Source organism: Hypanus sabinus, chromosome 1, assembly GCF_030144855.1.
Source record: "Hypanus sabinus isolate sHypSab1 chromosome 1, sHypSab1.hap1, whole genome shotgun sequence".
NCBI lineage: Eukaryota > Metazoa > Chordata > Chondrichthyes > Myliobatiformes > Dasyatidae > Hypanus > Hypanus sabinus.
Genome location: NC_082706.1, coordinates 18,344,540 through 18,488,718, shown reverse-complemented (window position 1 = coordinate 18,488,718; position 144,179 = coordinate 18,344,540).

The following is a 144,179-nucleotide window of genomic DNA, read 5'->3' as shown; positions in this document are numbered from 1 at the left end:
ACCGTAGAATGGTTGTTGGTGTCAGATGGGGTGATTTGATTAAATGTTAGACCATAACAGGTGAAGAATTAGGCCATTTGGCCCATCGAGTCTGCTGCACTATTTCATCATGGCTGATCCAATTTTCCTCTCAGCCCTAATCTCCTGTCTTGTCCCCATATCCCTTCATGCCCTGACCAATCAAGAATCCAGCAAACTCTGCCTTAAATATACATAAAGACTTGGCCTCCTCAATTGTCTGTGGCAAAAAAATTCCCATAGATTCACCACTCTCTGGCTAAAGAAATCCCTCCTCATCTCCATTCTAAAAGGATGCCCCTCTATTTTGAGATTGTGTCCTTTAATCTTAGACTCTCTCACTACAGCTTCTCCACATCCACTCTATCAAGGCCTTTCACCATTCAATAGGTTTCAATGAGGTCACCCCTTATTCTTCTGAATTCCAGTGAGTTCAGGCCCAGAACCACCAAACGCTCTACATATGACAACCTCTTCATATGGGTATCTCAAAAACTGCTGATCTCCTGGGATTTTCATACACAACAGTCTGTAGAGTTTACAGGGAATGGTGCAAAAAAAAAATCCAGCGAGCTGCAGTTCTGTGGGCGAATCAGTCTTGTTAATGACAGAGTTCAGGTGGGAATGGCCAGACTGGTTCAAGCTGACAGGAAGCTGTCAGTAACTCAAATAACCACAGGTTACAACAGTGGTGTGCAGAAGAACATCTCTGAATGGACAATACATTGACCTTGAAGTGGATGGGCTACAGCAGCAGAAGATCACACTGGGTCCCACTCCTGTACCTAATATAGTGGCCACTGAGTGGATATTTCCATTCCTTTGGTCTCAGATAATTCCAACTGAGTTGCAGCAGCCTTACACATATCAACATCACAATAAGTTAGTAATCAAAAGTTGCATCTACATTAAAATATGAGATTCTTTTATAATGCAGATTTTAATTCTATCTATTCACAAACATATCTCCCATGAATTATCATCAGCATTCACCAGTTGATGTTGTTTTCGTAAAGATTTTACAGAGATAGATATGCATCTGTGTTTGAGGATAAAAATGTCAGAGTATTTTAGATAAAAGTCTCTTGTAACCACTTCTTCAAGGGACTCTTTGTAACTCAACCATCAAAGAGGAAATAATTGTGATTGAAGAGTAGATTCTCAGCACCTTTCAGACAGATATTTCCTTATGATGTATTCAGAGGATATTTGGCCCAACGTGCCTGTGCCAACTTGCAGAGTGGCTGTATTTTATTAGGAGTTTGAAGAGATTTGGTATGTCCCCAGAGACACTCGCAGATTTCTACAGATTTACCGTGGAGAGCACTCTAGCTGGCTGCATCATCACCTGGTATGGGGGTGGGGGCCGGTGATACTGCACAGGATTGAAACAAGCTGCAGATTTGTAAACTCAGACAGCTCCATCCTGGGTACTAGTCTCTGTTGTATCCAGGACATCTTCATAGAGCAATGCCTCAGAAAGGGGGCATTCTTTATCAAGGAAACCCATCACCCACGTCCTGCCTTCTTCTCATTGTGTGGTGAACTACATATACCTGTCTGGACACGCCCCCCCCGCTGACTGCTCCTGTGGCCCCTCCCACAGACCCCGCTATAAAGGCGATTGGAGGCACAGCCCCTTCCTCAGTCTCCAGGATGTTGTGTGGTGGTCGCTTGCTGCTTGTGCTTTCTTCCAGCCAATAAAAGCCTACCTTAACCCACATCTCAGAGTTATTGATGGTGCATCACATTGCTATTATCAGGAAGGAGGTACAGCAGCTACAAGGCACACACTCAGTGATACAGGAACAGCTTCGTCCCCTCTGCCATCAATTTTCTGAATGGACGTTCAACCCATAAAAACTACCTGACTATTTTTTTATTTCCAATTTAGCATTACTTATTATTTAACTGATATATATTTACTGTAATTCATATTTTTTATTATGTATTGCACTGTTGCACTGTACTGCTGCTGCCTCGTCAACAATTTTCAAGGCATATGCTGTTGATATTAAACCAGATTCTGAATCTGATTACCGACATCTTTTGTCTGTTAGCTGTTCTTTCATAGAATATAGAAAGCAATACAAACACTTTTACTCCTCAACCAATTTGACCATTCTTCCCTACACATCGAATAATCCTCCATTTTTCCTTCACGTATGTGTCTAATTAAGGGTCTCTACCACCACATCCAGTATTGCATTCCATGTGCTTATCACTCTTTGTTGAACAAACCTACCTCTGATATCTCCCCTACATTTCTTCCACTCTCCTTAAAGCAGAGCTTCCCAGCCTGGGGTACACAGACCCTTTGCTTAATGCTATTGGTCCATGACATAAAATGGTTGGGAACTTCTGCCTTAATGCGATGTCCTCTGGTATCAGCCATTACTGCCCTGGGAAAAATGCACTGGCTGCCCACTTTCTCGATGCCCCTCATAATCTTATACGTCTCTATCAAGTTGCTTCTCAACCTTTCTCACTCCAAAGAGAAAAGCCCGAGATTACTCTACCTTTTCTCATTAGACATGTTTTCTAATCCATGCAGCTTCTTGTTCGATCTTCTCTGCACCTTCTCTGAAGCTTCCACATCCTTCCTATTATAAAGCGACCAGAACTGAACACAATACTCCAGTTGTGGTCTGACTAGTTTTATTGATTCATGTGTCCATTTACAACTTTCTTGCTGCCCATCCCCACTAATCTTCTACCACTTACCTACACGAGAAGTAGTCAATAGTGACCAGTTAACCTACCAACATGCAGATAACTGGGATGTGGTAGGAAACCCAGAAGGAGAATGTGCAGACTCCACACAGATTTCCTCAGAAGTCAGAATTAAACTCAATTTACTGTAGCACCACACTGCTATCAACATTTGACTTTCTCCCCCAAGTTCAAAAGTCAGGAGGCTATGTTACAACTTTATAAAACTCTGGTTAGGACAAAATTGGAGTACTGCATCCAATTCTGGTCATCCCATTAGAGTAAGAAGGCTTTGGAGAGGATGCAGAAGAGGTTTACCGGGATGTTATCTGGTTTAGAGGTCATGTGTTATCATGAAACTCTGGATAAACTGGTGTTGTTTTCTCTAGAGTGTCAGAGGCTCAGTGGAGATCTGAAAGTGGTTGACAAGTTTATGAGAGGCACAGATAGAGAAGACAGGGAGTATCTGTTTCCCAGGGTTGAAATGTCCAATACCAGAGGGTATCATGTATTGAAGCTGAGAGGGAGCAGGTTCAAGGGGGGATGTGAGGGCTAAGTTTTTTACTCAGAGAATGGTGGATGCCTGGAATGCACTGCCTGGTATGACAGTGGCGTGCAATTATATTTGAGGCTTTTAAGAGATGTTTAGATAGGCACATAATGGGAGGAAGATGGAAGGATATGCATGTGGTGTAGGTGGGAGGGATTAGTGTCTGGGTATTTTTGCTTTGCTTTTTAGCAGGTTCAGCACAACATTGTGGGCCGAATGGCCCTTTTCTCTGCCACACTGTTCTATGCTCTATCATTTAAATCCCAGCCAGCAACCTACTCTCCAATTTTTTTTCTCTCTTCTACCAACCTCTCATTAGATACCAGCCCTTACATCATAATTTGGGCAATAAATATTCTGTAATTGGTCTATATGAACGCCTTGATTAGTCATCATGTGTATCAGCCATCTAAATGTCCTTGATTTGAAAGTCACTTATCTGGACTGCAATACTGTGCAAAGTCTTAGACACATACATATAGCTAGGGTACCGAAGACTTTATATGTATTGCACTGTACTGCTGCCACAAAAGAAAATCATGAAACTTTGGAGTGATGATAAACCTGATTCTGATATGGGTCTGAATTGTGGACGGAGAGTGGATAGGGGGCAGGGAGAGAGGAATCATGGTTGGGAAAAGGGGAAGGGCAAGGAAGCACCAGAGAAACATTCTGTAATGATCAATAAACCAGTTGTTTGGAATCAAATGACCTTTTCTAGTGTCTTAGGGCTGGGTGCATCTGTACCAATGCCACCCCATGCCCCTACCACTCCTTCTCTGCCACCTGCCCCACAACCCTCTCTTGCACTCCACCCTTGCCATCCCAACATCCTTTGCTCCCACCAGATTTATAATCTTGCTCTTCTGTTTCTAAGTTGACAAATATAAAACTGTGCAAAAATCTTAGGCACCCTAGCTCTGTATAGGTACCTAAGACTTTTGCACAGTACTGTATCTTCTCTTCTGTAATATTCAGCGGAGCAAACATTTGCTACATAGTGGTTATAAGATCACCAAAATGTCATTACTATCCTCAGTCTCCACGTAACACCCCACGTGTCACTCCGCAGAGTACAGAATCAGCTGTTCACACATCAAAAGAGGTCAATCACAGCCGCAAAAGCAGAACTTGAGATCTGCATTTCTAGTCTGAAGGGGTGGCACAGGAGCATAGAGGTTAGCGCAACGCGTTACAGCACCAGTGACCCAGGTACCACTGCCTTTTCTGAGTTTGCACTTTCTCCCCGTGACCGTGTGGGTTTCCTCCGGGTGACCTGGTTTCCTGCCACATTCCGAAGATGCAAGAGTCAGTAAGTTGTCAGCCTGCCGCGTTGGCACCAGTAGTGTGGTGACACATGCGGGCTGCGCCCAGCACATCTTCGGAATGTGATAGCTGTTGATACAAACAGTTTGATGTTGATGTGTTCGTTGAGCTTGGCAATTAGCTTGCTTTCGTTCCATCGCCAGTCGAGGTGATATCCTCAGTGTGCAGTTGTTTGTGTTTCTCTCTGGGAGTGTTCATGTTTATATAGTCCCCCCCCCCCCCCCATTTGCTTGCCTCGGTCCTGATTAGATACCCCTACAGTTGACCTTTGAATTCTATTGCCGCTCATTTCTAGGGGTTCATAGATGGCATCTATTTCGGTATCAATACGTACAAACAAGCTGGAGGAACTCAGCAGGTCGGGCAGCATCTGTTGAAACGAGCAGTCAACGTTTCGGGCCGAGACCCTTCGTCAGGACCACAGCATCTGCAGTGTACTTTGTGTTATCTATTTCAGTATGTTTGTTTACGGAGTTATCAGAAGAGAATCATACTTCTAATAATTCTTATGCCTGCTTCGTGTTTGCCTGTGCCAGAACCTCCACAGTGTCCCTTCTCGCTCTTCATGTGCCGACAGTGGTTTGTGTCATTTTGCTGTGAGTTTCAATGTACATGTTACAAATAAAGCTCTTTAATCTTCACTCCCACATGTCAGAAGTTGGTGGTGAGTACAACAATGGAATGTATCTAACCAGGCCCTCATTGACCTTAAATTACATTGTAAATATTGCAGGGAAGATCATTCTGAAATAAAGAATGTTGCATACTTAAAATGATTGATGTGTTTTATGGCCCGAGATCTAAATGAAAGGAGGCATGGATGTTATAGCTAGATGTATAGCATTAGAATTGGGTATATTTAAAGCGGAAGTTGATAGGTTCTTGATTAGTAAGGGCATCAAAGATTATGAGGAGAAGGCAGGAGAATGGGATTGAAAGAGATAATAAATCAACCATGATGGAAATCAGAACAGACTTGATGGGCTGAATAGCCTAATTCTGTTCCTATGTCTTAGGTCTTAATTCTGAATCCAAGCAGCCAATTCACCATGGATCCCATAATCCTGATTTCTGGTTGAGTTTCTCCGGTCCTGGCAAAACATCCTTGTAAATTTTCTCTGCACTCTATCAATCTTATTTACATCTTTCCTGTAGGTATTCGACCAAAACTGGACACATTACTCCAAATTAGGCCTCAACGTCTTATAGAATTTCAACATAATATCCCAATTCCTATACACAATACATTGACATATAAAGGCCAATGTACCAAAAGCTCTCTTTATGACCCTATCTACCTATGAAGCTATTTTCAAGGAATGATGGATCTGTATACCCAGTTCACTCTTTCTGCCACACACCTCAGTGCCCCACTATTCACCATGTAAATCCTACCCTCATTTGTCCTCCCAAAGAGTAACTCATATTTGTCTGCATTAAATTCCATTTGCCATTTTTCAGCTCATTGTCTAAGCTGGTTCAAATAACTTCGCAAGTTGTGATAGCCTTCCTCATTGTCCACTAATGGGTCCAAATGGGCTGAAGGTCCTGCTTCTGAGCTGTAGTGCTCTATGACTTTATGACTCATCTCCATCATTTTTCAAGAACAGTGCTGATCACTTACCACACTGTATTCCTGCACCATCAGAATAACCATTGATTTTTATAATACCCAGAAACCTACCTCAACAACTGCCCTCAAGCACCCTCGGGGCAGAGAATTCCAAAGATTTTCCTCTATCAGAACAAAGACATTTCTCATGATTTCAGTCTTTAGATGACAACCTCTTACTCTGGGACTAGGACTCCTTGTTCTAGATTCCTCGATTAGGTGAAAACACACTTCTTGCATTCAAGATGTTGAGCCTGTAAGAATTTTGCAAGCTTCAATAAGATCTCCTTTGATTCTTCTAAATGTTAGAGAGGATAGGCCTCATCTTCTCAATCCCTTGCCTGCTCAATATCTCCTCATATTGGAAACCCACCACCCTAAGAACCAATTTGATGGAACTTTGTAACAGTTTCTCCATGGTGAATAAGGTTCTATGTGAAAAATTTTTATTGCACTCCTTATATCGTAAGCATATCCTTCTTTAGGAAAGGAGACTAAAACTGTAGACAGTTCCCCCAAATGCATTTTCACCAGACCCAGGACATCCTTACCTCAGAAAGATTCAAAGTACATTTATTATCACAGAATGTATAAATTATAGAACCTTGAGATCTGTCTGTTTACAGGAAGCCACAAAGCAAGAAGCCCGAATGAAACCAATTAAAAAAAAGACCAACACCCGATGCGCAGAGAAAAAGAAAATAAACAGATCATGCAAACAATAGAAACAAGTAACAGCACTCCAAATCAAATTGAGTCATTAGATCAGAATCGCTGGAGCAGGCTGAAGTAGGCACAAAGCCTCATTTCAGTTCATCATATTAGTGAGCAAATCACCACAAAGCTGCCATAGTGTACCATACCGTTATGTAATAAAGGCCAACGTACCATTTGTCACCCAATTGCTTGCTACACCTCCATGGTATCTTTCCATGACTAATAAGCATAACGTATGTTCTACAAGTGTAAATATTGAATGGTTACAAGAGTTTGAGATACCAAGTGGAATAGTCAAAAGAAAGTACAAAAAACTTGCATGGAAAGAATATTTTCCGTATCTTCTTTAAGTTATCTCAAAGTATCGCACTGCCAATGAAGAACTTTATGAAGTGTAGTCACCTCTGTAATATAGGAATTTGCACATGGCAAACTCACACAAGTGGCAATATAATGATAGGGAATGTATTTCAGCAATTTTCTTCAAAACAATAAATATTGGCCTGCATACTTGGATGAAGTCCTCTGTTCTTTGTTAAATTATTCTGTGGGGTCATCTTAAATGAACCTCTGGTTTAACATCCGATGAAAGATGCCATTTTATTAAGTCAGGAAATCTGTGAGAGTTATCTTCCCATACATGAAAAAACAGGAGACCAGAAAGGGAAATTGTTTGTATTCATGGGATATACTGTAGTAATGTCAAAAGCTTGAAAATTAGACCAGAAGACCATAAGATATAGGAACAGAATTTGGCCATTCAGTCCATCGAGTCTGCTCTGCCATTCCATCATGGCTGATCCTGGATCCCAATCAACCCCATACACCTGCCTTCTTGCCATATCATTTGATGCCCTGACTGATCAGTGAGATGCAGGAGTAAGGCTATCAGCTTTCTTGGATTATTCTGGAGTCCAGCACACTGCTGAGAGAAGATCTTACATTAATTTATTCAGGCATATTAAGAAGAAAGTGCACTTCTATTCCTCAAATTCCACTTTAAAATATCCATGGACTTAGCCTCCACCGCAGTCCGTGGCAGAGCATTCCACCGATTTACTACTCCAGGACTAAAAAATTTTCCTCCTTATCTCTGTTCTAAAGGGTCACCCCTCAATTTTGAGGCTGTGCCCTCGATTTCTGGATAGCCCCACCACAGGAAACATCCTCTCCACATCCACCCTATCTAGTTCTTTCAACATTTGGTAGGTTTCAATGTAATCCCTCCGCATTCTTCTAAACTCCAGTGAGTACAAACCCAGAGCTGCCAAGCGCTCCTCACACGTTAACCCCTTCTTTCCTGGAATCATCCTTGTGACAGATAGGATGTTTGAGATTGACAGAGGTACTTACATTCTGCAGTCCCATTAAAACAAAAAGAGTATTTACTTACTGTAAATTCCAGACTATAAGCCGCTACTTTTTTCCCACGCTTTGAACACTGCGGCAACACTGCGGCCTATACTACGGTGCGGCTAATGCATATTTTTTTTTCATGCCGCCAAAAACATTTTGCCTCGTAACAGTAGACTAATAAAATTGTTCACAGAGGTCCAATGAAATTGTACGATAAATCAAGCGCACTTTCACAATTAAATTATTGTAAATCAGTCATTTGTACTCACCCTCATTAACATGGAAAACACTCGAAGAAAAGCATATGATGCAGCTTTTAAGTTAAAGGCGATCAATCTGGTGGTTGAAGAAGGAAATCGAGCTGCTGCACATAATCTTGGCATAAATGAATCGATGGTGAGACGGTGGAGACGCCAGCATGAAGAACTGAGTCAATGCAAAAAGACGACAAAAGCTTTCAGAGGTAATCATAGCAGATGGCCCGAACTTGAAAACTTTCTTGAAGACTGGGTTAACACACAGAGAGCAGGCGGCCGCGGTGTTTCCACCGTGCGGATCAGAGTGAAGGCTAAAGCAATCGCCACCAAAATGAAAATCGAAGATTTTAGAGGTGGGCCATCGTGGTGTTTTAGATTTATGAGATGAAAAGGCCTGTCCGTCAGGGTACGCACGACTCTGTGTCAGCAGCTCCCTCCCGACCACGAGGAAAAACTTGCTAACTTCCGCACATTCACTCAAACAAAGATAGCGGAGGAAGATGAAGAAGGCGATCAATAACTTTTCCTGGTAGGCTGCAGTATATATATTTTTTTTACCAGTCGTTAGGAGATATTGGAATGTTGTTCGTGCACTGTTCAGTAAAAAAGTATACGCAACGTAATTTGTGTGTTACCGATACATATGTATATTTAAAAGTAGCTGTGTTACAGGCACTGTTCGAAAAAAAGCATTTGCAATATGTATTTGTTTATGTTACCATAGGGATTTAATTAAAAGTTAAAAAATCCTCACGTGTAATATCTTTCTGTGTAAATATCTCATATTACAACGTGGGACACCTGCGGCTTAAAATCCGGTGCGGCCTGTACAAGTACAAAATTGGTTTTCTTTCTAAAATTAGAGCGCGGGACTTTTAATCAGGTGTGCTCTGTAGTCCGGAATTTACGGTATTTTATTTAGTGGTACAACATGGAACAACCCTTCTGGGTCATCAATCAGCCTATTTAACACTAGGGTAATCCAGATCCAGAAATGGCCTCTACAGTCACTCCTGACGACTCTTCTTCCTTCCTGATCTTCGTAAGTGGAGAAGCAACCATCAATCTCAGGGCAATTTTACAATGGCCAATTAACTTATTAACTGGCCTCTATTTAGACTGTGGGAGGAGACCAGAGCACCCGGAGGAAACCCATGTGGTTCACAAGGAGAACATACAAACCCCTTACAGTGGGCACCGAATTGACCTCTGAACTCTGGAATCCCGTGAGCCGTAACAGCGTTGCGCTAACCGCCACTCTGCTGTAGCGCCCAGCTACGCTACCGTGGAACCCCCTTCTGAAAAGGATAATAATTTTTTTTCGCAGCAGAAGGAGGAAGGTTGTGTAGGAAGGAATAACAGGTAATAAGGAAACAAGGGAGAATATCAAAGGAGAACACTGACCTTACACTACTAATCCAAGACAGCAGGATGCAATGCTCTAGAAATGAGACATGAAAGAGTTTCCTATCAGATGGTAAGTTTGCCTTTGTAATGTGATAGGACGCAAAGCTCTTTAGCTCACTGCGGTACTGATACATTTCTGTTTAGTTACATGTTTAATGAGGCATTTGTCAAAACTAAAATGTGTATAGACAAACCAATGTGAAGTATCAGAGGAAGGAAAATAGCTTTGCTGCTTCACGCAATGTTAGTTGCTTCAAAATCCTTGCAATGATTTTTAATTAGATCTGCAGAATGGTTTTGCATAGCCATTAAGAATCTAATTATATATATAAAGAAGTCTTGGGCAGGCCAACAAAGAATTTAGTCAATTGTAACCATAATTCTGCTTTTATAAATGTTTGGTTATTTGTTTTGCTGTGAATTCTTTGTAGGCAAGTGAAGAATGCTCACGCTGGTCAGGCAATACTTCTTGTTTCAAACAGCCATGTGTTGGATTATCGCAGATTATTTGCAGCGTGAGGCTCCTGATAAGGTAGAGAATGAATTCAACGCAAACAAACAATTGGCTGGAGGGACTCAGATGAATGAGCAGCGTCTCTGAGGGAGGGCAGTCGTTGGTGATCTGGTTCGAAACCCAGTTGCGGTGGTTAGCACGACATTTTACAGAACAGGCGACCCCGGTACAATTCCAGCCGCTGCCCGGAGGGATTCTGTACCTTCTCCCTGCAACCCCGCGGGTTTCCTCCAGGTGCTATGGTTTCCTCCCACTGTCCAAAAAAGTACCAGTTGATAGGTTAATGGTCACTGTGAATTGTCCTGTGATTAGGCTAGGATTAATATTGGGGGATTGCTGGCTGGTGTGGCTCAAGGGCCAGAAAAGCTTATACTGCTCTGTATCTCCACAAGTAACTAAACCTGGATTTGTAACATGGGGGACTGAGAGGCGATCTTATAGATGTGTATAAAATTCCCAGTGCAGAGGTAGGGTGAATGCATACAGGTTTTTTCCTCAGAGTTGTAAAATCAAAAACCATAGGGCATAAGTTTAAAGTCAGACAGGATAGATTTAATTTTTGTTTCAGGTTTACTATCACTGACAAGTCATGAAATTTGCAGTAGCCGTACAGTGCAATTCATAAAAATAAGTTGCTATAAGTTACAAAAAGCAATATGTAAAAAATAAATAACAAGTGAAAAAAGAGAGCGTAATAATGAGGTAGTGTTCAAGTACCCATGGACAATTCATCAATCTGTTGGTGGAGTGGAAGAAGCTGTTCCTAAAAAACTGAGTGTGTGTCTTCAGGCTCCTGTACCTTCTCCCTGATGGTAGTAATGAGAAGTGGGCATGTCCTGGGAGATGAGGTTCCTTCATGATAGACGCTGCTTCTTGAGACGTTGCCTTTTGAAGATGTCCTCAATAGTGGGGAGAGTTGTGCCATGATGGATCTAACTGAATTTGTAACTCTCTGAAGCTTCTTGCAGTCCCCTACATTGGATCCTCCACTTCAGAGGGTGATGCAGCCTGTCAGAATACCCTACAGAGTACGTATATAGAAATCTGCTCAAGTCTTTAGTGACAGTCAAGATGGTGTGAAGCTGTGGTCTCTGTTACGGTTGCAGTTCTGACTAAATTATTTTTCTGGGTTTTTTGGAGGTTTGTAGAGATGGTTTTGGGGACAGAAAGGGGAATTACAGGTCAGGTTAGAATTTAGGGACAGGTATGTGAGCGAATTATCAGAGTCTAAGCCTCTGCTCTGCTCTAAGCCTAGCGATGTGAAAGTGGTCAGATTTTGGGTTGAGAGACCAGAGAGGACTTTCGGGTCCCACCATCAGCGAGTCTGGAATTCAGGTCCTCACCAGGGACCTCATTCTTTGTCAGTGCCAGGTTATGGGACACCACTGAAGTTTGAAGCCCAAAGGTCGATCGAAAGCCCAGATTAAATCCCAGTGGTCAATCGGAAGTTCAGATGTCGAGACCTAATGGTCAGAGCCCTGAGTTTGTGACTACCTGCATGTCCGCTGGGGAAGTTGAAAGTCCAATATCTGCGAATCCATGAGTCAGTGGAGACTGGAGGAAAAGTTGGCTAGTCCTGAGGTTAGGGAACTGTGTTTGTATGTGGGTAGGGAGGAACAGGACTTGTTTTGTTGCTGGTGCTTTGTCGCGTGGTATGTTCTGCTCTATGTTGTTCTGCTGAACATGGCGGGTGTGTTACGTTGGCAAATGTGTGGTGACACTTAGCGTGTGCTGATTGTTAACACAAATCACACATTTCACAGCTTAGACACACATTTATTTATTTACTTACTGAGGTACAACGTGGAGTAGGACCTTCCGGCTGCCAGCAAACCCTGATTTAACCATCACCTAATTACGGGACAACTTACAATGACTGATTAGCCTACCAACCGGTATATCTTTGGACTGTGGGAGGATTCTGGAGCGCTGGAGGAAATCACACGGTCATAGGGAGAACGTTCAACTTCCTCACAGACAGCAGTGGGATTTGTGCCTGGGTTTCTGGTGCTGTAAAGTGTTGTGCTAAGCACTATGCTACTGTGCCGCACATGTGATAAAATAAATCTGAGCTTCAATCGGACATAAAATAGGAGCATAGCGGCCATTGATTTTCAGCCTTTCAACATTCGCGGGGTTTCAATGAGATTCCTTCTCATTCTTTTGAATTCCAGTGGTTGCAAGCCCAGAGCCATCAAATGTTCTTCATATGACAAGCCTGTCAATCTTGGAATAATTTTTGTGAACCTCCTCTGAACCCTCTCCAAAGTCAGCACGTCCTTTCTTAGATAAGGGGCCCAAAACTGCCCACAATACTCCGAGTGAGGCCTCGTCCGTGTTTTATAAAGTCTGAGCATTACACTTCCAGGTCCCTCTGCAACTCAGATTTTTGAATTCTCTCCCCATTTAGAAAATAGTCTACACTTTTTTTTTATCAAAGTGCGTGATCATACACTCCCAACACTGTATTCCATCTTCCACTTCTTTGTCCATTCTCCTAATCTGTCTAAGTCCTTCTGTAGCATCTCCACTTCCTCAAAACTACCTGACTGTTCACTACCTTCGGCTCATATCCTTCTGTGAGCCACGTGCTAGCAAACTGGGACTAGCTTGGATCGGCATCTTCATGGTATGGACCAGTATCTTCATTGTATGGACCAGTTGAACAGAAAAACCTGTTCCTGTGTTATATAATGACTCAATAACTAATTCCTTCCCCCTCCCCCATATATGCTGCTCAACCTTCTCAATCCCTTCAGCAGTTTGTTCATTGCCCCAGATTCTATTGTCCGCAGTCTCTTGTGTCTTCTGTGCGTGCAGTGTTCCCTTTGCTCTTGCCTACCAGATTGAGGAGTCAGATGTGGCCGAGACAGTGGACAGACTATAGCATCTGCAAACTATTACTTCAAAATTTGTCCCGGGAGGTAGAGTATCAATCAATTTATTGATCGATTGATTGAGATACATTGTAGGATAGGCCCTTCGGGTCTGAGCTGTGCTGTCCAGCAATCCTCCAATTTAACCCTAGCTAATCATGGGGCAATTTGCAATGGCCAGTTAACTTACCATCGAGTGCACCTTTGGACTGTGGGAGGAAACCAGAGCACCCGGAGGAAACCCAAATGGAATGGGGAGAACGTAAAACTCCTTACAGGCAGTGACGGGAATTGAACCTGGGTTGCCTGTGCTGTAAAGCATCACGCTGACCACTACACCTCCAGAGTACAGCTCCCTCTACACATCCTATCAAACATGCTATGAGAAGGTAAACAAATCACAGGCAAGAGAAAATATGCAGGTGCTGAAATTCAAAGCAACGTACATAAAATGCTGGAGGAGCTCAGCAGGCCAGGCAGCATCTATGGAAAAAGATGAAGGGTCTCAGCCCCAAGCATCGACTGTTTACTCTTTTCCTTATATGCTGTCTGGCCTGCTGAGCATTTTGTGTGTGTTGTTCAGTGTAGGTAAAGCTCCTTTCTCCCTGCCCCAACATCATGGCCCAGTCCCTTGACTCTTCAATGTGATATTTTTCCACTTCACAGCTTGGCCTTTCCTTAGTGAGTTGGGCATCATGAATGTGGGTTGTGACATTTCTGAGCAGTGAAGCACTCTCGGTGAAAATCCGAGAGTGGACAGATTTATTTCACTTAGTCACCTTACAGTCATCACAAAGAGGAGAGGTGCATACCATTTGTCGGGAGATCAAACTCCAGAACAAGAAGGCAAGGTCAATGTTTAATGCGTTTAAACCACTGACGGATCATCAAGAAAGCAACGGGTAACCCAGAATTAGACAAAACGATAGAAGTGAAGCTGTTTTAATTTTTCATATGAATTGGGGGGAAAGTGGAATTTCAAAACTTGCCAAGCTAAATATTAGAAACACAAGAGATTCTGAAGATGCTGGAAATCCAGACTAACCCACACAGAATGCTGGAGGGACTCAGCAAGCCAGGCAGCATCAATGGAGAGGACTAAACAGTCGACATCAGGTAAATATTTCATTATTTATTTTATTGAGATACAGCATGAGATGGGCCCTTCTTCGAGCCATACCACCCAGCAATCGCCCAACTTAAACCTAGTTTAATGGTGGGACAATTTACAATGACCAATTAACCTGCCAATTGCTACATCTTTGGAGGAAATCCACATGATCACGGAAGGAAAGTACAAATTCCTTACAGGAAGTAGCAGGAATTGAACCCAGGTTGCTGGTATTGTAAAGTGTTGTGCTAACCACTATGCTACTGTGCACCCAATATTTGGATAGCTTTCCTTGAGAAATAGTCAAGTGATATACAATGTCATTATCCTTAGCCTAGCTGTTGACCCTCTCAATAGCCAGGCAGCATCTACGGAAAAAAAGTACAGTCAATGTTTCAGGCCGAAACCCTTCGGCAGGATTGGAGAAAAATTGCTGAGGGGTAGATTTGAAAGATGGGGGGAGGGGAAAGAGAACCACCAGACGATGGGTGAAACTTAGAAGTGGAAAGATGAAGCAAAGAACTAGGAAATTGACTGGCGAAAAAGAAAGAAAAAAGGGGGAGGGAGAGGAGCACCAGAGGGAGGCAATGGGCGGGCAAGGAGATAACATGAGAGAGGGACAAAGGAATGGGAAATGATGAAGGGGAGGGGGGTGGAGGCACTACTGGAAGTTTGAGAAAATGATGGTCGTGCCATCAGGTTGGAGGCTACCCAAACGGAATATAAGGCTTTGTTCCTGCAACCCAAGTGTGTCCTTATCCCGGCAGTGGGGGAGGCCATGGATGGACATATTGGAATGGGAATGGGAAGTGGAATTAAAATGGGTGGCCACTGGGAGATCCCTCATTTTCTGGCGGATTGAGCGTAGATGCTCGGTGAAGCGGTCTCCCAATCTATGTTGGGTCTCACCGATATACAAGGAGCCACACCAGGAGCACCGAACTCAGTATCTGACCCCAACAGACTCACAGGTGAGGTGCTGCCTCAGCCGGAAGGACTGTTTGGGGCCCTGAATGGTAGTGACAGAGGAGGTGTAGGGGTAAGTGTAGCACTTGTTGCACTAACCAGTGGACCTACTTTCAAGAACTCTTCATCTTGTTTTCTCAATATTTATTGCCTTACTTATTTATTTTTATTATTTTGTTGTTATTCCTTTATATTTGGACAGTTTGTTGTCTTTTGCACACAGGTTGAACGCCCAAGTTGGTGCGGTTTTTCATCGATTCTATCATGGATTTATTAAGAAACACACACAAAATGCTGTAGAAACCCAGCAGGCTAGGCAGCACCTATGGAAAAGAGTCAATGTTTTGGTCCAAGAATGTTCTTAAGAACTGATGAAGGGTCTCGGCCCAAAACATTGACTGTTTACTCTTTTCCATAGATGCTGCCTGGCCTGCTGATTTCATCCAGTATTTGCATGTGCTGCTTTTAATTCCAGCATCTGCAGATTTTTTCTTGTTTGTGACGGATTTATTGAAAATACCTGCAAGAAAATGAATCTTAGGGTTGTATATGGTGACATATATGTACCTTGATAATAAATTTACCTTGAACTTTGAATGTGAAGCTCATCTCCTGCTCTCTTTCTGTCTCTACAGACTTGACTCCATCTGACATTTCTTGTTCTATACTTATCTCTCTAACAGAAAGAAGATTTGCATTCCCATAGCACGGTCTCAGGACACCCCAAAGCACTTTATGGCCAATTAAGTCCTCGTGATATAGTCAGTGCAGCAGTATCGAAAGAAATCTGGGAACTATGATGTACATGTTGGACAGGAACATGAAACATTTAGCATCTTATTGCATCTCAATGCATCTTCAAATTTTTCTCAGAACACTTCACTAAGTTAATGTATTTTGAACTATCATGACTATTAGGCAAGTGAACATAATGGCCATTTTGTGCCAACAGACATCAGTGAGATGCAGGAGTAAGGCTATCAGCTTTCTTGGATTATTCTGGAGTCCAGCACACTGCTGAGAGAAGATTTTGCATTAATTTATTCAGGCATATTAACAAAAAAGTCCACTTTTATTCCTCAAATCTTTCTGGTTATTGTTAAAGAATGCTGAACTTGGTGGTAGAAATATTTGGCTGATGATTCATTATTAGTCTAACTATTTTCTAATTGGTGTAAGTAGACAAGGGAATGGGAGATGGAGAAAACCTAAAGATGGTGGGGGGGGGGGTGTTCGGAGTGTGGAGTTAAGGATTGGAATCTATTTGATGACATCAGTAGAGATAATTCTCTGAGGATCATCACCTTGTTGTGATGGAGAGCTTTGGGAATTCCTGAGATCACCAAGAGTGATACTGTCTGGATTTTAGCTCCTGTTGGGGGTCACCCAGGATAGTTAGGTGAAAGGGGAGGTTCCAGACAAAGAGTGAGCCAACCAAGACCTCAGTGGTGGAACTGGCAGAAGATGATGACACACCACAATGGCAGTGAAGGCAGAGGAAGGCTGCACCAGTGAAGGGTCCCCAGTCATCTTGCATTCTGTGCCACTGGAGCCCAACCCTGATCTGTCAAGGACTGTGTGGTGGCTGCCAATGTTTCAGATTCCCCATGTTAAATAAAGTTACATACAGGTGTTCTTCATTAAAGGAATCCACCACTCCTTAGAAGAACATCATACTCTACTTGAGAGATTGCACTAACACTACTTTTACTACCGATAGGGCATATTCTGGGATTAGGGTATATAGCAAGTCTTAACTGCAGCAGAAACCTGCCTTCAGATTTGAATGTGGATTGTAGATTGGACTTAAAATGCAACTCTGAACGAATTCCTCCTTGGAGCTACAGATTAGGGTTGATTACAAACCAGGAGACACCCATTCGCTTGATGTCTGCATACACGTGAATCCAGTGAAAGAGAGCCAGTGGGGATTAAGGTTCATTTTGGGTGTCTGGAGTGCGGGTGTGAAGAAGATGAGTTTGAAAACTATATGCAATTCAAAGGAAGCATTGTAGATACATTGTGACTGTAGAATTGTCCTGCTGTTACCACTGATCTTTACAATATTAAAATGTCATGTAATATTGGGGCAGGACGCCTCTTTCTCCAAGAGTGTCTCAATACGATGGCTTCTGCTCATTTTTATTGAATAAAACACTTCTATAGCCATCGGCTTCAGTGCCTCTCATGACTTTGTTCTTGTCACAGCACTTCAACCACTACTATGTCTAATAGGAGATGGCAACCTTAAGCTGAATTCATGCGCGGGGCCCTAACGGACTATAGAGAATGAGTCAGCTTTCTTTTGGAAATGAATATAGGAATGAATTTTGTCTGGTTCACTGTTTTTCAATACTATTAAGAGGTCTTCAGGTTTATATTTTACTGGTTGACTTGCAATGCTTCTTAAATCATAACACTGAAGATGCAATCTGCACTCCACTTCTGGAAATCACAAGTTTTTGCTGAGGAATAGCTTTATTTCCCACATGGACATCAAAGCATACAGCGAAATATGCCATTTGCATCAACGACCAACACAGGACAGTCTGAGGATGTGCTGGGGGCAGCCCATAGATGTCACCATGCTTCCAGTGCAACATAGAATGCCAATAATTTACTAACCTGTACCTCTTTGGAATGTGGGAGGAAACCAGAGCACCAGGAGGAAAAACATATGGTCATGAGGTTTATGAACAGTGTGGGAATTGAAACCCAGTTGCTGGCGCAGCAAAGTGTTATGCTATTGTGCTGCCCCCAGTACAAAAATAATGGGACTGAAAATGTCCAAAATCTGAAATAAAAAGCAGAAAATTGCAGAAATATTCAACAGGTCAGTCAGTGTTTCTGGAGAGAAGAAAAGGGTTAATATTACAGGTCCAAGAATCCTTTGTGAGAGACTAATGTTCTTCCGTTGTAGTCTAGCTGTTGTTGGGAGTTCTGCTGCCTTAATGTGGTGTTGTGAGAATCCTACAAGGAGGCTTAAGCTGAGAAACTCTGCAATGCTTTACAATTTCCTGCTCTGTATTTTTCTCTCATTCCCCTTCTCCTGTAACCATTGACTCCTAAAGATTTGCCAGAAATTTCCCATTATACAGTATCAAATCAAGAACAGTGGGAAGTGATTATAGATTACATGTTAGTGGATACAGTTCTTGCACAAGTGGTCATAAGGCAAAATATCATCCCTGGAATCACTCAAGTCACTCTTCGTGACAAGTATACATTATTTTATTAGGTAAAGAGATCAGAACTGCAATACCAGTAGTGCAGCCTTATCAAAACCTTCAATAATTGCAGTAGGACTTGCTCACTCTTATGCTCAAGCCCTCTCATTTTAAAAGCCAACTTATCATTTGTAACCTGAATGGGGTACCGGACTTGTTGCCTCGTTCCTTGAGGCCAGCTTCTTTGGAAAGGTGTCTTTAAAAGCATTTATTATCTTAAGCAGATTGTAGTCAAGCAACTAGCTTTGTGTGAACACAAAAACAGCTATAATGATGCATGGTTAGGGTTTTATTAGCAGACTACATGCAATGGCCTCCTTTGAGTTCCACTGTTGATATAGGAATATTTATGTTTCATAAGAAAACATAAGTAAGCCAGGAGTAGTCCATTCATCCCCTCATACCTGCTTTCCCATTCATCAAATTCATGACATTTTCCATCTCAGCCCCACCTTCCTTGCACCATCCTGAAACCCCTTAATATGGTTTTGGATTTAACTTTTGGTATTGGTCGATTATTGTTGCATGTACCAAGGCACAGTGAAAAGCTCATCTTGCATTCTGTTCATGCCAATCAGATCATTACACTGTGTAGAAGAAAGTAAAACAATAACAATGCAGAATAAAGTGTAACAGCTCTGGAGAAAGTGCAGTGCAGGTAAACAATAACATGCAAGACCATAATGAGGTAGATCATGAGGTCAAGTCCATATCGGACGAGGGAACCATTTAATAGACTGATAAAGTGGGGTCGAAGCTATCCTTTAGCCTGGTTGCACATGCTTTCAGGCTCTTGTATCTTCTGCCCAATGAGAGAGGAGAGAAGAGAGAATTTCTGGGGTGAATGGGGTCTTTGATTATGCTGGCTGCTTCACTGTAGAAGAATTCATTCAGTGTCTTGAGGAAGTATAGGATTATCCGAGAAATCTGTCAACCCCTGTTTTAAATAATTCTCTGCAGGCCACATGAGGTAGAGAATTCCAAAGGTTTACTGACCTCTGAGAGCAATGAAAGAAAGTTCTACTCTTCTCTGTATTGAATAATCTGGTCATTCATCTGAGATTGTGACCCTGTTTCTAGTCATCAGGAAAAGTGCCACTCCCCAACCCATATTCAGCTTGTTGAGTCCTGTAATAATTTATAAAATTAATAAAGAGGAAAAAAAACTGCTAAACTAACCTAAAACAAAAAAAAAGAGAGACTGGGCAGTCCATCTGAGGCTAAAATTAGGAAAGGAAAAGGAAAGCATCCTTCTGGTCAGATCTGAACCTTTGCGGATAAAGAGGAACAAAAAGAGAAAAAAACAAAGGAAAAAAAAAGAAAAAGAGAAAAAAAAATTCTGTTTTTTCCCCCTATGATTTGCCAAGAGGAGTTGTGGTTTCTTGTTTATATACAACAGTTTAATATTATATTTATATGACTTTGACAGTATATATCCCTTTTGTTGTCTGTATGTTTTTTGTTTAATGTATTTGCTATAACTTCTCCTCTGATTTGTATCTTTTTTTGTTTAAAAATCAATAAAAAGATTGAAAATGAAATGAATAATTTATAAAATTACAGCAAGAACCCCTCTGAATCATTTAAACTTCAGAGAGTACAAAATTAACCTCATATGGCCAACCCCCAGCTTCCTAGGAATTAGTCTAATGCAGAGGTTCCCAACCTGGGGTCCATGGACCCCTTGCTTAATGGTATTAGTTCATGGCATAAAGAAAGATAAGGAACCCCTGGTCTAGTGGATCCTAATTGCACTTACACCACGGGGAATGGGAAACCAAACTGCCATACTGCTCCTGTTTAAGTGCAATGTGACATTTTGTGAACATGTCATTGCAATTATGGCTGGATGGTGTTTCTATACTCATCTCATTGTGGCGTGTGTTTCCATTAGGTTTTCTGGTTTCCTCCCATATTTCAAATATGTGCAAATTAGTTGGTTAATTGTCCACTGTACTGTGTCCCTGACGTGTGTGTAGGCTCCGAAGAGAGTTGATGGGAATATGCACAGTTCAGTGGGATTAGTGTAGTATTGATTGTCAAGATAGATCTAATGCTTCTGTGTCATATGACTCAATAACTATCGATTTTGATTCACTTAGATCCAAACAGTCAGTGAAATGCATTGCTTGCATTAGCAACCAACACAATCTAAGGCTGCGAAGGTGGCAGTCCGCAAGAATCGCCACACATTCCAGCACCAACTTAGCATGACGGCAATGTTCAGCAGAACAACGCAAGCAGCAACAACGGCACGACAGCAAGAAGACAACAGCAGGAAAGCAGACTTCTTTCCTTCTTCCCACCTGCTTGACAGTCCTGAAACCCCGGAAGAGATGACCTCTGGGTCCCCGGCATCGTGGTCCCGTGAACTTGTAGACTTTGGGCCTCTGTCCTCACAAGTGGACTCGCAGACTTGTAGACTCAGGCTATTGAGAATTGTCCTCTGGAAAATAAAAATAAATAAAAACAAACTAAACCTTCAACTGATTAGTGAGAGTAACCTCCATTACAATTCCCCAATCTCTACTTACTAACTACACTGCCTTCCTGTTTCAATCAGCAAGCCACAAATTCTCACTTTTCCAAATTATATTCCATGTGCCGCATTCTCAAATATCCCCCCTGATTTGCCTTTACATCCATCTTCCTATACACAATTTCACTCAGTTTTGTATTGACAGTAAACTTGTGTATAATGACATTTAACCCTCATCCAGATCAGTGATTTAAGTTGCGAATAGCTCACATAACTTTTTTTGCTTGGCATTCCATTTATACAACCAATGAAACATGGTAGGGCAGAGAGGCATAGAAATGATGAAAACCTTTCTTACAATAATTTGATTTCTGCTGTCATTGAAGTCCTGAACCATTATTATCCTCTCAGCCTTGTGTATATTGCTTCACCATTTTCCCAATTGCTTCCCCACTAGAGGAATACATAAACCTTAAACACTCCAACAAAATACTTAGCCTACAATTACATCATTCTTCACAAACCATTTAACAGTCATAGAGTCATAAAGCATGGAAACAGGCCTTAGTCATAACACAAAAAGACGTAGAATTAGGCCATTTGGCCCATCAATTCTGCTCTACTGTGACATCATCGCTGATTTATTATCCCCTTCAACCCCATTCTCCTGCCTTCTCCTCATAATGTTTGACACCCTTATTGTTTCTTTCTGCACTTTTTGCTATGTCTTTTGCATTTTTATCTGTCTTTTTTTAATAAGCCTAAGTTGCTAACTTGAAGCTCGACCCAGCACGGATAGAAAGTGTGCAAAGAGCTGGACGGATTCAAACCTCACCTTGAAGTCCAGTGGGGACGTCACTGCACCACTGGCTGGCTTATTTGACACACTTACTAATCAAGAAGCTATCAACCTTACTTGAGGAAGGACATACTGGCTTTGGAGGTAGTGCAGAGGAGGTTCACCAGGTTGATTCCAGAGATGAGGGGGTTAGACTATGAGGAGAGATTGAGTTGTCTGGGACTGTACTCACTGGAATTCAGAAGGATGAAAGGAGACCTTATAGAAACATTTAAAATTATGAAAGGGATAGGCAAGATAGAGGCAGGGAAGCTCTTTCCACTGGTAAATGAGACTCGAACTCGGGGAGATAGCCTCCAGATTTGGGGGAATAGATTTAAGATGGAGATGAGGAGGAATTGTTTTTCCCAAAGAGTGGTGAATCTGTGGAATTCTCTGTCCAAGGAAGCAGTGGAGGCTACCTCAGTAAATATATATTTAAGACAAGGTTAGATAGATTTTTGGGATAGTTGGGATTTAAGAATTATGGGAAAAAGGCAGGGAGGTGGAGATGAGTCCATGGCCAGATCAGCCATGATCTTATTGAATGGCAAAGCAGCCTCTATGGGCCAGATGGTTTACTCCTGCTCCTATTTCTTATGTTCTTATGAAACCTCCACTTTAAATATACCCAGTGCCTAGGACTCCGTAGCTGTCTGTGGCAAAGAATTCCACAGATTCACCACTCTTTGGCTTGAGGTATTCTTCCTCATCTCTGTTTGAAAGGGCCATCCTTGCGGTCTCCGGTCTTAGACTCTCAAATGTTGGAAGCGTTCTTTCCATGTCTGCTCCATCTAAGCCTTCAATATTCAACAGGTTCAAATGGGATTCCACCCTCCCACCACCACCTATCCTTCTAAAGTCTGGCAAGAATAGATCTAGAGCCATCAAATGTTCCTTATATGTTAACCCTTTCATTCCCAGGGTCATTCATGTGAGCTCCCCTGGACCATCTCCAATACCAGCCTGTCCTTTCTTAGTTAAGGGGGCCATAACTGCTCAAAGTACTCCAAGTGCAGTCTGACCATGCCTTATAAAACCACAGAATTACATCCTTGCGTTTGTATTCCAGTCCTCCCAAAATGAATGCTAATGTTGCATTTGCCTTCCTTACTACTAACTCAACCTTCAAGTTAACCTTTAAGGAATCTCCCACTAGGACTCTCCCTTTGTACCTTTGATTTCTGAATTTGATCCCCTGTTTAGGAAATAGTCTATGCCTTCATCTTTCTACCAGAGTGCATGACCATACACTTCCCTGAACTGTATTCCATGTACCATTTCTTTGCCCATTTTCCGACTCTGTCCCAGTACTTCTGCAGACTCCCTGCTTCATGAACTTTAGTGGAACTGGGTAATCATCACATATGAATCACATTTTGACTCTTCACATTCCCATGAACACCCTTCATATTCTCCGCTCTCCTGCATGGTGGCTGAAAATTGTCGAGACCTATCAAGCTGCACATATTTGGGATGTGGAGCACCTCCCGAAAACTCACGTGGTTTACACTATGGCATCAAAGGGAAGGGGGTAGGAGGAGTAATTTGGTACCGAGATCAGGCAAGGCCATGTTAAATGGTAAGAAATGCTCAAAGGTCCCACTACCTCTTTCTAGGTGTTACAATTTTTTTCTCATATTTGCCATGTTTGTCCAATAACCATAGAATCATAGAAAGATACAGTACAGAAACAGGCCCTTCAGCCCATCCAGTTCATGCTGACCACCTTCTCAAATCCAAAAGGAGGGACATCCTTTTAGAATGGAGTTGAGAAGGAATATATTTAGCCAGAGAGTGGTGAGTCTGTGAAATTTGTTGCCACAAGCAGCTGTGGTGGCCAAGTCTTTATGTATATTTAAGTCAGAGGTTGATCAATTCTTGATTGGTCAGGAGATGATGGAATACAGAGAGAAGGTATGAGATTGGGGCTGGGAGGAAAATTGAATCAGTCATGATGAAATGGTGGAGCAGACTCAATGGGGCCTAATGGCCTCATTCTGCTCCAATATCTCATGGTCTAATGATATTTTCCCCATCTTTTTATCAACTTCACCCATATTTTACATTCACCTATGCACCAGGAGCAACTTAGTGTGGATACTCAACAAACCAACCCGCACAACTTTGGGATGTGGGAGGAAAAAGGAAAACCTGGAGAAAGCCCACACATGGAGAAGGTACGGCAGAGCTCAGGCTTGAACCCAGATCCCTGGAGTCATGAGGCATAAGCAGTACGGCTCTGTAGTACCTGACTTTTAATCCTTTATGCACTGTGCAACTTCAAAACATTAAACCAATTCAAAAGAAGACATGGGAGTCCAAAAATACAGGTCTAACTTTGTGTTGACTTTAAGCAAGGTGTGCACAGATCACATGGTAGAATGATGACTATATGATTTACGTATTTATACATATAACCCTAATTAATTATTTAAATGAACAAGAATACTTAATAAAACAGTATATATATATATCTAATATTACTCAAATATTATTGAAATATTAAAAACACAACATGCTGTTTCTGGGACAATAATTGGATAGAGCCTTGATGGGAAGCCAGAACTTTTCAATGGTTTTAATAGGTACATTGAACGTCAGAGAAATGCATACAATATACATCTTGAAATTCTTTTTCTTCGCAATCATCCACAAAAAGATAGGAGTGCGCCAGAGAATGAACGTCAGTTAAATATTAGAACCCCTGCACCCAGCCAGCTCCCCCCTCCCATGCATAAGCAGCAGCAAAGTGATGACCCAGCGCCCCCCCACCAGCAAAAAAGCATTGGCATCCCCCACTGAGCACTCGAGCATGCAGTAGTTTCTCACTTCTGTCAACTCCTTCGCATGGTGTGTCCTCTTTCTTCCCCATTTTAATCTTCTGGGGGACTACATGGACTAGAACAGCATTGCTCCTTCTTCACTTTACAAGGATGTTGCCGGTTTTCAGGGACTGGCTTACAGGAAGATGTTGGGCAGATTAAAACTTTATTTCTTGGGCATAGGAAACAGATGCCTGACCTTATAGAGGTGCAGATAAAGGGAACGTACTTAGACATTTTTCCAGGCTTGGGAAATCCAGAACTAAAGGTCTGCTAATTAAATTTGCCGATGACACTACATTGATTGTCCTAATCTCAAACGACAATGAGGTGACCTACAGGGAAGAAGACATCTCTCTGACACAGTGATGTCAAGGAAATAACCTCTCCCTTAAAACCCACTCTCTTCTCACATAAACAAAGGAGTTGGTTGTGGACTACAGCAGGAAGGGAGACAGGCTAACCCCTATTGACATCAATGGATGTGAGCTGCAATGGTAAACAGCTTTAAGTTCCTCAGCATCCACAACACCGAGGACCTCACGTAGTCTGCACATACTAGCTGTGTGGTAAAAAAGACACAACAGCACCTCTTTTACCTCAGATGGTTGAAGAAGTTTGGTATGGGTGCCCAAATCCCAAGAACTTTCTACAGGGGCACAATTGAGAGCATCCTGACTGGCTGCATCACTGCCTGGTATGGGAACTGTACCTCCCTTAATCACAGGATTCTGCAGAGAGTGGTGTGAACAGCCCAGCACATTTGTAGTTGTGAATTTCCCATGATTCAGGACATTTACAAAGACAGGTGTGAGAAAAGGGCCTGAAGGATCATTGGGGACCTGAGTCACCCCAACCACAATCTATTCCAGCTGCTACCATCTGGAAAACGGTACAGCGGCATAAAATCCAGGACCAACAGGCTCCGGGACAGCTTCTTCCACCAGCCCATCAGACTGATTAACTGACACTGATCTGAGTGTATTTCTATGTTACTCAGTGACTGTTCTATTCATTATAAATTACTATGATTTCACATCGCACATTTAGACAGAGACGTAACGTGAAGATTTTAACTCTTCATGGATGTGAAAGATGTAAGAAATAAAGCCAATTCAATTCAATTCAACCATGTAATCTTCCTTGTTCTGGCCTCATTAGCACATTGCATGGATAGCAATCATGGGTCACATCCCTGGAGGTCTTACCCTTTAACTTAACACCTAACTCTCTGAACTTTCTAAGTAGAACCTTGTCACTCATCCCACCCATTTCAGTTGTACGTATGTGGACCACAGCTTCTGGCTGTTCACCTTCCCACTTAAGAATGCTGAGCACTCGATTCGAGATATCCCGGACCTTGACACCTGGGAGGCAGCATTCCATTCGGGAATCTCATGCTCACCTATCCAACCTCCTGCCCATTCCCCCTAACTAACAAATCCTCTATCACCACAGCATGTCTCTTCTCCCACTTCCCTTCTGAGTCACAGAGTCAGACTTAGTGCCAGAGACCTGACAAGTAATATACCTGTTTTTGAGGGAGTTGATCACCGTGGTATTCTGCACTAGCTCCTTAAACCCCTTCCCCTTCCTGACTGTCTCCAGTTTCCTGTGTCCTGCACCTTGCAGTAGCTACCTCTCTATATGCCCAATCTATCACCCGCTCAGCTTCCCGAATGAACTGGAGTTCATCCAGTTCCAGCTCCAACTCCTTAATGCAGTTTGTTACAAACTGCAGCTGGATGCATTTCTCGCAGTTGTAGTCGTCAGGGACACTGGAGGTCTCCCTGCCTTCCTACATCCCGCACGAGGAGCACTTCAGTATCCTGCCTGGCATCTCTGCTGTCATAGCTGAGCAGATACAGAGTAGAGAAGGACAAAAACTCGAGCTTTTCTTTCCTTTGCTTTCTCTGAGGAATGCCTCTCTTCGCTGAAGCCTTGAAGAGCTGAAGCCTAAAGGTGATCACTCAGACAACAGCTGCTGCAATGATGGTCTCTCCACTTGCCTAGGCTTCCTTGTTCTTACTAATCAATCTCAGATACCAACTGGTTGCTGGTCAAAGCTCTATTACACTGCAGTGACCTGCTGTTGCCTTTTGTATCCTTCGGTATTGGACCTGATTGAAGTCTCCTCCTCTCCCAACTTTCGATGTCTGGATTGGCCCAAAGCTCTATTACCCTCTCTTCTCATTACGACCATCAGGGAGGAGTTACAGGTTCAAACGGTTCAATATAATATCAGAGAATGTATAAAGTATACAACCTGAAATTCTTACTCTTCACAGAGACATCCACGAGACAAGAAACCCCAAAGAATGAATGACAGAATCATCAGAACCCCAAAGCCTCCCACCCACCAACGTACAAGACAGACAGACAGACATACTTTATTGATCCCGAGGGAAATTGGGCTTCGTTACAGCCACGCTAACCAAGAATAGAGTAGAAATACAGCAATATAAAACCATAAATAATGAAATAATAATAAGTTAATCATGCCAAGTAGAAATAAGTCCAGGACCAGCCTATTGGCTCAGGGTGTCTGACACTCCGAGGCAGGAGTTGTAAAGTTTGATGGCCACAGGCAGGAATGACTTCCTATGATGCTCAGTGTTACATCTCGGTGGAATGAGTCTCTGACTGAATGTACTCCTGTGCCTAACCAGTACATTATGGAGTGGATGGGATTCATTGTCCAAGATGGCATGCAACTTGGACAGCATCCTCTTTTCAGACACCACCGTCAGAGACAGAACAGACACAGAGCAGCAACAGAAGCATTGACCCTCCCCCAACTTTTGCCAGTAGAAGCACTAACCCCCACTACCCCCAGCCTCGCCATGCAAGTAATAACAAAAGCCCCCAAAGAGACCCAGATCTAGAGTCATCAAAAACTATAGACTACTTTGGTATCTCAGACAGGCTCTCTCTTACTGAAGACCCATGCTCAATGTTTTTGGAACAGCTTCTTCCCCTCTCAACATTCCATAAACCCCTGAACACTAGCTACCTCACTACTTTGCTCTCTTTCTGAACTATATATATATATATATATATGTATTCTTGTGTTTCTATATATATATATTCTTATGTGTGTGTGTGTGTGTGTGTGTATATATATATATTTTTTAAGTATTCTTGATACAATTTATAGTAATTTTATGCAATGCTCTGCAACTTTACAATAAGACAAAAAGATTTCATGGCATATGTCAGTGATAATAAATCTGATTCTGATTCTTACGATAGCTCTGTTGTCTCACAGCGCTAGAGACCTGGGTTCGGTCCTGAAGTTGGGTGCTGTGTGTATGGAGTTTGGTCACCTTCCCCGTGACTGCGTGGGTTTCCTCTGGGTGCTCCGTATCCCAACGACACGCAAGTTGGTGGATTCACTGGAAGCTGTAAATCTCCCGCAGTCTGTAGATCGGTGATAGGTTCTGGGGAGAGATGATGGAAAAGTGCGGAGAATTGCCATTTCCCATAATAGACATTCAAGGGGTCTGAAATATAAGAGCAAGGATGTGATGCCGAGGCTTGATAAGGTACTGGTGAGGCCTCACCTTGAGTATTGTGAGTGGCTTTGGGCTCCTTATCTAAGAAAAGGATTCAGAGGTGGCTCACAAGGAAGATTCTGGGAATGAAAGTGTTTTCATATGAAGAATGCTTGATAGCTGTGGGTCATTACTCACTGGAATTTAGACAGATGAGGGGGTATCTCATTGAAACATTTTGAATATTGAAAGGCCTATACAGAGTAGATATGGAAAGGGGAGTCTAGGATAAGAGGGCACAACCTCAGGATAGAGTGGCGTGAATTTAAAACAGGGATGTGGAGAAAATTTCTTTAGCCAGAAGGTGGTGAATTTGTGGAATATGTTACCACAGGCAGCTGTGGAGGCCAGGTCATTAGGTATATTTAAGGCAGAGTTTGGTAGGTTCTTGACTGGCCACAGCATCAATGGTTATGGGGAGAAGGCCAGGGAGTGGAGCTGAGGAGGAGAGAAAAGGAGCAGCCACGATTGAATGGTGGAGCAGACTTGATGGGTGAAATGGCTTAATTCTGCTCCTGTGTCTTCTGTTCTTAAGGAAACAGCTTTAAGTTGAGAGGGAGAAAATTAAAAGGTATACTGCATATGTTACAAGTTTTTACTCAGAGAGTGAAGGAGCCTGAAACATGCTACCAGGGAAGGTGGGTGAAGCAGATACAATTGGAGAATAAGCACAATATATGAAAGAAATGGAGGAAAATCAAGCCAAGTCAAGTTGTCATTTAACCATACATATATATATATATATATATGTATACCGCCAAACAAGACAATGTTTCTTTGGACCAGGGAGTAATGCAGTCGTATATGAAATGCACAATAACTTAATAAGGTAGGAACTAAATCTGTAAATGAATTACCCCTAGATAAACAAAGTAAAGCACGTAAATTAAATATTATACATACAGTACAAATCATCAAGTGACACTTAGAATGCGATTTCGCAGGGAGTTCAGAAGCTTAATGGCCTGAGGGAAGAAGCTGTTTCCCACTCTGGCCATTCTTTTCTTTCTGCAACGGAATCTCCTGCCTGTTGGTAGAAAGTCAAAGAGGATGCTAGATGGATGGATGGGATCCTTGATGGGCGTACATCGCTCCTGATAAATGTCCCTGATGGATGGTAAGGAGACTCCTATGATCAACACAGCCATTCTCACAATCCTCCGTAGGGACCTCCGGTCTGGTCCACTGAATGTAAAAATAAGAATGTAAGATATAGAGCAGTATAGCACAGGCAGAAGTGTTTGTTCCTGTGCTATACTGGTCTATATTTTATGTTCTTATTTTTAAAAATGCATTAATGTAAGACTTGATGGCCCAAAGGGTCTCTTTGTATGCTGTATGAATTAATTATTCCATTTTTAAGAATTTTTAAAGGGGAGGTTTAATATTATCAAATATCACACGTTCAACATGTTTTTCACCATCCATCCTCTTCCGTGCCGAGGGCCTTTCGTTTTCACAGTCTTCATTAAAGCATAAATGAAAATCCAACCTCATGCAGTCTGGCTTTGCAAAATGATTTAATGTTCATTATTCTGTATTCTTGGCCAGGTTTGGAAATGCACAAAAGGATCGACTAGAACTTCATATTAATTAACAACAATGAAGAAAGGTTCTCAATCACAAGAATGTAAGGCTAGTAGCCATGGCAACCAAACACAATGGTCATGAATGTACATTTGAACCCCTGCTCTAGAAAGTCTCTCGAGTTTAAGGTAAGAAACTGATGGCTAGATTGAGAGTTTGGCCTCATATGTAATAGAAATTTGAAGCAGATTTCCTACCTTTACTTCAATCGACTACCATTAATTATCAAAGTAATATCACTGCAGTCTCACTTTTATCTCATATTTATTTCTGCTTTTTTGCTTATTTCCACTATTAATCTTGTTCTTTCTGCCGTAAATGTCAATTATTGCTGACGAAGTTGCGAAGAGCTGGGAATCTAAGGAAACTGCAAAGAAAGAAAGACCAAACTAGAACACAGTTCTACAAAGACCCTTTAAAGTTCATTAAAGGTCTCTTCACACCAGAAAAAAAAGTGGAACTTTGAAAGCCTCAAGGCAGGAATGGGAAAGGCAACTGGAAAAAAATTTACAGTGACTTGAAAAGGAAGGAACATGTGATCATTCCATCCAACATCCCGTCCATTCAGCCCCCCCCCACCTACTACCTGTATTCTGACACCCCCCCACCCCAAAAATGGAGAAGAGTGGAGAAGGTCGTCTGTTGGGCACGAGCAGCATCTGCTCTTGGGCCTAATGGAGTGCTATATAGGTTTTGTAAGGATGCACTGAACGTCTTGCGGCTTCTCTGGAAGCTCATGAGGGAAGTGTGGCAGAGGCGAATAATCCCTGAAGCATTGCAAAGAGCTGGCGGTGCCCCTATTCAAAAAGAAAAGGATGAAGAGAACATCTATCAGTTTCGACCAATCTGCTTTCTGAACGTTGAGGGGAAAATCTTCTTCACTGTAATAGCACAGAGGCTGGCCAGCTACCTGGAGAGAAACAAGTACATTGATATATATGCATATATACAGAAAACAGGAATTCCAGGGTTCCCCAGGTGATTGGAACATGATATGGCTCCAGATCCAGGTAGCTCGGAAGAAAAGAAATCTGTATGTGATTTTCCTGGACCTCATCAATGCATTCAGCTCAATTCCCCATGCACTCCTCTGGGGAGCATTTGACTTCTTCCAGATACTACAGCCCATCACAATGCTGGTGAAGTTGTACTTTCAAGACCTGTAATTGTGCTTCACAACAGCAGATTTTACTACAACATGGCAGAGACTGGAAGTAGGTGTTATGGCAGGTTGCACTCTATCACCCCTGGCCTTCACAATGGCCATGGAGGTCATTAACAGGGCTTCAAGATGGATGGTAGGCAGTGAAAGAACAAGTGCTGGACTTTGTTTTTCCCCTTTTAGGCCTTACGTGGACAATATAACAACACTGACCACTACTGCAGCATACACCAAAGCGACTACTTGGAAAGCTGCAGGAAAACATTAAGTGGGCCAGAATGAAAATCAAACGCAGCAAATTTCAAAGCATCTCCACAGTCAAGGGAATGCTGAAAGACATAAAGTTCTTCATCGGCGATGACCCAATTCCAACTGCATCCGAACAGTCTGTCAAAAGCCTGGGTAAATGGTGCAACGCCAGCCTCACAGACAAAGATCAGGTGCAGCACATTGCCAACACAACACCAATGGCCTGGATAACATCGACAAGACCACGCTGCCTGGAGCACCAAAGTTCTGTTGGTTTCAGTTTGGACTCCTACCCTAGCTGATATGGGCTATGAGGTCCCACTAACAACCGTGAAGAAGTTCGAGCGAATCAGCACATCGCAGTGGCTCAGTGTCTGAAGATGTATCTATAACAACAGTCTCTATGGTAAAGGAGGCCTTGAACTATCTTTCAAGTCAAGTCACTGTTTATTGTCATTTCAACCATAACTGCTGGTACAATACATAGTAAAAACAAGACAACATTTTTTCAGGACCATGCTGTACATGACACAGTACAAAAACTAGACTGAACTACTTAAAAAACAACACAGAAAAAAAAACACTACTCTAGACTACAGACCTACCCAGGACTGCATAAAGTGCACAAAACAGTGCAGGCATTACAATAAATAATAAACAAGATAATAGGGCAGTAAGGTGTCAGTCCAGGCTCTTGGTATTGAGGAGTCTGATAGCTTCGGGGAAGAAAATGTTACATAGTCTGTTCGTGAGAGCCCGAATGCTTTGGTGCCTTTTCCAAGATGGCAGGAGGGAGAAGAGATTGTATGAGGAGTGCATGGGGTCCTTCATAATGCTGTTTGCTTTGCGGATGCAGCGTGTAGTGTAAATGTCCGTAACGGTGGAAAGAGAGACCCCGATAATCTTCTCAGCTGACCTCACTATCCGCTGCAGGGTCTTGCAATTCGAGATGGTGCAATTTCCGAACCAGGCAGTGATGCAGCTGCTCAGGATGCTCTCAATACAACCCCTGTAGAATGTGATGAGGATGACGGGTAGGAGATGGACTTTCCTCAGCCTTCGCAGAAAGTAGAGATGCTGCTGGGCTTTCTTTGCTATGGAGCTGTTGTTGAGGGACCAGGTGAGATTCTCCACCAGGTGAACACCAAGAAATTTGGTACTCTTAACGATCTCTACTGAGGAGCCTTACTGAGTAATTCAAGAGTCCTAAGGTGCATCTACAGATGACATTCAAAGACTCTCGTGACAAGATCATCGGTAAGGCTGCATGGACCTCATCAACTGGGCAGAAACTGGACCCCAGCTGATGTGGTACAGCAAGCAACAGGTGCCCTTAGGCACAGAGACATTGTGGGAGAAGTCCAACAGGGCAGGGGCAACTTTGGTCTGGCAGCAAGTGGGCCCACCTCACATAAGGCTACAATTCCAGACTGAAAGAAGATGGAAGTGCGGCCACAGGGAGAGTCAGACAGAAGTGCAAAGGCTGTCGCCCTGGCTAAGCAGAGGCAATGGATGTGGTGGGAAAGCATTGAGAGGAGGAAAATCAGCTGGTAGGACATGTGGGAGATGGAAGCAAACAGACTTAGCTTTCTCATCAGAGTTACATATGATGTGCTTCCCACACAAAAAACCTCCACCAGTGGTTTGGTGGAGACCCAACATGTTCCCTGTGCCTGGTTCCAGCAATCCTCAAGCATATCCTGGCAAGCCTCATACAAGGCAGATACACATGGCGTCACAACTATGTCCTGAAGAGTCTGGCAGCGGCAAATGGGACCAAGAGGATCGCAACCTACATCTTGCCCACTAGAATGACTAACATTTTGATATCAGCAGCATTCATCTGGGAGGAAAGGAAAAGACCATCTAATCTCCCTCCTAAGCCAGAAACAGGACAGAGGAACATGCCCGTGACTGGAAAATGCTGGTGGATGTCAATAAACAACTCAACTTTTCCACCAGAAATCCTACACCAACCTTAGTCCTCTGGTCCAAATCATTACAGTTTGTCTACATCATGGAACTCACAGTCCTGTGGGGGGCATCAGTGGCTGAAGCATAGAGTGCAAGAGGCTACGCTATGCACATCCAACTGCTGAGGCTCAGCGACAGGGCTGGAAAGCCAACGTTTGTCCTGAGGAAGTGGATTGTAGCCACATCCACCGTCAGGTTGCTGAAGGAGCTAGGGATCCATGGCCAGACTCTACGATAAACCATCAGAGCCACATCAGAGGTGACAGAAAGAAGCAGGCAATGGCCTTGGATCAAGCGAAAAGACCTCTCCTGGGCTCCAAGATAGAATCAAGAGACTGGGAAGACACAACGTTGGGGGTGGGGGTGGCCCTGGGACACCAGAAGTCCTCCAGAGATGTAGTGGGCTAATCGATGAAACATCAAGGAAGGAGTGTGCCCACTTGAAAACCCCTGTATGTCAACCCTGTGCCACTCTCATCATCAAGGCAGTCTCGAGCAAATGTTCATAACCCATTGGCATGAGGGATGTTAACATCTTATCCTGTGGTTTTTGATTTCTTTCTGTATAGGAAAGCCCCCTTCATCCCTGTCCGTATCATATTTTGGAAAGTATGCACCTGAATCACAAGCTCTCCCATTTTGTATTGTGCATCAGTCAACAAATTAATCAGAATCAGAATCAGGTTTAATATCACCTGCATATCTTGTGAAATTTATAAACTTTGTGACAGCAGTATAATGCAATACATGACAATCTCTGGAATATCTGTAGAAATTTTTGAGTGTTTTAGGTGACATTCCAAATCTCCTCAAACTCCTAATGAAATATAGCCGCTGTCTTGCCTTCTTTTTAGCTACATTGATATGCTGGGACCAGGTTAGGTCCTCAGAGATATTAACACCCAGGAACTTGAAACTGCTCACTCTCTCCACTTCTGCTCCCTCTACGAGAATTGGTTCGTGTTCCTTCATCTTACCCTTCCTGAAGTCCACAATCGGCTCTTTGTTAAGTGCAAGGTTGTTGCTGCGACTCCAGTCAACTAGTTGGTATATCCCGGTCCTGTATGCCCTCTCATCACCATCGGCGATTCTGCCAACAATGGTTGTATTATCACCATTTTAATTTAATGCGATTAACTTAATGCTCCACATGTTCCTAATTCATATATACATGTAGGAAACAGGGTAAAGAGCACTTTGATCAGGTTTACTAAAGTTCCATATAGGTTACATCTTCATCCATCACCATTCACCAGGCTATTGACGCACATACAGTCCACATACAGTGATGAAGTGTTGTTCCTGAAGGTTGCCCTGCTCTTGTCAGCACAGGAATTCAGCATTTTGTTGCCTGACGGCCTGGTTAGAGAGACCCTGTCGGGATGGACAGTGGTTTTTGATGGACTCTGATCATGGTCTTTTTGGGGGCTTGCTGGGTGGTGAGGGTGGTGGGGCTGATACGTTTGCTGAGGCAGGTGGGGGAGGATTGATGCTTTGCTTCTGCTTGTGTGTTGGGGGAGGCTTTGGGGTTCTAATATTTTCCTGTCATTCATTCTTTGGGGGTTTTCTTCTGTTTCGTGGATGCCTGTGGAGAGCAAGAATTTCAGGTTGTATATTGTAAACATTCTCTCATATTAAATGGAACTGTTGAACCATTAATAGTTCCTTCACCTGGATGAGTGAATCTCCAAAAACAATTAAGAAGTGTGAAACCATCCAGGACAGCGTAGCTTACGCCATCAGTGACTAAATATTCATTGCTCCTACAACTGATGCACAGTTGCTAGGGTGTGTACCATCTACGGAATGCCTAGATTTATCCAATTGTATGTCTTGAAACAATGACCTTCAAGTCACATGACTTCCTGACATTATCACTGAGTTTATATGAGCGGTGATTGATAAGTTTGTGGCCTAAGGTAGAAGCAGTCAATTTTAGAAAACCTAGCGCATTTATTTTTCCTACATTTACACACTTAGTCCAGCAGTCGTGGAGCATACGGATCCCTTCTTTGTAGAAGTCGGCATCTTGGACCTCCAGAAGTGGTCCACAGCAGGGGTGATTGATAAGTTCATGGCCTAAGGTAGAAGGAGATGAGCTATTAACTTTAAACTTTCTGCATTTTCACTCAGAGTTGAACTGCACATGAGCTGTATAACTCATCTCCTTCTACCTTAGGCCACGAACTTATCAATCACCCCTTGTATAATGAAACCCTCTCCTCCATAGTACTTGCATCAAAAAGACTGCTCTGATTTAAGAAAGCAACTCACCATAATTTTCTTAAGAACAATTCAGGCCAATTCAGGACTTGACAGCGAAACTAAGATCCTGAAAGGTATATAGAAATAAATAGAATTTAATATAAATAAATGTAAATTTATGGCTTTATCTTAGAAGGAATTTTTGAAGCAAATTTTCCCAACATTGCTTAGGTGAAAGAGCAAAATTTATTACATCCAGATTAAGTCCTTTACCGAGACAAGAAGACAGATGGTGCTTGTACAGCTATTTATATAAAGCAATCTTCCCTTTTTCATCCAGATGTCCAGAATGACCGAAAAGACTTTTTTTTATGATCGCTGCAGGGAATCCTCTTAAACTTAAGTTTGTAATTAAAACTGGCACGGCCCTTGAGTTGGGGCCAATTGTGCATGACGCACATTTAATTAAATTTTCTGCTTGCCTTTAGAACTGTTGCTTCAGTCGGAGGAGATAAAATTTAACTAGGGAAGCAAAGTTGTTTGCATTTGCATTAGGAATCAGTGCAAGGGTGGTAAGGAGATTTGCATTAAATCTATCTGCCTGAGCAACTCCACTGATTGTCTGGTCTGCTCTGCTTTTCTCCCATATTCCAAAACTGTGCGTTGCTAGGAACTGATGGGAATGTGGGGAGAAGGAAGTGGGATTAGTTTAATCGTTCAGTTGTTCAACTTTTGCATTTAAAATCAGAGAATGTATTCAATGTACAATCTGAAATACTTGCTCTTCACGGACAACCACAAAAACAGAAGGAAACCGGTAAAAATGCTAGATCCCCAAAGCCCCCTCTACTTCCCCTCCCACGCACAAGCAGCGGCAAAGCTTCGTCCCTCACCCACTTACTTCAGCACTCACCACCCACCGAGCAAGCAATAGCAAAGCCCCCGATAAAGAACATGATCTGCGGTACATCAAAAACTAATCGTTCAGCCAACAGTTCAACATACCGCAGGCTCTCTCTCTCTCTCTCTCTCTCTCTCTCTCTCTCTCGAGGTGACACCAGCGAGAGGGGGATCTAATAAGACAAAAAAAAATCAAAGCTCACTGATTGTGATTTTCAAGTCTGCCACATCACTTTTTTTCCCTGGAGTTAACTGATTGAAAATCAGCAACAAACTCTCCCCCACCATCAAGAGAAAGAGCGAGAGAAAGCAATCCAAGTGCAGAGGATTAATTAAGAGGTGTTGTTGAGTGAACAAAGCGTTGCAGGCGATATATGTCTAGTGGTCACTTAAATAGGTACAGGAGTGGTCGTGGTGTGGTCTTCTGCTGCTGTAGCCCATCCACTTCAAGGATCGACGTGTTGTGCATTCAGAGATGCTCTTCTGCACGCCACTGCTGTAACGCAAGGTTAGTTGAGTCACAGTCACCTTCCTGTCAGCTTGAGCCAGTCTGGCCACTCTTGTTAGGAAATGTAGAGGAGGCTTGACCCAAAAGCAGAGCAGTGGTGATGATTTAGCATTGAGCATTAGCTTTACTCTTCCAAGAGGACCACAACCTTGTCGTGGTCTGGAGGCTTGCAAGCATCAGTGACCTGGAGAGCCATGTTGGCTGGAGTCAGGACTTTATGCTTTGGCTCTTGGTAGGGTCACCCATGTCAAACAGGTCAAAGGGTAGAGGCCTGACTGAGAGTGGTCCACCGGTCCTCCAGGTTCAGGGGTTCAGCTCTGGTTAACATTTCTGTCTGGTCAAAACAAAACTGTTATGGAAACAGCAATGCTACCTGTCCTTCCACTTATCTTTGTTGGTAGAGAGGGCTGAGGCCAAGTACTGGCTGTATTTACAGTGGAAAATGATAGTATCTTGATTGGTAAAGGTGTTAATGATTACAGGGCGAAGGAGGCAGAATGGGGTTGAAAAAAGAAATCAAGCATGATTGAACAGAGGAGCAGACTGATCACTGAATACCCTAATTCTGCTCGTATACAGTATCTTAAAATGGAAATTGAACCCTGCCACCATGAATCCATTTGGAATCATCCTATTACAGGCATTCCCTCTGCTCCACACATCCTCCTTCCCCTTCTCTCCAAATGAAACAAACTTGTATCTTTCTATTTTCCAGTTTTGAGAAAAACTTTCAGACATGACTCTTAAACCACTTTCTCTTTCCACAGATGCTGCCTGACTGCTAGGTTTTTCCCACAATTTCAGATATCTAGGGCGTGCAGACACGTGAGACTGTGGATAGAAGTAGGCCATTCCGCTCAACTGTTCTACGCTGACTATCAGACAGCCAGTTATACCAATCTTACACAAATTACAAACACAAAAGAAGCTGAAAGTGCAGAGTAACACAAAACGCTGAAGGAACTGAGCAGGTCAGGCAGTGTCTATGGAAAGGAATAAACAGTCATATTTTGGGCCAAGACACTTCATTGACACTCAGCGATAAATGATGTAGTTTTTAGTGACTTACACTAATCCCATTTTATTTTACTATCATCTCCCATAAGACTAGGTGTATTTTACAGCAGCCAATTAACCTATCAACAGGCATGTTTTTGGGAGGTGGGAGGAAACCAGGGAGCACCTGAAGGAAAGTCATGTGATTGCAGGCAAACATGGAAGCTGCATGCTGACAGCACTGCAAGTCAGTCTGGTGGAGCTGTGAGACATTGTCTTTACTACCTGCACTGTACCACTAAAGCTGCAAATGCTAAAATTCTATTGTTTCGAAAAATATTAAGTAAAAAGATACTTTTATGTCAAAGAAAGAGAAAAATTAGCTTTACTTGTCTCGCATACATTGAAACATGGTCTCACATACATTGTGGTTACTATAGAGAGAGTGCAGAGGAGATTTACAAGGACGTTGCCTGGATTGGGGAGCGTGCCTTATGAGAATAAGTTGAGTGAACTTGGCCTTTTCTCCTTGGAGCGACGGCAGATAGGAGGTGGTCTGATGGTCGTGTATAAGATGATGAGAGGCATTGATCTTATGGATAGCCAGTGGCTTTTTCCCATGGTTGAAATGGATAACATGAGGGGGCACAGTTTTGATGGTGCTGGAAGTAGGTACAAGGGGGATGTCAGAAGTTAGTTTTTCACACAGAGAGTGGTGGATGTATGGAAAAGCACTCCAGCAAAGGTGGTAGAGGTGGATACGATAGGGTCTTTTAAGAGACACTTAGATAGGTACATGCAGCTTAGAAAAATAGAGGGCTATGTGTTAGGAAAATTTTAGGTAGTTTCTGGAGTAGGTTACATGGTCGACACAACATTGTGAGCTGAATGGCCTGTAACGTGCTGTGAGAATTCTATGTAACACAGTGAAATGCATCATTTGCATTAAATCAAATCAGAAAGGATTGTTCTGGGCAGCACATAGGTGATGACACCTTTCAAAGTCCAATGCTACATCCCTGTCATGAGAGGTGGAAATGGGCAAGGCCAGCCAACAGGGCTCTGATGAAGCTGTATAGGCCAATCCCCTGTACAGTTGATACGATGGATTACAGGAACATTGAAACACTCCAACTATACCATTGACTTTGACAACGGAGATGGAAGGAAAGTCATCAATGGTCTATGCTCCACGGGAGCTAAGGGTCCAAGAAGAAGAAGACAATTGACACCAGCATAGCATGCCCCAGAACTCAGTAACACTAACCCATTCATCTTTGGAATGTGGGAGGAAACTGGAGCACTTCGAGTAAACCCAAGCGGTCATGTAACAAGCGTTTTTGGCCGTAATGGGAATCGAACGCACTCAATGATCCCTGGCAATGTAGAGCATTGCGCTAGTGGCCACTCTATTAATTTGTATACAGATTTAGGAGAAAATTAAAGAAATGCATACTGTGATAAGAATGGGCAGCAAGCTTGTGTGAAGCTGTGTGACAGATCTGAGACATGACCAGTCTCTGAGTTCAGGCCAATAGTGGAGTCAGCACTGAGACTATGCGTCGGGCAGAAGTGCATCATCCAGCCTTGACCAGGTTCCAGTTGTTCCAACATACTCTGATGTGTTACTGCTCGGGCTTATGTCGGACACGGTCGGAGCAATGTAGGAGGCTGATGAGAGGGAGATGCACGAGGAAGTAATGTAACAGGGGTGTGAGTGAGAAGGTTAGTTACCCTACAGCGTGGAAATGCAGAAAATCTAGGATATGTCCACATTCTTTATATCCACGTAATTATGTCAAGTCAAGTCATTTCTTAATTGTCATTTTGACCATAACTGCTGGTACAGTACATAGTAAGAATGAGTCAACGTTTTTTCAGGACCATGGTGTTACATGACATAGTACAAAAACTAGACCGAACTATGTAAAAAACAACGCAGAAAAAAAACTACACCAGACTACAGACTATCCAGGACGGCATAAAGTGCACAAAACAGTGCAGGCATTACAATAAATAATAAACAAGACAATAGGGCAGTAAGATGTCAGTCCAGGCTCTGGGTATTGAGGAGTCTGATAGCTTGGGGGAAGAAACTGTTACATAGTCTGGTTGTGAGAGCCCAAATGCTTCGGTGCTTTTTCCCAGGTGGCAGGAGGAAGAGTTTGCAAGAGGGGTGCGTGGGATCCTTCATAATGCTGTTTGCTTTGCAGATGAAGACTATAAACAGTTATAGTCTTCATTTCCAAATCTAGTTGTTGGCTCCCAATTTCTTGCACTGATGAAGTTGTGGTTGACATTATGGCACAGCAAGTAGAGTTGCTACTTAATTTCTCCAATGATCTGGGTTCAGTCCTGAACTCTGGTGTTCACTATGTGCAGTCTGTTATATTTTGTAACTCCAAAATATTAAACTAACTTTGGTTTTTACTTTAAGCGGGGTGTGCATGTGATATGAGGTAGCATTATGACATATGCAGTTCACTTATTTTTACATATAACCCATCAGAATCAGGTTATTACTGGCAAATATGATTACATTTGTTGACTTTGCAGCAGCAGTACAATGTAATGCATAATAATAGAAAAAAAAGTATTTCAGTAAGTACACAGAATATATATTAAACCTTCCAAGAGGGCTTCAACCTTGTAGGATTTGGAAGCTTGCATGTCTCAATGGCCTGCAGCAGTTGCCAGGGCTTTATGCTTTGGCTCTTGGTAGGGTCACAGATGTCAAACAGGTCAAAGGGTAGAGGCCAGACTAAGAGTGGCCCACTGGTCCCTCAGGTTTGGGGATTCAACTCAGGTCTAATGAGCCTGACTGATAAAATAAAACTGTTACAGAAAGAGCAATGAAGAATCCTTCTACATCTGAGTGTGATAGTATTCTTAAGTCTCCACCCAGGACGTGCACGAGTGACAGTAGCGAAAATCGAGAGGAAGCTACTGACATGATGAAGAGAGCCCTGAGCTCTGCCAAAGATGGAGGACCTTCACTGTTGCCCTAAATGCCACCGTGTAATGGGCAGTAGAATATATATTAAGTAGTTAAATTAACTAAGTAGACCAAATCTCAAAATAATAGTCATGAGGTAATGATAATGGGTTCAATGTTCATTCAGAAATTGGATGTTAGAGGGTAAGAAGCTGATCCTGGATCATTGAGTGTGTGCCGTCAGGCTTCTGTATCTCCTTCCTGATGGTAGCAATGAAAACTAGGCATGATCTGGGTGATGGGTGTCCTTATTGAAGATGCTACTTCTTCAAGGCATTGCTCCTCAAAAATGTACTGGATTTTGGGGAGGTCAGTGCCCACGATAGACTGACTAAGTTTACAACTCTCTGCAACTTTCCATAATGAGTTATTGAAATGAACAAGAATGCTTAATCATACAGTATATTTACAATATTACTGAAGTATTAAATGCACAACAGAGTCTTGCTGTGACTGTGGGTTTCCTCTGGCCGTCTGGTTTCTTCCCATATCCTAACAAAGTGCAGGTTGATAGGTTAACTGGCCACTGTAAATTGTGCCAAACATGCAGGTGAAGAGTAGAATCAGAGTGGGGTTAGCACAGACTGGGTGGACCAAAGGGCCTGTTTCCACTCTGACCGATGCTATGGTAGCCACCGTTGACAGTTTTCCAAAATGGCACCAAACTCTGACCTCTGGTCAGATGTAGCTGTTTTTAAAATGATTTCATTGTTTATTTTTTAATTGCTTTGGGTTTGTAAGGATAAGTTTTGGGACAGAGAGGGGAGTTAAGGGGTTTGGTTAGGGCTTGGGAACAGGGATGTGACAGAATTAGAGAAGAGGCCAGTGTCCAAGTTTGAAGACCAGCAATGCAGACATGGGACATTCATGGTCGGATGTTGGAAGTTGGACCAACAGAGAGCGGCTGAGGACCCCCCCCCCCACTGGTCTGTGACTTGTCCATGGGTTCAGAAATAACCCCTTAGGTTTGTGAATCAGAGGGGCCTAGTGTTCTGGGTCTTGTCATCAGTCCGGAGTTTGAGGCCTTGACTTTGATGATTGGGGTTTCCTGGGATCAATGCCGTGTATCGAGGCTTGAGGGCTGAATCTGGAAGTTCAGTCCCATCATCTGGAATTGAGTTTGCGACTCTCTGCGAGTCCATTGGGGGTGGGTGGGGGGTGGTCAAAGCCCAAGCTGCTCCCTAAAGTGCGTTGGCTTTTAGTGTGAATGGCAGGGTTCACTCTATGTTTCGATGTACACGTGGTAAATAAACTTGAATCCTGAGTTTATGGAACTACAATCATACAAATAGCCTACTCTATTCTATTGGGCAGGAGACCAGAGACTACCAGGAGGATGACACCTCTGACAGTGTCACACAGGGAGTCAGTGACAGTTCTTTCATCATGCTTAGAGTTGCTGGTGTTCGTAAACTGGGGTTTGGTCTGACAAAACCGTTCCAGTTAAAGCAGATAATTGTCACCATGTCACCCACACAGGAGGTTTCTCTGACTTCAGTCCAGGAAAGGTGCCGTAGAGACTAATGTCTACAAGCAAACTGCATATTACTAACAGTCATCAGCTCTCAAGTCTGGAAGGTCCAGGTGTGACTAGACTTGTCATTACCACAAAATAAATTACAATGTCCACATCCCAATTATTTGCCAAAGCAAATTGCATTTTGCTTTCTCAGATTACATGCACCTGAGCAAATTACTTTGCCCATAAGCAAAGCAAATTACATTGGTCATGCTCAGATTGCATTGCATGTATTTTGCATATTTTTACAATAAGGGAGGAGGCTGTTCAGCCCAACAAGTCTGTACTAGCTCTCGGAGCAATTATATTAATCATTTTCTCCTAGTTATTAGCCTGCACCTACTTCTTCTCAAATTCCTATCAACTCAACTGTAATACTCCGATGATTCACTTGCAGAGTTATACAATCATATTCCATAGCATAGAAACAGGCCCTTTGGCCCCTCTAGTCCATGCCAAACTATTATTCTGCCTAGTCTCATCGACTTCCATCCAGACCACAGCAGTCAATCAGACTAGGCAGAATAATAGTTTAGCACAGTCGAGTCGGACTGAAGGGCCTGTTTCTGTGCTGTAGAGCATGACTCCCATCTATGTACCTATCCAAATTTCTCTGAAATGTTGAAACTGAATCCCCATCCACCACTTCTGCTGGCAGCTTGTTCCATACTCTTACCATCCTCTGAATGAAGAAGTTCCCCTCATGCTCCCCTAAACATTTTTCACTTTTCATCCTTAACCTCTAGTTGTAGTCCCTCACTCAAACTCAGTGGGAAAAGCCTACTTGGACTTACCCTATCTATACCTCACATAATTTTGTATATACCTCTATCAAATTCCCCCCTCATTCTTCTACGCTCTAGGGAGTAACGTCCTAACCTACTCAGCCTTTCCCTATAACTCAAGTCCTCAAGTCCTGGCAACAACCTTGTAAATTTTCTCTGCAGTCTTTCAATCTTATTAGGGAAACAGATAGTAACCAATTAACCACTGATCAATGGCTCATCATTAGGATGTGTGAGGAAGTATGTTCTCTATGGTCTTTCCTGCCTGCACATGATCTATATTGCTCCAGTCATGTGTCTATCTAAAAGACACTTAGACTCCACTATGTGAAGTTTTTTGCCCCACAGGAAGTTTAAATACCTGGAATGGGCTACCATCACTGGCAGCATTTAAACTTCCTGTGGAAAATAACTAACCATGCACATCTCCATCAAACTTTCAACCTCTCACCTTAGATGCACGCCCGCCAGTATTTGATATTTCTTCACTGGGATAAAGATTCTGACTGTCTGACCTATCCACGCCTCTCCTAATATCGTGAACTTCTATTTGTCCCAAGTCAGCCTCTGACACTCCAGAAAAAACAAACCAAGTTTGCCCGATTAAATACTCTTTAATCTAGGCAGCATCCTGGTGAGCCTCCGCTCAAAGCTTCTGCATCCCTCTGATAAGAATTGTATAGCAGTGGCGTGACTTCCTGATTCTCGCACCCAGTGCCCCCAACCAATGAAGGCAAGAATGCTATAAGCTTTCTTTCCATCCTTTCTACTTGTGTGGCCTCTTTCAGGGAGCTATGCACCTGGTCCCAAATATCATCCATATATATTGTATATGTGTATAGCTATAGATATAGATATTGAGATAGAGAGATAGATAGAGATGGAGAAATAAATACTAGGTGCGATTGATAAGTTTGTGGCCTAAGGTAGAAGGAGATGTTATTAATTTCAAACTTTCTGCATAATCACTCAAAGAGTTGAACTGCATGTGCCTGTAATGAGAGCTGGATAACTCATCTCCTTCTACCTTAGGCCACAAACTTATCAATCACTTCCCCAGGAGAGAAAAGAAATATGGCATGTCCCCCTCCCTAGCTTTATTGATGCGCCATAGAACGCATATGCCAGCTGGTCTACATATTTCTGCAAGAAACTGTGGAGAGTTGTGGACACAGCTCAGCCTATCACAGAAACCATCCTCCTCTCTTTGGAAAGCAAACACGAGAAAATCTGCAGATGCTGGAAATTCAAGCAACACACACAAAATGCTGGTGGAACACAGCAGGCCAGGCAGCATCTATCTATAGGGAGAAGCGCTATCGACGTTTCAGGCCGAGACCCTTTGTCAGGACTAACTGAAAGGAAAGATAGTAAAGAAAGGAAAGAAAGACTCCTCAATACCCAGAGCCTGGACTGACACCAACTTACTGCCCTCTACTGTGTTTATTTTCTTATTTATTATTTATTATAATGCCTGCACTGTTTTGTGCACTTTATGCAGTCCTGGTTAGGTCTGTAGTCTAGTGTAGATTTTTTTTTTCTGTGTTGGTTTTACATAGTTCAGTGTAGTTTTTGTATTTTTTCATGTAGCATCATGGTCCTGAAAAACGTTGTCTCGTTTTTACTGTGTACTGTGACGAAGGGTCTCGGCCCGAAACGTCAACGGTGCTTCTTGCTATAGATGCTGCCTGGCCTGCTGTGTTCCACCAGCATTTCGTGTGTGTTGCTCCTCTCTTTGTACTCTGTCTACACTTCTCGTTGCCTCAGTCAAGCATCTAGCATAAGTAAATATCTCACCCATTCTCCATTCTCCTCCATCAGGCAGAATTTACAAAGACTTGAATCCACCTACCATCAGGCTCAAGGACAGCTCCTACCCCTCAGTTATAAAAGTCACATTGTGTGCTGGCAATATCAGAACCCAAGTGGCGAGGAAAGACAGAAATGATGGGAGTTTATTCATAAATTCCAGAAGTACATCAGTGGCTTGGTCGAGTGACACTGCAAGAAGTAACATTCTCAAAACTCGAACCCTGAGATTAGCGCTAATCGGGCATCCACTTAAATAATGCAACTAACACAGAATCCCTGAGCCTGTCAAGTTAAACTTAACGACTTTAAACAGAAGGCACTACAAAGAGTAAGTCGCTCGAGAAAAACACAAGGAGCTCTAAATAATTAACAACTCTCATTAAACAACATTACACCAATTCAGGTGCTCTAAGAAGCTTGGAGCCCAGTGGTCTCTGGTGCCCCGCACAGGCCCGAAGAACTCATTGCAATAAGATTATTGAATTGTTCCCTAGTACAACTAAGATGCACTCTTGACCTCAGTTATTTTTTAACTGCACTGCACTTTCTCTGTAACTGTAACACTTTATTCTGCATTGTTTTAGTGGCATCTTGTTCCACCTCAATGTAATGATTTGATCTCTAGGTACCATATGCAAGACAAGCTTTCAAGGTGACAAGAATAAACCAATTCCAGCTTCCAAACTGTTGTGTGAAGATGCAGATAATGATGAGTATCACTGTGAATTGTGCCGTCACTTGTCTCAGGATCTGAGGAACAGTTTGGTACAGAGACACTCTTTTCACTGCTGGGGAGAAGGATAACTAGAGCCCATTGTCATAAGAGAATCTACAAGGAATCCTATCAGAAATTCAGCGGATGCTTCTTTATCCACAGTGTTGGGAATAGGAGTAGTTGAAATTAGCAGTAGAGACGCATATGAAGGTGAGGCTAGACAAGCAAGTGCGGAAGAGGACAGCACTGATGAACAGAAGCATTATTTTGCAAATTGGTTGTTGGGGCCAGTCCTTGTGTGTCGTTTTTCCTTGATTCTATTGTATTTCTTTGTTCTACTGTGAATGCCCACAAGAAAATAAACTCAGGGTAGTATATAGTGACAATCACTGCTACCATCGGGGGGAGGTACAGGAGGCTGAAGACACACACTCAGTGATTCAGGAACAGCTTCTTTCCCTCTTCCATCAGATTTCTGAATAGACATTGAACCCATGAACGCTACCTCACTACTTTTTTGCAATACTTATTTATTTTAACTATTGTGTATATATATATATATAAATTAATCTCATCCCTTACAGGTGCTGTGTATTTTCCCCTTAATCTCGGGTCCTTACCAGAGGCCTAAGAGCTTGAAGGCTTGATTTAATTCCTTACCGTTCCTAGTAGTGTGCTTTCTGGTCTGAGATCTCAGATATCATTCCTGGTATTTGTCAGAGCCACTCTCCCAGTCCAGGTGTCACAGCCCCAAGTGCTCCTATCACCACCAGGGTTACTCTGGCTTTAACCTTCCACATCCTTTTTATCCACTCTTTCAAGCCCTGGTATTTCTCCAGCTTCTCATATTCTTTCTTCCTGATGTTACTGTCCTTCGGGATTGCCAAATCTATTACTATGGCTTTCTTCTGTTCCTTGTCCAATATTACTAAGTCTTGTTGGTTGGTTGGCCAGTACCTGCTTATCAGTCTCTGTTTCGAAGTCCCGTAGGTTCTTAGTTCTGTCATTCTCCACTACCTTCTTGGGTGTTTCCCATTTGGACTGGGGAGTGTCTGGAAATTCCTTTCTTTCTTAATTTTTAAAAGTTTTCTGCAAGGAATCGATGGTACTAAGTGATGCATGCAAGGTTAAGAGGAGCATAGCTAAAGTGGAGAGCCACAAACTTTTCCCCACAATGGGGTCATCTGAGAGCAGATGGTGTCGTCCAAAGGAGGAGCTTTGAGGCAAAATTCATTCACTCAGAAGGCGGTACAATCTAGAATGGAGTGCCTGAGGGGGTGGTGGAAGAAAAGGCCTTAATAAGTATTTGGATGAGCTCTTGAATCAGCAAGGCATAGAGAACAACAGATCAAGTGCTGGCAAATGGGATGAATGCAGGTGGGAAGCAACACACACACAACTCAGCAGGCCAGGCAGCATCTATAGGAAGAAGTACAGTCGACGTTTCGGGCCGAGACCCTTCCAGACTGATTGAGAAGGGTAAGAATAGGGGGGAGGCTTGAGAATAGCCAACAAGTGCTGGTCAGAATCAGACTGAATATCACTGGCATATGCTGTGAAATTTGTTGTGATGCGGCAGCAATACATTGCCATACACAATACATACACACACACAAACATATATATGTATGTATATATATTTATATGTGTGTGTGTGTGTATATATATATATATGAGTGTGTGTGTATATATATGTTTGTGTTTGTGTGTGTGTGTGTGTGTGTGAGTATGTATGTATGTATATATATATATATATATAAATAGTTAAATAATATAAATAGAGCAGAAAAGAAGCAGTGAGGTAGTGTACATGCAACACACACAAAATGCTGGTGGAATGCAGCAGGTCAGGCAGCATCTATAGGGAGAAGCGCTGTTGACGTTAGCTGTGCCTGGTGGTGTAGTGGCATCCGCAACAGACTTCAAAGCTAATGGTTCTGAGTTCGAACCCAGCTGGCTCTTTGCACGCTCTCCATCCATGCTGGGTTGAGTGTCGAGTTAGTGACTTGGCCTTGAAAAAAAAACCAGACAAATGCTAAAAACGTGGCAAGGTTGCCACCTGATGCGCCACAAGACGCGGAGGGGAACAGTGATAAGTAGTGTTCCTAGGTTCAAAGTACATTCGGAAATCGGATGGCAGAGGGGAAGAAGCTGTTTCTGAGTCATTGAGTATGTGCCTTCAGGCTCCTGTACCTCCTCCCAGATGGTAGCAATGAGACGAGGTCATGTCCTGGGTGAATGGGTCCTAAACTGGTTGGTCTCAATTTGTGCAGATATCCTCAGCGAAGGAAGAAGATTCACTCAGCTCTTGGAAAATATACTCAACTGCAACAAACATGTAAATAAACTTTCAGCCAAGAAGCTGGAGTTGACAGAAGAAGCTGTGGTTGAGGATAGATTGGTGAAGGGGAGAGGGAGGTCATAAAACTCAAAATCAATGTGTAGAGCTTAAAGAGGTTATGTGCATGGTGAGGAGTGATGGGAATTGAAGAGAAAAGCTGGAATCAATTAATAGAAATTAGCAATTCATCTGAAAATGTGTGAGCATGGCAACTCTATTCCCAGTCACACAAATCAAGGCAGACTAACTGCCAGATCTCCGGAGATTTGTGTCTGAAATAGTGATGGGGGGGTGGGGTGGGGGGGGGGAGAGAGAGAGAGAGAGAGAGAGAGAGAATGAGAATGAGAGAGAGAGAGAGAGAGAGAGAGAGAGAGAGAGAGAGAGAGAGAGAGAGAGAGAGAGAGAGAGAGAGAGAGAGAGAGAGAGAGAGAGAGAGAGAGAGAGAGAGAGAGAGAGAATGAGAATGAGAGAGAATTCTGACTACCAGCAGTTTTGGGAACGAGTGTGTGTAGAATCTCAGCTATTTCATTAAGAAGAGGCTCCTTCTGTCAACACATGCTCAACGATTCCTAGCTCAGCATAAAGATCACAGCCTGTACAGAACGCAGTGCTGCACTCTCATCTTTTATTGCCCTTCCTTACAATCCCACACAGGGGGCATCAGAGAAAGCTGGTCACACAGCGGCCGATTATCCCCAGAATGACTGTGCTGTAGTCGCATTCCAGAGGGCCGAGTACAGTAGTCTGTGCTGAGTGCATGCCACGCAGTCAGCAATCCCTCATGTTGAGTGGGGCATTAAACCTAAACCTTCATCTCTTATGTCAGGTGGGTTTTCTCTGTTCTTGCTGTGGCAGGAGCAATATCTCTCTCTCGCTCATTAGTAAGAGAGGGAGCCTGTCTGAGATGTCGAAGTGTTGGGATGGACAGTAGTTTTTGATGGACTCTATATCATAGTCCTTGGGGGCTTTGCTATTGCTTTCGTGGTGAGTGGTGGGGGGGGGGGGGTGGCTGTTGCTTTCTTCTCAACAAATGGGGAGGGTAAGAGGGAGGGATAATGCTTGTGTGAGGGAGAGTGATGTAGGACTTTTCAGTTCTGTCATTTTCTGTCATTTATTTTTTGGGTTTGTTTTTGATCTGTTTCATGGATGTCTGTGAAGAGTAAGAATTTCAGGTTGTAAAATGTATATATTCCCCGATATTAAATTAAACCATTCAATCATTGAATATTTAAGACTAAGGGAGTGATCCCTGGCAGCATGGTTAATGGCTAGGCTGACCTCACTAAAATAAAGCGTCTGCTCATTAACACCACTGACTAGGAGACTGCTGCAATCTAACTCCTGCCATACTTTCTCCATTAACAGAACTACTACTCTGCAATTATTACATTGCTCTCACAGTGCATTATGTTGGCCCAAGGTTATGAGGGGCACTGATGAAGAATTTTAGCTATTTATTAAATTAATCCGGAATAAAAAATTATCTATCATGACTTTAGAATCATCACCATGCTGTTTAAATCTACCTTGTTCACAAAGGCCTGTCAGAGAACTAAATCAGTTGTCTGAGATCAATTGTTCCCCCAAAAGGACCATAACTTGCAGTTGGGTTTGGAGGCTTGCGTTCCTCAATGACCCAGAGAGCTATGTTGGCTGGAGTCAGGACTTCATGCTTTGACTCTTGGTAGGGTCACCCATGCCAACAGGTCAAAGGTTGAGGCCAGACGAAGAGTGGTCCACCAGTCCTCCAGGTTCGGAGGTTCAGCTCAGGGCGAGCAACCCTGACTGGTAAAACAAAATTGTTACTGCAACAGCAATGAGTGCGACGGTTTTCCTGAGTCTCCATTGGGAACTTGCTTGACTGACAGCAGTGAAAACCGAGAGGAAGCTACTGACGTGATGAAGGAAGCCCTGAACAATGGCAGAGAAGGGGAACCTTTACTGCCGCTCTGAAATCCAGTGACGCAATGGGCAGAAAGTAAGCAAGTAAGATCAATTGTTGGTCCAGACGAAGGGTCTCAACCTAAATCTTTGAATGTCCGTTCCTCTTTATAGGTGTTGCCTGACCTGCTGAGTTCCTCCTGCAGATTGTTTGCTTCCAGCATTCGCAGTAACCTGTCTCTCCAGCCAACACAGCTCTCTGTGTCATTGAGGCACACAACCCTCCAAACCCAACAGCAAGATTGTGGTCCTCTTGGAGGTTTCCCGTAAGGTAGAAGAGAGAAAATGGAATGGCCTGGGTAGCTGACTGATGCACCATCAATAACTGTCTCTGAGACGTAAGGCGAGATATCGGCTTTTATTGACTGGAAGAAGGAACAAGCAGTGAGTGACCACCATACTACATCCTGGAGACTGAGAGGCCGGGCTCAGGCCCCAATCGCCTTCATACAGGGGTCTGTGGGAGGAGCCACAGGGGCAGTCAGTGGGGGGGGGGGGGGGTGGGGGTTGTCCAGACAGGTATGTGTAGTTCACCACAATGTACTCACCCAGCTATCGGCACATCCTGGTCCGTGGAAGGAGCCACAGGAGCAGTCAGCAGGGGGCGTGTCCAGACAGGTATATGTTGTTCACCACACTGACATCCTTGATGACGGTAATACTAGCCTTCATCAGCACGGACAGTCTAGAGTCCCATTGTTTTAACTTGAAACAAGTTAAATATAACTCTTTGCAAATGATTCTTTACTGAGACATGCATCCTCATTCAGAATAGCATTTAATGCCCATTTGTAATTGGCCCTCAGAAGGTGATGAAGAGTCACCCTCTTGAACCACTGAAGTCCTACAATGGAGACAAGTGAGTGTCTTGCTGGCTCATTTCAGAGGGGCAGTCAAGATCCTACCAACATGGTAGGCTTGGGTCACGTTATGTTTATCAGGAAATAGCAATGAAGAATCCCTTCTACGTCTGAGTGTGATGGCATTCCTGAGTCTCCATTTGTAACTTGCGTGACTGACAGTAATGAACACCGAGCTACTGACATGATGAAGGAAATCCTGAACAGTGCCAGAGATGGAGGACCTTCACTGATGCCCTAAACGCTAGTGGTGTCATGGGCAGTACAGAAGGAGACCACGTGGGTGAAGGTATAAGAACTTGAAAGTCTGGAGGAACAAACTTTGGAATTGATTCTTCCCCACAGCTATCAGAATTCTGAACGAATTACCTCCTTCACATCCGCTTCCCGGTCAGTGCTGCCAGGTTGTTATCCTTTTTATCTCGCTCAGCTCTTCCATCTTTCTCACTCTAGTATTTTCGTACTAATTTACATGTAAAGGGGGTTTCTTTTTTCTCTTTGTTACTGTTGGGAAAGGGTTTTCTTTTGTTAACTAGCAGGAATGCTAATTTACTGATAACGAGAATGGTACTCCTTTGTAAACCAAATGGGGATTAATGTTCTTTCTCCTGAGTCTGTAAGCTTTTGTTGACGAGCTTTTGGAGAGATCGGCGCGAGGGGGTCGAGAGAGAGGACGCAATGCTCTAAGCTGGGTGAGGATCAGACCCCAAAGGGGGGTCCGAGGCCGGGAGATTCTCCGAGGAGGGGGGGGATGAAGCTAGATGTGCTTGGTTGACCACTCGGAGGGTCCTGAGCTGTTTGGAGAGTCGAGGAGTTCGGAGGGTCCTGAGCTGCGAGTCGAGGAGTTCGGAGGGATCGAATGGTGGCCAGAAGACTTCAGTAATTGAGCTCCAACGGCTGTGCACGAAGTGGTTTGGACTTTGATAAGTTTGGTGCCTTTTCTTTAATTTTCTCTTCATATATACTGTATCGTTATTAATCACAGTTATAGTAACCTTTATAAATTGTACTCATTTAATCGCATATGGTGTACTGTCTGTTTTTGGGCGAGGCGGGGACATCACACAGCATCCACACCAGCTGATTACACAGTTTGGCGGGACCGAAGGCTGCTCCCCCTAGACGAGAACGAGCTGAGCGAGCCTGAGGTGACCCAGGGTGTTACATACATTACGCAATTTTTGTACCTTGCACTCAAGTTGGCGCATGGCCAAGTGGTTAAGGCGTTCGTCTAGTGATCTGAAGGTTGCTAGTTCAAGTCTTGGCTGAGGCTTGCATTTGTGACCCTTGAGCAAGGCACTTAATCACACATTGCTCTGCGACGATACCAGTGCCAAGCTTTATGGGTCCGAATGCCCTTCCCTTGGACAACATTGGTGGTGTGGAGAAGGGAGACTTGCAGCTCGGGCAACTGCTGGTCTTCCATTAAAAAATCCTTGCCCAGGCTTGCGCCCTGGAAACTTTCCAAGGTGCAAATCCATGGTCTATCAAGACTAACAGAGACCTACGTACATACTTTGCACTCACCATTGTATTTATTATCGAATAGACAATAGACAGTAGGTGCAGGAGTAGGTCATTCGGCCCTTCTAGCCAGCACCGCCATTCACTGTGATCATGGCTGATCATACACAATCAGTACCTCGTTCCTGCCCTCTCCCCATATCCCTTGACCCCACTATCTATAAGAACTCTATCTAACTCTCTCGAATGCATCCAGAGACTTGGCCTCCACTGCCTTCTGGGGCAGGGCATTCCACATATCCACCACTCTCTGGGTGAAAAAGTTTTTCCACATCTCTGTTCTAAATGGCCTACCCCTTATTCTTAAACTGTGTCCTCTAGTTCTGGACTCACCCATCAGCGGGAAAGTGCTTCCTGCCTGCAGCGTGCCCAATCCCTTAATAATTTTATATGTTTAAATCAGATCTCCTCTCATCCTTCTAAATTCCAATGGATACAAGCCCAGTCGCTCCAATCTTTCAACATATGACAGTCCCGCCATTCTGAGAATTAACCTTGTGAACCTACGCTGCACTCCCTCAATAGCAAGAATGTCCTTCCTCAAACTTGGAGACCAAAACTGCACACAGTACTCCAGGTGTGGTCTCACCAGGGCCCTGTACAGCTGCAGAAGGACCTCTCTACTCCTATACTCAATTGTTATAAAAGCCGGCATGCCATTAGTTTTCTTCACTGCCTGCCGTACCTGCATGCTTGCTTTCATTGACTGATGTACAAGAACACCTAGATCTCGTTGTACTTCCCCTTTTCCTAACATAGAACATAGAGTACAGTTTAGTACAGCACAGGAACAGACTCTTCATCCCATGATGTAGTGCCAAACTAACGTGCCCACCAAAGCTATTCCCTTCAGCCTGCACAGTGTCTATGTCCTTCAATTTCCTGCATGTTCATGTGCCTTTCTAAGGATTGCTTAAATGGGGAGGTGGAGTGAAGTTAAGATGGCGCTAAACGGTGACTCCTTTGCTTGCATCTTTGGAAACAGCTCTATTTCCATCTTTAATATCTTTATTTTTCCCTTTCAGGCTTCTTTTGAAGACCCTGACCTGGAGTTACACACTGACTTCGGTTCTTGGCAGGAATGGGACCCGTTCTCGGGGTTTCAGGACTGGCCGCTGTTCGGCACGCCAAGGGCTCGGCCTGGGAGTCCGGCTCGGATTTGGAAGCCTAGATCTCGGGGCTCTGGATCGAGGGTCGGTGTCACGGCAGGAGACCCATGTGTCATCAGGAGAGTGGGAAAATCTACTGCTGTGGGTCTGAAGACCCAGAATCTTTGCGGCCTTCAGGCACGGACCTCGAGAAAAGCGATATCGTGGACTTCTATCGTTGTAAACCAGTGAGTTGTTTGTTATGTCTCCCTGCTGGCTGAGAAAATGGATACACCTCCTTCTCCCTTATTAGAGAGAGAGGGGATCAGCAGTATGTCGAATGCCGGGTGAAACGCGAAGTCTTTGGGGCAATTACATGTCTGTGTCTTTGCTATGGCTTTGCTCACACTTGAGTGCTTGGTGGTAGGAGCTGATGCTTTTTTTTGCTGGTGGGGTGAGGGGGGGTTGCTGCTTGCCGCCACATACATATGGGGGAGAGTTAGGGGGACTTTGGGGTTCTCACGTTTAACTGTCATTCATTCTTTGGGGCACTTCTCTGTTTTCGTGGATGTTTGTGAAGAAAAAGCATTTCAGGATGCACATTTCTCTGACATTAAATGTACCTTTGGACCTTTGAAGCTTTGAACATCCCTGATATACTTGCCTCTACCATTACCCCTTGTAGCCAAATGGCTTCCTTCCACATTGTAACAATTAAATAAGAAAAGTTACTGGGAGCATGGGCAATAATTGAAAGAATTGTCAGTCAGAGTATTACCGTACAGAAGCAGACCCATCGAGTCCCTGCCAACCTGACCTTCTGCCTAGTCCTGTCTACCTGCATACAGGTCGTATCCCTCTCTATGTCACTCTCATCCATTTTCCTGTGCAAACTTCTCTTCAAGGTTTCATTGAAACTTTATCTACTGCTTCTGCTGGCAGCTCATTCCACACCTGCACCACCCTCTGGGTTAAGAAGTTTCCCCTCAGAACCCCCAAGTATTTCTCCTTTCACTCTTAACCTATAACCTTGTCTCACTCAATGAGGAGAGAAGACTGCATGCGTTTACCCTGAACGAATGCCCACAAATGAAAACCCTACCAAAAGTAGTCATTACAGCCGACTCCATTGTGGGTAAAGCCCTCCTCGCCACTGAGCACATCTACATGAAACATTGTTGCAGGCAAGCAGCATCGATCATCAGGGATCCCCTCCGCCCAGGCCATGCTCTCGTCTTGTTATTGCCATCAGGAAAAAGATACAAGACCCTAAAGACTGCCACCACCAGGTTCAGGAACAGTTATTACCCATCAACCATCGGGCTCTTGAACCAGAGGGGTTAACATCACCCGACTTCACTTACCTCATCATTGAAGTGTTCCCAAAGCCTATGGACTCACTTTTAAGAACTCTTCATCTCAGATTCTCGATACTAATTGTTGATTTATTGATTATTATTGTTTCTTCTTTTGTATTTGTACAGTTTGTTGGTGCCTGCACTCTGGTTGAATGCCCCATTTGGGCGGTCTTTCGTTGATTCTGTTATAGTTACTGTACCATAGAGTTATTGAGTATGCCCACAAGACAATGAATCTCAGTGTTGTATATGGTGACAGATATGTTACTTTTGTGGTGGCTCGCACACGTGGGACTCAAAACGCCATCAGGAGCCGTGGGTAGACACATGGTAGCGTGTGTGGAACCACCCGCTTGGGGCGGGCCTTCCGAGGACAGTCTGACGTCATGTCCACCCCGTGGGTCACAGGGGCCTGTGGGAAGGGAGATTTAAGCGCGCAATTTTGAATCAGTAAAGGCATTCTGAGTTCAGCTCTCTCTGCCTCCGTGTGTTTCTTTAGTAGCATGTTGCATGCGACTACACTAAATTTACTTTAAGCTTTGAACCTTATCTATAGCCTTTATAATTTTTTCTTGTTCTATAAGATTTCCCTTTATTTTCTTGCAATCCAAGGAATAAAGTCCAAACCTTTTCAAGCTTTCCCTATGACACAGGCCTCAATTTTCAGCAACATCTTTGTAAATTTTCTCCACACTCTCTCAAGCTTAATGACATTTTTACTGTAGGCAGGTGACTAGTACTGCATATGATACTCTAAATTCAGTCCCACCAACATCTTGTGCAACTTTAAAATAACATCCAATCTCCTGTACTCTGTAAACACGAAGAAATCTGCAGATGCTGGAAATTCAAACAACACACACAAAATGCTGGTGGAACACACCAGGCCAGGCAGCATCTATAGGGAGAAGTACTGTCGATGTTTCGGGCCCAGACCCGTCATCAGGACTAACTGAAAGGAAAGATAGTAAGAAATTTGAAAGTAGCAGGGGGAGGGAAAAATGCGAGATGATAGGAGAAGACCGGAGGGGGTGGGGTGAAGCTAAGAGCTGGAAAGGTGTTTGGCAAAAGTGATACAGAGCTGGAGAAGGGAAAGGATCATGGGACGGGAGGCCTCAGGAGAAAGAAAGGAGGGGGGGGGGGAAGCACCAGAGGGAGATGGAGAACAGGCAAACAACTAAATATGTTAGGTATGGGGTAAGAAGGGGAGGAGGGGCATTAACAGAAGTTAGAGAAATCAATGTTCATGCCATCAGATTGGAGGCTACCCAGTTGGTATATAAGGTGTTGTTCCTCCAACCTGAGTTTGGATTCATTTTGACAATAGAGGAGGCCACAGATAGACATATCAGAATGTGAATGGGACGTGGAACTCTGTGCCCTGTACTCTGTGCCCTGATTGACCAATGTGACAGTAGTTCTCTTTACGTCTCCACCTAACTGTGAGAGTGCTTTTAAGGAATGATGGATCTGTATTCATACATCCCTTTGTTCTATCACACACATCAGAGCCCTAACATTCACCGTGTAAGTCTTTCCCTGGTTTTTCCTCTCAAAGTGCAAAATCTTGTCTGCAATAAATTCCATCTCCCATTTATTAGCCCATTCACCGAGCTGGTCAAAGTCACGTCGCAAGCTTTGTGATCATTTACCGAGCTGGTCAAGGTCACGTTGCAAGCTTTGCACGCTCTCTCTTACTTCTGGAAGCTTCTCCGTGGGTTCACAGGACAGATATAAAAGCCAGGATGTCAGGCTGATCTCTTTTCTCATTTGCTATCCTACAGTGTTGGTTAATCTCAACATGCCCCAAAGCAGGTTGCAGCTGCTTGTAATGCCATCACTGCTGTCATACAGAAAGCACATCAGCCAGTTTACACACAGTAGGCTCCCACAGAGAGAAATGTAACACCAACAAGATAGACTGCTGTGTGTGATGTGGATGAGGGATAAATATTGGCCTGGACTCCTCAGAGATCTCAGCTGTTCTTCAGAATGATATTGTAGGACATTTTGCATCCATTTCAAGGGGTAGGTAAGGGTCGTTTAATGACACAAACAACAGATGGAGAACTCAAGGGGTCGAGCAGCATCTGGGAGAGGAAAGGAATTATTAGAGCTTCTGATCAAAACCCTGCATCAGGACTGAGAATGAGGACATGAGATGATCAGTATAAAGAGGAGAAGGGGAGCTTTAGACAGGAATCCAAGGTGAATGGTGGACTGGGGGGGGTGGTGCGTAAGGTAGGGGGAGTGGAGCAGGGCTGGAGTGGGAGGATAGTGACAGGTGAGTGATAGGTGGTGGCAGACAAACAGAAAGAAATAAAATGAGGAACAGATGGAGCGAGGTGGAAGGAGAGGAGTGTGAAGGCTGGAGGGAGAAAAGCGGAAACACAAAGGGCTACTGGATTCCAGCAGATCTTTGTCAAAGTATGTACTGTACATGCCACCACATACTACCTTGAGATTCACTTCATTTATTTATTAATTTTTAAAAAAATTATTGAGATACAGTGCGGAAAAGACCCTTCCAGCCCTTCAAGCAGCACCACCCAACGACCCCCCGATTGAACCCGAGCCTAACACCAAACACAACACACTGAGGATGTCACCTCGACTGGTGATGAAACATCCGCGAGCTAACTGTCGAACTCAGTGAGCACGGCGACATCCAACGAGTTCGGCACCCCTTCCACATCGCTGGTGGATATCAAAGTTGACCGGCGGGAGTGGGAGCTGCAAGAAATCAACTGGAAGGTGGATGTCGGCAAGTAGGCCCTGTGGGGTCTCTGACAGAAGCGAATGAGAACAAAAAAATCAAGCCGAAGCAAAAGGAACACGGGAAAAATTAGCTCCTCAGCACCAGGGGCTGATGCACATTTGAATATAAATACTTGAAATAACAACTGCATATTATTCATGCATCATCTTTTTAACAGCATAAATTATGCATGTCAGTGAGGTTAATCTGATTGCCAAGGATCAATGAAGTCGACCACCATTCATTGCAAACCTTGTTGACAATTAACAGCAAATGAAATTAAAACTTCCACCAAGGGAGCACACCAAAAGCGCTGTGATTCCATGCACATGCAGGGATCGAGAGAGGAAAACACTAGGTTGGAATCTCTCCTGGCTTGAGAAGAGCCATATCCTAGGACTGACTGAGAATGTGACATCTATACACCCATGTCTGCGTCACCACCCACTGCTCCAACCTGCTAATGAAATTTGCTGACAACACTACACTGATTGGCCTAATCTCAAACAATAACGAGGCAGCCTGCAAAGAAGAAGTCATCACCTTGACATGGTGGTGTCAAGAAAACAACCTCTCCCTCTATGTCACAAAAGCAGAGGAGCTGGTTGTGGGCTGCAGGAGGAATGGAGACAGGCTAATCCCCTATTGACATCAGTGGATCTGGGTTGAGAGGGTAAACAGCTTTAAGTTCCTCAGTATAAACATCACCAAGGATCTCACGTGGTCTCTACATACCAGCTGTGTGGTGAAAAAGGCACAACAGCACCTCTTTTACCTCAGAAAGCTGAAGAAGTTTGGTCTGGGCCCCCAAATCCTACGAACTTTCTATAGGGGCACAATTGAGAGCATTCTGACGGGCTGCGTCACTGCCTGGTATGGGAACTAAACTTTTGTCAGTCACAGGCATCTACAGAGAGTGGTGTGGTCAACCCAGCGCATCTGTAGATGTGAACTTCCTACTATTCAAAACACTTACAAAGATGGGCGTGTAAAAGGGGCCCAAAAGATCATTGGGGACCCAGGTCTCCCCAATCACAAACTGTTCCAGCTGCTACAATCTGGGAAACAATACCCCAGCATAAAACCCAGGACTAACAGGCTCCTGTACAGCTTCTTCCGACAAGCCATCAGACTGATTGACACAACTGTATTTCTATGTTATATTGACTATTCATATTTGACCATTTTGTTACTGTCCTGTTGTACATACTATTTATTATAAATTGCACGTTGCACATTTGAATGGAGACGTAACATGAAGATTTTTACTTCTCGTGTATATGAAGGATGTAAGTAATAAAGTCAATTCATTTCAATTTTGCTTGCGAATCTACTGATTAAGAGGAGCAATTATGAGGGGTTGCAGATAGGGCAAAAGCAAACAGGCTTTTTCCACTGAGGTTGGGTGAATCTAGAGGTCATAGGTTAAGGGTGAATGGTGAAATGTTTAAGGGAAACATGAGAGGATCTTCTTCACTCAGAGGGTGATGACTGTCGTAAGAGATGCAGGCAGAAGCCATGCATACAAGTATGATTTTAACATCTAAGTGATATTTGGCTAAGTGCATGGATGGGTAATTACTGCTCAGTGGCCGATTGCTTTGCAAGGTTTGTAGAGACAGGCATCCAGATGGCTGGAAGTGAATGAGTATACCTTTGTAAAGAATGAAACTCATCATCCAGCCATTTTGGATGTAGATGTAACACTAACCTCCCTACTAAAGAGGGTAGCCAGCAGCCTAATTTCCAGGTGAGATAGGACATACCTGTGCTAGCATGCATGCAGGCAGGTTGGATGAGATCCAGCAGGAGGCTGCTTTACAAGGCTCCATGGATAGTGAAGGGCATCAACAGGCACAGAAGAAGTCATGGTCATGAGTAATCAAGGAAGATCCCAGTTGTTATGCTTATTCGTACCACAGGATTCAAACTTCCGAGTTCGAGAGAGTGGACCTGTCCCAGTGCAATGGCTTCTCCACTTTACAAACTTCCCTGCACAGTTCTTCTGTCATTGCTGGACAGGGTAGACAACCACCTCTATGGTTGTTGCAACTGTAAGATCAATCTCAAGTGTCTGTGCCAGTTCCCAACAGAGTGGTGAAACGTTCTATGCCTGTTCTTAAAACAATAATCAGATGGAGTTGGGAATTGGGATGTAGCAGACAGATAAATAACTGTCCCATTGGCTGTCCATATTCTTTAACTGAATAACAAATAACACATCAGTAGCAACAATGCATAGAGAATGCTCAAATACTCTCTTTGTGAGTATCTACCTCTGTTTGAGGAGGGTCCTGGAATAATGGAGTCATAGAGAAAAGTACAGCAGGGAAACAGGCCCTTTGGCCCATCAAGCCCTGCCTACCATCCAGCACCCAATCACACCAATGCTACATTGATCCCATTTTATTTCAGCACATTTCCATCAGTTCCCCTCCCCACTCAGATTCTACACTCTAGGGAACTTACAATGGCTAAATAACCTGCCCAGGTTTAATTGCCCAGAAGAAGTCAATAGCAATCCACTTCTGTAGAAAAATTTGCCAAGAACAATCATGGTCACCATGATTGTCTTTGTCATATGGCATGGCAGACAATGATGATCAACACACACAAAATGCTGGAGGAACTCAGCAGGCCAGGCAGTATCTATGAAAAAAAGTACAGTCGGCGTTTTGGGCCGAAACCCTTCAGCAGGACTGAAAATAAAAAGCTGAGAAGTAGATTTGAAGGGTGGAGGGAGGGGAGAAAGAAAAATGCCAGGTGATAGGTGAAAGTTGGAGGGGGAGGGATGAAGCAAAAAGCTAGGAAGTTGATTGGTGAAAAAGACAGAAGGCCATGGAAGAAAGAAGAAAGGGGGAGGGGAGGAGCACCAAAGGGAGGCGATGGGTGGGCAAGGGAGGGACATGAGAGAGGGACAAGGGAATGGGAAGCAGTGAAGGGAGGCAGAAGTTAGAGAAATCAATGTTCATGCCATCAGGTTGGAGGCTATCCAAACGGAATATATGGTGTTGTTCCTCCAGCCTAAGTGTGGCCTTATCCTGGCAGTGGAGGATGCAATGGATGGACATATTGGAATGGGAATGGGAACTGGAATTAAAATGGGTGGTCACTGGGAGATTCCACTTGTTCTGGCAGATGGAGTGTAGATGCTCAGTGAAGTTGTCTCCCAATCTACGTTGGGTCTCACTGATTTACAAGAGGCCGCGCTGGGGACAACAAACACAGTATATGTCCACAACAGACTCACATGTGAAGTGTTGCCTCTCCTGGAAGGACTGTTTGGGGCCCTGAATGGTAGTGAGGGAGGAGGCATGGGGGCAGGTGCAGCACTTGTTCCGATTGCAAGGATAAGAGCCACGAGGGGGATCCAGGAGGGAGATCAGTGGGGAGGGACGAATGGACAAGGGAGTTGCATAAGGAGCGATCCCTGCAGAAAGCAGAAAGTGTTGGGCGGGGGAAGGGTAAGATGCGTTTGGTGGCGGAATCCAGTTGGAGGTGGTATAATGATGATGTTGATTTGACCTTTCAACCTGCAAATCTTTGGGATGTGGGGGAAGGCCAGTGCAGCCAAAGGACACCCTGAGGTGTACAGTTCATAATGATAAGGTGCATAGGTAGAGTGGATAACCAGGATGGAATGGCTAATACCAGCGTACATAATTTCAAGGTGACTGGAGGAAAGTGTAGTGGGGGATGTCAGAGCTAAGTGCTTTGCCTGGAGAGTGGTGGGTGTGTGGAATGCCCGGGTGATAGAAGAGGAATTTCCGAAACTCATAGATGGGCACATGGATGATTGAGAAATGGAGGGCTACGTGGGAGGGAAGGGCTAGACTAATCTTGGAGTAAGTTAAAAGATTGGCACAACATAATGGGCCTGTATAGTGCTATAATGTTCTATGTTCTGTAATGCTAGCAAGGTCACAGTGAATATTCAGTTTCCCCGTGGAAAGCAACAGAGGTCGGAATTGAACCTGGGTCACTGGATCCGTGAAGCAGCAGTTCCACCACTGTGCCAGGTGTAAATGAAATCAATTCATCACCACAAAAAGAAAGGGGTTATTTCACACGTTGAGCCAGTACCAGCTCTTTTCAAGATCTCAGAATCAGAATCAGGTTTATTATTCCAGACTTATGTTATGAAATTTGTTGTTTAGTAGCTGCATAGCAATGCAATACATAACTATTACCAGAAGTTACAATAAAAATATAAATAAGTAGTGCAAAAAGGAAGTGGTGGGGTGAAGATATGTCTCTAGCAAAGGATGTGTAAGGCACTCCTTCCCTTTGCTAGCTGCAGGTCAGCCTTGGGCAAGACCTAGCACCTGCTTAGCCTTCCTGATGAGGGTCATGTGAAGCCGTAGGAGCAGGTGGTGGATGGTCATAAGAGCAGCTGGTGCATATCACAAGTCCTGGTTATGCAGCCACTAACACCAGGCAGCCCATCTCTGAAGTATATTGATAACATTTGGGGTCACCCGTCTTGTCAAGACACTCCCCAGAAACCATTTATGAAGAAAAATTCTTCAAGAATAATCATGGTCAAGAGACCATAATCAGCCATGTAATATGACGTTGCACAGAATGATGATGATGACGAGTGCAAAATGAGAGCAAAATAGTGAGGTAGTCTTCATGGATTCATGGAACGTTTAGAAATCTGATGGTTCAGTGGATGGAGCTGTCCCTAAAATGTTGAGTGTGTGTCTTTAGGCTCCTGTACCTGCACACTGATGGTAGCAATGAAGACATGTTCTGAATGCTGATGGTCCTTCACGATCAGTGCCACCTTCTTGAGGCATTGCCTTTGGAAGATGTCCTCGATGTTGGGGGGACTATGATGGAGCTGGGCTGCAGCTCTTTCTGATCTTATGCCTTGGTGCCCCATGCCAGCCGGTGAAGCTATCTCCACGGAACATCTGGAGACATTTGTTAGTGTTTGGTGACCAATGGGACTCCAATTTTATCTCTCCTCCACATTTTACAAGACATATTCAGTTCTATTCTTTGCAATGGAATCTTCTGCCTCCGTCTCACGTATTTACTTATTTATTTACCTATTGAGATCGTGAGGAGTAGACCTTTTCAGTTTTTTAAGCTGAGCCATTCAGTAACCTCTGATTTAACCCTAGCCTAAACATGGGATAATTTACAACGATCAATTAACCTACCAGCCAGTACATCTTTGGACTGTGGGAGGAATCTGGGCATCTGAAGGAAACCGATGCATTCATGGGGAGAACGTACAAAACTTACAGCGGCAGCAGGTATTGAACCGGCATTGGTGGTACTGTAAAGTGTTGTGCTAACCACTACACTACCATGCTGCCCTAATTGTTACTGTTAATCGGAGGCAATTTTTGTCATGAGCCCTGCAAACCTCTGTGGCTTGCCATAGTGCGTTAGGCTTCTATGTATCTCAAGCTCCTATAATTACTAATTGTTATCCTAACTAGAGCTGCTAAGCCCTGGTGGTTTCTGTTTAATCTTGTCAAGTTTATTGTGACAGGCACAAGTTTCCCATACTCTATGAATATTTAAAGAAGACTCTCATTTAGCACTGGGGTGGGATACAGTTGTGCGTTTGTGGAGAATGACTTGTCTCGCGGCGTCGCTTGGTAATGCCTTCAATGCTCTGTAGGCACTCCCGTGTCTAACCTCTTGTTCTGTCTCTTCATGTGGAGTCTGCCGTTCCTCTGCTCCTGGGCTGTGTTACTTGCCAGTGCTTGGTCTGCCGTTCCACTGCAATTGGGTCCAGTCCTGCCAATGGCCACCATGATAACATCATCCTGTTGCTGTTTATGGTAACTATTTTAACCTCACAGCCTTTGGAGCAATCTCACCTTCTCTTCACCCACTGAAAAACTAAAACTTTACCCAGGTTCGAACGTGCTTATTGGACCTTCTCTCCGCTTAGCTGTTGGTGAAGGAGAGAGAGGGAGAGCTTGAGACACTTTCTCTTGAAGGCAGAAGTTCCTAACCTGGAGTCCATGGACCCCTTTCTTAATGGTATTTGCCATGGCATAAAAAAAGTTGGGAGGCCCTGCTTTTATTTTATAAATATTTTTATTGAATCATAAACAGATACACATATGAATTGTTGGCGCATGACCTAGTGGATAAGTCATTGGTCTAGTGATCTGAAGGTCACTGGTTCGAGCCTCAGCTGAGGCAACGTTTTGTGTCCTTGAGCAAGGCACTTAACAACACACTGTTCTGCGATGACACCGGTGCCAAGCTGCTTGGGTCCTAGTGCCCTTCCCTTGGACAACATCGGTGGCATGGAGAGGGGAAGGCTTGCAGCTTGGGCAACTGCCGGTCTCCACATACAACCCTGCCCAGGCCTGATCCCTGGAAAAACCTTCCAAGGCGCAAATCCATGGTCTCACGAGACTAACGGATGCCTAACACATAAGAAAAAAACCAAACGAACAAAAAACAGACAAAATATTCCCTCCCACACGACCCCCCCACCACCCACGACCCTGGTACAGTAAAAATTTCTTCCTCGTTCACAATTGAAAAATAGCAAAAATAAAATTTGATCAAGTAAGGTATGAGGTCCTAATGTGCATTAATAAAGTATATATTACTACACTAAGCAGATAGTAGGAACACGGGAAGACAGGTATCCATACTAATTCAGTAGCCGAGGAGGGATGGTAATTTGGCTGAAAAGGAGCCCCATATTTTTTCATATGTTGCTGGTTTTCTCCTCACACTATACAAGGGGGAGGCCCTTCTTTAAGGTGTGGAGCTTCTCAGTGGTTGAGTTTTGATTACTTGAAAGTCGTTGATCAGACTGATTGAAAGGTTGAGACATGCTGTTGTGCAGAGGGACTTGGGAGCGTTTGTCCATGAATCACAAAAGGTTGATCTGCAGGTGGAACATGTTATCGAGAAGGCAATAAACGTTGGTCTTTGTTGTCAGAAGGATTGAATTTAAGAGCTGGCAGGTTAAGCTACAAATGTTCAGAATACTGCCAAGGATGCAGCTGGAGTACTGCATGCAGTTCTGGTCTCCCTACTTGAAGAAAGATATACTGGCTTTGGAGGCAATGCAGTGGAAGGTCATCAGGTGATTCCAGAGATGAGGCGTTTAGCGTATGAGAAGAGATTATAGTCAGAAGAATGAGAGAAAATGTTACAGAAATGTATACAATTATGAAATGGATGAATAAGATTGGGGCAGGAACATTGTTTCTCCTGGCAGGTGAGACTAGAACTAAAGGGATCATAGAATCAAACAGCATGGTAAAGGCCCTTCAACCCATTTCACCCATGCCAACGGCGTTGCATTGCAAGCTGTCCACATCTGCTTGCGTTTCATAGCTCTCAAAACCTCTCTTTCCAATGTACTTCAAGGCTTTAAATGCTGCTGTTGGCAGCTCATTCCAGATACTCAGCCCCCTTTGCTTGAAGAATTTGCTCCTGTCCTTTTTATATTTCTTGCCTTTGATTCTAAAAATGGAGGACTATGTGGGAGGAAAGCATGAGATAGAGTTTAGAGTAGGTTAAATGGTTGGTAGAGCATTATTGGGCAGCAGTCCTGTAGTGTACTATATGTTCCATGGTGTTGGCGCATGGCCAAGTGGTTAAGGCATTCGTCTAGTGATCTGAAGGTCGCTAGTTCGAGCCTTGGCTGAGGCTTGTGTGTGTGCCCTTGAGCAAGGCACTCATCCACACATCGCTCTGCGACGACGCCGATGCCAAGCTGTATGGGTCCTAATGCCCTTCCCTTGGACAACTTTGGTGGCGTGGAGTTGGGAGACTTACAGCTTGGGCAACTGCTGGTCATCCATTAAAACAAAACCTTGTCCTGGCTTGCGCCCTGGAAACTTTGAAAGGTGCAAATCTATGGTCTATCAAGCCTAACAGAGGCCCACCTACCAATATGTTCCATGCTCCATTGGGGCATCAGCTGTTACAGCAGACAGCAGCACCTAGTTATGGGCGTTTGATACGGAACTTGATCAAAATGTGGTGAATGTCTGAAAATGGAAGTGATTTCACTGTGATCTTATTGCGTTTTTGTAGGGGTGAGGACATGAATACTGTGTGGAGTTAACCCAACTTCAAAGGGAAGATGATTTGCTTTTGTTAGTGATTGATCAGAAACTCAACACATTCTTATGTTTTGGTGATTTTCTGTTGGTGGGGATCAAGTGTACAGAGGCTTTCAAGTGGAGGTAGGTTTGGGTTGCCAATATCTTTTGCTTCATTCCTTGCTTTATGTGTGATGGTTTCTTCATCTACTGTTAGGGTCTGAATAAAAAACTTGATCAGCTACAAAACGATCTGACAGAAAAACTGTCATCTGCAATCTTTGCAATATCTTGAAGTTTCTGTGGACATATCCGACATTACACTTTAAAGGAAAGGAGCTGTATAAATACAACTAAATCCCTTCTGTACACTGATCAAGATCTTTCCCTCATTGTAGGGCTATCAAAAAAGAGGGCATAGTTTCAAGGTGAGAAGTAACATTTTTTAAAGAAGATCTCAGGGATAAGATTTATACAAAGAGCGTGGCTGATATCTGGAACTTGTTTTCAGAAGAATATTCTTGATATTTAGTTCTTATTTATTTATTATTGATTGTTTCTTTTTGTACTTGCAGTTTCTTGACTTCTGACCTCTGATTGAACATCAAAGTGGTTGGTCTTGCATTGATTGTGTAATAGTTATCATTCTACAGATTTAATGAGCACACCTACAAGAAAATGAATCTCATTATATATGGTGACATACATATGCTTTGATAACAGATTTACTTTGAACTTTGAAGTTAGGCATCAGACATAGTCAGTGTGCTTAAAAGGTATTTAGACTGACTTAAATAGGCAAGGCATAGAAGGATATGAACCTAATACGGACAAGTGGGATTAGTGTAGATGGGGAAACAATTCAGCAGGCACATGGTGGGGTGAAGGGCCTGTTTGTGTTGTATAAGACCTTATGACTCCATGTCTGTGCCCCAATTATTATCATTGGGAAGGATGGATGGGGGAGTGAGGGGTGGTAACTGCCAAAACAATCAATTAGAGGAACCGGCTTTGGCATCAAATATAATTTCAACAGAAACGAGTGCCTAATGTTAACAGTTCAAAGTAAATTTATTATCAAAGTACATTATGCCACCACATACATCCCTGAGATTCATTCTCTTGTGGGCATACTCAATAAATACATAATAGAATAATAACCTTAATAAAATCAATGAAAGACTGCACCAACTTGGGGATTCAAAGACAACAATGACAAGAATCTGTGAAGACATGTTTGATTCATAGAACAGTATAGCACAAGAACAGGATCTTTGGGCAAGATGTTGTGCAACACTAATTAAGACACAAGAGCAGAATTGGGCCATTTGGTACATTTATCATGCTCTGCCATTTGATTGTAGTTGATTTATCTTCCCTCTCAACCGCATTCTCTTATCCTCCCCCTGTAACCTTTGACACCCTTACTAATCAAGAGCCTATCAACTTCTACTTTCAATATATCTAATGACTTTGCCTCCTCAGCCTTCTGTAGCAATGAATTCCACAGGTTCAGCAGCATCTTTCTCATATCTGTTCTAAAGATATGCTGTTGTATACTGAGGCAGTGTCCAGGCTCTCCAATTATCTAACTATTGGAAACATCCTTTCCAAGCTCATCCTCCCAAGATCTTCCAATACTTTGTTGGTTCCAATGAGATCCCACCCTCATCCTTAGCAAGCACAGGCCCAGAGCCACAAATTCTCCTCCTTTATTAAATCTTTCATTCCTGGGGTGATTCTCCTCTGGACCCACTCCAATATCAGCACAACTTTCATAGGTCATCATCATCATCATGTGCCATGTCATATGATGTGAGTGATCAAGCTCTACGATCATGATTCTTCTTGGCAAATTCTAGAGAAGTGGTCTGCCATTGCCTTCTTCTGGGCAGTGTGTTAGACACAGGGCCTAGAACTGCTCACAATGCTCCAACTGTGGACTGAACAATGCTCTTCTTGCTTTTAAATTCTAGTCATTTGGATATGAATTCTAACACTACACTTACCTTTCTTACCACTGACTCAACCTACACGTGAACATTTAGAGAATTCTGTTCCTTTGCACCTCTGATTTCTAAATCTGCTCCCTGTTTAGAAAATATTCTATAGCTTTATTCCTTCAGCCTGAATTCTGACCATATACATCCCTATACTGTGTTCCATCTGCCATTTCTTTGCCCATTCTCCTAATCTGTCCAAGACCTTGAGCTGACTCCTTGCTTAAACTTGTAATTAAATGCCTAACTAAAATAATCCCTTCTCTCTGCACAATATCCATATTTTTCCATTCTCTGCACCTCTATTATTATCTTATTATCTAATCAAGTCACTTCTCATTCACCTTCGCTCCAAAGACTTCAATCCTCTAAATCTCCTCTGCACCCTCTCTAAAGATTTTATATCCTTCCTATGATGAGGTGACCAGAACTGAAAACAATATTACAAGTATGGTCAAATCAGAGTTCAGCTCAGTTCAGTTCAAATTTAATTATCTTTCAGCCATACACGAATACCCATGAATAGAACCAAACAGAAAAGCATATCTCCAGAGTCAAGCTTCAAAACACAGTCCCCATATTCACACACAGCACAAAGCGCATATAGCACATATAAGATAGCAGTAAGCATGGTCACACAAAAGAAGAATAATATAGCTCAAGTCCCTGAGTGTCATGTTCTGTAAATCAGAATCAGGTTTACTATCACCGGCATGTGCCGTGAACTTTGCAGCAGGAGTTCAATGCAATTCATAATCTAGAAGAAAAATATATCAATCAAGCAATCAATTACAGTATATGTGTATTGAATAGATCAAAATTGTGTAGAAATAGTAATAATAAATATTTAAAAAGTGAGGTGGTGCTCATTGGTTCAATGTCCATCTAGGAATCGGATGGCAGAGGGGAAGTGCAAGGATGTTGTTGGCAAGTACAAGCCTGCAGTGGTATGATCATCACGTGCTAGTGCAGCCGCAGGCGAATGCATTCCAGCTTGTCTTCCACCGAGCAAACACTGGAGGGCAGCACTGACCGGAGGGGCCAGTCCCCATTCCAGCACAGACTCTAGCTGTATGTCTGCTCTCTACTACACCACCTCCAGTGTCTATCCCTTGTGTGGCTGCAACAGGCGACTCCGTGGCATGAGGGCATTGTCCAAATTACAGCTGAGGCATTCCGCTCCCCTGCTGTCAGTCTCGCCAATGAACCAGTGAGCCGGATTTGCTGTATTCTACATTGCCAATGTCCAACAGGGTCTTGCGATCACAAGGAAAATGTCCAGGACATTGACTTGCTTGGTTTGTTAGACCGCACACCATCTCCGTACACTGACATTCCAGTAGCAGGCGGCATTAAGGTTTGCCCAAAGAATGAGTGCCAGTAAAACCATTACAAACCGAAAGCACCCAACCCCCCCACTCCTCCTTCCACTCACAAGCAGCAGCAAAGCGACAGTCCTCTCCTACCCCCACCCCCACCCATTTCCGCAGAAAAAGCATCAGCACCCTCCACCCACCAAGCAAGCAATGACAATGCCCGCAATAAAGACCATGGTCTGCAATACAAGAAAAACTAATCGTTCACCCTACAATTCAACATACCACAGGGGCTTTCTCTCCCCAATAAAGCGAAAAAGAGGTCTCCTCTTTCACAATGAGAAAGCAACTCGCTGATTTACGGTGTTAAAAGTACCCAGAGAATCAGCAACAATCTCTCACCCATCAACAAAATAAGAGACAGCATAATTTCAGTTCATAAGTTCAGAGCTTCTGCCAGCTGATCCGCTGTTCCCGATATTCCATTCTCTCCTGCGAAACTTCAGTCGGCAGCACCGGCTTAGAATCAGCCCGTCCACCGGGCCGTGAGGCTTCGGAACCCCAAAGATGAGCTCTTCTTCTAGGCCATGTCCTTGGGACATCAAAAAGGGGCTGACGCGAGCCCCCGGGACCACCGTTGCGAAGTTCAGAAGTCTGAATGTAACGAGAATCAAAGTCTGAGTGTAATTCAGCTTTGATGGAATGGCAGAGCAGACTTGATCAGCCAAATGGCCTAATTCTACGCCTGTGTCTTATGGTCTTGTATATTAACGTTTTTAGAGTCAAGGATTTTTTTTTCCACATTGGACAGTGGGTTGGAATGTTTTCTGTCCCTTTAGCATCCTAGTTCTCTTCCAACTTTCAGGCTGCTGTGAAGTCCCCCTCCCTTGCTTTTCCACAAGGGTATAAATAGACAAGGCAATGCTGGATAATTCAATAAGAATGATCCCTCACTGATGAGCTTTGAAGAATAGACAAGGAGGTTGGGCTGTAAATATGTCTGGATTTTTGCTTCCAGGAACAGCAGGAATTGCTAATCCTCACAGCGGGGACAGTTCTAGTGAAGAGTGTGGAGCTACTGCTACATCAGATAAGTGACAGGCACAAGGAGATCTTTGTGAAGTCTAAAAGAGCAGAGAAACAAACATGTTTATCCACCCCTTTCTTTGGAAAGAAATCCGAACCGAAAATAATCTTTAAGTAACTAGTATCTAACCACAGCATACTGTTCAAGAAGTTTATAGCTCAGCCCACTAATTAAACCAAATATCATTGTACAAGCCAAGTCTGTTTCTGTTTATTTGTTATCCTTTTTTATTTGTTTTTTGGGGTGGCAGGGTGGAGATACATCTCTACCAAAGGCACTCCATCCCTCTGCTAGCCCGCAGGTCACCTTTGGACAAGGTGTGGCTTAGCCCCCCACCCCCCCCCCCACCACCCCAGCCTGATCAGGGCTACGTGAAGGCATGGGAGCAGGTGGTGGATGGTCGTATGGGCAGCTGGTGCACATCAGAAGTCCTGGTTATGTCACCACTGATTCCAGGCAGACAATCTCTGAAGAGTATTGATAATGGCTGCGGTCACCCATCCTGTAAAGACACTGCCCAGAAGATGGCAATGGTAAACCACATCTGTAGAAAAATTTGCCAAGAAAAATCATGGTCAAGAGACCATGATCAGCCATGCCATAGGACACGGCACACTATGATGATGATGTGGAGCCTCTTAAAGCCGTCCTGTTTGTACAGTCTACAACTGTCAGCTGACTGCTCACACCCAATCTTCCCAAGCAGGGCTGAGAAGTTTTGAAGTCCCATGCACAGCCAAGTCAACTTCGTCCCATTGCACTATACATATGCGCACTTAGCAGCAGTGAGGACAGCAACAGGGAGCAAGAGCACATGGTGGTCAAATCTTCCTCAACCCACACTCGCCTTCCATCCAGGCCTACTACTCACCTGCCTACTACTTCCCCCTGGGTTACTCTTCCTCCCCTTTCTCCTGTGGTCCACTCTCCTCTCCTATCAGTTTCTTTCTTCTCTGGGCCTTGACCTTTCCCAACCACCTGTCACCTTCCAACTAGCCCTTTTCCCTTCCTCCCTCCTTTTTATTCTGACACCTTCCCTCTTCCTTCTCTGTCCCTCTCAGAAGAAGGGTCTCAGCCTGAAATGTTGATCGGTTATCTATTTCCATAGCCCGACCTGCTGAGTTCCTCCAGCGTTTTGTCTGTGTTGCTTTGGATTTTCAGCATCTGCAGACTTTCTTGGGTTTGTAACTGGGAGCATGAACTCTGGCTGGATTTCATCTTCTCTCCTCTCAGTTGTTGGGGCCATTAATCACGATAAAGGAACTATAATAAAAGTAGAAAATCCTGGAAACATTCAGCAGGTCAGGCAATATTCATTGAAAGGAAAAAAAAATGTTTTATTTGAACATGCTTTGAGACCTTTCATTTGAACATGCACTTAAACTGCTACTAATTTTGCCCAGATTGGGTCTTCGGAGATTTGTCCTCCAATTAGCTTAATGACTTTACTTCCTCAATTGTAAGAGGGACTTCCATCTACAATATTGATTATTGTGCAGTTCAATGAACAATGGAGTTTGTAGCACCCTGGACTCAGAGGTATCGTTCTTCACGTTTCAGTTGTAAATTAAGTACTGAATACAGTATCACTGAGGTTAAGTTAACAGAGTCAGATCTAAGGCCGAGTGATTTATTCAAGGAAATGAGTTGAGGTCCCACAACAGCAGCTGGGGAATTTAAAGTAAAACAATCTAATAAGTTTGGAATAAAAAAAAGCTAGCATCCTAAAGCCATGGGATTATAATAGGTAAGATACAGTTGCAACAACATATTTCAAGGAAGAAAATCTGCCATCCAGCACCAGCCCGATTTATAGATGACTCTTTGCTGACCACTGAGTGACTTCTCACTCCTCACTTTGGTTAACTTTTCACCAGCTTCTGAAATTGTCCAATAAGTTCTGAGTAACACACGTTTCACGAACCAGTTAGGAGAAGAAAATAAATGCGTTGCCATCCACATTTCATGAATAAATAAGAAATAAAGAATGAGATTTGTTGGTTTAATATCTACGTTTGAAGATGCTATAAATTCTCAAGGCAAAACGGATGTCACTTTAAGAGACTGTTGCACTTAAGAATGGAACCCAAGTGTATTGTGAGTCATTCCTTACAGAAGTTGACCTCCCTAAGTTGGGAATGTGTCTACATTAAGATTGTGGCTTCAATGCTGCTGGGAGATGACCTTAAAGTTATAGGTAGCCTGACTTCCAAAGGGCCAGAGGATGATTCTATTCCAACTAGGCAGTGGAATAGAGTCCCATACAGACAACCTGTCAACGGAATAAAATTGAATGCTGTGTTTACCCATGGCTGTCGCCTAAATTCCATTTAGTAATTTATTATGTTATGTAATAATTGAATATAAAATGAATAGGAACACAAACTCAATTAGAAAACAACTCTGATAAGCTTATTCAATCTTGGATTCTTAATAATTAGATGTGCTCATTAAAGAAATCTGTTCATTGGACATGCTGGAGTATAATAAATAGAGCACACATATTCACATCTTACTGCAAAACTAGCTGCTTGGCTATCAATAAGAACAACAAAATCTATTTAGTTTTGTTTAATACACTATCTTTCTTGGAAGAAAGCAGCAGAAACTTTGGACCCAACAGTGCAAAGCAGTCTGAAATTGGTGGAACAAAGCATAGAAAATGCATTAGGCTGCTTTAAGGCTCCTTTCAAGGTTAATGATGTCTTATTGTAGGCGAGTTTATAGAGGGAAGGGAACAGTGGCTCAAAGCCAGACAAATTTCCCAGCAGTGCATTGCATTGTGAATGCTGACACATTAGTTATTGTTCAGAGAAAGATTAATGGATATAATGGTGAAGCTGAAATCAGTCTCTTGGGATCAGCACTGAGATCAGTGTCACAGTACTTAGCTCAAACCCCACCCATTACCAACATTTAGATCAGTCTCCCAGTGGCAATCTCCTGATGCTTCTCGTGGGTTTGATCTCCTGGTGGCAACACTGGAGAAAACCACTCAGGGATCCATCACAAAGGGATAATTTTGGAATTAATTCCGAAGGTGACGTCAGAGTTAATCCCCCATAGTTGGCAGCACAGCAGCATAGAGGTTAGCACAACGCTTTACAGAACCATTGGCCCTGGTTCAATTCCTGCCAGTGGCTATAGGAAGTACTGAAGGTTCTCCCTAGGACCACGTGGGTTTCTTCCGGGTGCTCTGGTTTCCTCCCACAGTCCCAAAGAGGTGCCAGTTGTGAGGTTCATTGGCAATTGTAAATTGTCCCGTGATTAGGCTAGGCTTCAATCAGTGGTTGCTAGGTGACGCGGCTCAAAGTTCTGGAAGGGCCTATTCTGCACTGTATCTCAATAAAATGAAAAATAAAAAATAGAATAAACATTGCCATTGTTTCTGAAGGCATAACAATTGAGTTAATTCCCCAGAAGTAACAATGCAGTCAACTGTAAAGGAATAATATTGGAGCTAATTTCCCTGGAACAATTTTGGGGTCAATCCTGAAATTGAGTTAAATATTTACTGAAACCTTTGTGTTAGTTCTGAAGGAATAACACAGGATTTATAATTCCATCACAAACTTTAAGGTTGATGTTGATGATAACGTAGGAATTTGTCTCTGTGACCTAATACTGTTAACTTCCTGGATCACTTGAATGCATGTCAGTTCCCTCTAAGGTGTATAAGGTGTATAGGTGTATCTTTTGTTACAGTGCACAAAGGAATTTAAACTGTGCACAAAAGTTGTCACCCTCTACTTCATTGGCATGTTAATTATATTTCATGATCGTACACGAACATATTTTTCAGTTTCTGATGCGGATGGTGTTGACAACATGGAGTTTGCAATAATTTGTCTGCAGATTTTAGAACTGGCTTACTTATGCTGTTTTTATTGGAGAAACTATTGATTCACTATTTGGAATTCCAAAGAAGCACAGGGCGTGAAGCACAAAAGAACTGCTAGTTCATTTAAAGTAGGATGGCTTAATGAAACAGTACAAACTGCTACACCAGAAGCTCATGAGGTGCAGGTACGAGAAATATTTATGCACAATTCAGAAACTGATGTTACTTGCATGAATTGTCTCGATGCCAAAGTTGCTGGGAAGAAGTGGGTTGATATTTAGATACTTGACTTTTTAAAGTGTCATTTAGCAAGCAAATCACATATGGATGGTGCGCAAAAGTTCTGGTGAAAAAAATCCTTCATTAACCTATAGGCTACAGGCTTGCTATGTATGCCTTGTGAGAGTACAGATAAACAAAAGTGAAAACAATCAAACCCAGAGGAGATCGAAGTTCTTATTGACAGTGTTTCCCTAGCTGTTAAAACGAATACCTTTATACGTAAAATTCAGTGCACACAGGTTGTTGCCACTGGTAAAAAATTGCTCGGCACAAGATTTTTTGCACACACTCGTCATTACAAATTAAAGGGAACACTGACATACGTACACTCAGTTTCCACTTTATTAAGCACTTCCTTCACAGAGATGCTTTTCTGCACACCACAGTTTGAGTCACTGTCACCTTCCTGTCAGCTTGAACCATTCTGGCCATTCTCCTCCGACCTCTCACAATAACAGGGCATTTTCACTCACAGATTGCCACTCGCTGGATTTTCTGGGGGTTTTTTTTTGCACTATTCTCTGTAAACTCTCAAGACAAATGTGCATGAAAATCCCAGAAGAACAGCAGTTCCTCAGATACTCAAGCCACCTTGTCTGGCACGAACAGTCGTTCCACAGTCAGAGTCTCTTAGATCACAGTTCTTCTACTTTCTGATGTTTGGTCTGAACAAAAACTGAACCTCTTGACAATGTCTGCGTGCTTTTATGCATTGAGTTGCTGCAGCATAATTGGATAATTAGATTTTGCATTAATGAGCAGATGTACAGGTGTACCTAATAAAGTTAGTGCAGTTGAATGCCCATTAAAAATTAAACCAAGATGTACGATAGTTGGAACAGCAGCTTAATAAATTATGTATCTTTTATCCTTCTTACCCTTCAAATTAAATTGCAATGCCCCATTAGCTTTGCTAATCAAGATGTCACTGGTATTACTCGTTACTTAAAATTCCAGCCCAGTACTGAATGGTGCATCTGCTCACCCAGTTTATTCAACTTGTCCTTGATGTCTCTCCAAAGAAACCCGCTCATAACTCCATAAGCTGCATAAACTGTGTTTGGAAAAATATTTAAATCATAACTGAATTATTACTTTTTTAGTAAGATTAAAGTGAAGGGTGTTGCAGACAAAAATCTAGTTTGGTACTCCAGTACCACATGGAGGAAGTGTTGGAGGAGTCAATTTACAGCTGAGACTTTAAATCTCTATGTTAAGTGCCTATGTGGTCAGAGTCAAACTTAAGGTCCATTATAGCAGATAATCTCAAAAGAATTGACCTTAATTTTACTATGAGCTCATGCAAGAGGACCACAACTTTTTCTTGATTTAGAGACCCGTGTGCCTCAATGACTCAGAGAGCTAACAAGGGGAAATCTGCAGATGCTGGCAATCTAAGCAACACGCACAAAGTGCTGGAGGAACTCAGCAGGCCAGGCAGCCTATATGGAAAAGAATAAACAGCTGACGTTTTGGGCCGAGACCCTTCAGCAGGTCTGGACAAAAAAAGATGAGGAATAGAGTTAAAAGATGGGGGAAGGGGAGAGAGAAACACAAGGTGATAGGTGAAACCAGGAGGGGGAATGGCGAAGTAAAAAGCTAGGAAGCTGATTGGTGAAAGAGATACAGAGATGGAGAAGGGAGAATCTGAGGCAGAAGGAGGTAAGGGGCTACACCTGCCCTTACATCTCCTCCCTCACTACCATTCAGGGCCCCAAACAGTCCTTCCAGGTGAGGCGACACTTCACCTGTGAGTCTAGTGGGGTCATATAATGAGTCAGGTGCTCCCGGTGTGGCCTCCTGTATATTGGTGAGACCCAACATAGATTGGGAGACCGCTTCGCTGAGCATCTACACTCCACCCGACAGTAAAAGCGGGATCTCCCAGTGGTCATCACACACAAAATGCTGGTGGAACACAGCAGGCCAGGCAGCATCTATAGGGAGAAGCGCTGTCGACATTTCGGACCGAGACCCTTCGTCAGGACGAAGTCTTTTAGATTACATTTCGTCTAGTCCTGACGAAGGGTCTCGGCCCGAAACGTCGACAGTGCTTCTCCCTATAGATGCTGCCTGGCCTGCTGTGTTCCACCAGCATTTTGTGTGTGTTGCTTGAATTTCCAGCATCTGCAGATTTCCTCATGTTTGCTCTCCCAGTGGTCACCCATTTTAATTCCACTTCCCATTCCCAGTCCAATATGTCTATCTATGGTCCTCTACTGTCATGATGAGGACACATTTTGGTTGGAGGAACAACACATATTCTGTCTGGGTAGCCTCCAATCTGATGACATGAACATCAATTTCTCAAACTTCTGGAAATGGCCTTCCCCCACCCCCTCTTCACCATTCCCTATCCCTTATTCCTTCCCTCATCTTATCTCCTTGCCTGCGTATTACCTCTCTCTGGTGCTCTTCCCTTTTCTCTCTTTCATGGCCTTCTGTCCTCTCCTATTAGATTCCCTCTCCTCCAGCCCTGCATCTCTATCACCAATCAACTTCCCAGCTCTTTACTTCATGCCTCCCCCCCACCCCAGTTTCACCTGTCACCTTGTCTTTCTCCCTCCCCTTCCCCCCACTTTTAAACTCTACTCTTTTTTTCCTGCAGAAGGGTCTCGGCCCAAAACATCAACTGTTTATCCTTTTCCATAGATGCTGCCTGGCCTGTTGAGTTCCTCCAGCACTTTTTGTGTGTGTGTGTGTGACCTGGAGAACTACATCAGCTGGAGTCAGGGCTTTATGCTTTGGCTCTTGGTAGGGTCACACATGCCAAACAGGTCAAAGGGTAGAGGCTAGATTAAGAGGGCCTACTGGTTCTCCAAGTTTGGGGGTTCAGCTCAGGGCTAACAAACCAGTCTGGTAAAACAAAATTGTTTATGGAAACAGCAATGAAGAATCTTTCTGCACCTGAGTGTGATGGCATTTCTGATCTCCATCCAGGACTTGCAAGATTGACAGTGGTGAAAACTGAGAGGAAGCTACTGACGTGATGAAGGAAGCTCCAATCGGCGACAAAAATGGAGGAACTTCATTGCTGCTCTAACCTCCAGCTGCATACTGGGTAGTAAGTAATATGGCCAATGGTGGCTCTACACTGTTTTACCTCGGTGGAAGGAACAAATCAGCTTCTTTATAAAACAAATTGCATGGTGGAATGTCCATCGGTGATCACTGATAAAGGGAAGGATAGCATACAATCATTGCAAGGCATTTGTTTTCAATCCCCTGGTGTCAGATGCCAAGGTTGGGAATTACTTCTGACTGTATTTTCATGCATTTTTTTGCCATCCCTCAGACGGCCAAAACACTTTACAGATAAAAGCGACCTCATAACCTTGTGTTTTACTGATGCTGAAAGCAGGTTGAATATACGTAGCTGAGGGTACCAGTCAAATGAAATAACGTGGGGTATTGCTCACCTGAGAGAATGGATTCAGAGACAAGGCAGCACCCTGTCAGCACAGCCCAGCAGTACCTGCTCACGGATGGAACGTGAGCCCACAACCATCTGACGGTTCTGCCCGGTGAGTACAATTTAAATTGATGATGTAAAAAGATTCGCTGCTTTCTCTGAGATTAGGAAGTTAATTCTCATAGTGAGGTTACCAATTAGATTGATTCGCTTCTTGAAGCAAATCAGTATCAGTGCCTCTTCTGTCAAATTCAAGATTCATTAAATCTGACAATAACAAAGTAGCGGCAAAATTCTTTTCCCTGAGTCAAACTCACAAAAAAGCACATTGATCAAAGTATCTTAAGGTCAGAAAAAAGATTGAAAACGATCAAAATTCATGCCGACTGCAACTGGATCCTTTTTCCCCCCCCTTTCCTTGCCTGCCTCCAGTCTGCATATTTTAAATAGTTAATATTATGAGAGGGAAAAGAAAATCATTGGCTTGAGTTTCAAAAGGAACTGGCTGAGACATTCTATTGCATGGTACATCAATCTCTTGTGTTGCAGAGAGGAATACTTGTACGTGTGGCTGCCCTGCACTTTCTGAGATAAAGTATAACTCCACTGAGTGACTGGCTGAGTGCAGAGCGTATGCAATGACAGCAAACCCACATTAATTTTGAAGTCACTGCACAGATGGTCCCTTGTGAATGACATGGCCTCACTCACTGATGCAGATTTGAAGCTCAGAGCTGAGTCAAAGCTGGGAACATCTGGAAAAGCTGTTTTCCTTTTGTGGGTTATCGTAAGTGCCTGCTGCTCCTGATCTACCTGGCAACATTAGTTGTCTCAAAGTCCAAAGCAAAATTATTATCAGAATGTATTAGATATCACCAAATATTACCATGAGATTTATTTTCTTGCAGGCATTTACAGTAGACCAAAGAAAACAATAGAACTACACAAAGATGGACAAAAAAACCAATGTATAAAAGAATACAAACTGTAAATACCAAAAATAAAAAAACAAATAAGCAAATAAATAAGTTAAAAAAACATTGAGAACATGAGATATGGAGTACTTGAAATTGAGTCCATATAGCAGTTCAGACTCTGAGCAGACTGAAGTTATCCATGCTGGTTCAGGAATCCGATGATTGAGGGGTAAGATCTGTTCCTGAAGCAAGTGGTGAACCTCCTTCCTGATGGCAGTGGTGAGAAGAGAGCATGGCTTGCATGGAGGGATTCCTTGATGATGGATACTGCTTTCTTGTGGCAATGCCCCTTGAAGATGTGCACAAAGGTGGGGTGGACTTTTCCCATGATCGATTGGGCTATGCCCACTGCTTTTTGTAGGCGTTCTTGGGCATTGGTGTTTCTCTACCTGGCTGTGATGCAACCTGGCCATGATGCTTTCAACTCTGCAACTATAGAAGTTTGTCAAAGTTTCAGATGACCTTCCAAATCTGTGCAAGCTTTTAGGAAAGTGGAGGTTGCTGTCATGCCTCCTTTGTGATGGCACTTATGTGCTGGTCCCAGGACAGATCCTCTGATATGAAAGCACCAAGAAATTTAAAGTTACTGACCCACTTCACCTCTGATCGCCTTATGAGTTTTGACTCACAGACCTCCTGCTTCTGCCTCCTGTAGTCAATATTCAGCATTTGGGTTTTGCTGACATTCAGTGAGAGGTTATGGTTGTGGCACCATTCAACCACATTTTTGATCTCCCTCCTACAGTTGATACGTCACCACCTTTGACTTGGCCAACAACAGTGGTGTAATCAGCAAACTTACTTATGGCATTGCAGCTGTACTTGGCCACAAATTCATAGGTACAGAGTCTAGGGCTAAGCACCTGTGCTGATGTTGATTGTGGAGGAAATGTTGTCAATCCATACTGACCGGGGTCTGCGAGTGAGGAAGTTGATCCAGTTGTACAGGGATGTTTTGAGACATAGGTTATAGATTAGTTTTGAGGGGATGACAGTGCTGATTGTTGAACTGTAGTCAAAGAAGAGCATTCTGATGTATGCATCTTCACTGTCCAGATGTTCCAGAGCTGAGTGAAGAGTAAATGAAATGGCATCTGCTGTTGACCTGTGCCAAGTTAGGCAAATTGGAACAGATCCAAGTTACTCCTCAGACAAGAGTTGGTATGTTTCATGACCAAACTCTCAAAGCATTTTATAACAGTGGACGCACACAAAATGCTGGTGGAACGCAGCAGGTCAGGCAGCATTTAAAGGGAGAAGCACTGTCGACGTTTTGGGTCAAGACCCTTTGTCAGGACTTGGCCCGAAATGTCGACAGCGCCTCTCCCTATAGATGCTGCCTGACCTGCTGCATTCCACCAGCACTTTGTGTGTGTTGCTTGAATTTCCAGCATCTGCAGGTTTCCTTGTGTTTGCCTTATCACAGTAGATACTGGTGCTACTGGACAATAGCCATTGAAGCAGATTTCCTTGTTCTTCTTGGGCACTGATATGATTGAAACCTGCTTGCATTAGGTGGGTACTTCAGGCTGCTGAAGATTAAGATTAAAGATGTCAGTAAACACTCCTTCCAGTTTATCCACACAGATCTTCTGTACTTGGTCAGATACCCCACCTGGGCCGGATGCTCTCTGGGTGTTCACCCTCCCAAAGGATGCTCTCACATCGGCCTCAGGGACCGAAATCACAGGGTAATTGGGGGCTGTGGGAGCTTGTGAAGATCCCTCCATGTTTTGACGGTCAAAGTGAGCATGAGTGGCAGTGAACTCATCTGAGAGTGAAAACTTGTTGTAAGTTATGTTACTTAGTTTGGTGTAGTAGGAGATGATGTCACTCAGACCCTGCCGCAGCTGTCAAGCGTCCTTCAGTGATTCATTCTGTGAGTATGGCATACCCTCAGGCCCGTGACACCTTGGTATTTATGCAGTGTAGAATTATCTCAGCTTTGGATGTTATTTTGCATTGGGTGTTATTTATGTTGCTGCTCACCGTAAATAGCTCATCCTGAACATTCAGCTTTAGGAATCCATCAGGCAGAGGAGGTGCCGTTAACAAGAAGACTCAAAGCCGAGGTTAAATCGGCTAAGGGTCCGTTCGGAACTACTTAGAGTGATTTCTTATTGGGGCAGAGTGATGTTAATAAACCGACTAATGAAAGGTCTCGGCCCAAAACGTTGACTGTTTACTTTTCTCAATTGATGCTGCCTGGCCAGCTGAGTTCCTTGAGTATGTTGTGTGTGTTGCTCTAATAAAACTGTTGGTGGCCTCAATGTTGATGACTTTGGTCCTGAAGGCTGTCTTTGTAACCATAACCCAGAAGAAATTGGAGGACTTCTGCAGCTATTGGAAACTGTTGTGGTCCAGAATCTCCCAACTGAGGAAGGCAATTCCTTGCTAGCATACTTGCAATCCAGCAGAAATACTGCAGAAAATAGAACTTTACAGCACAGTACAGGCCCTTTGGCCCATAATGTGCCAAACATTTAATCTACTCCAAGATCAATTTAACTCTTGCTTCCCACATAGCCCTCCATTTTCCTTTCATTTCTGTGCCAATCTAGAGTTTCTTAAATATCCCTAATGTATCTTTCTCCACCACCACTCCTGACAGTGCATTCCACGCACAAACCACTCTCAGTGTAAAAAATCTACCTCTGACATCTCCTCTGTACTTTCCTCAAATCACCTTAAAATTATACCCTCTTGTATACCCTCTTATATGCCTTTGCTGCCCTGGGAGAAAGGTGCTGGCTGTCCAATCTATTTATGCCTCTTAGTATCTTGTACAACAATATAAAGTCACCTCTCATCCTCCTTCACTCCAAAGAGAAAGTCCATAGCTCGCTCAACCTTTCCTCATAAGAAATGCTCTCTAATCCAGTTAGCATCCTGGTAAATCTCCTCGGCACTCTCTCTAAAGCTTCTATATACTTCCTATAATGATGCGACTGGAACCGAATACAATATTCCCAGCATGGTCCAGCCAGAGTTTTATAGCCCGGCAATATTACCTTGTGGATCTTGAACTTAATGCCCATATCTGTACATTGACCACTCTATGAATTGGCGTGCATTGTATTTTCTCTGCTGGGGCATTGCCTTCAAAAGGAGACATGGCTCCCAGTATTGAACATTAGGAGGGAAAAAACACATCTATATGAATCCCTGCAGCGTCTGGTGACGCTGTGCTCTCCATCTCCGAGGCCGACGTCAGAACGTCACTCATGAGGATGAACCCTCACAAGGTGTCAGACCTGATAGGGCTCTGAAAGCTTATGCCAACCGACTGGTGGGAGGGTTCAAGGACATTTTCAATCTCAAACTGCTGCAGTCAGAGGTTTCCATCTTTTAAAGTGCGACAATCATACCAGTGCCCAAGAAGAGCACGGTTAGCCGCCTCAATGACTATCGCCCAGTTGCACTCACATCTGGTCCTGGCTAGAATCAACTCCTGCCTGGGCAAGGACCTGCACCTGCTGCAATTTGCCAATTACCACAATAAATCTACAGCAGATACATTCTCACTGGATGCCCACTTGGCCTTGGATCACCTGGACAATAGCAATACCTCCATCGGACTGCTGTTTATCGCTTACTGCTCCACATTCCTCCCCATCACACCCTCAACATTAATCAACAAGGTCCAAAATCAGGGGCTCTGCACCTCCCTCAGCAACAGAATCCTTGACTTCCTCATCGGGATGCTGCAGTCACGAACAGGAAATAACAACTCCTCGCTGACAATCAACACTGGTGCACCTCAAAGATGCATGCTTATTCCACTGCTCTACTCTCTGTGCATCCACAGACATGCACAGCTCAAACACCATCAATAAATTTGCCGATGGCATGATTATTGTTGGCAGGATTTCAGATGATGCTGTGGAAGTGTACAGGAGTGGGACTGATCAGCTGGTTGAGTGGTGCAGCTCAACAACCATGCACTCAACATCAGTAAAACCAAGGAGGAGTCAGAGGAAACACATACCAATCCTCATCAAGGGATCAGCAGTCATAATTGCGAGCAGCTTCAAGTCCCTGTGTTTCAATATCAGTGAAAATCTGTCGTGGGGACAACACTTTAATGCAATTGTAAAGAAGACATGACAGCAACTTTGTTTCAGTAATTATTGGATTATATATATAGAGTGAGTGAGGGAGAGAGAGAGAGAGAGAGAGAGAGAACATAGAACGTAGAAATCTACAGCACATTATAGGCTCTTCGGCCCACAATGCTGTGCCGACCACGTAACCTACACTAGAAACTGCCTTGAATTTCCCTACCACATAGCCCTCTATTTTTCTAAGCCTCCATATACCTGTCTAACAGTCCCTTAAAAGACCCTATTGTATCCACCTCCACTACCTTCACTGGCAGTGCATTCCATGCACCCACCACTCTCTGTGTGAAAAACTTAACTTTGACATCCCCTTGTTACCAATTTCCAAGCACCTGAAAACTATGCCCGCTCATGTTAGCCATTCTAACCATAGGAAAAAGCCTCTGACTATCCACGCGATCAATGCCTCTCATCATCTTATACACCTCTATCAGGCCACCTCTCATCCTCTGTCGCTCCAAGGAGAAAAGACCGAATTCACTCAACCAATTCTCGTAAGGCATGCACCCAAATCCAGGCAATGTGCTTGTAAATCTCCTCTGCATTCTCTCTATAGCATCCACATCCTTCCTGTAAAGATGACCGGGACTGAATCCAGTACTCCATGTGGGGTCTAACAGGAAGGGTGGAGTGAAGTGATGATGGCGCTAAATGACGAAGTATGGTCTTTAGCTTCCTGGGTTGTCTCCGCTTCCTTTCTTGAACAGAGGAACAACGTTTGCAACCTTCCAATCCTCTGGTACTTCTCCCATACCTATTGATGATTCAAAGATCATCACTAGAGGCTTAGCAGTCTCCTCCCTCACTTCCCACAGTAGCCTGGAGTATATATCGCTTGGTCCTGGCGACTTATCTAACCTAATACTTTTCAAAAACCTCAGCACATCCTCTTTCTTAATGTCTATACACTCAAGCGTTTGATGTATGATGAATTGCATTGTACTGCTGCCACAAAACAACATATTTCATGACATATGCCAGTGATGTTAAAGCTGATTCTGGGATATGCTCAGTTCTTTCTGGAAGCTAATATGAGTCTGGGCACAGTTGCCTCTAATCTGAGCGCTCTTCTGCAAGCAGAGAGAAACGTTCTGGCGGTGAGAGAGACCACTCCCCATAGAATTAATTAGAGGCCCCAAGCTATCTCTCAGAAGCTTGTCCCACATGAGCTGCCTCAAAGAGAACCCCACTATACCATTTTGCCTTGGACCGAAGCAGTTCTTACACGTGGTGCTTCTGCACAACGGACTACTTCTGTCTGGACACACAGTGGCGGTCTGTTGTGCTATCCGACAATAAGGGAGTTTCCTAGTGGGGGTCTCTTTATGTGGGAGTCCTCCCCACTTACACTGGGGACCTGTGGTATACACTGTTGCACTGAGCTTACTGTGGTTTAGATTTTGAAGCGGGTTCATGGATGCACCAGCCGCCTGTCCTTTCTGCGCTTGGAGGAGCCTGTGGATATAAGGAGTGTAAGAGTTTGAAGCCTTCAGATACCTGAAGGGGTGGCTCAAGTTCTGGCCACACTTTAGCCTCATGCTCCTAATCTTTAATTACCATCTGTGGAGGTGACGTGTGTCACTAGAAAGATCTTCCACTCGGTTTGCTCCTGGGCCTGGCTGGCCATTCACAGGTCTAGGGGGTGGGCAGTCGAGGTTTCTGCTCAAGCCAATTCCCTGGCCCTTTTCTGGGGTTACATCTGTGCCTGTGTGACCCTCGAGATGGAGCACGTAACATCTATGGGTCCAAAGAAGGATTTCAAATACCCACAGGTACACCAGAGCCTTAGCAGTATTCTGGGTAGCAATGACCATGTAATTTGTGTGCATGTTGAACTACTGTAGTGTTGTAATAATGTGGTTTTCCAGATCTCGGAATAAACCACCTATAAAGAAGGGAATAGAAAGGCTGAGGATGATGTTAGGCAATGTGTGGATCGACCAGAAAAATAGAGTTAAAAGTTCAGCCAATACCTTCCCGAGTAGCAGAACAGCCTCGAGGGACAAAGAACAATATTTTGATATTTGATATTTGATTTATTATTGCCACAGAACCAAGATATAGTGAAAAGCTTGTCATGCATACATCTTTATAGATCAAATCAATCTTTTTATACAGATTTAATCTTTATAAACATTATGCAAGACAAGCTCTCACTGTACCTTGGTATATGTGACAATAATAAACCAATTCCAATTCCAGTGCATTGAACTAGAATAAGGCAGAACAATAAAAATGCAGAATAAAGTGTAAATACTACTGAAAGAGTGCAGAACAAGTAAGCGTTGAGATACAAAATCACAATGACATAGATTTTCATTGCTATTCCCTTTCGCATCTCGTGGCATGTTGGGTGGCAGTTCCGTAGCATCTGGTTTTGATAAGGCCGAGTTTCCAGCTCAACCGTCAACCCAGCACGGATGGAAAGCATGCAATAGACTGGCCAGATTCGAATGCAGGACCATTTGCCTCCAGGTTTGGGGCTGGTACCACTACATTACCAGCCGGCATTGTGAGGTATGAGTCCATCTTATCATACAAGGAGTCCATTCAAGAATCTTTTTCTTATTTGATTATACTCTCTTTATTTCATTATGTTCTTATTATGTAAAAGGTATTAAATTGAGAGTAACTTGAGCTTGAGTGCATTTGGGATGTCATTGAGTAATGTATCAGCAGAGGTTTTTAAGCCTTTTACAATTTCTGGAATAAATACTCAGGCCAGCCGTCTATACCCCGTAGTTGCAAGGAAGTCCCTCAAACCAGTAGCGGCACTGGCTGAAATTGGTGGTGGCATCTTCAACCAACAACCACCCCTGTTCTGCACACTGAGTCTGATGTGGAAGGACAAAATCCGGCAGATCTCCTGGTTTCCTGGTCGGGAAACCAACATTGACCACCGTTTCCCCTACCCCACCACACCCCCGCCACCAGCCCAGATCAAATTGGAATTGGACTTGGCTTACAATTGTCACATGTACCAAGATACAGTAAGAGTTTGTCTTGTATTTTGTTTATCAAGATTAAATCATTACACATTACATTGAGCTAGAATATGGTACAACATTAACAATGCAGAATAAAGTGTAAAAGCTACTGAAAAAGTACAGTGCAAAGCTAATAAAGTGCAAGATCTTTCCTAAAACATAAACTTTAGGCCCCATAAGAATGAATGGAAGAGAATGGCACACAGTAGAATTGTAAACAGTACAATTTTACTATTTACTTAAGTCCATTTTAATGCTTTTAATTAATTCTTCTTCCTTGTTGATGTGCTTTAATGATAGCTTTTTAAAATGTAAATGAAAATTATTTAAATTTTCTTTAGACTTTTTGTTAACGTATCTCAAATATAACTAACATTCTGCCTTGTTCATCAGAACATTGGCAGCTTTGAGAGCCAGTGTGTGGGGAGGGGGTGGGGTCTGATCCCATCAGCTGCCTAAGCCATTACACGACTCCCCATGCAGAGACAGCTTCTCAGCTGTAATGAATACAGGAAGACAGGGTACTGGCAGATAGCTGAACTGCCATGGGGTGCAGAGCTCTGGGAACGTCATGCTGGAACAAATGGGCAGGTGGCTGTTTCAATGCTATATTCTTGTAGAAGGCAAGAAGTCTTCTGGGAGCATCCCATCAACCAATGAGCACTACCTTGGTATCCCTGTTTTGCACTCTGTCTATCTATCTATCTATCTATCTATCTATCTATCTATCTATCTATCTATCTATCTATCATAACTTAAGATAATTGTTTATGTCTTGCAGTCAGAATCAGTTTTATTAAAGTTCATAGTTTAAAGTAAATTTTATTATCGAAGTACATATTTATCACCAGATACAATCCTGAAAATCATTTCCTTGTGGGCATACTTGGCAAATCTATAGAATAGTAACTATAACAGAGTCAATGAAAAATCAACTAATGCAAATATAGATAAATAGTAATAAATAATGAGAACGAGACAATGAGGTAAAGAGTCCTTAAAGTGACATCATTGTTTGTAGGATCATTTCAATGATGGGGCAAGTGAGTGTAGTTATCGCCTTTTATTCAACAGCCTGATGGTTGTGGGGTAGTAATTGTTCTTGAACGGTGGTATGAGTCCTAAGGCTCTTGTCCTTCCTACCTGATGGCAGTAGTGAGAAGAGAGCATGACCCAGATGGTGTGGATATCTGATGATGGATACTGCTTTCCTATGACAGAGTTTCATATATTAAATGGTTAGGAGGGCTTTACCTGTGATGGACTGGGCTGAATCCTTTATCTTTTGTAGGATTTTCCATTTAAAGGCATTGGTGATTTCATACCAGATCATGATGCAGCCAGTCAATATATTCTCCACTACACATCTATAGAAGTTCATCGAAGTTTTAGTTGTCATGCTGAATCTCCACAAACTTCTAAGGAAGAAGGGGCACTTCCATGCTTTTTTTTGCAATTGAATTGACCTTATTACTTACATCAGTCATATACATGAAGAGTAAAAATCTTTACGTTACATCTCTGTCTAAACGTGTAATGTGCAATTTATAGTAATTTATAATAAATAGCATGTACAACAGGATAGTCAATATAACATAGAAATACAGTCGTATCAGCATGAGTTAAGCAGTCTAATGGTCTGGTGGAAGAAGCTATCCCAGAGCCTGTGGGTCCTGGCTTCTATGCTGCGGTACCAATTCCCGGATGGTAGCAGCTGGAACAATTTGTGATTGGGGTGACTCAGGACCCCAATGATCCCTTGGGCCCTTTTTACACGCCTGTCTCTGTAAAAGTCCTGAATAGTGGGAAGTTCACATCTACAGATCCGCTGGGCTGTCCGCACCACTCTCTGCAGAGTCCTGCGATTGAGGGAAGTACAGTTCCCATACCAGGCAGTGATGCAGCCAGTCAGGATGCTCTCAATTGTGTCCATCTAGAAAGTTCTTAGGATTTTGGGGCCCATATCAAACTTCTTCAACTGTCTGAAGTGAAAGAGGCGCTGCTGTGCCTTTTTCACCGCATAGCTGGTACGTACAGACCGCGTGAGATCTGTGGTGATGTTTATGCTGAGGAACTTAAAGCTGTTCACACTCTCAACCCCAGATCCATTGATATAAATAGGGGCTAGCCTATCTCCATTCCTCCTGTAGTCCACAACCAGCTCCTTTGTTTTTGCGACAATGAGGGAGAGGTTGTTTTCCTGACACCACTGTATCAGTGTGAACTTACATATTGGATCTCAGACAGGACCTCTGAAATAGTATCACCCAGGAATTTAATAACCCTCTCTACCTCTGACCCTCTGAAGAGGACCGGTTCATAGATCTCTGGTTTCCTGCTCCTGAAGTCTATAATTAGTTCCTTGGATGTGCTGACATTAAGTGCAAGCTTGTTGCCATGGGACCACTCAGCCAGATTTTCGATCTCTCTCCTGGAAGCTGATTCATTACCACCTTTGATTCAGCCCACAACAGTGGTGTCATCAGCAAACTTGAATATGGCACTGGAACTGTGCTTAGTCATAGGTACAAAGCGAGTAGAGCATGGGACTAAGCAACAGGCCTCTAGTCTACCTGCTGCCACTCCGAATTGACTGGGGTCTTGATGCACCATCAATAACTCTCGGAGATGGGAGGTGAACGACAGGCTTTTATTAGCTGCAAGAGACCACGATTAGCACAACATCCTGGAGACTGAGGGAGGAGCAGTACCTCCAATCACCTTTATACAGGGGTCTGTGGGAGGAGCACAGGAGCAGTCAGCAGAGGGGCGTGTCCAGACAGGTTCATGTAGTTAACTACAGGTCTGTAAGTGTGGAAATCCAGGGTCCGCTTGCACGAGGAGGTGTTGATGTCAAGGTCTTGGAGCTTATCGATGAGTTATGAAGAGGTGATGGTATTGAATGCTGAGCTGAAGTCGATAAAGAGCATCCTGCTGTGTGCACCTCTGCTGTCCAGTTGTTCCAGGGTTGAGTGAAGAGCCAATGAGATGGCATCTGCTGAGAACCTGTTGCTCTGGTAGGCAAATTGGAGTGGATCCAAGTTGCCTCTCGGGCAGGGGCTGATAAGTTTCATCACCAGACTCTCAAAACACTTCATTACTGGGTAATAGTCATTGAGGCAGGTCACTATACTCACTTGGGCTCCAGTATAATTGAAACCTGCTTGAAGCAGGTTGGTACCACACAATGCCAAAGTGAGAGGTTGAGGATCTCGGTGAACCCACCAACCAGCTGGTCACCGCAGGCCTTCAGTCTGTGACCAGGTACCCCGTCCAGTCCAGATACTTCCCATGAGTTCACCCTGCTGTCAGCTTCAGAAACAGATTGGGCGATGTAGGGGTTCGCGACAGTTTGTCCATGTTATGACGATCAAAGCAAGCAGAGAAGGCATTGAGCTCACGTGCAAGTGGAGCCCTGCTGTCTCCCATGGCTCTTGATTTAACTTTGTCGGAGGTGATAACGTTCTAGCCCTGCCACAGCTATTGAGCGTCCCTCGTTGATTCAAGTTTGATCCAGAATTTCCACTTTGCATGTCGGATGACTTTCTGGAGATCATACCTGCACCTCTTGTAGCTTTCTTGGTCTCCAGACTTGAATGCATTTGATCACAGATGTATGCTGAGAAATTTGTTTTGCAGCAGCACTACAGCGTGATACATAAATATACTATGAATTATTATTAAATAGGTAGTGCATTAAGAGAGCAAAAAATTGAGGCAGTGTTCGTGGCATTGCACTCTGCTACAAACACAGCCAATTTCATGACATATTGCCAGTGATAACAAACCTGATTCTGATTCTGAAAAGAGGCAGGGGAATAAATTGCTTTCAATTGTTTCCTCAGGACCCCATTGACATTGAGAAAGCCCCCATTTACACTTTGCGAAAGTTTGTTCGGTGGAAATGGCAAATGACCTTCCTATTATGATCCCAGAGGAGGCAGTGCTCCCAAAGAATAATCGTTTCTGGCATTAATGTTCATTCCAAAGAGGAAGAAAGATCCTAAGGGGAGTAAGGGGTGGCCTTGGCTGATGAGGGAAGTAAAGGGCAGTGTAAAAATAAAAGAGAAGTATAACATAGCAAAGATGAGCAGGAATCCAGAGGACTGGGAACCTTTTAAAGAGCAACAGAAGATAACAAAAAAGGCAATACTCCAAGAAAAAATGAGGTACGAAGGTAAACTAGCCAAGAATATAAAGGAGGATAGTAAAAGCTTCTTTAGGTATGTGAATAGCAAAAAAATAGTTAAGACCAAAATTGGGCCATTGAAGACAGAAACGGGTGAATTTATTATGGGGAACAAGAAAATGGCAGATGAGTTGAACAGGTACTTTGGATCTGTCTTCACTAGGGAAGACACAAACGATCTCCCAGATGTAATAGTGGCCAAAGGAACTAGTGTAATGGATGAACTGATGGAAATTTATATTAGGCAAGAAACGTGTTGGATAGACTGTTGAGTCTGAAGACTTATAAGTCCCTAGGACCTGATGGTCGGCATCCCAGGGTACTTAAAGAGGTGGCTCTAGAAATTGTGGATGCATTGGTAGTCATTTCCCAATGTTCTATAGATTCAGGAACAGTTCCTGCTGATTGGAGGGTGTCTAATGTTGTCCCACTTTTCAAGAAAGGAGGGAGAGAGAAAACTGGTTAGCCTGACGTCAGTGGTGGGAAAGATGCTGGAGTCAATTATAAAAGAGGAAATTTCGACACATTTGGATAGCAGTAGAAGGATCAGTCTGAGTCAGCATGGATTTATGAAGGGAAAATCATGCTTGACTAATCTTCTGCAGTTTTTTGAGGATGTAACTATGAAAATGGACAAGGGAAAGCCAGTGGATGTAGTGTAGCTAGACTTCCAGAAAGCTTTTGATAAAGTCCCACATCGGAGATTAGTGGGCAAAATTAGGGCACGTGGTGTTGGGGGCAGAGTACTGACGTGGATTGAAAATTAACTGGCTGACAGGAAACAAAGAGTAGTGATTAACGGGTCCCTTTTGGAATGGCAGGCTGTGACTAGTGGGGTACTGCAAGGTTCGGTGCTGGGACCGCAGCTGTTTACAATATGCATTGATGATTTAGATGAAGGGATTAAAAGTAACATTAGCAAGTTTGCCGATGACACAGAGCTGGGTGGCAGTGTGAAATATCAGGAGGATGTTATGAGAATGCAGGTTGACTTGGACAGGTTGGATGAGTGGGCAAATGTATGGCAGATGCAGTTTAATGTGGATAAGTGTGAGGTTATCCACTTTGGTGGCAAGAACAGGAAGGCAGATTACTATCTAAATGGAGTCAAGTTAGGAAAAGGGGAAGTACAACGAGATCTAGGTGTTCTTGTACATCAGTCAATGAAAGCAAGCATGCAGGTACAGCAGGCAGTGAAGAAAGCTAATGGCATGCTGGTCTTTATAACAAGAGGAATTGAGTATAGGAGTAAAGAGGTCCTTCTGCAGCTGTACAGGGCCCTGGTGAGACCCCACCTGGAGTATTGTGTGCAGTTTTGGTCTCCAAATTTGAGGAAGGACATTCTTGCTATTGAGGGAGTGCAGTGTAGGTTCACAAGGTTAATTCCCGGAATGGCGGGACTGTCATATGTTGAAAGATTGGAGCGACTGGGCTTGTATACATTGGAATTTAGAAGGATGAGAGGGGATCTGATAGAAACATATAAGATTATTAAGGGATTGGACATGCTAGAGGCAGGAAGCATGTTCCCGCTGATGGGAACTAGAGGCTACCAGAACTACCAGAACTAGAGGCCACTGTTTAAGAACAAGGGGTAGGCCATTTAGAACAGAGATGCGGAAAACTTTTTCACCCAGAGAGTGATGGATATGTGGAATGCTCTGCACTGATTGTGTATGATCAGCCATGATCACAGTGAATGGTGGTGCTGGCTAGATGGGCCAAATGGCCTACTCCTGCACATACTGTCTATTGTCTATTTAACAAGAGAAGCTTGCTCTCTGGAGTCTGCACCATTTCACTTCAGTGATGTTTGCCTTTGGCAAAACATTTGCTCTGGATGTTATTGGGTTGCTGCTGAATAGCATACTTTGAACAAGCTCTTACTTCTGCATCTAGTGTCCAACTGAGCTGTGTATGTGCTGTCACAGAATAGACACAGGGCTGAGACTGGTTGATTTTGGATGTGCAGCAAATGTGCAACTGCTAGGAGAGTGGGGTTCATGCTAAAGTTCAGCGTAAACCTTATGGGACAGCAGAGAATCCTAAGTGCCTACCTGGTTATTGCTTCTTCCATATCTACTGGCAGTATAGCCTCATTACCTTGGTGTTAGTAAGCAGGGAGCAGCAAGGTTTTGACCCAGAGGGTTGTTAAAAGGAATAGGAGGAATTAATTGTCAATGCATCACAGAGTTAAATACAATAGAAACAAGCTCTTCCATGCTGATCAAGATGTCCATTTGAGCCACTACCGTTTGCTTGTGTTTAACTCAGATCCCTCTAAACCGTTCCTATCCGTGTCTTTTAAACATATTAGTGTTTAGTGTCCAGGCTTTTTCCACTGAGGCAAAGGGAGAAAAAAACCAGAGGACATGGGTTAAGGGTGAAGGGGGAAAAGTTTAAAGGGAACATTAGTGGGGGGGGGGGGGGTTCTTCACACAGAGAGTGGTGGGAGCGTGGAATGAGCTGCCAGATGAAGTGGTAAATGCAGGCTCACTTTTAACATCTAAGAAAAACTTGGACAAGTACATGGATGAGAGGTGTATGGAGGGATATGGGCCAGGTGCAGGTCAGTGGGACTAAGCAGAAAAATGGTTCGGCAGAGCCAAGAAGGGCCAAAAGGCCTGCTTCTGTGCTGGAATGCAATATGGTTCTATGTTCTATGGACCCACTTCCCCTTGCTGCTTATTCCATATATATACCACATATAAAAGTTACCTCTCAAGTCCATTTTCAATGACCCCCCCTCTCACTTTAAGCCTATATCCCCCTGTTTTAGACTTCTCTATCGTAGGAAAAAGTTATGACCATCCACCTCATCTTCTCCTCTCTTTTACCTCTTTAGGATGGCACGTTTGCTTAGTGGTTAGCACAACACTTTACAGTACAGGTGCCCCGAGTTCAATTCCCATTACTGCCTGTAAGGAGTTTGTATGTTCTGCCTGTGACCACGTGAGCTTTCTCCAGGTGCTCTGGTTTTCTCCCACCATTCAAAGATGTAACAGTTGGTAGGTTAATTGATCATTGTAAATTGTCCCATGATTGAACTAGGATTAAATTGGAGGGTTGCTGGGCAGTGTGGCTCAGAGGAAAGGCCTGTTTCATGCTGTATCGCAGTAAATAAAAATAAATACAAGGTCATCCCTGAGCCTCCTATGCTTTAGGAAAAACTTCCAGCCTATGCAGCTTCTTTTTGAAGCTCTCAAACCCTGGTATCATTCTCGTGAATCTTTTCTGCACCCTAAACAACTTACTGACATCCTTTTTGTATTGCAGGACCAAAGTGTGCACAAGTGTGGTCTCACAATGATTTGCACAGTTGTAACATAACGTCCCAGCTCCTGTACTCCCTCCCCTGATCTATGATTTATATTAAGAAAAAAGAAGCAAGAGTAGGCCGCCCAGCCTCTCGGGCCTGCTTCATCATTCAGTATGATTATGGCCTTTTCTTCAGTTCCGTGCTAGTTTGCTGTAACCCATGGCCTAACACTTTTTTTACCTCCTCTTGGAATATGTAAATGATACGGTCTCACATCCCTCCAGGGTTGAGTATTCTAGAGATTCGCCATCCTCTGTGAGGAAACTTCTGGATTTCTACCTGTGCCACATGCCAGTGAGGGTAGAAACAGGATGATTTGGCAGATAAATGTGTGGTTGAGAAGCTGGTGCAGGGGGCAGGGCTTCAGGTTCTTGGATCATTGGGATTTCCTCTTGGGCAGGTATGACCTGTACAAAAGAGAAGGGTTGTACCTGAACCTGAGGGGAACCAATACTCTCGCGGGCAGGTTTGTTAGAGCTGTTGGGGAGGGTTTAAACTAATTTGGCAGGCGAATGGGAACTAGGAGAGGACAGGTAAAAAAGCAAAGATAGACTGTCAGGGAGGAGAAAATTGCAGCCAGCAGGGTTAGTATCAGTGCATTAGGGATGCAGAATTTTAAAAAGTTAGCAAATACATTACTCAAAGTGTTATATCTCAATGCACAGAGTATAAGAAATAAGGTGTATGATCTTGTTGCACTGTCATAGATTGTTGGGTATGATGTTGTGATCACTGAATCATGGCTGAAGGATGGTTGTATTTGGGAGCTGAGTGTTCAAGGTTACACATTGTATCAGAAGGATAGGAAGGTACACAGAGGGGGTGGCGTGGCTCTGCTGGTAAGGAAAGGCATCAAATTTTTCGAAAGATGTGACATAGGATCGGGAAGTATTGAATCCCTGTGGGTTGCTTTAAGGAACTGCAAGGGTAAAAGGAACCTGATGGCAGTTATATACAGGCCTCCCAACAGTAGCTGGGAATGTGGACTGCAGATTACAAGGGGAAATAGAAATGGCGTGTTGAAAAGGCAATGTTATGATAGTCATGGGAGATTTTAACATGCAGTCGATTTGGAAAATTAGGCTGGTAATGGATCTCAAGAAAGTGAATTTATTGAATGCCTATGAGATGGCTTTTTAGATCAGTTTGTCATTGAGCCTACTAGGGGATCAACTATAATGGATTTGGTGTTATGTAATGAACCGGAGGTGATTAGAGAGCTTAAGGTAAAAGAACCCTTATGAGGCTGTGATCACAATATGGTTGAGGTCAGCTTGAAATTTGATAGGAAGAAAGTAAGGTACGATGCAGGTTTGTGTCATTTGTATCCACAGTGCAACCTGTACTGAAGGTCTCTTGTCTGAAAGATTTTGAGATGGTGATATTGTGAACATCAATTTTTAGAAAAAGCAACGCAAGATAGTCTGTAGATGCTAGAAATTCAAAGTATCACACACAGAGCACTGGGAGAACTCATCAGGTCAGGCAACATATGTGAAAAAAAGGGAACAGTTGAAATTTTGGGCTGAGGCCCTTCATCAGGACTGAGAAGGAAGTGGGGAGATGCTAGAATAAAAATGAGGGGGGAGGGGAAAGAAGCTAACTGGAAGGTGAAACGTGAAGCCAGGTGGGTGGGAAAGGTCAAAGGCTGGAAAAGAAGGAACCTGACAGAGAGGGGAGTGGACAATAAAGGTTCAAAGGTTTATTTCATGGTCCAATTACGCATGCATAATACAACTCTGATGTTTGTCTACTCCAGATAGCCGTTAAATACAGAAAGACCACGGGTATAGATGAAAGAAAGGACGTCAACCCCACCTCCAATTGGCATGAAAAAGACCCCAGGATCGACCCCTCGCCCATAGCAAATTAACAGCCACACTAACAATCAATGACCCTCAACACATAACAATCTCTGACCCCCTTACTCGAAGAAAAGAACAGCAACAGTAGCACCAACCCCCCCCCCTCCTTCTTACACACAAAAAATTAACGCATCATCCACAAGAGAAAAAACACTAAAAAACTGAAGGAAACCATTTTAGAGTACAATCCAATAATCACAAAAACCTCAGAATATGGGAAAAGTCCTTGATGCACCATCAATAACTCACTCTGAGACGCAAGGCGAGATATTGGCTTTTATTGACTGGAAGAAGGAACAAGCAGTGAGTGACCACCATACTACATCCTGGAGACTGAGAGACTGGGCCCAGGCTCCGATCGCCTTTATACAGGGGTCTGTGGGAGGAGCCACAGGAGCAGTCAGCAGGGGGCGTGTCCAGACAGGTATATGTAGTTCACCACAGTCCTTACGTCTGCAGTAGGAGAAAAGGAAGGAGGATGGACCCAGGGGGAAGAAATAGGCGAGTGAGAAGAAGTGGAAGGTCAGAGTGGGGAATAGAGGAGGTGGGGGTGGAGGTGAGATTTGCTCACTGGAACGAGAAATCAATATTCGTGCCATTAGGTTAGAGGGAACCCTGACAAAATATAACGTGTTGTTCCACCTGCCCTGTGGATGGCCTCATCCTGGCACAAGAGGAGGCCATGGATTGACACATTGGCACGTTAGAAACAGCCCCGTTTAATTCACAAATAACAATGCTCATGGCTTGGAACTCGACGTAAGATTTGGCCTCAAAAAAATTTATTCCTGCAGACACACACTAGGGTGCAATTTAATTTTACAGCTTCCTCTTGCTGGCCCGCTCTCCTGGGACTTGTGCATAAAATCAGCCACAGCAGAAGGGTTTAAGGTCTCTCTTTCATCTTGTATGACAAGTGTTAAGGGCCACAAGCTGAACAAGTTTGGTCAGAGTAAATCCAGAGCCTTGGGGATATGAGAACACAACACTAAAAGTGTCTGGAATTCAGCACAGAGAAGCAGCACAGAGAAGCCAGCACACTATCCCTGAGAGGTTACTGAAAAGAAGGCTTACGAAATGGAAATATTGTGTCTCCACGATAGGCAGAATTTGCAGACTCTGCTATGAGGAGATTGACAATGCAGATAGGAGAGAGAATGGGGAAAAATACCATTTTTATTTCTTCAGTTCCTTCCATTTTATCATTATTTTGGATAATGTGAGGCCTGTTTTGCCTCCTTTTCCCTCAGGTTCTCACCTTAAGCTAATCCGCAATTGAGCAAACTAATTTCAACAGCTTGCTTCAGTGTAAGTCTCAGAAGGGCAGCCTGCCATTTTTTTCTATTCCCTGACCTTTCTGTCCTTCGGATTCTCTTGAAGAAACGGTTGGTTCTGTGTCAACCAATCCGTAGTGTTGGAGTTAATGTGGCACTGAGAAATCAGACTGGGACAGGTCGAGCACACTCCATATGCAACTTTATTGTCAGTGGGAAACAGTCTTGGTTAAGAGACTGGACTAAGGGTTGCCTGAAAGGTTCGACCTGATCTGATGATGTTTCAATTCACTTTGCAATTGTTTACTTGCTGAATATCAGCAGGGACACTACAACAGAGTTTTATTCCATGCAGAAGAGTTCAAAGAAGGCTGTTATCAAAAGTTCAGACTGTCTATACTTCTCACAATCTCAATAAAACAGCCAACATAATCAAAGAATCCACCCACACTGGATATTCTCTCTTTCCCCTCTTCCATGGGGCAGAAGATACAAAAGCCTGAAAGCACATACCACCAGGCTGAAGGACAGATTCCACTCTACTGTTATAAGACCATTAAATATTTCCTGGTATGCTGAAATGGACGCTTAACATTACAATCTACCTCATTATGACCACTTTACTGTTTACCTGCACTGTGTTTTCTCTGTAGCTGCTACACTTTATACTCCATTGTTATTGTTTTATGTTGTTCAGCCTCAATGCACTGTGTAATGATTTGATCTGAATGAATAGAACACATGACAGGATTTTCGTTGTATCTCAGTGACAGTGACATGACAATAATAAACCAATACTGATAGCAGACTGGGCAGGCTCTCAGTCCTTGCTTCAACTGCTCGCGGGTTCAGATTCACATCAGATTTGGATTCAGATTAAGATCTGATTCAGATTCAGATTTATTTACCCCATGGACACTGAAACATACAGTGAAATGCGTCATTTACACTAACAACACACCTAAGGGTGTTCTGGGGGCCAGCCAGCAAGTGTCACTGTAGCATGCCAACCGTGGAAATGGTAGTCTCCTGTTTCTGATCCCTTTGCACCCGATGAATGAATGCTTACTCCTAGCTCCCAGTAGAACAATCTCATCAGTCCCATCCCTCCACAGTCTCCCTGTGGCCCTAAGAATTATTTCACTTCCCAACCGCCTGTTGAAAGATCTGGAACCATTTATTTTCCATTATGCATTGAGTTATGCATTATAACCACTCAACGAATAAAAATCTTTTCCTCCCGACTTCCCTGCATCAGTTTTTCCCATCACCTTAATTCCTTATTCCTGGTCACTGAAGCATTTGCTAATGGGAACAATTTCTCTTTGCTGATTTAATCGAAACCTATCTGCACACAGGATGCTGGAGGAACGCAATGGGCCAGCAGCATCTATGTAAGGAACAGACTGCCTATTGTCTAACCCACTAAGTTCTTCCAGAATATTGTACCTTCTCTAGATTCCAGTATCTGTAATCCCTTGTGCGTCACTACTTGCACAAAGGAAAAACGCTGGTTCAACCTTCGAGCACCAGCACCTCTTCTTCCTCAGAAGGCTAAAGAAATGCAACATGTCCTGATTGACCCTCGCCAATTTTAATGGACGCACCATAGAAAGCATCCTGTCTGGATGCATCATAACTTCGTTCGGCAGCTACTCTGCCTGAGACCGATGTGGGCACTGCTCAGCACATCATGGAAATCAGCCTTCCCTCCATGGACTCTGTTCACACTTCTTCTTGCCTTGTCTGACTGCCAACATAATCAAATACTCCTCCCATCTCACACATTCTCTCTTCTCCCCCACATTGGGTAGAAGATACAAAAGCTTGAAAGCATGTACCATCACATACAGGACAGATTCTGTTCTGCTGTTATTGAATGGACCTCTTGTGTATTAACTTGAGCATTTGTCCTCACATCCTATCTCATCATGGTTTTGCAGCCTGTCATCTGCCTGCTCTGCACTTTTCTCTGTAACTGTTTCATTATATTCTGCATTCTGGTCTTGTTTTTCCCTTGTACTACCTCAATATACTGAGGGGATTAAATAATCTGTATGGATTGGATGCAAAACAAGCTTTTCCCTGTACCTCAGCGCATGTCACAATAATAAGCTATCTGACCAAATTTGCTGAATTCAGCTGAAATTCTTGAGGAAGGGTCTCAGCCCGAAATATCAACTGCTCATTCATTTCCACAGATGAGTTCCTCCACTATTCTGTGTGTGTTGCTTTGTATTTCTAGTATCTGCAGACTTTCCAGTGTTTTCTCAGCAAAAAGTCTGGATTCTTCGTTGACTAAAACTTGGACTCTTTTGAGTTAGTGGTGGAGAGGAGGTTACTAATCAAACTGTTATCTATCATGGACAATCGGACATGTCCTCTCCATGATCTATTGAACAAACAGCAGAGCAACCTTTCAAACAAACTCATTCAGCTCTGCTGTCACAAGGATCGTTACAGAAAATCTTTCCTACCAAATGCAATGAGCATATACAATATCATATTGTATATACATATATCATATATCATACAATATACAATATCATTTACATATCTCTATGCAACAGGAGAATAGACATCATAGAACAAGAGTCTCTGTTTTATTATTTTGCATATTATTATTGCGCATTGGTAAATTATTATAGTGCATATTATATTTATTATTATTTATTATTTCTAAGTGTGTTTTTAAATGTTGCTACCGTAATGAAATAATTTCCCACTCAGGATCAATAAAATACTCATTATTATAATAATTATTATTGTTATAGATTGGAATTTAGAAGAATGAAGGTGATCTTATTGAAACATATCAGGTACACAAGGGAAATGACATGGGAGACGTTCAGATATTTTCTATCGTCAGCAGAACCTTGAATGAGAGGCATCATTACATAGTTGGGGAGTTAAGCAAGAGCTTCTGATGATGGTGCTGAAGCTCTGGTATTCTCTACTCTGAGGGTGGGGTATAGAAGGACCTGGATCCCATCAGCCTTATCAGTTTTTCCCTCAACACCTCTTGCCATCAACAAAGCTCACCATTTAGACCAGTGTCACAAGAAATCTACTCAAAATATAGTAATGTGCACAAGTATTAGGCACCTTAATATAACTAGGGTGCTTAAGACTTTTGCACAGTACTGTATTTGTCAATGTGGAGCAGAGAGTGAGTTTGTAAATCTGGCGGGAGCAAAGGTTGTTGGGAATGGTGAGGGTGGAGTACTACAGGAGGAGTGTGGGATAGGTAGCAGAGAGGGAGTACCAGGAGAAGGGGGTGGAGCAGGTACAGATGCACCCAGTACTGAGACACCAGGCAAGGTCATTTAATTCCAAACAACTGGTTTATTGATCATTACAGAATGTCCCTCTGGTGCTTCCCACTCCTTCCCCTCTCCCTTCCTCTTTTCCAACCATGATTCCCCTATCCCTGCCCCTATTCCTACTCTCAGTCCACAACAGAAACTCCTTTATGTTTAAATTAGGTTTATCATCACACACATATGTAATGAAATTTGTCTTTTTTAGCAGCAACAGTACAGTGCAATACATAAAGTGACTATAGTACTGTGCAAAAGTATTAGACTCCCTATATATGCCTAAGACATTTGCACAGTACTATATTTTTGCAGGATTTTGAAGTACTGGAATATTAAAGAAAAGTCACAAATCAATTTCCTCGAAGAGTTTCTTGCCTTCCTAATGGGAGAAGTCACTTTCATTACCTGCATACAATCTATTTGATATGGTTTGTGCTTGGTAGAATGCCTTCAGTATAGTGCTGTTCAAACTTCTTTAGTGGTTAAAAAACTGATTGCAAGGATCATGAACATCCTTAGATTGACAGAAAAATGAAATTTGTCCCAGCTGAGCAGGAAGCTTCTGAGCTAATGCTCAAATCCCTCTTCACTCACAAGAAAATGTACTCCCATCTTCGCTTACTGACGAGATTCAAGGTTAGTATGACCATGGGAAGACCGCCACTTCCAAGGGACGCAATATTCTGGTACAGAGTACCTGTTCTGAGTCTCCCCTCTGTATCGTATCAAGGCCTATCATATGAGTAGCACCGTATTTCATGCCTCTGGGCCTCTATTCACTGGAATTCAGAAGAATGAGGGTTGACCTCACTGAAACTTATCGAGTGATGAAAGGCCTCAATAGAATGGATATGGAGAGGATATCTCCCATGGTGGGGCACAGCCTCAGAATAGAGGGATGTCCTTTTAGAATGGAGATGAGGAACAATTTGTTTAGACAGAGAGAGATAAATCCGTGAAATTTGTTGCCACAGGCGGCTGTGGAGGCCAAGTCATTTAATGCAGAGGTTGATAGGTTCTTGATTAGTCAGGGCATGAAGAGCTATAGGGACTGGGGCTGAGAGGGAAAATGGATCGGCATGATGAAAGGGTGACACAGACTTGATAGGCCAAATGGCCTAATTCTGCTCCCATATCTTATGGTCTCTATGGACTCTGTCTAAACTTCTTCCTGCCTCACTACAGCAGCCAGCAGAATCAAAGACTACACCAGCCCAAGACATTGTCTCTTCTCTCCTCTTCCATCAGACAGAAGATGCAAAAGCCTGAAAGCAACTTGGTTAATCTTCTACTACTGTAATAAGGCAGGCAGTTCCCATCATGGCACTGGCATTTAGAGCAGCAGTGAAGGTCCCTTATCTCGGGCAGTGTTTAGGGCTTCCTTTGTCATGTCAGTAGCTTCTTCTTGGTGTTTACTACTGTCAGTCATGATTGTTAGCCATGATCTGAACCCTCGAGCCTGGAGGACTGGTGGAGCACTCTTGGTCTACTCTGTACCCTTTGGCCTGTTTGGCATGGGTGACTCTACCAAGAGCTAAACCATAAAGCCCTGACTCCAGCCAACATAGCTCTGCAGGTCATTGAGGCACACAACCCTCTAAACCCCATGATTCCTCAGTGTATGATGTATGGAGTGTGTGGTTGACATGGAAAAACAAAAGACAAAAGATTTTTATGGTATCTTGGTATATGAGTTTGACGGAGGTCGCCTTAGCAAATGCACACCTTACGCACGCACACACAAACACACACACACACACACACACACACACACACACACACAGTCATCCTGATGTTGTTGTACTGAGTGTTCCCACTTTAATGTCTTCCCTGGTATATTCCCATAATTCAAGTTGAAGGACTTGAGTTTGCTTTGAGGTTTCTTTCCCACCATACACGGTGGAAAAATTTCTTTAGTAATGGGGATGGGTAAATGTGTATATATTGTTTTGTATACTGTATTTAAAGTAGATACTTTTGTTTATTTTGTAATACGATTGCAACTACATTGTGGGGTGCATCATATTCTGAGTCATGTGTAGGCTTTGTTGGTAATTGAAGATGGTATGTCCTGGTGCCTAATAAACGGGGTCAATCAGTCTCAGTAGGAGAGAGAGAGGTCAGGAATGCCAGAAGTTCACACTGGACAAAGTATGGAGCTGTTATTGTGTATTTTGGCAGCTATCATTTAGTAACTATTGGCTGTTTACTTTTCACTATTTTCACACATTTAATAAACACACTTGCACTGAAGTGCGAAGCGACTCCAGCCATCTTGTTTCTTCAGTCATAACCCACATATCTAACCATGTGACAAAGTAAACTAATTATCAGTTACCAAAGAGGAAGGCATTTAGATTTAACAAGATATACAGCATCGAAGAGCTGTCTATCAGTGTCAGCCCTTACTTGGCTGACAGGACTATCCTTTCCAGTTCAGAAGGTTCTGTCTTTAAGTCCACTCTATGCATGTTAGCCTAATCCTGACTTTTCTTGTCCATCTTGATCTCGAGGAGCTGCAATATGAGAATTGGTGCCTATCAAGATGAGATCTTTATTCTCTTGATTAAAAACAAATCTCTTTATCACAATTATAGATCAGGAGAATTCTCCCATGCTGGACTACTCGTTAAACCACTATAATTAAAATAGATTAGATCACTTACCTCAATACTGCTTAGGGAAGCTTACAGTCCACAACTGGCAGTTGCATCTCCTACATTATAAGAAGGGTCTTTCTTCAAACAATTTCTTAAATTAGTTGCAAAAACACTTTGCAACATCCAGAGATTGCAAAAGGTTCTATGCAAATGCCAGCATTTTTCACTCCTCAACCATTTTGTGTTGATACTGAACTGGAAATGGTGGATGATATATTTACCAGAAGGTTTACTTTCCAAATAATCTGTGCTATAGCTATTGTTCCATTGGATTTAAAGAGAGATGATGTGTCTGTAATCCGAATGCAGAGAAACATTAACACAAAAATATTAACATTCACTTCTAAGCTGCCAAATGATTGAGTAAGATGTGTGTGTTACTGTGGCTGGAAGTTGCTTTATATTTATGCATGATTTTTACAAAATAAATTAATTCCCATATCTGTGATATTACAGTAACGTTATTACATGCAAATGAATGTTTTCCAATCTGTTTTCATTAACAACAAATGTTAGATTTTTATTATTTTTTGTAATGACTGAGGGATCATTTTGAAGCACATCTAAGTGTTGAAAATATAAAATATAAGGGCCTGCAGGGATAAATGATGTCTTTATGCTAGTTAAATCAATCTTCTTCTCTACTTTGCATAGGAAAGACAATTGGTTTATCGAGGTCCAAAAGCCTTTAAGTCAGGTAGATCTATTGCAATGGCTAACTGAGCAAATTGCGATTAGGGACATTTTCACAGTTCAAGGCTCAAGGTACGTTTTATTATCTAAGTATGTATGCTTTATACAACCTTGAGATTCGTCTCCTTACTGACAACCAATAGAACCCACTAAACACGAAAGAAGTCCGTCCCAACACCCGGTGTGCAGAGAGAAAAAGCAAACTGTGCAAATGATAAAAGCAAGCAAACAGCATTCAGAAATGAAGCTCACAACTTCAGCCAGGCAGCACTGCAGCAGAATCAGGAGACCATTAGTTGCAGGCCGTAGCAGTAGAGACGAGCAAACCCCACTGAGCAACAAGTTGAAATGGCTCGTCTCCCACCCCGTCGCGACCTTTTCAATCTGGCCTGGCGCTTAAATCGTCCAAACCTCGGGTCGCTTCTCACCCACGGGCTCGAGCTCTGCTGCCTCGATACAGCCAGTACCCGATCTTTCCAATTCAGGTTCAGCTTTTAAACTGATCAAACATTGCTTCTTTCCTCACCTCCGCACCACCGCATCAAATTACCTGATCTTTCTAAATTGACTTTGCTCTTGAATATAGGCTAAACCAGAATGAAGTCCACTTACATTGGCCCTTCAAACACTTTCTGGTCAGGAAAAGCTCTTATCATAGCTCTACATAGTCATAGTTAAAGTAACAGGGTTGAACAGTACAAAATAGGGCCTTTGGGCCACCTATCTAAACTAATCCCACTTATCTACATTAATTCCATGTGTCTCTGTGCATGTCCTGTCTAATTCTCAACCAAGGACATTGCAGTTAGGTGCAGATTGTTGGATCCTCCTCAATTCCCTACTGAGCACATCCTGGTCAGCCACAATAAGAAACTTGGGATAGATAGATAGACACTTTATTGATCCTAAATGAAATTACAGCATTACAAGTGCACAGATATACAAAATTAGAAGAGAAGTAAGAAAGAACAAAAAAGTAAGTTCCCTCAAACAGTTTAACATGAGGGAGCCACCACTTCCCCAGCTATAAGTTGACTCACAATAGAACCTAGTGGCTGAAGGTAAGAATGACCTTATTCTTTGCTTTAGTATTCACCAGGGAAAAAGTCCTTGGCAACTGTGGGACTTACAGCGGACAGAAATGCTTGAGCATATAGACATTAAGAAAGAGGATGTGCTGGAGCTTTTGAAAAGCACTAAGTTAGATAAGTCACCAGGACTGGATGAGATATAGCCCAGGCTACTGTAAGAGGTGAGGGAAGAGATTGCTGAGCCTCTTGCAATGAGATTTGCATCATCAACAGGGATGGGAGAAGTACTGGAGGATTGTAGGGTTGCAAATATTGCTCCCTTTTTCAAGAAAGGGAGTAGAGACAACCCAGGATATTATAGACCATTGAGTCTGACTTCAGTTGTTGGCAAGTTGTTGGCGAAGATCCTGAGAAGCAGGATTTAAGAGCTTTGGGAGAGACATCATCTGAATAGGGATAATCAGCATGGCTTAGTCAAGGGCAAGTCGTGCCTTATGAGCCTGATTTAATTCTTTGAGGATGTAACAAAACATCCTCAAGGTAGAGCAATGGATGTAGTGTTTATAGATTTCAGTAAGGCATTTTATAAGGTTCTCCATGCAAGGCTCCTTCAGAAAGTAAGAAGGCATGGGATCCAAGGAGACTGTGCTTTGTGGATCCAGAATTGCCTTGCCCACAGAAGGCAAAGGGTGGTTGTGTTTGTATTCTGCACGGAGGTCGGTGACCAGTAGTGTTCTGCAGGGATCTGTTCTGGGACCCTTCCTCTTTGTGATTTTTATAAATGACTTGGATAAAGAAGTAGGAAGGTGTGTCAGTAAGTTTGCTGATGACACAAAGGTTGGGGGTGTTGTGGATAGTGTGGAGGGCTGACAGACAACCACCTCCTGTGAGGAATTTGTATGTCCTATCCGTGGACTACTTTGGTTTCCTCTGGGTGATCTGGTTTTACCCTGTGTTCCAAAGATGTACCGGTTAGTAGGTTAATTGGTCACTGTAGATTGACCAGTGATTAGGTGAGTGTTAAATAGGTGGATTACTAACTGATGTGGCTCATTGAGCTCTATTTCAAAATAAAGAATTTTAAAAATAAATGAAAAGCAACAGCTTTATAAGGCAGATCACAGAACCCCAGACTTAAAAAAAAATTTTTGTTTGCAGCCTGGACAAAAACCCAGAGCACCTGAAGGAAATTCACACATTCCTAGGGAGAACATGCAGACTCCGCACAGTCAGTGCCATGCTGGAAGTCGGTATCAAATCCAACTCATTGGACTTTTGAGGCAGCAGCTCCTCTAGGTGCTGCCCGCCTACTCTACTATATATTTCCTCATGGGAAGGAAAGATTTCCTCCTGTTTCAGGGTTTAATGAGTCATTTCCAAACAGAGAGCCTCCAGGATAAAGTTCTCAGTCTGATCAAATTTTACATGGCGCTCAAGGTGAACGTTCTTGAGATGGAATCTAGCATCTTAAAGTTAAAACAAAATAGTCAATGACTTTGACTATTGGATTGGAAGGTTTGCTGTTCAGTAAAAAAAGGCAAAATTCTCCAAGGATTATTGCGCAAGTGTGAAGGAATATCCATTCAATTGAGAAATTAGAAAAAATAGCAGTAGAGTACAATGTTTTTGGTGTGGGAAGACTCAGGAATGAAAATAACATCAAAAGATGGACCAACAGTGATGAAGGGGAAGAAGGTAGAAGAGGAAATCATAAACACAAGAGATTCTGTCTTGGTAGTGAATGTGTACTAAACGAGGGGGATGCAAGTACTCTTCAAGATGGTCCAGGTTAAATGAAAGGCCAAGGAGGTGACAGATGGAATATAACATGGGAATTTATAAGATTATTCCGTATGCTGAAGAAAACTTGAAGTACTAATTTTTGTATGGTGAACAACTGGTAAGTAATTATGTACCATGGAGTTAGGAAGTGGTAGTCCATAAGCCATTGTAATTTACAAACAGTTGACACAAACAACAGGAAGGTACATTTTATGCTGCCTCTTAATGAAGTACAGAATACAAGCATTAAAGAGTCTGAAATAAAAGCAGAAAAAGATTTAACATTTCAGATCTCATTTAGATAGAAAACAACCTGCTGGATGTTTGCTCCTCATACTACTTCAACTTCAGAATTCCAACACTGAGACTATTTTGCTTTTATAAGAACTTCTATGGGGCTTTGACTGTTGTGCACAGTTTCGATCTGCATTCCTGAGTACCGGAGGAAACCCTTACCATGACAGAGAGGACGCAAGAGAATTCAAATGCTGGAATCCAGATCCAACTATCTACCGGCTGCATCACCATCTGTTATGGGGGTGCTACCGCGTAGGATTGAAGTAAGCTGCAGAGAGATGTAAAATGAGTCAGCTCCATCATGGGCACTAGCCTCCATAATATCCAAGACATCTTCAAGGAGCGGTGTCTCAAAAAGGCGGTGCCCATCATTAAGGACCCCCATATGCCCATCAGGAAGGAGGCACAAAGCCTGACAGCACACAATCAACAATTCAGGAACATCTTCTTCCCCTCTGCCATCTAATTTCTGAATGGACATTGAACCCATGAACACTACCTCACTACTTTTTATTTTATGTTTTCACTACTTATTTCACTATTTAATATATATATATATATATATATATATTCAGGAACTAGGCAGAAGGCTGAAGAACAGGACCTCAAGGGTGGCGTTCTCAGGATTGCTGCCAATGCTACGTGATAGTGATGGTAAGAATTGGAGGAGATGGCAGTTGAATGCATGGCTGAGGAGTTGGTGCAGGGGGCAGGGTTTTAGATTATTGGACCATTGGGATCTCTTCTGGGGAAGGTGGGACCTGTACAGATTGGATGGGTTGCACCTGAACTCGAGGGGGAGTAATATCCTTGCTGGTAGGTTTGCTAGCATGTTCGGGAGGGTTTAAACTAATTTGCAAGGAGGATGGCACCCAGAGTGATAGAGCAGTGAAAGAAATGCATGGAGTAAAGCCAGATCCAATAAATAGAGAGGCTTCAAAGACAGGAGTGAAGATAGGACCGATTAGAGATAAAAATGGGAAGATTTGCCTGGAGGCTGTGGAAGTAAGCAAGGTCCTCAATGAATACTTCTCTTCGGTATTCACCACTGAGAGGGAACTTGATGATGGTGAGGACAATATGAGTGAGGTTGATGTTCTGGAGCATGTTAATATTAAGCGAGAGGAGGTGTTGGAGTTGTTAAAATACATTAGGATGGATAAGTCCCAGGGGCATGACGGAATATTCCCTAGGTTGCTCCACAAGGCGAGGGAAGAGATTGCTGAATGTCTGGCTAGGATCTTTACGTCCTCGTTGTCCATGGAAATGATACTGGAGGATTGGAAGGAGGCGAATGTTGACCCTTCGTTCAAAAAAAGGTAGTAGGGATAGTCCCGGTAATTATAGACCAGTGAGCCTTATGTCTGTGGTGGGAAAGCTGTTGGAAAAGATTCTTAGAGATAGGATCTATAGGCATTTAGAGAATCATGGTCTGATCAGGGACAGTCAGCATGGCTTTGTGAAGGGCAGATCGTGCCTAACAAGCCTGATAGAGTTCTTTGAGGAGGTGACCAGGCATATAGATGAGGGTAGTGTAGTGAATGTGATCTACATAGATTTTAGTAAGGAATTTGACAAGGTTCCACACGGTAGGCTTATTCAGAAAGTCAGAAGGCATGGGATCCAGGGAAGTTTGGCCAGGTGGATTCAGAATTGGCTTGCCTGCAGAAGGCAGAGGGTTGTGGTGGAGGGAGTACATTCAGATTGGAGGGTTGTGACTAGTGGTGTTCTGGGACCTCTACTTTTTGTGATGTGGGGTTAGAAGGGTGGGTTGGCAAGTTTGCAGATGACACAAAGATTGGTGGTGTTGTAGATAGTGTAGAGGATTGTCGAAGATTGCAGAGAGACATTGATAGGATGCAGAAGTGGGCTGAGAAGTGGCAGATGGAGTTCAACCCAGAGAACTGTGAGGTGGTACACTTTGGAAGGACAAACTCCAAGACAGAGTACAAAGTAAATGGCAGGATACTTGGTAGTGTGGAGGAACAGAGGGATCTGGGGGTACATGTCCACAGATCCCTGCAAGTTGCCTCACAGGTAGATAGGGTAGTTAAGAAATCTTAACTTTCATAAGTTGAGGGATAGAGTTTAAGAATCGCGATGTAATGATACAGCTGTATAAAACTCTAGTTAGGCCACATTTAGAGTACTGTGTCCAGTTCTGGTCACCTCACTATAGGAAGGATGTGGAAACATTAGAAAGGGTACAGAGGAGATCTACCAGGTTGCTGCCTGGTTTAGAGAGTATGGATTATGATCAGAGATTAAGGGAGCTAGGGTTTACTCTTTGGAGAGAAGGAGGATGAGAGGAAACATGATAGAAGTGTACAAGATATTAAGAGGAATAGATAGAGTTTATAGCCAATGCCTCTTCCCCAGGGCACCACTGCTCAGTACAAGAGGACATGGCTTTAAGGTAAGGGGAGGGAAGTTCAAGGGGGATAGTAGAGGAAGGTTTTTCACTCAGAGAGTGGTTGGTGCGTGGAATGCACTGCCTGAGTCAGTGGTGGAGGCAGATACACTAGTGAAGTTTAAGAGACTACTGGACAGGTATATGGAGGAATTTAAGGTGGGGGGTTATATGGGAGGCAGGGTTTGAGGGTTGGCACAACATTGTGGGCCAAAGGGCCTGTAACATGCTGTACTATTCTATGTTCTATGTTCTATATATACACTGTAATTCACATTTTTCTATATTATTATATATTGCATTATACTGCTGTTGCAAAGTCAACAAATTTCATAATATATGTTGGTGATATTAACCCTGATTCTGATTCTGGAGGAATTCAATGGGTTGAGCAGCATCTGTCAGGTGGAAGGGGAGTGGGCAGGGTAGTGAAGGAACCGTCAACGTTTTAGATCAAAACCTGACGTTTGGGCTGATTGAAACCTTGCATTGGGACTGATACTGCATTTTGTCTCGGAACACTGACACTCCCTTTCCTCTCCTACAGATGCCGCTTGGCGTGCACACGGAATTTCAGATGCCAAAAGCAGGAAATGGAAGCGGGAAATGCTGATGGGCTCAGCGGGCCAGGAAGCATCTGCGGAGTGATTTTCAGTCAGCCTCGGAGACCAGGATCGAGCCCGGCTCACTGAAACTGTGAGGGAGCAGCTAGACTAGCTGTGGCACTGTGGAATTCCGTGTTGAGAGCAAATATAATCAACATTGAAGCCGATGGAGTTTCAGAAACAGAATTTAAAATTATGGGATTGGAATACTAGATAAGGCTGGAGGGGTATATGGTCTACAACTATATCTTATATAATTACCCTAAATGACACGAGAAAAACAGAATAGGACATAGAACAATACAGCCAAGGAACAGGCACTTTGACCCACAATACTGTGCCAAACTAATTAAAGTAGTAATTAAATGCCTAATTAAACTAATCCTTCCTGCCTACACAATATCTATCTCTCTTCATTCTCTGCAAATACACATGCCAACCTAATAGACTTTCCATTTGCCTCCACTACCAATGCTGGCAGCGAGCTCCAGGCACCCACCCCGTTCCATCGTAATACAATGGAATTACGGCCTCCGAATTTTTCAATTAGAAAAGCATTACGTCTCTGGCTATTTTCCGGGGTTGCGGGTCATCCTAAACACCTGGGCTCAAATCAAATTATCATACAAATATCCCAGTAAATTAACGTGGCTATCCTTGTGTCTACAAGAAGCAGAAAACCACATGGGAGAATCACATGTAACCTCAGTCACTCTGGATATAATTTCTTGGCCTTGAATAATTATATTTAAGCAGCTTACACATGCCTGGGTGATTTGCTTTTCTTTTGCAAAGCATTGCCCATGGAATTCAAGCTTCTCATCACTGGGTTACAAGAGCGAATATGCTCCAAGCAACACAATAGTTTACTTGCAACATTTTTCTTATCTGCATAATCCATTCCGATATGGTGTCAAATTAGTATGTTAATACTGAAATCCTGTTAACTCATAGAGTCAGAATACCAGGCAGATAATTTATCTGCTGTAGGTAATGCATTAGAAGCATTCTGCTATAATTTCTGGAGGCCAGCCTCACTCTAATATTTGCCAAATGCTTAATGATTCAAATATAGCCCTTGTAAGAAAAATGACTGACATTTTCTTCTTCCCTTTGGGTAAATTAAACTCACTTTATCAAAAGGGCTTCTCTGGGTTAATAGCAATTGCTCCATCTGGATAGGAATGTTGCAGGGAGTGGGGCAGCTCATCTGGTTTTGTATGGAAGTAACCTTGTGTGAATAATCCGGAAAAAGATAGCGCCAGCGAACAATGATACCAAGGGTGACATCTTCCAGATGGATCACAAAACTACCTCCTTCACTTCTCTTTCTTTCAAATATGGTTCAGCTGCTGTTGGAGTCTGTGTTCCATGTGCTGGTGGTGTGTTTTAGGGCCGATTCCTCAATCTGGTGCATGGTTATCTCCTAGGGTGTTCTGTGAGGCTTTGAATGAAGTGTGCGGCCTCTGGTTAAGCCCATGATCGGCTTTACTTCTCGATGACCTTGCCAGTTAAAGTGCCGAGGAAGAACGAAATCACCGAGGTGAGTGAATGTTCAAGTTGTCTACCAGCCTCTCGCTTGGTGCTCCCAGAGGAAGTTCCCTGCATTTGAACAGTCTCTCTCTCTCTCTCTCCCTCTCACTCAATGTTGTCAGTGGATGGTATCGCAGCCCTGGGTCTTGGGCAAGGTTTAATTAATGGGTTTTGTGGGTTGGACTCTGTAGTTCACATTATATGTGTTTCTGACTTTTGGTCGATCCTTTTTTTTGCTATTATGGACGAGGTTGAATTGGGATAGCCCGCAGATAATGGATACTGAGCTGAGCTGTATATGTCTTGACTCTTTTGTATTTGTGTTTTATATTCTGTCTTTATCCCTCATTTTCTTGGTTGCCGCTTGCCTGATTTTTCTTCTTTTCGCACGTGGGGTTGGGGGTGCGGTTTGATGTTTTTATCTGAACAGATTCCATAGTTTTCTTTGTTTCGTGGCCGTGTGTGAGGAAGATGAATCTCAGGGTTGTATACTGCATCAATACTTTGACAATAGAGGTGCTTTAGATCTTTGGATCTTAATAATTCAGGTTTTGTGTGTGTTTTGTTGCACCAGTTGATTCCTCTCTGTGATTTGTGATTTTCTCCCCCTCCTCCATTCAGCAGATCCCTGGAGGCACTTCCAACCAGTGTGACTGGGTCATAGAGAAATTCAGCGAGGAAACAGGCCCTTTGATCTGTCAAATCCATGCCAACCTTCAAAAATCTCATTTACACTATCCTATAGTTTAACTCGCCACATTCTCCTCAACTTGCCTGCGATTCTATCATTCACCTGTGCACTTGAGGCCATTTACAAATGGCCCATTAACCTACCGGCGCAAAGACCTTTACGGTGTGGAAGTGATTGAGTGGAATAATAAATCAGCCATGGTGGAATGGCAGAACACACTTGATGGACCGAATACCCTATTCTGTTCCCACTGTTCTATGCAAAAGTCTTAGCACATACAGTCAGCCCTCCTTATCTGCAAGTTCCGCCTGCATGAATTCAACCAACCATGAATCGAGAAAACCTGGAAGTGCTCTTCCAGCGCTTGTTGTTCGAGTATTGTTCGCCTCACATCTCGTTCATTCACTACTTTGTTCCTGTGAGAAAATGGCTCCTCTACAGAAGATGATGATGATTTAGAGGAGGCAGAGCCATCAATTTGGACACTTGAAAAATTTGCAGCAGTTTTTCAACAGGCACAAGTGTTAGAGGATATGATCCTCAACTACGATCCTTCGATGGAATGAAGCCTCTGTGTCACCCGAGGGTTAACAACATGCCTACAATCACGGCAAGATTTGTTTGATGATGCAAAGAAAAAGAAGAGACAGATTCCTATACCAATTTTTCTAACTAAAGCATCTGCAATTCTGAAGTCTCAACTGTTACTGTGCTGTCTTTACGACAGTTATTTAGTTTATAATATTTTTGCTTAGTAATTCATTCGATAGTATTTTCTAGTTAGAATTAGAAGTGTTTAAAGTATATTCATTGCATGTAAAATATATCGGCATGTGATGACGTCACATCCGGTTTCGCCGCGTCTTGTGGGAAAGTACCGGTTTGAAATTAACGTGAGGGTGGGGGCTCACCACGAGGCACACCTGAGCAGAAGTTGTTTTGCAGGCATTAGAAATCACAGTGAGAGCAACACTGTAAGTTAATAGATAATCGATATATTGAACTAAGATGTTAATGCCGATCCTGTTAGAAGTAACGACGGTCGATAATGTTTATGCTTTCGTTAGTTAAAGAGTTGCGGATAGTTTGCATGGAAGTGTATTTAAAGTAGTCAATGGAGCAGGTAAACTCTCCCTGTATACTGCACCTTAGTGTAATGTAGTTATAGTCACCTTTACAAGTATTTACAATTGAAATGTGATTTTAAGGAAGGAACAAATACTGTATCAATCTTGTATTGTTTTATCAACAGTTTTCACCATATGTTAATGTGAAGAGTGAACAGTAAATGGTTATTCTTACTGCTATCTGGTCTCATTGACTGGTTTATCTCGACATTGAATTCGGCGTTATTAGTACACGCGAAGGAGAACGTTACAGTTACGTACCCTAGGGTACATAACATGCGGAGGGCTCGGGTTCAAATCCCGGATGAGTCCCCAATTTTGATATGTACCCTGTGACCAGGTTAAAGAGCCAGCAGAAATGGAAAACACATTGGAGTCTGATATTGATATAAACTAATAGTGTTTATTAGTATACTATGCAATACAGTACTATAAATGCTAATATATCAAACAGGTTAGCAATTATATGTATATCTATATGGAAATAGGAACAAAACTAGGCTCTTTGGTACAGTCTTACGATGATGGAGAGAGTTCAGTTTAGTTTGAGGTAGTTAGTTGAGTAATGTTGGAGAGAGAGAGAGAGGTGAGAGGTGATATCGTTGATCTTCCTGTTGTCTTCCTAAGTCCTGTTGTGGTCACCAACTATGACCATGATATGTACAATCATTCTTCAGTGGTGGAATTATCACCCAGACAAGGATGGACACACAAATAATTCCTCACCAGTCGCACCTTTTCATATTGTGAGCCACTGATCGATTCCCCGAATCGATCCTCCAAAACCCCACCTTCTTGTGGGTGCAACAAAGCTCGTTCATTGTCTGCACTGTGTGCGTCTCGTGGTGTGTCTGTCTGTGTCCCAGCAGACCTGGTTTTTATCTCCACATGTGGGACACCAGCTGTCCATCAACCTGCTCTGCCCTCCTCTCTCTGCAAGAACTTTGCAAGCAGACAAGTGTCCTTGGAAAGGTAATCATCTTGCAGAGAAACCATAACATCAATCTTTTGAGCAGTTTCTGCCTCTCTCTCTTTCATTGTACTGGACACCTCCCTTTCTCTCTTTGTAACAGCTCAAACAGTGTCCAAAAGCCAGTCTCATTCTCCCGATATTTTAAAGTAATAGCCCACAGAAAATATGAACCCTAGGGTACATAACACGATGTTCAACGCTTGAAGATCCTCAGCCCTTAATCTCCACTGTTCCTGACTTCAGTATTAATGAGCCTCCTCCAAAGCATCCTTATTCCCTAAACAAGACAGTGTAACAACTACTGTACAGATATTACAAGTTTTACTCGTTATTTGATCATTATTCGCCTCACATCTCATTCGTTCGCTGCTTATGTTGTGAGTGAGAGGAACATGTACAGTTTTCTTTTCCTGTCAATATTCTCTAAACATTACAGTATAACAACTATTTACATAGCATTTACACTGTATTAGGTATTATAATAATCTAGAGACAATTTAAAGTATACGGGAGGATGTGCATAGGTTATATGCAAGTACTACGCCATTTTATAAAAGGGACTTGAGCGTCCGTGGTTTTTGGTATCCATAGGAGGTCCCGGAACCAATCCCTCATGGATAAGGAGGGCCGACTGTATATATAGCAAGAGTTCCTAAGACTTTTGCACAGTACTGTAGTATATATACATTGATATGCTGCTGGGAAAAAAAAGCAAATTTCATGACATATGTGAGAGATGATAAATCTGATTATGATATGGGTCCTCATTGTGGACTGAGCGTGGGAAGAAGATAGGGAAAGGATGGGAGAAAAGTGATGAGAGAGGAGAGGGGGGGCGGGAAGATGGAGGACCTTCATTGCTGCCCTAAACGCCAGTGGTGTAACGGGCAGTAAATAAGTAATGAGGGGAAGAAGTTAAAATTCAGTTCCATTTCCGGTCTGCGACTTAAACTCGGAGGTCAGTCATTTAGGCAAACTTGCTCAAAACTGCAAGAAGTTTCAGTGAGTTGTGAATGTAGCCCAGTTTATTAGAAAATCCAACCTCCCCTTCATCTGACTTTGTCTATGCCCTATTTGCCTGTCTGTAACACACTTCCTCTGTAGCTGTAACACTATATTCTGCATTCTGTTATTGCTTTTCCTTTTGCAACGCCTTGAACTATGCAGAACTATGAACTATGCCTTGAATGGCATGCAGAGAAAATCTCTTCACTGCATCAAGAAACCAATTAGATCAAGATCAAAGTCCATTTATTATCAAAGTATGTATGCAGTATACAACGCTGTGATTTGTCTTTCCACAGGCAGTCATGAAACAAAGAAAAAACATGGAGCCAATCTCTTCAAAGAAAAACATAAAACACCAGACATCAAACCCCGTGTGCAAAAGAGAATCATGCAAATGGCAACAAAAAAAAACAAGTGAGAACACCGAATATAAAATACAAAATCAAAAGGCATATTTCAGTACAGTTCAGCTCAGTGTTCATTATCTGCAGGCTGGTCCGATTCAAAAATCGCCCAAGAAGTAGTAACGAAAAAGGAGTGACAAGCGCTAGAACTAGAAATAGAAGACATCATGAACCCAAATTTGCGATCCGCGTCGGTCAAACCTTGCTCCTGCCCCATCGGCCGATAGCATCAAGGGAGAGAGAGAGAAACCACCACATGCAGACACCTTCCCCAGCAGCAGCGAGTCAGAGGTGCTGAGCACTCGCACGCCCTTGATTATTTCAATTTTCCTCGGTGCTTTAACCGGCAAGATCGGTGAGAGATGGAGTCAATTATGGGACTGCACTATGTCTCCTGGCTTGCAGGTCTCCATGCCACACACTTCGGTCACAGACTCCTGGAACACTCGCAGAGACAGCAAAGCACCAGATTGCCCAAACATAGACCACAGTCTCTGACAGTGGCAGGACCACATCTAAAATAGAAAAAAGTGAAAGGAATTGTTTCATGAACTGTCTTACAGATGTCGCCTTTGGTAGCATTCCCCTTTCTCTCATTGTGGGTGTCAGACGTGCATTAGCTGCCAGCAGATTCAGCTTAGCTTTGTGTTGGAGGACTGTGAGCTCAAATCCTCCTTCAGAGACTTCATCACAAGAATCTATGCTGACTATATAGCGCTGGCGCGTGGCCTAATGGATAAAGGCATCGATCCAGTGATCTGAAGGTCACTGGTTCGAGCCTCAGCAAGGCAGCGCATTGTGTCCTTGAGCAAGGCACTTAACCAAACGTTGCTCTGCAACAACACCGGTGCCAAACTGCTTGGGTCCTAGTGCCCTTCCCTTGGACAACGGTGTCGTGGAGAGGGGAAGACTTGCAGCTTGGGCAACTGCCGGTCTCCCATACAACCCTGCCCAGGCCTGTGCCCTGGAAACCTTCCAAGGCGCAAATCCATGGTCTCACGAGACTCACGGATGCTAGGGGAGTGCTGGTCTGTTGGAAGACATTGAAGTCGTCTCTCAGGTGGATGCTGAAGTTCTTGTGGTACCATTTTGAAGAATAATAAGGGAGTTGTGCCTGGTGCCCCAGCCAGTAGTCATCCTCTGACTAACTTCACAAAAGCCACCTATTGGGATAGTATTGTCCAGCGTTTTGTGGGAGGGTGCCACGTCTAAACTTGTTGGTGTGTTTCCTGCATTGCAACACAGGACAAACTTGGAAGTACCCAGAACAAAGATCTTCAGATGTTGAAAATATGTGAAATAGAAATTTTAAAAATCAGCAGAAGCACTCAGCAGTCCATGCAATGTGTATTTGGACAGAGAAACAGATCAATGTTTCAAGGATAGTGATCAGCTATCAGATCTGGAAAAAATAAACTCATGGAACAACAGTTCATCTCCCAATAGCGCATTGGAGTCCCTGGAGCTCAAACCTGATTTGAACATCTTCGGCTAACTTTTTCTTCATCTGTCTCTGGAGATGTTGTCTATCACCCACACATTCCTCCCATTGGCTCCCTCCCCTTTATTCCATGTCTCATTGTCCTTGCCTACCAAATTCTATCTTCTTTAACTTTTTGGCACTTCCATCTATCACCTCCTAGCTTCTTAAATCATTCCTGGCTTCCCACTCTCCCTCACCTGTCACCCTCCTTCTCCTGGATCCACCTATCACCTATCAGCTCTTGCGCCACCTCTTTCCATACATTTTATGATGCTATTCTCCCCCTCTTTTCTTTCCAATCCTGTTGAAGGGTCTTGATCCAATATATTGAATGTCCATTTCGCTCCATAGATGTTTCCTGACATAATTGAGATTCTCCCACAATATTTTGTTGCCTCATTATTAATTGGTTGTTTCTTCCATTTCTCACTTCAACATCTGGAATTTAAAGGATTACCTTGAGAGCTGGTCTTCAGCCTGTTCCAAATGTTCTCTCTGAACTTTCCTTCCCTTCTCTGCAAATTAAAACACATTTTTTTTCTCATTTTTTTCGATTTGGAAAATTGAAAATAGGTCATTGACTAGGAATGTTGACTGTGTTTCTCTCTCTACAGATGCTGTCTGACCTATTGTGCATATCTGCTATTATAAAGAGCTTTGAGATGACACGGGCCCATGAACGATGTTATATAAATGCAAGCTGTTCTCTTTTTCCTTTTCCTCTATTCCTCTCTCCTGGAAGACATGCCATTTTTGATCTTCCACAACAAGGCAGTTTTAGAAAGGTGCCTGATGTCATTCATGGTAGAATAGCCCTTCCTCAGTCTGACAATGACTTGTGACACTGGATGCATTGTCACATTCAGCTGAGGAGCGAAAGAGACAAAGAAGCAAAGGAATTGATGTTGCAACACAAGCAGCATTATGATGCCGTAGAAATACTATCATGGGCTGCAAAGCTAGACAGAGAGTCTCCTTTCATGTGCATTGATCAATCACAAACATCTGGGTCAGTGCTGGAGATACAGAGCTCGATTCCTTTGCATTTGCTTCTCGGACCTGCATTAGCGACACCTGGGGTAATTTTGTTTACCCAACTCAGCAATGCACAACTGCTCGTTCTTTTCTCATTGACTAACCTGGTCACTCACACGACGTTTCAGCCCAGAGGAGCAGGACTGAAAGGACAGGAATGAAAACAAACTGCTGGAGGAACTTAATGGGTGAGGCAAAGGGATGGTTAACATTTCAAGCTGATAGGTGCATGAGTGGGGAGGAAAGATAGCGAGTATAAAGAGGTCTGAAGTGGTGTTGGAGTGGACCTGGACTGTAACTCAGTGTGTGTGGTGAGGGAGAAATACTTAGAATCATGGAGTTATAGGAAAGAACAGTACAAGAACAGGCACTTTGGCCCATCTAGCCTGTGTTGAACCATTTAAGCTGCCTACTCCTGTCAACCTGCACTGGGACCATAGCCCTCCATACCCCTGCCATTTGTTGTCTTCTCCTAACTTCTCTTGAACATTGAAATTGAGCTTACATGCTCCATTTGTGCTGGCAGCTTGTTCCACACTCTCAGGACCCTCTGAGGGAAGCCATTTCCCCTCATGTTCTTAAGGTTTTCCCTTTCACCCTAACCCATGAACTCTGGTTTTAGCCCCACCCAACCTCAGTGGAAAAAGCCTGCTTTCATTTACACTATTTACACCCCTCATAATTTTGAATACCTCCATCACATTTCCTCTCAATCTTCTACATTCCAAGAAATAAAATCCTAACTTATTCAATCTTATTCAAGCTTACGAAACTTTGGCAAACTTTGTTGCCAAGTTTGCAGATGATACGAAGATTAGTGGAAGGGCATGTAGTGCTGACGAAACAGGACTTACACAGACTAGGAGAATGGGCAAGAAAGTGGCAAATGAAATACAATGTTGGAAATTGTATGGTCATGCACTTTGGCCAAAGAAATAAATGGGCAAACTATATTTTATACAGGGAGAAAATCCAGGAATCTGAGATGCAGAGGGACTTGGGAGTCCTTGTGCAGAATACCTCAAAGCTACCATCCAGGAAATGGTACTGCAACATAAAAGCCAGGACCAACAGGCTCCAGGACAGCTTCTTCCACCAGGCCATTAGACTGATTAATTCACGCTGACATAATTGTATTTCTAAGCTACATTGACTGTTCCATTGTATATCTTACTGTACATACTATTTATTACAAATTACTATAATTTGCACATTGCACATTCTGACAGGGATGTAACGTAAAGATTTTTACTCCTCGCATATGTGAAGGATGTAAGAAATAAAGTCAATTCAATAATGAATGAACAAATAGCATGGTTATGTAATTAGACAGGCAATCCAAAATACTGGACTTGTGATCCACAGACAAACGTTCAAATCCCACAACAAATCCTGTAAAGATGACCAAGGAAACATCTGATTATCTCATATCTGGTTGGAACAGTGGTGACAAGGCTCAGGAACTGAAGTTGTATCAAAATGCCAACAATTTCACTTGTGTGGAGAAACTTGACATTGGCTGCGTTTGAGCACCTCAGCAGCTTCACACACGTGAATCCACTATCCATTATCCACAAGGAAGCATCGAAACAGAGGCCGGCTTAACGACAGCAGCTTTGCGTAGGATTCTGTCTTGTCAGCTGTGTGCTTCGTGTTGCAAATGTGTTGACACAAGTTAGAAGGGATCTGCACTCACAATGAGAAGAATTGTCTGTTATTGAAAGGACATGTTATTTCACGTGCTTGCTCCCTGATTACTCCTGATTAATTGCATACAATTCGTAGGTGACCAGTAGCATTCTAACATTGCTTCAAGTCTTCAAAAATTAGGGTTAGATTTCATCACCAAAATGTTAAAAAAAATGAGAACACAAGCTAGGTATCATACTTGCTTCTGGTGTACAGGCTCAAATCAGAGCCTCACTCAACATTAACTTATTAACTAATTCCCTCAAGCTTCTATACCCAAAGACTTGCAGTCCTCAAATTCTCCAGCTCTTGACTCATCAAGCAGATGGCAAAATCCATTTGACTGGATCAAAGACATTACGGTTGAATGGACCACTTGACAAAGTGCAAGGGTTAGTTTCCTCCAACAATGTTTAACTTCTTGTCTCTTTTTCCCAAAAGCTATTTATCATATATCATCGTTGATATTTATTTATATTTACATACTGTAGATGGTAGCAAATCAAGATAAAATAGCTGATACACTTTCTCGTTAACTGATGTTGGCATTAGTTATCAGTGGTTATTACCCAGGATCCCATTAACTACTCACAGAAACATGAGATTCTGCAGATCCTTGAAATCTTGAGCAACACACACAAAGTGCTGGAGGAACTCAGCAAGTTAGGCAGCATCAATGCAAGAGTTCCCAACTTTTTTATGCTATGCTGCAAACCTTAGGTTGGGAACCCCTGCTCGATGGAGAGGAATAAACAGTCAGTGTTTAGGCTCTTCATCACTGGCGCTGGAAGTGTGGCAACACTTACAGACAGCTCAGCAAAACCCTTGCTGATTTGACTTGATACAGTTGAGGCATTTCCCTATATGTTTCGATGTTCTAATCTTTAACAGAACTATTTACACATCCCAGATTCTACCATTCCCATCAAACACAAGGCCATTCACATTGGCTAACTAACCGACAAATCAGCAAGTGTTTGGGGATGTGGAAGGAAAATGGAGGAACGAATGAGGTCACAGGGAGAATGAAACTATGAGGTCACCAGTTAGAGGTCATAAGGTCAGAATTCAACTCAGCTCCGTGTGGCTGAGAGGCAGCAACTCTACCAGCTGCAGTCCTGTGCCAAACAGAATGTGAGGAAATCAGACGGATTTTTTTATGGACATCAATACCTCTTCTATTAATTAATTGTATGCTCTTGTCAGGACATGCCTGTCCGAGCATGTGAAGACAGCTCTGGTGGACTGGACAGATGAGATCAACAGCAACATCCGCAGAGAGGAAGATGGTTCTGCAACATTCTATGGAGAGTGAAGGACATGAGAAGGCACAGAAGAAGTCATGATCATCCATTGCGACCAAGGAAGGCTCCAGTTGTGACAACTACTCATGCCACTGGAACCAGACTTCTGAGATTGAGAGAGTGGAATTACCCCAGTGCAAAGCTTTTCCACTTTAAAAACTCTCCTGCACAGGTCCTGCTGTGCTCTGTCATCATTGGATATGCCAGGCATGCAATCAGTCACTCGTAGGATTGCTTCTGGAATACAAGTCTAGTTCTTTGGATAACCAAATTGCTACACCTTCTATAATACTGACCTTCAACCTACAAGGCAGCGTAATAGAAGATGTTTTGATGATGAAAGACTTCACTGTCTTTTGCTCCTTTTATTTCACTGTATGGACATAAAACCAAGTGTTTAATAATTACTTTTCCCTCACCATATGTACTGGGCTGCTGTCCAGCCTGAGCCTTTTTCATTACTTATAATAAATTCACATGGCTACCAGTGGAAGGACACACAGATGTCCACAGGTAACAAATGAATCTTTTCTTTCTAGAGTTTACTTTGAACAACTCCTACCAGCATCAAAGTTCAAAGTTCAAAGTGCATTTATTATTAGAGTATGTACACCATATAAAACCCTGAAATTCATCTCCTTACAGGCAGCCGCAAAACAAAGAGACACAATAAAAGCAACAAAGACGGTCATGCACACAATGTGCGAAAATAAAGAATAAATCGTGCAAACGATTAAGAAGTAAACAAATAAAACACAGATCATGCCCTTGAAAGTGAGTCCACAGAAACAGAGCTAGTTCGGTGCCGCAGCTGTCCAGGAGCCCGAATATTGCAGGCCACAGCTGCAGAGTCAGTTCAGTGCTGAGGTGAGTAAAGCTTCTCAGAGCAGTGAGCTGAACACCATTTTGTCCTTTGCCCTCAGCCTCAACACCTTGATCTTTTTAAACTGGTTTGGCACTTATATCGGCCGAACATCGATTCAGTTTCCGACCTCGGGCCCGATACCCGCCACTTCAGTCTAGCTCGAAGTTTCAGTCTGCGCCAGCAATGGTCACCGTACCTGCATTCTCACGAGTCTAGTTCCCCGAATTCTTCAGGATACTGAGAAAAAGCCAGGTCATACAGATGGTTCAAAAATGTAACCCCCAAAGGGAAAATACAGGTTGCAGATTGCAGTGATGGTCGTCCAGAAAAGTGTAATTTATGAAATAATTAGATGTTTTGTTTGCTGCCGGCAAAATATTGCCATGTCTTGCCAGTACCACCATGCATCAACCTACAGTCTTTAACTTTACCTCTTCCTTTTCTTTACCGTTAGCAGCAGCTACCAAATGTAGGATTCTGGGAATTCTTTCCTCAAATCCCTATGTTCAAAGCAAAATTTATTATTAGAGTACATACATGTTGTCACATAAAACCCTGAGGTTTCTTTTTTTCCTGCAGGTATACTTAGCAAATCTTTCGAACAGTGACTGTAAACAAGATCTGTAAACATCAGGAACTGTAAACAAATTATGAAAATGCAGATAATACATAAATAGCAATAAGTAACAAGCATGAAAAAACAAGATAAAAGAATCTTTAAATGTTCAAGAGCCTGATGGTTGAGGAGTAGTAGCTGTTCTTGAACCTGGCAATGTGAGTTCTGAGGCTCTTGTACCTTCTACCTAACAGCAGCAGTGAGAAAAGAACATAGCTTGGGTGGTGAGGAATTTTGATGATGCACGCTGCTTTTCTACAGCAATATTTCATGTAGATGTGCTTAATGGTTGGGAATGTTTCATCCGTGATGACTGGGCCTTTTGTATAATTTTCCACTCAAAGTCATTGGTATTCCCATACCAGCCCATAACACAGCACACTTTCCGCCACACATCTATAGAAGTCGGCCAAGTTTTTTGATGACATGCCGAATCTCCACAGACTCCTGAGGAAGTAGAGGCTCTGTTGTGCTTTCTTCGCAATTATATTTATATGATGGGTCCAGGACAGGTCCTCTGAGATAGTGACACCCAGGAGTTTAAAGTTACTGATCTTCTCCGCCTCTGGTTTTCAGATGATTACTGGCTCATGGACCTCTGGTTTCCCTCGCATGAGGTCTGCAATCAGTTCCTTGGTCTTATTGACATTGAGTGAGAGGTTGCTGTTATTATACCACTCAGCCAAGCTCTCAATCTCCCTCCTGTATGCTGATTCATCACCCCCTTTGATACAGCCCATAACAGCGGTGTTGTCAGCAAACTTGTATATGGTGTTAGAACTGTACTTAGCCTCACAGTCATAGATGAAAAACAGGGGGCTAAGTATACATTCCTGCAGTGCTCCTGTGCTGATGGAGATTGTGGAGCAGATGTTTTAGCCAATCTGAACTGACTGGGGTCTACAAGTGAGGAGATCCAGGATCCAATCGCACTTGGGGGTATTGAGGCCCAGGTCTTGGAGTTTGCTGATTAGTTTTGAGTATTTGATGGCATTAAGTGCCAAGCTGTAATCGATAAAGAGCATCCTGGTGTATGCATCTTTGCTTTCCAGCTGTTCCAGGGCTGTGTGAAGAGCCAACGAGATATCGTCTGTTGTAGCCCTATTTCTTCAGTAAGCAATTTGGAGTGGGTTCAAGTCGCCATTCAGACAGGAGTGATGTGCTTCAACACCAGCATCTCAAAACACTTCATCGCTGCGGATGTAAGTGCCACTGGGTGACAGTCACTTTGACAGCCACCATGATCTTCTTGGGCAACAACACAGTTGAAGCCTGCTTGAAGCTGGTGGGTACCACACACTACCAGAGTGAGAGGTTGGAGATATCTGTGAATACATCAGACAGTTGGTCAACACAGGTCTTTAGTATGGCCAGGCACTCCATCCAGACTGGATGCTTTCCTTGGATTCACTCTCTTGAAGGCTGCCCATATGTCATCTTCAGATACTGAGACCAAAGGATCATCGGAGGCGTAGTGGGGCGCAATGGTTCCTCCATATTCTGCTGGTCAAAATGAGCATAGAAGGCATTGATCTCATCTGAAAATGAAGTCCTGCTGTTCCCTATGACACAAGATTTAGCTTTGTAGGAAGTTAGGGTAATCAAACCTCGTCACAGCTGTTGAGCATCCCTCGTTGATTCCAGTCTAGTCTGGAATCTCCACTTCACCTGATTGGCGGCTTTCTGAAGACCATATCTGTACTTGTTGTAGCATCCTTGATCTCCAGACCTGAATGCCTCTGATCTGGATCTCAGCAGATTGAGGATTTCATTGTTCATTCAAGGCTTCTGATTGGGGAATACCCTGAATGATTTTGTGGTGACACACTCATCCACAGCTGTTTGAATAAAGTCTGTAATGACCCTGGTTGTTGTCCTTCAGGTCCTCAGATGAGTTCTTGAACACAGTCCGGTCCACTGACTCAAGCCAATTCTGTAACCATTCCTCAGCCTCCGGTGACCAACTCTTAGTTGTCGTGATTTCCGGGGCCTCGCACTTCGGGCTCTGTCTGTAAACAGGTAACAGGAATACAGCCAAGTGATCCGACTTGCTAACATGCAGTCTCAGAATTGTTCTGTTCCTCAAAAATTCTCCTTGAAACCTTCTTCTCTGTCAAAGCCTTTTGGTCACCCCACCTAATAACGCAAGATCAGATTCCACTAATGTTGCTCAGAACTACACAAAGACATTTTACTATTTTTTTTAAAGAACAAAATACAGGAGCTGAAAGTTGTGTTTGGTCAAATCTAGAACTCAGTTTGTGTCTCAGTAAAATAAAGTTCTCTCAAGTGAATGCCCATTAACTTGAAATATTAACTGTTTCTCTCTCCACAGATGCTACTCTATCTTTTTTAAATTCTAGATTAAACTGGTTGCTTGAATTTAAATTCCTCAGCTGTCATGGTGGGATTTGAACTTGCATCTCTGCACCAATAGTCCGGAGCTCCAGCTGCTAGTTCAATATGTTATTGCAACTGTATAGGGCCAAGTGAGACTGAATGTAAAGAGTTGGTCTGATTATTTATAGAGGGAATGCGGTGAAGATCCGCCAGCTTTCTGTGTGAAATTGAATAGATTGAGCTTGTATCCTCCAGAGTTTAGAAGAGAGAAATACAATTCTTAAAGAGTTTGAAAGGTTAGAAGAAGGGAAGAAGTTTGCCCTGACTGAGGAGTCTAGAGCCAGAGTGTACGGTTTAGAACGAGGAGCAAACCATTTAGGACTCAAACAGGGACACTTTTCTTTTTTCAGGAGTGGGTGACCTTTGCAATTCTCTCTGCTGGAGAGTTGTCAAGGCCTTATTGCTGCATGCACTTAAAACACAGATCAATAGATTTTTGGGTGTTAAGTGAATGGAGGCTTATGGAGAAAGTGCAGGAAAATGGTGTTGAGGTCAGTTATCCATGACCTCAATGAATGGTGGAGTAGGCTTGAGAGGCCGGTTGATTTTTTTTCCTGTTCCTATTTTTGACATCCCCATGGTAACCATCATGGGTACAGCATTCACTGGCATTAAAAGCAACAACAGGAGGCACAAGCAGCAACTAAAATCAAGCATCCTCTCCATGTCATCTTCTCACTACCTTCAATCAGGAGGGTACAGAAGCCCAAAATATCATCCTACCAGGTTCAAGAATGGCCATTTTCCTACAACCATCAGATTTTTCAACTGACCTGTACATCACTACCTCAGCAAAGGAATGCAATGACTGCCATGAGCTTGTCTGTTTGTTTTTATTTTCTTATTTTACACAGTCATTTTTCTTGTCTAATTTGTGTTCCGTGCATTGTCTGAGTCAATGTGTCTGTGATGCTATTGTAAGCAAGATCTTCATTGTAACTGTACTTCATCATGCTTGTGCTCTTGACAGTAAACTGGACTTAACCACCACACAATGTAGCCCCCATGTACAAAGAACTTGTGTTGTAAACGAGTTCTTGATTTCACAATGGTGGATCTAAATTCACTTAGAGGTCCAACATCCCACCTCAAACATGTCTAGCCTTGATTTAGTCCTGACTCTCTGTGATTATGTATGAAGATTGCAGTGGGCTTTCTGCCAGAGTACCAAACTGATGGGAGCTTCTAGATTAAAGCTGCAGTCCAGAAGCAAACCCAGCTATTATCAAGTATTAATACACATGTAACTCTTGCTTTGGCTAGCGGCTTAATATAGGGGATGATGGCACCCTCTCCGGCCCGGCCAAACTTAAGAAATCTCGTTTGGCTCGGTGCTGCACGATGTGTTCCCTGTTACAAATCAGTACCACGAAGTAAAAAACAGTACTCAATATATGATTAAACGATTGAGCTTTATAATTCTTAATTTGACTACTGTATATGGTTAGTAGGGGAAAAAAGAAAAGGGGCCCATTCTCACGAAGCAGTCTAATGCGCAATGTTGCGGCTCACTGATCAGGCCATTCGTCCACAATCGACCTCCTCCGATCGTCGCTGACCTTCGGACCCTCACTCCAAGTCCACTCCGTCTGAGGTTTACCAACTGTCTCCGTTCATGTCTTCTCTCCTCATCTCTCCCCAGAAAGTGTCATGAGGGGCCGGATGGACCCAAACGCAGGACGCAGGCACTGAAGTACTAGGGGGAGGACAGGATGGGGATGCCATGGCACTTAAGGATAGCTGGGGTTCAGGCAGATAGAGTTCAGACAGGCGGAGTGGAGCGGCTCCTGAAGTTCCGGCAGGCGGAGCGGAGCAGCTCCTGAAGTTCAGGTTCAGGTAGACAGGCTCCCAGGGTTCAGACAGGCAGGTCCTCGAGGTTCAGCCAGGCAGGTCCTTGAGGTTCAGGCAGGTAGACAGACAGACAGGTCTAGGTGGCGATAGGCTAGTGGAGAGCCCTCCCTGGGCGGGCCACTTGTATCCCGGGTAGGGGCGCCTCCCAGGCGGAAACACCGGAGGCCTGGGCACGACGCGGACCCCTAGTCAGGTGCGGGCATTATCCCAGAGTTCGGGTGGAAGAGAAGGAGGGGGCAGAACCCTCGCCGGGCCACGGCCCATCGGCCGGAACCGCTCGATGGAGGCAAGGGATAGGAACAGGCCAAACCACTGCCGGGCCGAGGCAGGTCGGCCAGACATGCCCGCCAAGGGCAAAGGATAGGAACAGGCATAGGTCCAGGTCGACCAACACAACAGCCATAACAACAGGAAAATTCGGAAATGGCCAGCTGACAGTGCGACCGCGTGAAACACAAAACCAAGCGGAGAAACGGGACCAGCGAACGGGAAGAAAGGCAGGGGAGTGGACCAACCTGGCAGTACTGGTACAGGTCGAGAAGCATAACGAAGAATAGGTCTGAGCCTGGGCGGGATAACCGAATGCAGAGACGAGTTCGGTGCCGGAGGGGAAACAGAACAAAACGACCACCCCTCTGGTCCCAATCCCAAGGCCCCTTATAACACCTGCAGCTCAATTAGTTACAAGTATGTCTCCTTGAACCAGGAGGGTCCTAACTAGATCACAGGTGACGGGAGGGACAACTGCAGGAACCGGAGTCCAGAGCCCCCGGACCGGATCAAAACCCGGAACGCGGTTCCGGATTGGACCCTGACAGCAAAAGACCACCAATTCCCGGCTCCCAGACCCACAAGAAAGAACAACATCCTGCTCATTGGCTAACATGCCCCGTTATCTCTAGTCATAACCCAAACATTGCTGCTACAGAGAAGCCATTACCTCAGCAATGGAACAATATAGAGAAGTCATTACATTAGCAGTGAAACCTTACAGCATGTTACACACATATCTGCAGAAGAAAGAACTGGAGTTCTTTCATCCCAGGCTCTGTTAGTAACTGTTCCCTTCCCTTCACTTGCCAAAGGAACCCCTTGTGATCACAGCCACTTCCTTCTAAATTTCTCTCAACTCCTGCAAATACCTTTCATACTCACTTAATTTCCACATCTCTAACCTTACTACCGTGACCTTTGAAAATAATAAAATTACACATATTTACAGGTCAGTGTGAGGAAGTGGTGAGATCAGGCATTAGGGCAAAAGAGCTTTTGGACTTCTACACTGGGAGTGCTCGAGACCGTCAGGAGTGAAATTTTGGAAGAGCATAATAAAAACACTACAGATGCTGGGACCAGACATAAAAGTCAGAAAATTTTGGGAATACTAGACAGAGTTCTAAATGTTCTAAACGAAGTGGACGTGTCCACCAAATTAAGAGCACCAAATTTCTTGGTGTTCACTTGGTGGAGAATCTCACCTCCATAGCAGCTCCATAGCAAAAAAAATCCCAGTAGCATCTCTACTTTCTGCGAAGGCTGAGGAAAGTCCATCTCCCACCCCCCAACCTCATCACATTCTACAGAGGTTGTATTAAGACTATCCTGAGCAGCTGCATCACTGCCTGGTTCGGAAATTGCACCATCTCGGATCGCAAGACCATACAGCAGATAATGACGTCAGCTGAGAAGATCATTGGGGTCTCTCTTCCCGCCATTATAGACATTTACACTACACACTGCATCTGCAAAGCAAACAGCATTATGAAGGACCCCACACACCTCTCATACAATCTCTTCTCCCTCCTGCCATCTGGGAAAAGACACCGAAGCATTCGGGCTCTCATGACCAGACTATGTAGCAGTTTCTTCTCCCAAGCTATCAGACTCCTCAATACCCATAGCCTGGACTGACACCAACTTACTGCCCTCTACTGTGCCTATTGTCTTGTTTATTATTTATTGTAACACTTGCACTGTTTTGTGCACTTTATGCAGTACAGAGTAGGTCTGTAGTCTAGTGTAGTGTTTTTACGCTTTTACGTAGTTCAGTATAGTTTTGTACCATTTCATGTCGCTCTATAATCCTGAAAAACATCTCATTTTTACTGTACCAGCAGTTATGGACGAAATGACAATAAAAAGTGACTTGACTTAACTTGATGGAGAGGATATTTTCAGCAATGGAGGAGTCCACGGTTTCTGAGCACAAGGACATCCATTTAGAAGGAATTACTTTGGCCAGTTGGTAGTGAAGCTATGAAATTCATTACCTTGGACCACAGTGGGGCCATGTTATTGGGTATATTTAAAACAGGGGTTGATAGGTTCTTGATTAGTAAGGGTGTCAAAGGTTCTAGTAAAAAGGTAGGCGAACAGGGTTGGGGGGGGGGTAATAAATTAGCCATGATAGAATGGTGGAGCAGACTTGATGGGCCAAATTGCACAATTCTTCTTTGATGCCATATTGTCTTATGTTCTTCTATGCCTAGCAGGACAGGCAGAACCTAAGGAGAATGAAAACTACTCACCTCAGCTTAATGAACATGAATCTATTGAATTATTGAAAGTGTGCATCAAGTAAGGAGAGCTTCCATTCTTCCCTTGCCTTGCCTCTGCATGACTCCAGACCCACCAATATAATTGACATATAATTATCTCAGTAGTGGGGTTTGGAGAATAAATGCTGCCAATGACACCCACACGTGAAGCACTGGAGACTTATGTCTGTCTCATACCACTGGGTTCAGGAGCAGCCATTGCCCTACAATCATCATGTTTCTGAACCAGCATAGATGGCTTCATTCACATCAACACTGAACTGATTCCAGCATCTATGGACTCACTTTCAAGGACTCTACAGCTCCTGTTCTCACTTTCTGTCTTTCTTCTTATTTATGTTTGTTTGTTTATTTTCCATCCATTTAGTTAGTTAATAACTTTTTTGTTTTTCTTTTTCTATTTACACAATTTTGCACACTGGTTATGCATCTCTGTGTGTAGTTTTTCACTGAGGCTATTGTGCTTCTGTGTTCTACTGTGAATGCCCGCAAGAAAATGAATCTCCGGGTAGTATATGGTGATTACATGTACTTTGATAATAAATTTACTTTGACCTTTGAAACCATCCAATGAATCAATAAGATAGCCTTTACTGCTTGTAAATTGTGAGTCTTCTGAGGTGAGATAGATTTTGCTCATGTGAACCTATAAAGGTAATGGAATGAAGTCATGAGTTATGGTTATCAATAAAGATCTAGCTGAAAGGTGGGGTGAGCTTGATGGCCTCAGTGATGTTGACTTTCCATATGACATGCTGAAGACTGCCCTTTCAAGGTATGTAAAGGTCATTATTTGAGAAGAGTCAGTAGAATCTTCTGAGCATGTTGTCCAACACCAACCCTTTGATCAATGTTGCTTATTCAAAGGTAATCACTAGCATATTTCTATTCTCACATCCTAGACCAGGGGTGGGCAAACTTTTTGACTTGTGGGCCACAAAGGGTTCTAAAATTTGACAGGGAGCCGGACCAGGAGCAGATGGACAGAGTGTTTTGGTAATACACCTCATAAGAGAAAATAAAATATCATGGGATATGTAGAAAACGTGTGCTTTAATTTCAATTGAAAATGAACAAATGCGTTACAACAAAATATCTGTCTTTGAAGTCCCATGGTATTTAGCTATTTATTGAAATGACTTTTAAAACACTGAAAATTAAATGAACAAAATACAGCTTTTTTTTAATAGTAACAGTTATTATTTTAAAGCACTGAATATTCTGTTAACCTTCAAGATATTATCATCATCACTCTCCTCCTGTCTGTCTTTATTTCAAAAATGGTAGGAGATGCAGGTCTACTTGTCCTGCTCCTTTTTATTCAATTGTCCCCTGTGCCAAAACTCAACAACGACCAGCACAAGGACAGAACAGTGACAGCGCGCCAGTATGCGGAGCGCGTTATTTGATCTGGAGCGCATTTTTTATTTTGAGAACGTACGTGCACCTGCGCACTACTCATGACCATCACTTAACAGAAATGATATGTAACATGTAAGGCTTATTGAAAAAAATATTTTCAAATGCATTTTTTACATAACACAACGAAGAAACTTATTTTTAATTTCAGTGGGAACAGTGTTGTTGGTCTCCCTTTTTAGCCAGCGCTTCAAAGTCTGGATTTAGTTTTGTTGTGGCGATTCTCAGGATGGATCTGAGGTGTTGGTCAGTTAACTTGGATCTGTGGCTGGCTTTGTTGATGTTCATGATGCTGAACGCCTGTTCACACAAATAGGTCGAGCCGAACAAAGAGTAAAGCGCAAATGTGGAGTAATACGCTGCACCTCAACAAATGTCAATGTATATAGAGTGCGTCATCTATTGGGAAAATGCCAGAATTGCGGGGAAAAAATGTTAACAAGGTTTATTAATATAATTTCATCAAGTTCTGTGGGCTGGATTAAAAAGCTTAACGGGCCGCATATGGCCCCCGGGACGTAGTTTGCCCATGCCTTTCCTAGACTGATCTGCTAGGCCACTAGTAAGGATTTGCATCTGAAGTCCAATACTGGGACCATCATTCCAAAAATGTGTAGCTCAGGTGGTTAATGGTTGGGCTGAGCTGTTCTCCAATCTTGACAACTTACTTGCAAACGTGTCATCACCATACGAGGAGACATTGTCAGTTAATTCTGGTGTGTCCTCCAATTGCTTGGCCTTCATAAACATATCAATCAGTTGTTTACTCAGTGATGAAATGTTTGCAAGTGAATTGCCAAGATCGGAGAACAACAACTCAACCCAACTGGAACATTTTTGCTGGGGTTCCCCAGTGTTACATTTCTGAGGTTGGTCCAACATCCTGATCATTTGAATGACTTAGAGAATGAAGATGATGAATATAAAAGCACATTAGTTTTATTGATTTGGAAGTGCTTTAATGTGGTTTCAATTTGAAGTGATACCCATTTTTCTTAAATATATTAATCAATTGTATTTTTAATTGCCCACATCATTTTTAATATGAACAGAAGTCGGCCAACTGGCTTCTTGAACTTGCAACATCATTCAATGTTAAATATTCTGAGAAATCTCCTCAGGTGTACAGTAGAAAGCATTCTGACCTGTTACATCACCGCCTGGTATGGAAACTCCAACATGCAGGGTTGCAAAAGGATACAGAGAATGATGAACTTGGCCAGTTCCATTATGGGTGCATACCTCCTACCATCTAGGACCTCTATGCAATGTTTCAGGAAGACGTATTCATCATTAAGGACTAGCCCCTCCCATCTGGGTTATGCCCTCTTCCTGATGATGCCATGAGTCTGGAGATCCATTCTTCCAGGAGGTACATGGGTCTGAAGATTCACCCTTCCAGGAGGTACATCAGCCTGAAGATTCACCCTACCAGGAGGTACATGGGTCTGAAGATTCACCCTTCCAGGAGGTACATAAGCCTGAAGATTCACCCTACCAGGAGGTACATAGGTCTGAAGATTCACCCTTCCAGGAGGTACATCAGCCTGAAGATTCACCCTTCCAGGAGGTACATGAGCCTGAAGATTCACCCTTCCAGGAGGTACATGGGTCTGAAGATTCACCCTTCCAGGAGGTACATCAGCCTGAAGATTCACCCTTCCAGGAGGTACATGAGCCTGAAGATTCACCCTTCCAGGAGGTACATGGGCCTGAAGATTCACCCTTCCAGGAGGTACATCAGCCTGAAGATTCACCCTTCCAGGAGGTACATGAGTCTGGAGATCCATTCTTCCAGGAGGTACATGGGTCTGAAGATTCACCCTTCCAGGAGGTACATCAGCCTGAAGATTCACCCTTCCAGGAGGTACATAAGCCTGAAGATTCACCCTACCAGGAGGTACATGGGTCTGAAGATTCACCCTTCCAGGAGGTACATGAGCCTGAAGATTCACCCTTCCAGGAGGTACATGGGCCTGAAGATTCACCCTTCCAGGAGGTACATGAGCCTGAAGATTCACCCTTCCAGGAGGTACATGGGCCTGAAGATTCACCCTTCCAGGAGGTACATGGGTCTGAAGATTCACCCTTCCAGGAGGTACATCAGCCTGAAGATTCACCCTTCCAGGAGGTACATGGGTCTGAAGATTCACCCTTCCAGGAGGTACATCAGCCTGAAGATTCACCCTTCCGGGAGGTACATGGGCCTGAAGATTCACCCTTCCAGGAGGTACATGGGTCTGAAGATTCACCCTTCCAGGAGGTACATGGGTCTGAAGATTCACCCTTCCAGGAGGTACATGGGCCTGAAGATTCACCCTTCCAGGAGGTACATGGGTCTGAAGATTCACCCTTCCAGGAGGTACATGGGTCTGAAGATTCACCCTTCCAGGAGGTACATGGGTCTGAAGATTCACCCTTCCAGGAGGTACATGGGCCTGAAGATTCACCCTTCCAGGAGGTACATGGGTCTGAAGATTCACCCTTCCAGGAGGTACATGGGTCTGAAGATTCACCCTTCCAGGAGGTACATGAGTCTGAAGATCCCAACCTCAAGTTTCAACAACAGCTTCTTCTCCACTGCTATCAAGTTCTTCAACAGACCTGAAAAATCATAACCCTGCTTTGGAATGTATTTATTTTTTTCTCAACATGCATTAGTGTCATATTTATTTTAGTTTTGTCTTGTAAGTTATGAATAATTCATGCTAATTTAAGTCTATGTTAACTTATGTTTGTCATGTTAGTTTTGTATTGTTCTGCTGTCAAAAAAATGCCAACTTCCCTGGCGTTTATATCCATGGTAAATGTGCCTAAGGCAATAAACGTAAACTTGAATGAAAACATAGCCAACTTGTTTAAAAACTCAGCTGAGTACTACTATCTATTTGCGGTGACCTTTCATCCTCTCGCTTTTCAAAAGGCTCTGCTTCAGTAATCCAGGTTGTAATATAATATCTTTTAGCATCAGAGAAGAACAGGAAATGCAAAACACCTGCCCATGTGAGAGCTGTGAAGCTCGGCTCTTGCCTTTCCCTCAGTCAAGGGCTGTCAGATGGCTTCAAGGAAGGGCCTCATTGATATCCACCACTGAGGTCTTGCTAAACTTGGCTGAACATCTCCTAGTGTGGAGAGTTAACAATGATCTGCCCACGGACGAGGCAGCTTCAAGGGACTGTAAGTGACAGAGGGCAATGCACCTAGGTAGTTCAGAGATTCAGTGCACCTTGCCTCATTCTAATAACTCACCTTGAAAATACTCTTAAAGCTTTTACAAATCAGTAAAACTACTTTTTTTAAAACATTGATCCTCCGAGCCTTCGAAATGAATAGGATCTGGCACCTAACAACAGTTGCCACATCAGAAATGTAGTGTTGGGTAACCCCACCAAAAATGGCCCCAATATTGGACTTCCAATGGAATTCATTGCTGGTAATCCAGTAACCCTCAATGCATATGTCCTGCATTAGTCAGGGACATGCTCAGGTGAGAATGGGAACATGCTTGCTCTTGTCTTTGAATCAACGCCTGTGATTGAGGGGTAAATTGTATCGGAAGTGCTAGTGAATCTATTGGCATTTCTCCACGAAGCTGTCAGGTGAGTTACTGAAGATGTAGAAGTTCTAAAGTTGTTGTTAATGCTGAGACACTATTCTACACCTGTCCTATAAATGATTCTGACATTAAATTTAAGGGAGGGTTTGGTTAGCTAAGGTAAATTGCACTGAGTGACTACTACTTTCAAACACAACTTACTACAGCTAAAGGTTTTACACTGCACCCAGCAACCAATTAGAAGCATTTCCTTACTTTGGAAAAATATTGTTGTGATAGAGCCACAGAGTGGAACTTAAATTGCTGGTCAACTTTAATGACTTTGTAAGATCTTTCCGATGAGTTATTATATTAAAAATACATGTTTAAAAACTTTCAACAGCTTTTTAATTTTAAGAAGACTTTAAAATTTTTCTTCAAAGTAAGTGAATTCAAAGCAGAATCAGCTGAAAGTACAGAGGAAACAGGAATGTATTCAGTTGGAGAATTTGTCCGGGGAAGTGCAGTGAGTGGAGTTTAGTTACGCGTGAATCCATTGCCGCCATGGTAACACACGAGTGAGCGCAATTGTTTCACAGTGCCAGCAATCACCAATCAGGGTTCAATACCCGTTGCTGTCTGCAAGGAGCTTCCACATTCTCCTCGTGACTGTGTGGCTTTCCTCCCACTTTCTAAAGTTGTATGTTCAGGGTTTGGGCCAGTGAGTGTTGGTGCCAGAAGCATCGGCGGCATTTGCAGGTAAACAATGCATTTCATTGTATGTCTGAATAAACATATGACAAATACAGCTAATCTTTTAAATAAATCTTTAGAAGTCTCCATGTGTTACCAGGGTTGATTTACAGATAAATTGTTCAATCTCACATCTTCGGCTACAATCAGCCAACTAGGGGCTTGAGGAGATTTGGTATGTCACCAACTTTCTACAGAAGTGCCGTGGAGAGAATTCCAGCTGGTTGAATCAATGTCTGGTATGGAGGGGCCACTGCACAGGATCAGAAAAAGCTGCAGAAAGTTGTAAACTCAGTCAGCTCCATCATGGGCACTAGCCTCCCCGGCATCGAGGACATCTTTAAAAGGCGACGTCTCACAAAGGTGGCTTCCATCATTAAAGACCCCCATCACCCAGGACATGCTTTCTTCTTACTATTACCATCAAAGAGGAAGTATCGGATCCCGAAGACACACGTTCAATATTTTAGGAACAGCTTCTTCCCCTTCACCATTAGATTTGCAAATGAACAATGAACCAATACATAGACACTACCTCACTATTTTTTGCTCTCTATTTGCACTACTTATTTAGTTTAAATATTTATACAGTGGCCTCCAGTTAATTGGGACATATCGGATCAGTACATTTTGGCTCAATTAAGCGGATGCCCCAATTTGCTGAAGTTTCATCAAAATAGTTAAAAAGGTATAAAAAGTGACAAGCTACCATTTAATTGAATAACAAGTTATGTATTTCAATGAATTACAGAACAAATTAGAACATTATTAATACTACTGCCATACTATAAAACTGTGTATTAGTTCCAAATAGTTGCTGTAGAAGGAATTAATCCAAAGTACACTGGTGTGTTCTTTGACCGTAAATTAACAAAATCAATGCAGACACCTAGTGCAGACTGCATTCATTGCCTTCCTCTATGAAGTACTGTCATAGCCCAACAATAAATGTCCTTGCACAACACTATAAGGAAATCATTGCGTTTTGAATCGGCGTATGTTGGTCTGAATTGATTACATTATCACACAACTGATGCCAGTTAAATACTGTTTGCTCTAAGCACAATGTGATAGTGTTTTAGTGCACATCATGGATGCTAGTTTGAAACCGTTCAGTAACAAATCTCCTGCCACAAGTAAGCAGCGTTGTGTCCCAAATAAATGAACAGAACCCCGGCTATTTGCTCAATCAGTTTTTGTTCTTTAAGAGTTATCCCAAATAAGTGTCTGCCCCGATTAAACGATGGCCTAATGAACCGGATTCAACTGGAATTTTTAATTTTTACAATTAATAGCTTTTAAATATATTACACAGTACTGCTGCCACAAAGCAACAAATTTCATGACATACTACGGGTCAGTGACAATAAACCTGATTCTGATTTAAATTCCCTAAATGTAATTGCTGAGTGGGTGGGGGGTGGTGGGATGTGAATCCACATTTCTGAGTTGTTTGTTCTTCAGAATACTAGTCCAGGAACATAATAGTAAGCTACCAGTCTCCGAGAAAGGCCCAGCGCAAACGTGCTTTCTTTTCCAGCAGTTTGAAGAGTCTGAAACTCATTGGGAAAAAGAAGGCATAAATCAGTTATCTAATCTGTTGATCCGCCAACAGCGTACCTGATTGTCGTGAGGCCAAGGTGGAAGGCCAGTGGACCCAGTTTGAACCCCTGCACAGAACCAGGCTGAATACTGAAGAGCAAAATGACTGGGATCATAAATTGCACGCATAAAACCAGTTCCTTTTTTTTGCTTAGGTTCAACATAAATATTTTCCAGCCTGCAGCAAACACTACTGCGGCAATATAAATCCAGACATTAACCACAAAAAGTCTTATGAGTGATATAAATATTATTTTGAATGTTTCTGTAGTTTAATTGGAAATGAAAAGTTTCATAAATATTCATGAGTTCTTTATGTCAATAATTGCATTGAAAACCCATTACTCTTTCACAAACAATCCAGAGAAACAAAAACTTAATTTTGGATGTCATTCTATTTAAAGGATGTGATGGCTTTTTCACCCCCAATTAGCAGGATGACAGAGAGGCTCATTCTGATTTGTATTCTGAGTCACAATGGGCAACATCATTATTCCTACCTGATTAGCTCCGCTCCTGGTAGTGGGGGAGGTTGTTTCAAATTGATTCTAAAGGCTAGTCAAAGGAACCATGCGCACACTGAGTTCTTCCTGTGCAGATTGAAGGTATCGCTCGAGATTGGGAAGCTATCCTGCAGATCCCAGTACATACTTCCTGCTGTGACCATACAGGCTCTGGGCCAGCAGGTCTCCAGTACAGAGTTGAGAGAAATGATTCTTAAGGAGTCCATTTAGAATGTGCTGACACAGAAAGAACGTGCAAAGCAACTTGCAGGGCAACGTATAAACCAATTTGCAAAATCAGGATGAAACAATAGCTTGCTGATTAAAGAAGCGATACGGGTAACGGGAAGACATGCTTAACGGTTGAACAATAACGGTGTTAATGCGCTGAGGCTGATAAGTGGGCCAAAGGGGTAATCACATTTGTAATTTTGTAATGAGATTAAAGAAGAATGTAGGGTATAAAAAACTGTGCAAAGTGTAATTCGGCACTCAATCTAGCAGGAGCTGGTTGGGTCCGACTCTGCAGACTCGAAAAATAAAGTTTACCGTTCTGCAAATTGCTGAGACTCAGTGTGTTTCTGACAACGTGGGGGCTCGTCCGGGATCCACACTCCGGCCGCGGTGGACACGAGGAAGGACATCGGAGACGGTGCACCCCGCCGAGTTTGGCGGTCCCTGACTCCTTGCTCGTCGCTCCAGCGCGGCTTGAGCGAGTGATATCCGGACAGCGCAGAGCGGTAAACGGGGAGAAGGGGACAGTACCTGGTACTGGAAGTCCCCAGGACGCACCGGGTAAGTGCCTACTATTATAGTAGAAGGGTGCGGGAATAAGTAAGGACGGAGAAGACCGGGATCGCTACCCGGGGGTCCTCCTGATAAAAGTCCTTGGGACGCACCGGGTAAAGTGCCTACTGTTGCAGTAGAAGGGTGCGGGATTAAGTAAGAGCGGAATAAGATGGGAGGGGGTGGCTCTAAAAAGAAAGAGGAAACGGAGAGACCGGGACCATACCCGGGGGTTCCTCCTGATAGCCCCCTCGGTAGAATGTTTGAGAATTGGGGATGTGGAAGACTAAAAGGGAAACAAAAGAAAAAAATGATACAGTACTGTTTAATTTGGTCGAAACAGCCGATAGAAAAACCGCGGTCTGGTGGCCGTGGCTTGGGTCTGAGGAGGATTGGGTACGACAAGCCTTAAACATTTACGTTAATTCAAAACCAAATGTAAAACCGGAAGAAATTGCTTATGCTTTTTGTTGGGCTCCCTGGCCAGGAGTAACAACAAAGAGTTTTAAGTTGGGCATTAAAGGGGAGCGGAAGTGGGACCCACTCGATCATTTACCCCCTCCCTATGTCCAGCCTTCTACGCCCCTTGCGGGAGCAGAGGGAGGACGTGAAGAAAGTGAAAAAACAGAAGAAATAGACCCGGAGAGGGATGTTAGGGAAAAAGCAAAAGCAAGGATCGAAACAAGGAGTGTGACAAGAGCAGATAAGAAAAAGAAAGACGAATTAAAAAAGGAAGAGGTACAGCTGTGTCCCCTTCGAGAGGTTCCAATGGAAGGACAACGGGGAGGAACAGGATTTGTAAACGTCCCTCTGACAAGTACCGAAGTACGAGGATTTAAGAAAGATATGAAAACTTTATTAGAAGATCCAATGGGACTGGCAGAACAGTTGGATCAATTCTTAGGACCTAATGTTTACACTTGGGAAGAAATGCATGCGATTATGGGAACGCTATTTTCTGCACAAGAGAGGCAAATGATACGACAAGCTGCAATATCAATTTGGGGAAGGGAACAGCCGAATGAGTTACCGGGGGACCAGAAATTTCCAGTAAACGATCCACAGTGGGACAAACAAGCAGAAGAGAGAAGACGGCAATATCCCATTGCCATGGAAGGGAGGAGGGGATTACAACCTGTAATTGAGACATTAGTATCAGATGGACTCCTGGAAGAATGTATGTCACCCTTTAATACCCCCATCCTACCGGTCCGAAAGCCCGACGGCACGTATCGAATGGTTCAAGATCTGAGAGGCTTAAATGCGGTAGTCCAAACACGATACCCGGTAGTGCCTAACCCCTATACATTAATGAGCAAAATACCTCCTGAACATGAATGGTTCAGTGTGATAGATCTAAAAGATGCCTTTTGGAGTTGCCCGTTGGAGGAAGGTAGCCGAGATATGTTCGCATTTGAATGGGAAAATCCATTCACTGGGCGGAAGAAGCAACTCCGGTGGACCGTCTTGCCCCAAGGGTTCACGGAGTCCCCAAACCTATTCGAACAGGTACTGGAGCAAGTATTGGCTGGATTCCATTGTACCGAAAAGAACCAACTATTACAGTATGTCGATGACCTACTGCTATCGGGACCAGCAGAGGAGGTAGTGCGAGACGATACTATAAGACTCCTGAATTACCTAGGAGAAAAAGGATTGCGGGTGTCCAAGAAGAAACTGCAATTTGTCGAGAAGGAAATAACATATCTCGGACACAGAGTCAGTAAAGGGCACCGCCAAATAACCCCAGAAAGAATAGCGGGAATAACTAAAATACCGCTTCCCAGGACAAAGAAGGAAATAAGACAATTTCTGGGCTTAGTGGGCTATTGCCGGATTTGGATAGAGAATTATACCTCCCTGGTGAAGTTTATGTACGACAAATTGGCAAAGGAAGACCGGGGAATAATCAGCTGGACCGAAGAAGAAGAACAGAAGTTCAGGAAAATAAAAGGGCAACTAATTCGGGCCCCGGTATTAACACTGCCAGCACTGGAAAAGCCCTTTCAGCTGTATGCAACAAACAATGAAGGAACTGCGTTAGGAGTACTAACCCAAGAAAAAGGAGGAAAGCGGCAACCTGTGGCCTTTTTATCAAAAATGTTAGACCCGGTATCCCGGGGATGGCCGACGTGCATACAAGCCGTAGCGGCAGCAGCCGTACTAGTAGAAGAAGCACGGAAATTAACCTTTGGGGGAAGAATGACGGTGTATACCCCGCACTCCGTTAGCACCCTCTTAGCCCAAAAAGCTCAGCGGTGGTTGACGGACTCTCGCATACTGAAATACGAAACCATTCTGATGGTCGGGGATGATTTAAGCTTTGAAAAGAACAATAGTTGTAACCCGGCACAGTTCTTATACGGGGAATCAACAGGGGAGCCCGACAAACATCAGAAGGCGAGTGGAAGACCCCCGACGGACGGCAAGTACTGAATAAGGAAGTAACTCGTCATATACTGCAACAACTACACCAACAAAGCCGTTGGGGAGTGCAAGCTATGTGCGACACTATCCTAAGGGACTATGTTTGTAAAGGGATATTCACACTAGCTCAACAGGAGGTGTGGGGCTGTTACACCTGCCAAAAGGTAAACAAGAAAATGATGCGTGCCACCCATAAGGGGGGACAAACACTAGCCGTCCGACCGTTCCATCGGATCCAAATAGACTTTACGGAACTACCACAAGTTCAGAGATGGAAGTACCTGTTAGTAATTGTGGATCACTTCACTCGGTGGGTGGAAGCATTCCCAACCACTAAAGCGGACGCCCCTACAGTGGCACGGATCCTATTAGAAAATATAGTCCCGAGATATGGAATAATGGGGTCTATTGATTCAGATAGGGGAACACACTTTGCCTCAAAAACACACCAGCTAATCTGTGACGCCTTGGGAATCCAGTGGAAGCTGCACACCCCCTGGCACCCTCAGATCTCAGGAAGAGTTGAGAGGATGAACAGTACTTTGAAGACGCAATTGACAAAACTAATGATGGAAACCAAGCTACCCTGGACCAAGTGTCTACCCCTGGCCCTACTAAGAATCCGCACGGCTCCTAGAAAAGATATAGGAGTATCCCCTTATGAAATGTTGTTTGGCCTTCCATATTGGAACAAGGTGGAGGGCTATCCTTCCCTGCAAAGGGGAGATGTCTTTGTAAGGGACTATTTACAGGCACTGTCTCGTTCTTTTGCAGAATTGCGCAGGAAGGGGTTACTCGCACAAACCCCACCTCTGGACTTCGCACTCCACCGAACTCAGCCCGGTGACTGGGTCCTGATTAAGACTTGGAAGCCAGAGAAGTTACAGCCGCAGTGGGAAGGCCCATTCCAGGTGTTACTGACCACCGAAGCCGCAGTAAGGACAAAAGAAAAAGGGTGGACCCACGCCGCGAGAATCAAGGGACCCGTAAAGCCCGAAGAAGGTGCAGAATGGACTTGCGTCCAGGGAGAAGACCCGATGGTGCTAAAGCTCAAAAGACGGACAGAATGAACTTTGGGACTGTAATGTATATACTGCTATTGTTGAGAAGCGCTGAAGGGGGATGTGATAAGTGCAGGACGATGGTAAGGGTGGGCATGACGGTTTTTTTCCAGGGTCCTTTGTATCACACTCGCATGTAAACGAGAAATGTTATGACTACAACAAAAAGGAGGAGTATGTGGAAAGTTTAATCTAACTAACTGCTGCTTAAAAATAGATGACAACGGAAAGGTGGTTCAAAAAATATCAGATAAAATAAGGAAACTGGCCCACGTGCCGGTACAGACCTTGAAGCCGCTGGGGTATTGGGACTGGCTGGACGGATGGTTGAAAGGAGGCTGGTGGCGAACCGCTTTAGGGGTTATAGGAGGGGGATTGATGGCCCTCCTTCTGCTACCATGTCTGATCCCCTGCTTGCGGGAGCTAGTAGCTCGGGTGGCAAGACAAGTCATGCAACCAGGGGCCCCGGCTGATCCTGTTCAGGTACTCCTACAAAGGGAAATAGAGCTAGAGGAAGAAGCCTATGTAAACCCGTGGCAAAAGCCCAACTGATAGCACATTCTAAAAAGAAAAAGGGTGGATTGAGAGAAATGATTCTTAAGGAGTCCATTTAGAATGTGCTGACACAGAAAGAACGTGCAAAGCAACTTGCAGGGCAACGTATAAACCAATTTGCAAAATCAGGATGAAACAATAGCTTGCTGATTAAAGAAGCGATACGGGTAACGGGAAGACATGCTTAACGGTTGAACAATAACGGTGTTAATGCGCTGAGGCTGATAAGTGGGCCAAAGGGGTAATCACATTTGTAATTTTGTAATGAGATTAAAGAAGAATGTAGGGTATAAAAAACTGTGCAAAGTGTAATTCGGCACTCAATCTAGCAGGAGCTGGTTGGGTCCGACTCTGCAGACTCGAAAAATAAAGTTTACCGTTCTGCAAATTGCTGAGACTCAGTGTGTTTCTGACAAGAGTAACTAGCTCAGGCGTCAACACCTGTATCAACAATACACAGAAACCAAGAGAGTAAACTGACCAAGGGTTTCATATAATCAAATCAAATCAGGTTTACTTATCATACAACCATACATGGATACAGCTGAATGAGACAGCATTCCTCTGGCGCCAAGGTGCAAGACATTCAAAATTGGGAAGAATAAAACATAGTCATGTAAAAGAACACTTACATAGTCCAAGAGCCTGAGGGGCACGTTCCGCAAATTGATGGTACAGCTCCCGGAAGTCCGACCTGTCATTCCATTGATTGATTACTGGAGGGCAGCACGGACGGGAGACGCTAGTCCCAGCCGAGCACAGATGCCATGCTGCACTGCCTCTGGCGACTCCTCACTTGGACTGAAGCAGCAGGCAAGCCTGCGGCTTGAGGCCTAATCCTCGCTACAACTGAGGCCACGCTGCTGCCTTGTCACCTGTCACACAGCCAAACAAGGGAAACAGGACTGCACATCCTACATTATGAATGGCAAACAGGGCCTTGCAGTCACAATAGAAACACCCAAGCCTGCACGCCACCTTCGCGCACCAACTCTGATGCCTTCGAGCGGCATGCGGCATCCAGGTCAGCTCCTTCAAACACAATCAGGCTCCTGCTTCTCCTGCCCTCTGGCTGCCTTCTCCTCTGGCCTGCTGGCTGGCTCTTCCTTCTCTAATCCTCTGGCAGCTTTTCCTTCTCCAACTCTCCGATCAACGAGCAGTGTCTGAACCTCTGTATATCACCAGAGGTTTGCCACACACGAGTGAGACTCCTCAGTCAGAGGAAACTGTCTTTATTCAGGCAGGCAAACTCTTTAAGCATTTTATAAGTTTTGTTGAGACCTCATTTCATTCTCTAATGAGAACACAGTCCTATTCTTGTCAGCCTTCTGTCACAAGACAAACCTGCCTAGTACCTCTCTAGTGAGTCCTCCCACTGCCTGGTATGGAAATTGCTCTGCATGTGACCACAAAAAATTGAAGGGATAATGTAGACACAACTCAATACATCACTGGCGCTAACACCCACTCTATGGATTCGGCTTATACTTCTCACTGCCTCAGAAACACAGCCAGCATATTCAAAGCCACTGCCCATACCAGACATTCTCTCTCCTCCACTCTCCAAATAGGCAGAAGATACAAAAGCCTGAAGTCATGTACCACCATGCTCAAGGAGAACTTCCATCTCACTTTTATCAGACTCTTCATCGGACCTCTTGTACCTCTTTCACTTATCACCTCTTAACTTCCTGCTTAATTCCACCTCCACCATAAGAACATATGAAATACGAGCAGCTCGGCCTATCGTGCCTGCTCTGACATTTCATCATGGCTGATCCATTTCCCTTTCAGCCCCATTCTCTTTCCTTCTCCCTGTAACCTTTCATGCACTGATTAATCAAGAACCTGTCAACCTCTGCTTTAAATACACCCAAAGACCTGCCCTCCACAACCACCTGTGGCAATGAATTCCACAGATTCGCCACAGTCTGGCTAAAGAAATTCTTCCTTATATCTCTTCTAAAGAAACATCTCTCTGTTCTGAAGCATGGATGGTTTTCTAGGTATACAACCAACCATGCCTCCCACTCCCCCACAACCCCACCTCTGTATTGTTGTCATAGAGCCCCACAGCACAGAAAAAGATCTCCAGGCCCATCCTGACCAAGACGATCTTATCCCTCTACAACTTTCCTATCTAAGTACCTGTTCCAAATGCCCTTTAACTGTCATTATTAATAATTGCACAATTAGCCCACTGAAACCCTGTTTTTGATTCAACTTTCATCTTAAAAGATGAAGTCAATATAAAACACCCACTGCTATTTATGGGTGGCAGGGTAGAGATATGTTTCTGCCAAAGAGGGTGAAAGTCGCTTCTCCCCTCCACTAGCAGGTCAGCTCTGGGCAAGTTGTAGCACCTCCTTAGCCCCATCCCCATCCTGATCAAGGTCATGCGAAGGCATGGGAAGAGATGGTGTATTGCCATATGAGCAGCTGGTTCATATCACAAGTCCTGGTTATGTGACTACTGACACCAGGCAGACAATCTCTGAAGAGGATTGATAATGGCCTGTAAAGACACTGCCCAGACATAGGCAAAGGCAAGGCACTTCTGTTCGAAAATTTGCCAAGAACATCCCTGATCATCCCTGATTGCCAAGTCAGATGACACAGCACATAATGATGATGATGACTGCAATTTTGAATCAACTTTGAGAACATCAAATATCCCAGAGTAAATTAAAAATTTACCAATAAGTTACAAACGGAAACATTGGAACAATTGGTTAGAGTGATAGATGTTGAAGTGTTTCTTAAAGGATAGGGTTGTAGAGAAAGCAGAGAGATTTAGAGAGGGAATTACAGAATTTACAGCCTTAACAGCTCCGGGCATAACTATCAGTGATGGCATGGTTATGAA